This window comes from Nyctibius grandis, chromosome 4 (assembly GCF_013368605.1).
Source record: "Nyctibius grandis isolate bNycGra1 chromosome 4, bNycGra1.pri, whole genome shotgun sequence".
Classification (NCBI taxonomy): Eukaryota; Metazoa; Chordata; class Aves; order Nyctibiiformes; family Nyctibiidae; genus Nyctibius; species Nyctibius grandis.
The window spans coordinates 42,282,433-42,426,611 of record NC_090661.1 but is presented as its reverse complement, the minus strand read 5'-3'; the positions used below and the strand labels follow the sequence as shown (position 1 = coordinate 42,426,611).

General features: G+C 39.3%; 2 protein-coding genes across 3 annotated transcripts; one reads left to right on the top strand and one right to left on the bottom strand.

The window, feature by feature from the left end:
- Window positions 1-25,265: 25,265 nt before the first annotated feature.
- Window positions 25,266-115,179, bottom strand: NUBPL (NUBP iron-sulfur cluster assembly factor, mitochondrial). The gene is made up of 11 exons (XM_068398387.1): window positions 115,045-115,179; window positions 114,110-114,257; window positions 109,225-109,259; window positions 96,906-96,996; window positions 83,559-83,598; window positions 83,378-83,468; window positions 59,552-59,645; window positions 45,792-45,877; window positions 39,904-40,024; window positions 35,855-35,937; window positions 25,266-25,869 (listed from the first exon to the last, which is right to left on the bottom strand). The coding sequence occupies exons 1-11, from the start codon at window positions 115,177-115,179 to the stop codon at window positions 25,807-25,809; spliced, it is 987 nt and encodes a 328-aa protein (XP_068254488.1). The 3' UTR covers window positions 25,266-25,806.
- A 13,976-nt stretch (window positions 115,180-129,155) lies between these two features.
- DTD2 (D-aminoacyl-tRNA deacylase 2) lies at window positions 129,156-138,603 on the top strand. 2 transcript variants are annotated; one of them, XM_068399302.1, is made up of 3 exons: window positions 129,156-129,440; window positions 136,103-136,172; window positions 138,321-138,603. In XM_068399302.1, exons 1-3 carry the CDS (start codon window positions 129,333-129,335, stop codon window positions 138,572-138,574), a joined length of 432 nt encoding a protein of 143 aa, XP_068255403.1. In that variant the 5' UTR covers window positions 129,156-129,332; the 3' UTR covers window positions 138,575-138,603. The 2 variants fall into 2 exon arrangements, with proteins under 2 accessions (XP_068255403.1, XP_068255402.1); XM_068399301.1 differs by having other exon boundaries at window positions 138,249-138,603.
- The last annotated feature ends 5,576 nt before the right edge of the window (window positions 138,604-144,179 follow it).

The window sequence follows — 144,179 nt, the reverse complement described above, 5'->3', positions numbered from 1 at the left end:
TATATGCAAAATAAATATGAACGCACACAGGTTTTAGGTGGAGTATTGTTAGGCACAACAGATAAATAAATGTACCAAGTATTGTGTCCTTATATAAAAGTAGCTACACAAATGCCTTATTGTCGTATGCACGTTGAAATTATAGGCACAGAGGAATCTGAACTGAAAAAGCTTCCAAACAGTTTCGGTGGCACGGTTTGCATCCCTTCCTCGAGACAGGTTTATATCTCTTCACAGGCATTCAGTTAGTTCAGACCTGTTTGCTCCCTGGAGCAGGGATTCTTTTGTATGCCAAATTGGAGTACATGGGTATTTTCTGTAGAAATATTATACCTTCTAGGCATGGAGCCATCAAGTATTCAGGATGCAAATGAAAAGGATATCTTTATACAAACTGTATTTAAGGTAGTGGTATCAGAGACTGAGATAATTCCATTCCTTCTCTGTATTATTTTAACATAACAAAATTGGGCTAAAGCCCAATTTTCCTCCTCCTGGTGACAGCTACTGTCCTGGTTTGGCCCAAACCAGGCCCATTAGTCTTAGAGAAACCAAGGTCACTGCTAAATTCCTCACTGCTTACGAGTGAAGAGCCAAAGGGGGGTCGCAGCTGCAGGGAGGAGCAGACAGGGCAGGTGACCCAAGATTGACCAACAAGGTATTCCATCCCACACACGTCATTCTCACTTTCCTATTTATCACTAACCCACTGCCTCCTGGAGGTGGGGCCCAGGAGGGAGGGGCCCTCCTGTCTCCCACTGATTGGTACCAGCTTTGCCAATTCTCCAGTTAAAAGCCTGCAGGTGTGATGGCAGGGGAGCTATTGCATTTTGCCCTCTGCCCGTGCTGGGTGGAGCTACTGCATTTTCCCCTCTGCCCATGCTGGGGGAGCAACTTTGCCTGAGGAGGATTTCCAAGCTCTTGATCTTGGTTTTGTATATATTTGTATATATTTGATTATTTCTATTATTCTTATTATACTCTTTTTCATTACTATAGTTTATTAAAACTGTTTTAACTTTCCAACCCATAAGTCTCTCTCCCTTTTCCCTTTCCCTTTCCCTTCAGGTGCAGGGAGGGGGGGAGGGTTAACAGAGAGCATCTGCCACAGGTTTAATAGCCAGCCCAGCTTTAAACCGTTGACAGATTCATTGGTGCCCAACGTGGGGCTCGAGAGAAGCTCCAACAGGTTGCTCTGATAAGTTGAATCCTGGCTCTGGTGGGAGGAGACACAGAGAGCTCAGCTGAGAGAATATCAGATTTCTTCCTTTGAGATTTAGGAGGGGTTGGAAAGTTAAAACAGATAGTGAAGATGGTGATGTCATTTTTGAATGCTGTGTTATCTCATCTTTTTATGGAGTTTCTTTCACAATTGAGTATTGCAATGATGCCTTACCTGCCGTGGGCACTGTGTTATTGCTTGCTTCTTATGAATGTTTACATGCAGTTTAGCAGTGGGCGCTGGTCGAAATGTATTGTTTTGGTATGGGGTTTGATACTGATTTATGCTGTGATAAACTGGGCAGTTAATATTCCGATCTCTTATCTCTATGACACAATGATGGGCAGCTTTAATCGCGAATCAGTAGCAGCGACTTCATCTGCACGCTCCAGGCGTCCTTTAGCTGATTCTGTTAATGATTACACTTCCAGTTTTACTTTGGGAAATAGCACCTTCTCCTTTTCTGCCAAGCTGATTCCACCAGATTTTGCGAAATTAGGATGGTGCTGTCTAGGTGGCATGTTTTTATTTTTGGTTGTCCTGAATGTGTTTCTGATGTGGGATAAGATTAAATATCGGTGCAGGGACAGTTGTAGGTGTCATGCAGCCACCTCAGACCCTACAGTGTCTACTGCCACTACAGCCACTAAACCCACTAACACCTCGGCAGCCTGTACCACAGCTGCTACACCCCCCAAGATGGCCACTGCAGCTACTCAGACTCTCAGCACTCCCAAGACAGCCACTGCATCTACTCAGACCCCAGCATCTATCGAATCTCTACCAATTGCTCCTGTAACCAGGAAGAAATACCAAAAGAAATCAGCTAGTAAAGTGAAGGATGATGACTCAGAGCCTTCTAAGGCAGAGCCATCATATGACCCAGGTGAGGGCCCTTCTCAGGCAGAGTTAGGGCCTGACACAGATGGGGGTTTCCTCAATCGTCCTTTTAAAGCAGACCCATCACAGAAGAAAGGTCCTTCTAAAGCAGAACTATCACAAGAGGAGGACTCGGATGTAGAGATAACCTACCACTCTTTATCCCTGAAGGACCTGAGAAATATAAGGAAAGACTTCAGCCGTTATGATGGTGAGCCTATTATTACCTGGTTGCTCCGATGCTGGGATAATGGGGCAGACAGCATGCAATTGGATGGCAGAGAAGCCATACAGTTGGGATCCCTGTCCAGAGATGGTGGTATTGATAAGGTGCTCGCAAGAAAGTCAAACACTATCAGTCTCTGGAGGCGACTCTTGTCAGCTGTAAAGAGCAGGTATAAAGATGATGTTATGAGTCACCTAAGCAAATGGACCACTATAGAAAAAGGTATTAACTACCTTAGAGAACTGGCTGTGCAAGAGATCATTTATAGACACCCTGTAGACATTGTAGATCCTGTAGATCCTGATGAAGTGGAATGCAACCGATCCATGTTCCGGAAGGTTGTGAAGAATGCTCCACCGACATATACCCATACATTGTCAATATTAGTATGGGGAGAAGATGCTATGGCACGATCTAGTGTGGGCGAAATGGCTAACTGTATGCGACAGTATGAAGATAGTATTTCTTCCCCACTGCAGGCACGCATCTCGGCTGTGGAAAAACTGACTAAGGAGAACAAGGACTCATTTAAACAACTGTCAGACAAACTGTCCAGGATCGAGAATAAACTTGACTCTCTACCTACACAGGCACGCATTGCAGCCGTTAGGAGAAAACGTTCTCCTACAGGACCAGCTCAAAGGAAACGGAACACATCACGAGGTGTCCTGTGGTTTGCCCTGCGTGGTTATGGGGAGGACATGAGCAGATGGCATGGACAACCTACCAGTACCCTACAGGCACGAGTACGTGAGTTGCAAGCTAAAAGAAATACCAGAGAGAATTTTTCTAGGAGGATGGCTGCTCCAGTTACCAGTGAGCAGGACCCCAGTCAGGGTAGATGGGCCTCAAATCACTTTTTCCCAAGTGTGAATAGGAGAAATGAAGGTCCAGTCCCTGTGAGCAGCACGAATCCATTTCTTAATTAGGGGGGCCCTGCCTCCAGCCAGGTGGAGGAGAGGGACAACAGAGTTTATTGGACTGTGTGGATTCGATGGCCTGGCACATTAAAACCACAAAGGTATCAAGCCCTGGTAGACACTGGTGCACAGTGCACCCTAATGCCATCGGGTCATAAAGGGGCAGAATCTATCAGTATTTCAGGAGTAACAGGAGGATCTCAAGTGTTATCTGTATTGGAGGCCGAAGTGAGCCTAACTAAAAATGAATGGAAAAAGCACCCCATTGTGACTGGCCCAGATGCTCTGTGCATCCTTGGCATAGACTGCCTCAAGAGAGGGTATTTTAAGGACCCAAAAGGGTATAGATGGGCTTTTGGTATAGCAGCTGTAGAGACTGAGGACATTAAACAGCTGTCTACCTTGCCTGGCCTCTCAGAGGATCCTTCTGTTGTGGGATTGCTGAAGGTTGAAGAACAATAGGTGCCAATTGCTACTGCCACGGTGCACCGACGACAATATTGCACCAATCGAGACTCCCTGATCCCTGTTCATAAACTGATTAGACAATTAGAAAATCAAGGAGTGATTGGCAAGACTCGCTCACCCTTTAACAGTCCTATATGGCCAGTGCGAAAGTCTGATGGAGAATGGAGATTAACTGTGGACTATCGTGGCCTAAATGAAGTTACGCCACTGCTGAGTGCTGCTGTGCCAGACATGCTAGAACTTCAATACGAACTGGAGTCAAAGGCAGCCAAGTGGTATGCCACCATAGACATTGCTAATGCATTTTTCTCTATTCCCTTGGCACCAAAGTGCAGGCCACAGTTTGCTTTTACCTGGAGAGGTATCCAGTATACCTGGAATCGACTGCCCCAGGGGTGGAAACACAGTCCTACTATTTGCCATGGACTGATCCAGACTGCACTAGAAAAGGGTGGAGCTCCAGAACATTTGCAATACATTGATGACATCATTGTGTGGGGAGATACAGCAGCAGAAGTTTTTGACAAAGGGGAGAAAATAATCCAAATTCTTCTGAAAGCTGGTTTTGCCATAAAAAGGGGCAAGGTCAAGGGGCCTGCCTGGGAGATCCAGTTTTTAGGGATTAAATGGCAAGATGGGCGTTGCCAGATCCCGATAGAGGTGATCAACAAAATAACAGCTATGTCCCCACCAACCAACAAAAAGGAAACACAAGCCTTCTTAGGCGTTGTGGGTTTCTGGAGAATGCATATTCCAGATTACAGCCAGATTGTACGCCCTCTTTATCAAGTGACCAGAAAGAAAAATGATTTTCAGTGGGGCCCTGAACAACGACAGGCTTTTGAACAGATTAAACAAGAGATTGTGCATGCAGTAGCCCTTGGACCAGTCCGTACGGGACAAGATGTTAAAAATGTGCTCTACACCTCAGCTGGGGACAATGGTCCTACCTGGAGCCTCTGGCAGAAAGTACCAGGGGAGACTCGAGGTCGACCCCTAGGATTTTGGAGTCGAGGATACAAGGGCTCTGAGGCCAATTACACCCCAACTGAAAAAGAGATACTGGCAGCATATGAAGGAGTTAGGCTGCTTCAGAGGTAATTGGTACTGAAGCACAACTTCTCCTAGCACCTCGATTACCAGTACTAGGCTGGATGTTCAAGGGTAAGGTTCCCACTACCCATCATGCACTGATGCTACATGGAGTAAATGGATTGCATTAATTACACAGAGGGCTCGAATAGGAAACCCTAATCGCCCAGGAATCTTAGAAGTGATCATGGACTGGCCAGAAGGCAAAGACTTCGGAATGCCACCAGAAAAGGAGGTGACACGTGCTGAAGAAGCCCCACCATATAATGAACTACCAGAGGATGAGAAGCAGTATGCCCTGTTCACCGATGGATTCTGCTGTCTTGTAGGAAAGCATCGGAAGTGGAAAGCTGCTGTATGGAGTCCCATACGATGAGTCACAGAAGCCACAGAAGGACAAGGTGAATCAAGTCAATTCGCAGAGGTAAAAGCCATCCAGCTGGCTTTAGACATTGCTGAATGAGAAAAGTGGCCAAGGCTGTATCTTTATACTGATTCATGGATGGTAGCAAATGCCTTATGGGGGTGGTTAAAGCAGTGGAAGCAAAGCAACTGGCAGCGCAAAGGTAAACCTATTTGGGCTGCTGAATTGTGGCAAGATATTGCTGCTCGGCTAGAGAAACTAGTCGTGAAGGTACGTCATGTAGATGCTCACGTACCTAAAAGTCGGGCAACTGAGGAACATCGAAACAACCAACAAGCGGATCAAGCTGCTAAAGTGTTCCAAATAGATTTGGACTGGGAACATAAAGGTGAACTATTTTTAGCTCGGTGGGCTCATGACACTTCAGGTCATCAAGGGAGAGATGCAACATACAGATGGGCTCGTGACCGAGGGGTGGACTTAACCATGGACTCTATTGCACAGGTTATCCATGATTGTGAAACATGCGCCGCAATTAAGCAAGCCAAACGGTTAAAACCTTTGTGGTATGGGGGGCGGTGGTTGAAATATAAATATGAGGAGGCCTGGCAAATTGACTATATCACACTCCCTCAAACCTGCCAGGGTAAACGCTATGTGCTTACCATGGTGGAGGCAACCACCGGATGGCTGGAAACATACTCTGTGCCCCATGCCACTGCCCGGAACACTATTCTGGGCCTCGAAAAGCAAATCTTGTGGCGACATGGCACGCCAGACAGAATTGAGTCGGACAACGGGACTCATTTCAAAAACAGTCTCATAGACAACTGGGCCAAAGAGCATGGCATTGAATGGGTATATCACATCCCCTATCATGCACCAGCCTCTGGGAAAATTGAACGGTATAATGGGCTGTTAAAAACTACCCTGAAAGCAATGGGGGGTGGAACCTTTAAAAACTGGGATAAGCATCTGGCACAAGCTACCTGGTTAGTTAACACCAGGGGATCTATCAATCGAGCTGGCCCTGCTCAGTCAGACCTTCTACATACAGTAGAAGGAGATAAAGTCCCTGTGGTGCATGAAAGGAATCTATTGGGAAAAACTGTCTGGATTCTTCCTGCAACGGGCAAAGGTAAACCCATTCGTGGGATTGCTTTTGCTCAGGGACCTGGATGTACTTGGTGGGTGATGTTGCAAGATGGTGAAGTCGGATGTGTCCCTGAAGGTGATCTGATTCTGGGTGAGACTACTTAAGTCTGAACTGTATGTTGTTGCTGCATAAAGTGTCTTTCAGGTTAAGACAGTGGTGATGAGATCGGAGCTAGCTTCATGAAGTGGCGTCCAGTAACCTCCTTGAGTCTGACATCTTTAACCTGCAACCCGTGGGCACGAACCATGACAAAAGAGAGACTGCTAGCCAGAGAGACTGCTGAGAGACTGCTAGCCAGATGGAAACCCACAATCCTGAACCAAATGAACTTAATGAACTTTTTGTATAGAGATGAATCATAAACTAGTGATATGTGTATATATATTTGAAAATGAAAAGGTAGTGGTGATCTGAGTATGACGTGAATGGTATGGAATAAGGGGTGGAATGTCCTGGTTTGGCCCAAACCAGGCCAATTAGTCTTAGAGAAACCAAGGTCACTGCTAAATTCCTCACTGCTTACGAGTGAAGAGCCAAAGGGGGGTCACATCTGCAGGGAGGAGCAGACAGGGCAGGTGACCCAAGATTGACCAACAAGGTATTCCATCCCACACACGTCATTCTCACTTTCCTATTTATCACTAACCCACTGCCTCCTGGAGGTGGGGCCCAGGAGGGAGGGGCCCTCCTGTCTCCCACTGATTGGTACCAGCTTTGCCAATTCTCCAGTTAAAAGCCTGCAGGTGTGATGGCAGGGGAGCTACTGCATTTTCCCCTCTGCCTGTGCTGGGTGGAGCTACTGCATTTTCCCCTCTGCCTGTGCTGGGGGGAGCTATTGCATTTTCCCCTCTGCCCATGCTGGGGGAGCAGCTTTGCCTGAGGAGGATTTCCAAGCTCTCGATCTTGGTTTTGTATATATTTGTATATATTTGATTATTTCTATTATTCTTATTATACTCTCTTTCATTACTATAGTTTATTAAAACTGTTTTAACTTTCCAACCCATAAGTCTCTCTCCCTTTTCCCTTTCCCTTCAGGTGCAGGGAGGGGGGGAGGGTTAACAGAGAGCATCTGCCACAGGTTTAATAGCCAGCCCAGCTTTAAACCGTGACAGCTACCTAATCCAAGCTGTGATCTATACCATCTCCTTGTATTTTATTTTAGCAATATAACAGAGTGGATTTCAGAGATGACACATCTACCACGGCCCAAGTTTCCTTGCCTCTGCTGTTACCATTTATAACAACTCTATTTGTTTTGTAGATCTCGGGGTAAGACTCCAGGGGCATCTGATCAAGCCATTTCAAAACTGGACAAAGAGAACAGAGGTTGCAAGGCAGATCTCTTATTCAGTACATGCTGTGGTGCTTTACCTAGCCACACCAACTGTGCTTTAAAAGAGGGGAGGAGGATTGCTCCCTTTTCTTTTTTGAAATCTCAATATTAGCATAAGCTGGGTCACAATAATGTTGTTATAAATGTAAATTGCAGCATATCCTGAACTATAAATTGTATGCTTTTGGAAGGGAACATTACAAAAACATAGTCACAATCAATTAGTTGGATTTAGAAGCAATTATATGTGGTATATATCCTACCATTATATACTTAGAAAAAGATCTGAAGCAATTGCACACCTGTTTATTTTGCCATAGCATTTCAAATTCACACACATAATAGGAACTGCAGAAATAATTTTAACAATGGCCTGGTATACAATATACTAAAATTTGGAATAAAAATCCTTACAAAATAAATTGCAATTCATTCCAGTTTGAAAATCAAAGCCTTAATATTACCAATTCTGTTTTGAAAATGTAAAGAAAAGTGTGTATATATATGTATTTTAGAAGAATAAATAAATGTATTGAAAAAAGCTTCCTTTACCATATTTTATGGGTAGGCATTAAATATGAAATTATCAAGGAACATAAGTTTCTTGGTATCTTTCATGAAGACAAGAAAAACGGGTATTTTCTGCTAAAGAACTAAATTAAGGGAATCTACCTCAAATGACTATACTGCTTGGGCTGTGCATTCTGAAAGTCTTCAACCAAATGTTGCTGTCAGCTCCAAAGCCTCCTGCTATTTTGAACTTATACCTAAGACTGAGCTCAATGTTCTCCGTTAAATAACGGAGTCATTTAAAGAAAGCAGAAAAAGGTAAGAACCAGGGAGGTTTGGGGTTTTTTAAATAATGAAAGAGAAAAGAAAAGTGAATGAAAATAAAGTCAGACTTTTGGAGGGAAAAATTTTTTATGAAAAAGTGTTCATTTTTCTTGTATCTGCCTTTCTGCGGATGCAGTTTACATCTTTTGTGTGGTTAGTTGCAAAGAAACAGTTCAGCAAATTTCTAATAAATATAATCTGAATTTTTACTCCCGGTCCTATCAAAGATAATTAGATGAACAGCTACGTGTTGTTTCATTCTTCTACAGCCACTTAAAGCAACAACCTTGTTGATGGTGCACAAGGATTAGGCAATAGTAGTCATCCTATCGCAAAACTGTGCAGAGCTGCTGAAGAGTTGAATTTAGCGCCATGACTTTACTCTGACATAATGAAGGTGACTCTACATGACACAACAGCTCAACATATTTGTGATTGTAAGCTCTTTGCAGTACAGAATGAACCTAAGGGGTAAAAAACCTGCCCCCAAGCCACTTACTTTCTTTTAGATTAGTAAAGGCTGTTATTTCATCCCTGAACAGAATAACAATATTAAAGTTATGAGAAGAAACATCCCCTTGTTTTGGGAAGTTACCGTAGGAAGGGTGATTCTCACAGTCATTGTGAGAAAAAAATGTGATATTTCTCTTTGGAAGAAAGGACCTAGATCAAATTTCTAAACTGGAGAATTATTGCACTAATTACACACGTGAGAGCTGCCCTATACAACCACAACTCTTTACCCTTTCTGCTCTCCCTCTTCCTTGTCTCTTAGCGAAAACCACAGTTCCATGGGACATTTTTCTTTAAACAAAACCTGCAGTTAGTTTGCAAACACACACAGACTCGTGCATCTCTACTGCCTGTATTTCCATGTAGTTGCAGTACTCACCTTTGCACGCAGTTTCATCCTTTGTTGAAAACTATCACCACCTTCCACTTCCATTGGTGTGGCATCCGAGCAGATCACACCTGACGCACACATCTCACCAATCCCAAGGACGGGCAGGCAGTGCTGGGCAGGGTGTAAAAGGGATCAGTAGTGCCCGGATTTGATATACAACCCACAGAGAATTAAAGGGTGAAATTAGGGAGCAGCAGAGATGGGCTGCGCCCTCATCGTGGGCTCTAGGAGATGAGCCTTGCTCAGCCTGTCCTGGAGCCCCAGGGCTGGCTGCCTGTTCCCACAGCCCACTCTGTCTCCCAAGGAGTCACCTGGTTGGGAAAATTTCCCATACTGAGAAACGTTAGGAAAAGCACTTCCCTTTTATAGGCCTCACAGTGAATTAAGTGGGCTGATTTTCCCCTTTCCAGAAGGAGCTCACGTTTTGAGCCCCTGTAATGCAAGGAAGGGGGGTGGCCCAGGGTGTATATTACAAACACCAGCATTTACAAAATGTTTTGCAGTCCGTATGAGCATCCCTTTAGAAGGACTATCAGAATCCCTGCACCACCCTGCAATGAGCCAGTGTGTTGCTGGGGGCCCAAAGCAGAGCAGCACTACCCACGCTTGCTTTGCGTGAAGCTGGGCAAGTCAACAGCACCACACAACTGAAACAGCAGCATTGGTACCACATCAAATAGCGTCATTAGGCTGAAATCTAGATCACTTTGCGGAATGGGTGGCCCTGACAAAGAAGTGCTAGTCTGCAGGTGATTGCTAACTGCTAGAAATACACTTCAACTGCTTCTATCCCTCTGAAAGCAGCGTGATTTTCTGCTATTGTCAGCTAACTTGACATTGCTTACATCAAAACAACAGCTAAAGAAAACATAACGACAAACACTGGTAAAGAGCAGTTAATACAAGCTCCAGGATGAATTAGCTTTGACAGTATTTCTGCTCCTGTGGAATTGCTGCCTTACAAGAGTATCTTCCAACATAGCTCACAGAATCACAGAATGTTAGGGATTGGAAGGGACCTCGAAAGATCATCTAGTCCAATCCCCCTGCCAGAGAAGGATTACCTAGATCATGTCACACAGGAACGCGTCCAGGCGGGTTTTGAATGTCTCCAGAGAAGGAGACTCTACAACCTCTCTGGGCAGCCTGTTCCAGTGTTCGGTTACCCTCACCGTAAAGAAGTTTTTCCTCATATTTATGCGGAACCTCCTGTGTTCCAGCTTGCACCCATTGCCCCTTGTCCTCTCAAGGGATGTCACTGAGAAGAGCCTGGCTCCATCCTCATGACACTTGCCCTTCACATATTTATAAACATTAATGAGGTCACCCCTCAGTCTCCTCCAAGCTAAAGAGACCCAGCTCCTTAAGCCTCTCCTCATAAGGGAGATGTTCCACTCCCTTAATCATCTTCGTGGCTCTGCGCTGGACTCTCTCTAGCAGTTCCCTGTCCTTCTTGAACTGAGGGGCCCAGAACTGGACACAATATTCCAGATGTGGCCTCACCAGGGCAGAGTAGAGGGGGAGGAGAACCTCTCTTGACCTGCTAACCACACCCCTTCTAATACACCCCAGGATGCCATTGGCCTTCTTGGCCACAAGGGCACACTGCTGGCTCACGGTCATCCTGCTGTCCACTAGGACCCCCAGGTCCCTTTCCCCTATGCTGGTCTCCAACAGGTCTGTCCCCAACTTGTACTCATACATGGGGTTGTTCTTGCCCAGATGCAGGACTCTACACTTGCCCTTGTTATATTTCATTAAATTTCTCCCCACCCAACTCTCCAGCCTGTCTAGGTCCCTCTGAATGGCTGTGCAGCCTTCTGGTGTGTCAGCCACTCCTCCAAGTTTTGTGTCATCAGCAAACTTGCTGACAGTGCACTCTATTCCCTCATCCAACTCATTAATGAATATATTGAATAGAACTGGTCCCAGTACCGACCCTTGAGGGACTCCGCTAGACACAGGCCTCCAGCTGGACTCTGTCCCATTGACCACCATTCTCTGGCTTCTTTCCTTCAGCCAGTTTACAATCCACCTCACTACCCAATCATCCAGACCACACTTCTCAGTTTAGCTGCGAGAATGCTGTGGGAGACCGTGTCAAATGCTTTACTGAAATCGAGATAGACCACATCCACAGCTTTACCATCATCTATCCACCGGGTTATGTCCTCATAAAAGGCTATCAAGTTGGTTAAGCATGACTTCCCTTTGGTGAAGCCATGCTGAGTGCCAATGATCCCCCTATCCTTGATGTGCCTAGAGACAGCATCAAGAACAAGTTGTTCCATCACCTTTCCGGGGATGGAGGTGAGGCTGACCGGTCTCTTGTTACCCGGGTCCTCCTTCCTGCCCTTTTTGAAGACTGGAGTGACATTCGCTTTCCTCCAGTCCTCAGGCACCTCTCCCGTTGCCCACGACTTAGCAAAGATGATGGAGAGTGGCCTAGCAATGACTTCCGCCAGCTCCCTCAGCACCCGCGGGTGCATCCCATCAGGGCCCATGGATTTATGGACGTCCAGGTTGCTTAATTGGTCCCTGACCCAGCCCTCATCAACCAAGAGCACGAATGCTCAAAACTCCCTTAGGGGAAGCAAGGCTTGAAGTGAGCCCAGCAGATGTTTCCTGGGAGAGATGAGGTATGGGTGCAACTTGGGCAATGCCCGCCTCTCCCATGCATAAGCAGAGCTGTGTGCCTCAGACTGGAGGTCAGTGATTTTGGACCACCTGTCAAATTAAAGTCTCGGATGTCTTACAGGGCAAAATCCCTGGAGGTCAGCATTCAGCAATTTCAAGGGTTGAATCAAATTGTTTGTGTACAGTAATGGCAATAAATTGATCTTAACCAAAATACAATAATCCTCTGGAAGAGTAAGGCAATTGTTGCTGGGAAACTTCACTGCTGCCAGTCTTGTCAAGCAGTAACTGGCCTCCTACAAAGAGACAGTGATCTGGTTCTCCCCAGCACATCACAGGAATGAAATTAATTCTTATTTACAACTAGGGATTAGAAGTCATAATATTTCTAAATTGCAGACATATCACTACTCTTACAGCTTGCCTTTGACATGGAGGCAGCTTCTTACCTTCTCTCTGCTACAATGCAGACAATAAATCATCCTCTTTGCATTTTATGTTGACCACTTCTTCTCCATGAATGCCAGGCTCTATTATTTTACATTTTAGTAGCACTAAGCTAGAGAGTACAGGTTATAGAAAATATGCATTTCATAAGCCCCATCAGAAACTGTAAAACTGTATCATAAACAGCTTTCTGAGTTTTGTTTCTTAGTTGAACATATTAAACACTGCCACTCCTGAAAAGAAAACAGTTCTTTTTAAAGATTATGAATAACACACTCTCAAAAGAACCTGGAGAACAATAAAAGCATATTAGTTAGAAATGTCTTCGCATTTTGCTGTAAGCATTGCCTGACGAGCACATGTTCGAGTAAGTGAAGGATTTTTCAAAACATACAACAATTAGTTAAAAAGAAACCAAACGTGTATTTTCTTCTCCTATTTTTGCAGTTGAGCCCCAATGGAAAACAAGAGAGGTACTGCGTGCATGAAAGCACAATGGGGCAGTTTCATAATATATACAGCGGGAAATAATACCTATTTTACAAAGTGATGCAGTAAGTAATATTACTAAAATAATCAGTGATCAGTCAGTTAACAGGCAACCAGAATATAATGACGTGAAAGCATCAGGACATACTGAACCTGAATGAAGAATAATATGCAACATAGGTACGGATGGAATATGCACAGCAAACCCACTTATCTTTTTATGATTACAATAACACAAATAGTAAAAACACAGTTTATCAAAGCCACATGACTTAAAACTGCTAATTTACAATGCTGCAAAAGAGGGGTCTTCCTTGGGAAAAGGCCAGAGAAACAGCAGAGGTTCCAGCTTTCCTCCACGTTTCCTTCCTTACTAGTTTCAGGTTCAAACATAACACGGAAGGCTATTTCCACATACCAATGGACTCTCGGTTATCTCGGTGTCCCAACAGACCCTAATGAGTCCTTTGTGGCAAAGAGGAGCGTGGACAGCCCTGCCACACTCTTCCCGTGCCGAGCTCTTCCCAAAGCCATGGAGTTGCAAGGCTAAGGTGTCGTTGCTGGAGGGTCATTCTCGTTGCTGGAGGGTCATTCTCGTTGCTGGAGGGTCATTCTCGTTGCTGGATTTTATCTTGCAAATGGTAACACTAGCTAGCAGAATCACAACCCTGAACTTCAGGAGGGCCAACTTTGGCCTTTTCAAGCAATTGCTAGGGGAAATCGCATGGGACAGGGTACTAGAAGGTAAGGGGGCCCAAGATAGTTGGTTAGCGTTCAAGGACTGCTTCTTCCGAGCTCAAGATCAGAGCATCCCAGCAGGTAGGAAGTCAAGGAAGGGGACCAAGAGACCTGCATGGTTGAACAGGGAACTGCTGGGCAAACTCAAATGGAAGAAGAGGGTGTACAGATCGTGGAAGGAGGGGCTGGCCACTTGGGAGGAATATAAGTCTGTTGTCAGAGGATGTAGAGAGGCAACTAGGAAAGCTAAGGCCTCCTTGGAATTAAACCTTGCAAGAGAGGTCAAGGACAACAGAAAGGGCTTCTTCAAATACATTGCAGCTAAAACCCACACTAGAGGCAATGTAGGCCCACTGATGAATGAGGTGGGGGCCCTGGAGACAGAGGATAAAAAGAAGGCGGAGTTACTGAATGCCTTCTTTGCCTCTGTCTATACTGCTGGAGGCTGTCCTGAGGAGCCCTGGACCCCTGCAGCCTCAGAAGAAGTCAGGATAGAGGAGGAACCTGTCTTGGTAGATAAGGGCTGGGTCAGGGACCAATTAAGCAACCTGGATGTCCATAAATCCATGGGCCCTGATGGGATGCACCCGTGGGTGCTGAGGGAGCTGGCGGAAGTCATTGCTAGGCCACTCTCCATCATCTTTGCTAAGTCGTGGGCAACGGGAGAGGTGCCTGAGGACTGGAGGAAAGCGAATGTCACTCCAGTCTTCAAAAAGGGCAGGAAGGAGGACCCGGGTAACTAGAGACCGGTCAGCCTCACCTCCATCCCCGGAAAGGTGATGGAGCAACTTGTCCTTGGTGCTGTCTCTAGGCACATCAAGGATAGGGGGATCATTAGGGGCACTCAGCATGGCTTCACCAAGGGGAAGTCTTGCTCAACCAACTTGATAGCCTTTTATGAGGACATAACCCGGTGGATAGATGATGGTAAAGCTGTGGATGTGGTCTATCTCGATTTCAGTAAAGCGTTTGACACGGTCTCCCACAGCATTCTCGCAGCTAAACTGGGGAAGTGTGGTCTGGATGATCGGGTAGTGAGGTGGATTGTAAACTGGCTGAAGGAAAGAAGCCAGAGAGTAGTGGTCAGCGGGACAGAGTCCAGTTGGAGGTCTGTGTCTAGCGGAGTTCCGCAAGGGTCGGTTCTGGGACCAGTTCTATTCAATATATTCATTAATGACTTGGATGAGGGATTAGAGTGCGCTGTCAGCAAGTTCGCTGATGACACGAAACTGGGAGGAGTGGCTGAGATGCCGGAAGGCTGCGCAGCCATTCAGAGAGACCTGGACAGGCTGGAGAGTTGGGCGGGGAGAAATTTAATGAAATATAACAAGGGCAAGTGTAGAGTCCTGCATCTGGGCAAGAACAACCCCATGTACCAGTACAAGTTGGGGACAGACCTGTTGGAAAGCAGCATAGGGGAAAGGGACCTGGGGGTCCTAGTGGACAACACGATGACCATGAGCCAGCAGTGTGCCCTTGTGGCCAAGAAGGCCAATGGCATCCTGGGGTGGATTAGAAGGGGTGTGGTCAGCAGATCGAGAGAGGTTCTCCTCCCCCTCTACTCTGCCCTGGTGAGGCCGCATCTGGAGTATTGTGTCCAGTTCTGGGCCCCTCAGTTCAAGAAGGACAGGGAACTGCTAGAGAGAGTCCAGCGCAGAGCCACGAAGATGATTAAGGGAGTGGAACATCTCCCTTATGAGGAGAGGCTGAGGGAGCTGGGTCTCTTTAGCTTAGAGAAGAAGAGACTGAGGGGTGACCTCATTAATGTTTATAAATATGTAAAGGGCAAGTGTCAAGAGGATGGAGCCAGGCTCTTCTCAGTGACATCCCTTGACAGGACAAGGGGCAATGGGTGCAAGCTGGAACACAGGAGCTTCCACTTAAATTTGAGGAAAAACTTCTTTACGGTGAGGGTAACTGAACACTGGAACAGGCTGCCCAGAGAGGTTGTGGAGTCTCCTTCTCTGGAGACATTCAAAACCCGCCTGGACGCGTTCCTGTGTGATATGGTCTAGGCAATCCTGCCCCGGCAGGGGGATTGGACTAGATGATCTTTCGAGGTCCCTTCCAATCCCTAACATTCTGTGATTCTGTGATTCTGTGAACACTTTAGAATTGCAGGGCCACACACTGCCCACAAATAATGCAGCATTACTCAAGTGGAAATGAAATCAAAGCAAGAATCATAGTCCATAACAACTGCCAGGTGCAGCGATGTGCAATTTAAGAACATGGTTCCCAAGTATTACACACAGCAACTGTCTTTCTACAAACAGAGTATCAGCTACCAACAAATATTGACCAGTGCCAGCCCCGGCAGTGATATCATGCAGTCTGATAAGAAGCACTGATACATGACGGAGTAAACAGATCCCTGTTTTCCTGGGGAAAGCAGATCGCAATGTGAAGGATAAACATTTTGGTGAGTCGCTTCCCGTGTGAGGGACAGACAAACGTACAGTCTAAAGATTCAACGGTGTCAGGGTTTAGGGTGTGACTTTTCTCAATAGCAACTCACAGAATGAGGTTGGAGTTCACTTAGGAAGTGGAAACTTCTGCAGCACTGTTTGAATGCTGCTGGCTCCTCCAGTGTCAGTGCACACACATGCTGCATCGGAAGTCTGGGTTCAACAGTTACATTTTCATCACCCTTAATCATGACAATTAAGTCATGTGCTTCTCAAACGTCCTTTGCATTTTATCTGACACAGCTCATTATTGTTCCCATACCAATGAAGATAAGGTTAAATAAAGACGTTCACATACAAAAAAACCCAGAGCTTCATGTTGCATGTTTGTATTCTCAAGATATGACTGGCACCCGGTTAGAAGAGTTCTAATCTGACTACCAAAATGATGTCCAGCTGGGATCTTATGGTGACTGTAGTTCCTGAAAACTAAACAGAAAATAAAGAACAACCCCACTGTTCATCACTTTGTTTTGAAAAAAAGAAAAAACAAACCCACAATCTCACTTCAAAGCATGAAATTCCCTCTAGGAACCCCTGTACATAAATCTTTTTATCTGACCAACTGACAGTAGCGAAGTACTGGAAAAGGAAACGTGAAACACTTTGTATAGAAAAAATTGACTGGAATAGGATGAAACTTCAGGTTGCTGTATGTTAAGCTCTGGTACAGTAATTCAGTACGGTGTTCAAAATGACTCCTCGGTTGTTGGGATCACACAAGTGCCAGGAAAAGTACTTTGCAGTGATTCTATATCTTGCTGTTGTATTCAACTTCAGCTCCTGTGGTAAAGACAGCTAAAATGCTAACTTCGACCACCGACCACCCCAGGACGGCACATTATCTGATGTAAAACAGACTTGACCAAGAACTGAGACGTCCTGTTTCTCAAATAACATTGTGGCAACTGTTTACAACTATTCACTTGTAAATATATTTTTCGATAGCTTCCCTACATGCAGAAATTGTGTCATAAATAAGGACTGATGATGATCTGCAGAGATCTGATGATTCCGTCCCACCACCTTCCACAGCACCAGGATCAACACATCCCCAGGATGCCAGGCACCCCAGGTCACATATTCCCCAAATGCACATTTCTGGCAGACGTGGGACAGATACAGCCCCAGTTATATTTCTGACAGTATAAATGTTTTATTTCCTTTCATATGATAGTCACATTTACAAATTAATAAGACATCCATTGCTTTCCCCTGACCCATCCTGCCTTCACTGAAGATGTCACTCTGCTTGTGTTTTTGCTGTGCCAAACAAATTCCTATTGCTTCCTGGCATGAGGTCATCCCAGGCAAATACGGGTACGTCATCTCTCTTCCCTCCTGTCACCTGCTACTGCAGATTCATATACAGGATTCGGTACACGCGCACTGTGCTGAACAATAATACTTAACTTTCTGAGTCATATTGTTTGTGAGAATGGCAGACCTTTTCAGCCAGCGGAAAGCAATCCATTTCAACAGCAGTTTGTCCAAATGTCTTTATTACTACTACTTTCTTAAAAACCATACTTAAAAAGTGTAAAAATCCGAATATTTTACATTACTCTAGCATGTACTGTTTCAGTGTTCATGAGCTACAAGCTCTTAATAATTAAAAGGCATTTTATCATCAGTTTCATTTTTTATTAGTGAAGATATATTTCCCATCAGGCTAACAAAACCAACAACATTCAGCGAGACAACGATTACTATTTCCTACATTAACACAACAGGGAAGAAGGCATCAAACAGCCCTGTCATTTCTTTCTCTAGAGGAATAACTTTCTAGATGCATTACCAATAGCCAAGGAAAACTGCTTTAGAAAAAAGACTTTTATTTATACTGTAGAGAAATTAAGCCAAAAGAGAAGTAGCAGCGTCTGTGTCAGTAAGAAATGCATTTGTAAAACACGCATTTATAAAAATGTGCAAACAAGCAACAAATTCACAGGCTTTCTAAAAGCTTAGGATATTAAGGCATTACAAAAGAGATGCCAGTAGTGCCAGCACTCACAAATAAATGTGGGTTTATTTCAAAGCCTAGATGCTTACCAGGCATATTTTCCCAGCCTTTTAACACTGGTTTTAAAAAGTAACTCTCCCAAATAGCCATTGGGTCCCATTATCCTGCAGGAGGAAGTGGGGAGTGTGAACCCAAACCCTCCCAACTCCATCTGAAATGTAATTAATTAGAGGCCTCAAGGTATCACAGACAAAAGCCTGTTTATATGGAAATTCCTCCTCTAAAAAGAGCCATGGAGAAACTTCCTGATTCAGCAGATAAAACAACAAGTACACTCATCCTGGCCTGCCTGACCAGCCTACAGACAGATCTCACGCCACCCTCAAAGTCCTTACTGTGGAGCAGGAAAGTGTTGGGGCTCCTGAGCTTTTGTTCATTTTAACAGTGTCCCTTAATGAGATATAAAAATATTTGCAACATTTAGACAATGGAGGAACTGCCCAAAATTAGATCTACAGAAGATGGGCTTGTCTTAATAAGATAGTTTCTCACCCTGTTTACTTCTCCCAAATACGCAGCCAAACTGGGCTTTAAAATTACATTCTAGTATTTCTTAAATATTAATTTGGGGAAAAAAAATCCCCGAAAGTAAAAAGGAAAAAGTACTCCTAAGTACCATTAGAAAATCATTATTAATAAGCTAATACTTTTCAGAAAAAGTAACCAGAAGTTTGTGTTCTTAAAATAAAGCTTGTCTAGTAACAGGAAGCATACATGGGGGAGGCAAGTGTGAGGAGTCTCCTGTCTTTCTCTCGCAGAAAAGAGAAAACTTCTGGACCACAGCAAATAACACAAGTTTTAGAAAATCCCAGTGGTATGAGCGTAAACACTTGAAATAAATCCGTAAGCCCTCAAAACGACGTTAAAGGACAACAGATGTTCTTTCCTCCACTATCTCATTCAAAGACTCACTACTCCCTAGAGGAAGTCATTTATTTGCACTGATTAAAGTGGGTATTCATAAAATCATAGAATGGTTTGGGTTGGAAGGGACCTTTAAAGGTCATCTAGTCCAATCCCCCTGCAACGAGCAGGGACATCTTGAACTAGACCAGGTTGCTCAGAGCCCCATCCAACCCGACCTTGAATGTTTTCAGCGATGGGGCATCTACCACCTCTCTGGGCAACCTGTTCCAGTGTTTCACCATCCTCATTGTATAAAATTTCTTCCTTGTATCTAGTCTGAATCTACCCTCTTTTATTTTAAAACCATTACCCCTTGTCCTATTGCAACAGGCCTTCCTAAAAAGTTTGTCCCCATCTTTCTTACAGGCTCTCTTTAAGTACTGAAAGGCTGCTATAAGGCCTCCCCAGGGCCTTCCCTACTCCAGGATGAACAACCCCAACTCTCTCAGCCTTTCCTCATAGGAGAAGTGTTCCATCCCTCTGATCATTTTTGGGTCCCTCCTCTGGACCTGCTCCAACAGGTCCATGTCTTGTACTGAGGACTCCAGAGCTGGATGCAGTACTCCAGGTGGGGTCTCACGAGAGCAGAGTAGAGGGGCAGAATCACTTCCCTCGACCTGCTGGCCACGCTTCTTTTGATGCGGCCCAGGATGCAGTTGGCTTTCTGGGCTGCGAGCGCGCATTGCCGGCTCATGTTGAGCTTTTCATCTACCATCACCCCCAAGTCCTTCTCCTCAGGGCTGCTCTTAATCCCTTCATCCCCCAGCCTGTATTGATACTGGGGGTTGTCCCAACCCAGGTCCAGGACCTTGCACTTGGCCTTGTTGAACCTCATGAGGTTCACATGGGGATACTTCTCAAGCTTGTCCAGGTCCCTCTGGATTCAGACCCAGACTCGCACAAACAGAGAAACTGAGAGGAACAGGTGCATAAGGAACAAAAAGCTGTGCCTGTCCTCTTTTTGCTGGGAAAAAAAAAAAAAGGATCCCTGAATACATGAAGATAATGGAAAAATACAGACCTTTGAATAAACCTTTTCTTCAGACTTAATATCTTTATAATGTAAAACAGAGCCCACAAAAAAAAAAGATAAGTCTTAAATTTAGGCCGAAAACTAGTTTCGAAATGAATTTTTTCTTTTGCTCTGTTTTTCTGATATGTGGCTGACATACCAGTGCCTTGGCTGATATGCTGCCAAAACACAATATAATCTTCATTATAACTCCTGTCATTATAAGTCAATTCTGAAATTAAATCAGCAGTTGAGATTCATCTTATTGCCAAGCGTCCTTAAGCAGGAACCTTTCTCCCTAACCATCTCCGCTAGGAGGATTCCTGCAAAATAAAAATGACAAGACAGGACCAGAGGTGGCCATGAGAAACTAAAATGACACATGGGTATCAAAACCCAAAAGCAGAACCTCACAGCCTTTTCTCAAGTGTGTAATCAGCTACAATGACATACATTATCCTAAGAATTGATTATTTTCTTCACAGACTCATTAGGTAAAAATCATCAATAAAGCTAGGAGCAAGGATCGAAGTCCAGCCCGAGTCATTAGGCTGAAAAATAATTAGCTGTGATTAGTACTATGTTCCTTATTTCTTCCACAAGTGATACAGCTTTATCAGAAGAAGTGATGAACACTCCTTGACAGTCCTCAGCAAAGACTAAGGCAGGTGGCTGAGGACCTCTACTAAGTTCAGGAGCTATGGATTTGAATCTTCTCAGCCAAAGCCAGTGTAGAACAAGTTTCTTGCACCTTGGGCAAATACTGCAAACCTTGTGGAAAAGTAAGCATGGAGATGCCACCCCCACCCAATGGTATCTGTCACTGGACAGCAGCAGTGCCTGCGACTTGGGTACTCGTGTACGGAGCTCACATGTCAGTCTCAGGGTTGGGGATGCTCTGACAGAAGTTTTGCACAGCTGGAGTAAGTACCGAAATCCCCTTTATATTGTAGCACAGCATCTTCGGAGCCTCAACCTTTGCAAATCAGTTCTGTAGCCCGCAGACCCTTTCACAGCTCTTTAATCTTTCACCTAAGCAACAGGTGGTCTTTCCTTTCTTGTTGCTCTCCTGCTGTTATTCTCCCACACATATTCTTGCACCTGCAAGCTCAGTATTATTATGGCAGAGTCTCTGGGAACCTGGAGCTATTCCCACTGGCATAAGATTCACCCCTTCTTTACTCCCTTTTTCTTCTCCCTTGACTGCAGCCTTTGGTTTACATTTGGGGGGCCAATGATAACCTGAACAAAGTTTACCAACAAACCAGTATACAGCACCTGCTTCAAATCAAAGCCTGCTCTAATCGCCACTAACTGCACCACAAGCAGGAAAAACCTAACATGGAGTTTGAGCAGGTCCAGGTGAAAACCATACACTCACTAAGGGAAAGATATTATGGGGGAATTCACCTGCTGCATTGGATGCAAGTGAGTCCAACTAATTTGAAGCAAGTTCAAATTGTGTGTGTCTAAGTGGCATAGCAGGTCTCTAACCATTTCCCCTTGGATTATGGGGGCATCATTCTGCTCCCCATCCCTGTCTTCCAGTTCAGGGGGCTGCGTACCCTGAGAACAACTGGTCTAACTACTAAAGACTGAGGCAAAGAAGGCATTAAGCACCTCAGCCTTTTCCTCATCCTTTGTCACTATGTTTCCCCCTGCATCCAACAAAGCATGGAGATTCTCCTTGGCCCTCCTCTTGTTGCTAATGTATTTATAGAAACATTTTTTATTGTATTTTATGGCAGTAGCCAGATCAAGTTCTAGTTGGGCTTTGGCCCTTCTAATTTTCTCCCTGCATAACCACACAATATCCTTGTGGTCCTCCTGAGTGGCCTGCCCCTTCTTCCAAAGGTCATAAACTCTCCTTTTTTTCCTGAGTTCTAGCCAAAGCTCTCTGTTCAGCCAGGCCGGGCTTCTTCCCTGCTGGCTCGTCTTTTGGCACATGGGGACAGCCTGCTCCTGCACCTTTAAGAGCTCCTTCTTGAAGAGCATCCAGACTTCCTGGACCCCTTTGCCCTTCAGGACTGCCTCCCAAGGGACTCTGTCAACTAGTCTCCTAAACAGGCCAAAGTCTGCCCTCCACAAGTCCAAGGTGGCAGTTCTGCTGACCCCTCTCCTTACTTCTCCAAGAATTGAAAATTCTGTCATTTTGTGATCACTATGCCCGAGACAGCATCCAACCATCACAAGATGAGCTGCTTCTGCCATTTTTTCTCTGCATTAACATTATTTCATCACCACAATCACCAGAGTAACTAAAATGGGTTGTAGTTTAAACTCAAATTGAATTAGCTGAGAAAAACTGATTTGCAAACTACTTTCCTCGCATAACTTCAAATAACAATTAAAAATTTTGTTGTTGTCCTTCCTTCTTTCTCTTCCTCTGTGGGATTTTGCAACATGTATCTGCAGCTTTCAGCGCTACAGACTTTAATAATTCTGCGTGGGTAATTTTTCAGTAAGTCACCACTGCTCCTGAGCAAAGAGCACCTACCCATACAGCTTAGGAAAGCCAGGCCCTATTGTCAGGATTAGCATTTTTAGAAAAACATACTGGTACACTAGAAAATATCACAGAGATGAAAGTAAAATATTGGAGTTGAAAAGAGCAAACACCACTGTGTGTCAAGCCTATAATCTATATTTATAGACAGTGGCATTTAACCATAGTTTCCTGCTCAACCTCCAACAGATCCAACCACCACCACCCCCAATCCAATAACTTGTATCAGTGATTTTATGAACTACTATTTCAAATCTAGTCTGTTGACTAGAATTCATTAATATGTATTTAACAGTGTACTGTATAATAAAAAAAAACGAGTATGTGTTTCTATAATGTTAAGTAGCAATAATAAAAAAAAAAAACGAGTATGTGTTTCTATGAAGTAGCAATAACACCGTGTCAATGCCCTTCAAGTTCCTTTGCAGGAGCAGGGCAGGGAAACACATACTTTTGCACTCGTGAGAACGAGGAAAATAAAGCAAATATTTTCTCATTTTCAAGTTGGTTTGACCATTGCTATCCTTTAATGCAGAAACATCCTACCTACTCTGTACAAATATATATGTATTTTAAATAACTGACAATTTTTAATCAATAAATCAGGTTTCACCAACTACATTGTGCAATTCTTCCACAAAAATGTCAATGGAATATGAATTTTCAGATTGGTTTAGAAACCGTATTTAATCATTATAACCAGTTTCTTGGATAAAGGCATTCAAAATAGTTCTGCAGGCAAAAGCTTCACCAGAGCAAAACCACAGTACTTAATTAAAAGGGAAAAAAATGTAAAAAGGAGTTAAAAAAAAAAAAAAAGGACATTTAAAAGCAAATTTCATCCCTCGACTAACCCAAGAAATAATGAGAAAGAAAGTGAAAACAAACAATGTTATATCTGTATAGTGTTGTCCACCCAGTCTCAACATGAACTGGGTGTAAGAAACATTCAAAAACTGTTTAACAGAACAAAATAATAATACCAAGTTCAGAAAGCATCAGAGTCTTTGCTTAAAAAAAATTGTCAGAAATCCCAGGTTTTCCACCAAAATTTATTATTATAATATGCCAAAACCACCATGGGATTACTTATAGACATACGTATCAACTATTATAACAAGTAAAGCAGAAGTGAATAGATAATATGTGTAGAGATAAAACTCAATTTAAAAAAAAAACCAGTAAGTTATCAATAAAATAAGAAAGGGCAGAGCACTGAGCCAGATTTCAATTTTGTACAATATGTTAGACAACTGAAAGGAACAGAATATTTGTGTCAATTCTGCAGCCCTGGGATAATACACTACTGAAAAAGCTGAACACTGATAAGACATCTTATAGGGGAGGGTGCAGGTGAGGAGGTTCAGAGATTGACTTGAAGCAAAAAATCAACAGTTTTGGAGTATATAATTTATATGTTTACAAAATCACCTAAGCTTGAAAATGAACCCATAATTCTTGTCTAGCTTTCCCATGTAAATTCTGGGGACATATTACTTAAATATTCTTAACGTAAAAGTATACCAACTTTTTATACTGTATCACTTCAGTAAGAAGAAACAACTTGTCCCAGTTTAGCTCACACCCAGGGCTAAACAATAACCAGTTTTTCTATCACCCAAGACCCCTCCCCAGATGAGAAAGGGAATTGGTATAAGGAGGGAGACTCATGGGTTGAAATTTAAAGATTTAATAAAATAAGAAAACCAATATCAATACTAATGACACAAAATTATACTTAGCTCATAGAGTGGTGGCAAGTCCCTCCAGGGACAGTAACCATTGAGAAGAGAGAACAAGGCCAGAGAGGAGAACAGACCAAAAAGCCCCAATCATCCCCAGCAGCTTTCCCATTTATAGTGAACCTGACATTAATGTTATAGAACACACCTGTGGGCCAGCCTGGGTCAGCTGCCCTGGCTTTCACTGCTAATGGCCTTGATCACCGTACCATGGCTGGCCACAAACTGAAACAAAATGTAACAGAAAATGGATTCTATAAATTTTATCCCCACCAAACCAGGACACAACTACATCCAAAATTATGAATAATTATTTGGACTACAGGGAAAATCTTGGTCCCACAGAGGTCAACAGCAGAACTCCCTAGTATGGTTAAATTTCCAGTATGGTATGTTTAAGATACCCATACTTGATTGTGTAAATGAAAAAGCCTAAATGTCAACTCAAACATCTAATTGTAAATGGAAACTCATTCCTTGAAGGCATATTCCTCCACTTCCACACACCAACACAAAAATAAAGACTGCAGAAATACAGGGCAATAAAAAACCAAACCAGAAGGCCACGCATTTTGAAGGCCAAATTTTTCTTTACTTCAAAAATATATCTTTATATTCAAATCCCAAGTAGCTGCACTCTAATAGGAATATGCAATCATACATTTAATTTATCCTGATCATTTGCATCCCCTGGCAAACTGAGGTCAGGCACACCACCTGCTTTTCAGGGAAAACCTTGGTTACCTAGTCTTCTGTCTGGGTCCATTATAATGCAAAGCAGTAAAGAAATAAGCCTCAGGGTCATGTACTCCATTTTCCACTAAACTGTGAAGTGCCTCATGATCAAATATTATCCAATAATGAATGAATTTGCTCATGATACATCGCAAGAACTCTTCAGAGTATATGTGGAATATTTTTATTTTCTTTTAAGATGAGCACACAAAAGTATTGCAGTTACATAACTGAATTTGCTTCTTAAAATTTTGCAGAACTTAAGGTCAGCTTGGTAGTTAACCAAGTAAAAAGCTGAACCAAAATTGACAGAAATCAGTGTTGCAAATGTCATTTTTTAAGCAGTACTTATGCCTTGGCATCCCTCTCATCATTCTGCTTGGCTGGAGCGGCTGTTTTTCATTCTTGACCTTATAATAGGACACATGAAAAAAGTACTTCATCCCTTCTTGCTTCATCATGTTACAATCCAGCAGTTAAATATTGTCTATCATCTTTTGCATACTTCAATCCATTTGGACATGGCCAAACAATGATTTGAAAACCAGAAAATACCACGAACATAATTTAACCTCTGGTTAATTAACTCCTAAAAAAGTTCTTAGAACTGAAGCATGGCATCCACATAATTAGGTAGCAGGACTCTTCTGCATTGGTCACACCAAAAGATCACTTTTTTGGTAAGTTTCAGTGATAAACACTTCAAGCAGGTGGTACTGGCAGCCGTCTTACTATTTCCATAGCTATCTTTAGATAGGCTTTAGCCTGTAAAAACAGAAACATATATTTAGCACCTTTCATATTCTATAAAAAGGAATATTTTACTTCTCGTTAGGTATCTGCTTTTTCACGTACCTTCAAAGAAAAACAAAAATGTTACAATAAATGGGTTCAATTTAGCCAGTTTTGTGTTGAGGAAAAATGATGCATTAATACATAAAATAAGTACAAGCATTATTTAAAATATTGGGGAGGGGGTTGTAAAATTTAACTTTGCTATTATTCTGAGAATACAACTTGACCGAACAATTTGTCTTAAACAGCAAACAAACAATATTCTTCTGGAGGAGAAGTGTTGAGAAGGAAAGAAACTCTTTAGTCCCACAAGTACTATTAATTATAAACTTCCCTCACCCTGAAGATTGAGATGCACCATGCACAGGATTGAGACACAGAATTAGCGAAAACAGCAACATTCCAACAAAAATCTTTTTCTGAGATAATTAATTCATTACGGACTAGACTACACTATCGAATTTCCTACACAGACATTAAAAATAAAGTATTTTGAAAAAAAAGACATCTTTCCAAAAGACTGAAGTGGGTATTGGAAAGAACTAATTCCACAACACTAGAATCCACACAGCAGAATCTCCCTCTCACACCAGCCTGTGGTATCTAGTTAGATACCATCAGCTGGAGGGCAGAAGAGCACAGAACTGTAAGACTACTGGGAGCGATTCAAACTTGCATACTTCTTCTAACATCTCTAGAAACATGACACAGCTAGGACCACAATCAGTCTAACATCAAGTATTCATAAATTTAATGTCAAGAGACATGTACAAAAACACTGCCTAAGGTCCAACACAGAACAAACCACAAAATGAAACCAAATAATTCCTGTACCAAGCTCAACAACTCTCAACAACTTGTAGTCAAAATGGAATATGCCTTTTAGAAAGGTCTCCAATTTGATACAAAGGTGTTCAACTAAAAGAGTATCTTTGTGTGTGTATATATATATCTTGTACATTGCTCCAGAGGTTGATTACTTCCATTATTAAAAATGTACACCTTATCTATAATTTGAATTTGTCATGCTTCAGTTTCCAGCTGGTGCATCCTGTTCTGTGTTTGTGTAGTACAATAGAAAACTCCCCCACTATTTGGCTTGCTTCTACTGTGTTAGACTGCAACCAAGCTACTTCTTCGTCTTCTCAAATAAGTCTGCATGTGGAGCCCACATTGACAACCTCCCATTTTACTAGAAGAAATCACCAGAATATTCCCTACCGCACCGATTTCTCCTGCCTCCTGCAGCACTCTTGGATGCCTCTAACCTCCAGTTAGACCTTGTATCCCCGATGAGCCTTTAAAATGCAAACAAGCTGACAAATGCCTGAGGCCAGAGCTTGAGGGGCAGGAAGAAAAGGTCTGTCTCTCACTTGGGCCACTAGCATCAACTGTCCCAGGTCTGAATCAGGTGGCAGCCTTTTGCAGAGGCAGGCACCCCTAACATGTCTCCTCTCTTCTAGGTTGCATGTCTCCTCTCTTCTAGCTCCTGGCTCGTAGGGTTTTATTTTCTGGCACTCCCAGCCTCAGCACCTCACAGTCTCAGTGCTCACATCACCTTAAAACTAGTGTCACGTAGTCTTCTGAGTTTGTAAGGAATGCAGACACCAAGCTAGCATTGTTTTCTCCCATAGGCATGACTTTGTGGCAAGAACTATAGAACTTAAGTCACAAGCATGAAATTCAGACTTCTCCTATGGGTATAACTGCAGTGCAGCTGGGTAGCACAACTGTGCCCATGTGTAACGCCCACCACACTTAGCTATTAATTCCCTGGATGGTCCAGCTACCCCCCAGCTAGCCACCTGCCGAGATGAGATAATGGACCAACTTGAAATTAGGTGATTGACTGGAGTCAAGCTGCTTTTGCAGTTCAGTATTTGACTGATCAGTGTGGGAGCGCTCCAGGTGGGAATTTTGGACTATCTTGAAGAGTCCCGCAGGCAGCTCCCATTTTTCACAGAGTAATTCATGTGTTTTGAAGAGTCAATTAACAACCTGCATGGAAAATCTGGCCCCTTCTAGAGACTGCCCAGACTGTTCCTGCTCCAGAGTTGACCAAATTGTACATAGAATTATAAATACACTGCAGAAATTGTTCCTGCAGGTGCAGAAATAATAACATAGGACAGTGGTTTTGTACATACTTAAGATAGGAAGTGTTCTGTACGTAAATCAAGACAATCAGCAGCAGTGGATCATGCATATGCTGTAGTAGTCATATAGGACCATGGACTAGGTGTGTTGTTAAAACTGAGCTAAACAGCAGTTCAGGGAGTCTCACTTGGTCCAGCAAAAGACACCATTGGCAAGGGTCCTTGGAACACAGACTTCCATAACCATCCAGACAGCAACCAGATATCCTGCTTGGGAGACCTGACTGCTTGTCTAAGTGTTACTCTCTGTCAAGATCCCAATAAACTACATTTTTTTCCCCAAAAAACACTGTTCCTGAGTATCAGGGCAAGAATTTCGCAATGTACACTCACTCTCATTTGCCAAGAAGCTGATCTGTCCCTGCGTAACAGGAGGTTCCTGGTGCAACTCTTTGTAGCCAGCATGCTAGTATTACCTAGCCCTAGTACTATCAGCAATGGGTCTTACCTGCTAAGCATCCTTTTTTTGTTTTCCTAGACCACTACTTTATATGTTGAACAGAACAGTATCTCGTACATGCCCTTACAAAACTCTACCAGTAACCTGTCTTTGACAAAATCAGCTGTTTTGAGCCTTAGTTTCCTATCTTTGAACAAATCATTCAGCGATGAGTGAGGACCTGTCTAACAGCAGTAACATCCATCAACTTATGTGAAAGGTCTAAATGGAATCTCAGTGACTGTCAATACACCTTTCATTACATAAAAACAACCCTACATGTATTGAACGTTTTCTCCTACTCATGATCTTTTCTATGAGGCATTTGTAGACAGAGAGCACAGCTCAGTTCAGCTGTTTACTCCATCATTACTAAGCAAAAGAAGATGGGTTGCAACTGAAAACTGAAGGGTTTTTATTTCCTTTTTGTGTGGAAAGCCAGAGAGAAAAAGTAACTGATAAGTTCTTATTCATCGCTCACATCCGTTTTTATTTTAATAGGATAAAAGTGAACTTTACAGATCAGTTTTTCCCTTTATGGTTTGGAAGCTGTGAAGGAATGGTTTATAGAATGTCTTTCTGAAAGCATTTTTTTGCTTTTGTCCATATAAATGGACAACTTTATATTAACAGTAACATATCAGTTAGCTGGAAGCCAAACATCCTCCCTGCTTCGAGAGGATGAAGAAGTACACAGGAAGACAGAATGCCCTAAAAAGAGACCACACTTACTCATTATGAACACTGCCTAGACAAGGTCTGAAAGCAGCACTGGGGAGGGCAGAGGTAGAGGTGGAAGGTGACGTTCAGAGAGCTGAAAGAGTTGGATAACTGCCACGTGAGATACTGTTCACGTCTCAAACACTGCCAGAAAAGGGTGCAGCATACTTTAAATCACAAACCTCCTTAGGACTCAGAGGGCACAGTAGATGATGAAGTGACTAATGACAACATAGATCCTGGAGTAGGAAATGGGGAAGTTGTAATGAAGCTCATCAGGAAAAGGACTGAATAGTTCTACTTAGCCTAAATAATCAGAACATCCTGATTCATTACTCTGTCACGGGATAATAGACACAGGGTAGATTTAAACTACAAGTCTTTTTATTAGCTCACCTAATTAAGCACTACGGTAATCCTAGCGAAATAGGAGCCTTTCAGTTATGGTATTTCATTCTCCCTACAAATCTTACCCAGGAGGGAAGTATGCATCACTGCTAAGATTACTGCAAACTGACCGTACAGGTCATAGCTGACTCTGCCCTGTTCTCATGGATTGGATTGGCTTGACCTGCTAGTTTGCCTTTCACTGAAGTGCAGATCTCAGCCTGCAAACAGCTCACTACAGTGGCTTCCAGCGTCTAGTGCAATGGCTACACAAATAATACAGAATACAATTTACCCATCAACAAAGTCAAAACAGGCAGGAGCTGATAGCACATTCACCTTCACCCAAACCACTGCATACAAACAACTTCAGACCTGCAACTCAGAAAAAGCATACTGATCCAATTGCTTGAGGCCAAGTACACCAGAGTGCAAATCCTGGTACTGACATGGTTTCTAACTTCTATTTTTGATTACAAGACTCCAAGACTATTAAGATGGTTTATCCAGCCCAGCAATCCAAGGGAGAATCTAATGCAAGTTTGACTAGAATATCGAATGCTGTGGGTGCTCCTATACCTGTAAAGGATAAGGTATTTAAATCTGCTCAACTGATCTCTTAGGGGCTTATACTTTATTTGTTGCTAAAGGAAACCGGCAACCGTGAGCAATGAGCAACTAATCAAATAGTGACTATCACAAGGACAAATACTAGACTTAGCTACCATCTGCACAAAAATAATGACAGGTGATAGCTTTTTTTCTTATTAGCACTCTTTTGCTCAACCACAGTCCATTTTCCAGTTCAATCAAATTTTTAAATAGCTTTAATTTCCATGGAAATTGCTTGTTACTTTGACACAACTCCAACCCTCAGTGCATGCCTGGAGCTGCCCTCCAATGTCTGTATTTTACTGTGGTCAACTCAGAAGGCACTAAAAGCATGATGACAAACACAGCTTTAAATGAACTTCCACTTCAGATAAAAGCTCATGTCACCCAGAAAAACTGTTCATTGCTGCGAGAGGCCCAGAGCCTTTCCCACTCTGTCCTCCTCTGGGCAGCTCTACTGTAAGATTCTTCTTTGCATGTGTTGGCAACACCTGACACCTGACAAGTCTCAGCCCAGAAAGGGGACTTAATGAGATGATAAAAGTCAATCTATAAATTACAACATGAAATGGAGGAGATGGGTAAGTAAACTGGATGCTTCCTGAACTTAATACCTCAAAAAAAATCCTTAGTGCTCACGGGAAATTTCCTGTTAATCCTACGTATCGGCAGTTGCAAAAGCCAAGTCCTCCTCTGAGGGAGCCTCAGCTGGGAAACATTGCTAGCCCCAACATGCTATTATGCATGTACATCACTCAGGTGCCATCATGTACATCAAAAAAGACATCCCGCCCAGACAACATGGTTAAGTAGAACAGTGCAATTCAAATGCAATATAGTAACATCCTTCAAACAGACTATCCTACCACTCAGCATTTTCTTCAGCAGAGTGAAGCATAAATGAGGGTCTGATGATGCATTGTACTATCTACACCCTGAATGAAGGATTCGAACTTACGCATACCATATGTTACTGCAATCATTCAAAGGAAGCCTTGATGATAAGGTATATTATAAATCTAATCATGCAGCCTTCTTCAGGGTTCGCTTTTCTTTTAAAGACATCACACCCTGGAGAGACAACTCTTTAAATGGAATTATTAATGACAGCTAAACAACAGCAAACATTATTTGCTACCACTACTTCAATTTTTCTCCATTTTTTGTAAGCTTTAAAAGGTTGTACATTTTTACCCTGCTCACACATCACCCTTTTACACAGTTCTACGAAAAAAGTCTTTCCGAATACAAATTCCATCTATCTCTTTGGATAATTCCACAGTAAGGCCTGCAACATTTCTAATTTAATTGAAAGGGGATTTTTAACCAGACTTACTTTCTTCTGTTACGTCAGACTGCTGATGCCTTGTGCCCCTGCTTTCCACCTGACTGGGCTTTTTCTCTCCCCTTATAGATCTGTGTGCAGTTTACTAGCCTCAAAATCCTTCACCAATATATATGAGTATATGAAATCTGCAAGAGGGCTGAATACATTTCACATTGTTAAATGTGAACGAGACAGTAACAGAACCTCCCCCAAGAAGTACGTGGGGTTTGCATCATACATTGGTCTTTACCACAAGCTGGATAGAATGACATTAAGCATGTTTTCCAGCCACAGGTCCTAGTTTCATTGCTCCAGGACAAGTTTGGCTCTTCTCCTACCCAAGTCATAAATTCCTCACCACACTGCATGGAAGTTTGTGCATACCTGCAAAAAACTGTGCGATCTGGGGATCCAACACTCTAAGCTATAAATGATTCACTGGGTTTGCTCCCTTTCATCTGCCCCTGCTTTCCCAATATACTCCATTTGATTTTCAGAGAACAAGAGAGCGAATTCAAAGCACTTTTCCTTAATAGATTCCAAATGTTTTCCATAACAATATGTGGCAAGAAAACACTAAGAAACTAGCTGACCATTATGTGTTTCCTAGAATTTGCATTTTTTTCCAAAAGCAGTCATCCTCTTTATACTTTCTGCCATGAAGGCTCACTATCTCTTTAATAATGGAGAAGGGGAAGAAGGTGAAATCTAAACTTCATTCTTTCATGACTTCTCTGCTGTCTTGAATACATTATCCCTGCTGAACCTTAGAGGTGTATCATCTCTCCTCCACTATTCTCTTTTTTTTTTAATCACCTCATTCCCAAGACAAGATGAGAGACAACATCTACTGCTTGCCTCAGCCTCCAGCATATCTCCTCCCTTAAATGTCTATCCCAACAAGACTCCCTAGCTTTCAGAAGGTGAATGGACACACTGGTACAGAAAATGTATTTTGTACTTGCTTGAGCAGCTTCTTTGATCTTGAGACAGATGGGAGTCTGGTGCTTGATGGTCACAGCTTGCTTGTCTGTTTCAGCAAGGTATTAACAAATCCACTGTGCCATCAAGGCTGTGACACACCTGAAAGTTTAGAGCGGGAAGGCCACAGAAGATAACCACCAACTGTCCCATACCTCTCTGGGTTTTGGGCTCACAGACGGAAGAGCTCTTAGGAACCTCTACTTACCTTTCCCCCAGTGCTGATGGAGAGTTCACTGGGCATTTAAGCAACTCGTTTGGTGGAAGAATGACTCCACTGCAATTAATCATGTTCTGTTTCTCTTGCTGTGTTTCTAGCCCTCTTATCCACAAGTTTCAGGATGCCTCTTTCGCTCCTGGTTCCTTCTTATGATCCCTAGGAGGTTCCTCTACATGTGAGCATGATCAATTCCACCTGGTTTCAGGGATGCCTCATTTGTTTTTCCTCTTCTACCTTTCCCCCTACTGTTTTCCCTATTCCACCATTTTAGCAGTGTTCCTGATTTTCCTGTACTAGCCTTTGCTGTTAGGAGACTCTCTCATATGTTCGGGTGAGCAAAAAACCACCAAAGCCCTAGTCGGCCAATCTACCTCCACAGCTTGATGGAGGAGGAAAATGCTTCCAAGACTCAATTATCTCCAGAAGGGTCTGGTAAGTCCTCAATGTTGATTAAACTACGAAATGACTAGCTACTTGTAGAGGATCTTAGATCACTCTCAGTTGCTGTGGTTTGTCTGCTCTCTTTCTGTTAGACTAGCGCCTGTGAGCAAAGCAATACTCTATTTGTACAGCACATAACAAAGTATTGTCAATGAAGAGTGTTTAAAAAAACCCACAATTTAAACAAAACAGTAACATAGACAATGTTATACCAAGAGCAAAATAATTTTACCAGCACTGTTTATTTCTCCTTGGGGACGGTCTCAAGCTTCACCAGAAGAGAACTCTGGCCATTAAACCTTCACATCCTTTAGCTATAGTCTACCCTTTCCATAAGTAGGTAAGTCTTATGTATTCTGTGCCTTCCCTGGGGAAGAACTTTCTAAGTTCACACATGCACAATTCTACAAGTAATTTTCTTTTTTTCCAGAGGGGTTGTTTTGGCTGTTAGTAATTTCCTTGCCAGTTGTGAAAAGGAAGCTTCCCTTTTCCACCAACTATATTTAAGTTTTAAAATAACAAATTTAGACAAGTTTGCTCGCACATTTTAAAATTCTAGTGTAGAGTGAGAGCTACACTTTTATGTATCAGCAAGGCAAGTTGAACCCCATGGCATGTGTGAGCAAAAAAAGTACTAGCTAACATCTTTCAGAAACACCCTTTATTCCAGTCTTGACAGAGCTTAGAAGGTGTGACAGCATGCTGGGCTTCTGAGAAGTCAATCACCATCCTTATTCCCCACTGTTTGAATCGGTTAGGTATTATTTCAGTTCTGTGATTCTGTATTTGATTTGTAAGTGTGTCCTAACAAAAAACAGCACAGAATTTTGTATTAAAAAAACCCTGTAAATTTAAGGGACAAGAGCAGAGATAATTTCAGCAGCTCTACACACATTGTTCTCTATCTGAAAAATTGTGATTGTTCATGCATGAACAGCCATAATTTTAGTTTATTTGAGAAACATGGTGATGGGTGTCATGTATTAAAGATTAGAATCTGACCTTATACGACCTCTCTCACCATCAGCTATGCACTAAGATTTTAATTTTTCTTTTAAAATAGAAGAGAACAACAATAATTTTCTCTGTCTTTAAAATGAGAAGCAAACCAGGGATAAAAAGAAATTCTTTTTCATTCTGTAGAGATTAGTAACAGCTAAAAAAATCTAGTTCTCTGAGGAGAGTGATTATCTCACAGACAATGGCAGGGAAGAATATTGAATGTTTTCCCCAGAGTCACGCATATTTGTCTATCTTTATTCCTCTTCATATTTAACTTAATTGCCACAAATGGCGCTTATAGCCCTTCCTTTCGTTACCAAGAACATAGTCCAAGGAGGAACAGATGGCAACACAACAGACTTTCTTTTTTTTTTTAATTGTCAGAATGCTATCTTATATGTCTGAATTTTTAGATTGATAATCCTGCAGGCTACAGACTCCTGGTTATTATAGATTTCAGATACTGTGAGCTGTGAGCCTTCCATCTTGGTTTGCTCAGCTGTTTTGCTTCAACTTTGACCTAAGCCATGCATCTATTCAAACCTTCACACTGCTGATCAAACATCCCAGATAGAAATTACCATATTGATTATAATGATTCCTTTTCACAAGGATGTAGACTCAAGATCACTACATTATTCCACAGAGGATCAGCACGAGCCTTGCCCAAGCCTAGTAAAAATATTGCATTCAATTAGAAATCAACATGCCATCAACATGCCATAGTGCTGCTGCTTCCCTTTCAAAACAAAATGACGTATGACAATTTTAAGACTGTTACTGTTCCTCCAGAATCCCAATCAGTACATTAATAATACTGGATTATCTTTTTTTTTTTCTTTTAAAAGAGTGGGAAGGAAAAAAAAAAATCAGCATGTGCCTAGCAATCATATTAGAAAGGTTACCTTATTTGTACATTCTACCTTACCTCTAACATCTAAGCAGCAGTCAAGAGTGAGGCTGTATCATGCCATATACTGTGCAAACACAATGTGGCAGATAACACCCTGCCCTACAGAGCCTGGCAGACAAACTCCAGCAGAGGCACAAGAGAAAATACTAGCCAGGAAAATCTTATTCTATCAGTGTTAATGAAGTTTTATATGTGCAACTGCTTTTCTTTAGACTTGCCTATTTGACTCCCATCTCCTCAACAACTCATATTTTCCTTTGGCAATAAAACATTATGGTAAAGGCACGGAAAAATCCATTTCCTCTTGTGTGTAAACTGCTCCACTTCCTGCTGAAAACAACCCAGGTACTGACAATATGCAGGTTTTGTTCCAAACATCTTTTGATAGGACTCTTTGACAGTTTCCAGGCTCAACTACCAAAGGCTCAACTGACAGTTTTAGAGGACCTACATTAGCTGCAAAGTCTCATGAGCCTTGACACTGACCTCCCTCTTCTTGGCATGCCAGAACCTGGATCAAATCTTCGCTATTCTGAATGATTCAGACTAATTAAACAAAAGCAAACCCACAGAAACAGAACAGATGACCAGCATTCCAAAATGACGGGTCTGACTTACTCAATGATACTACCCTCTTTTATTTATTTCCCTACATTACATTCAGATACACATTTCAAACAGCAATAATGAGAAGTACTCTCCATTCACTTTTGGAGGAGGGCTTTTTGTTGTTTTAAGTGCAGTGCACCAAACTTACGGCATCACTTTGAGGTTGCGAGATCACAACAGGCTGTCCTGAATCACATGTCTCCCGAATATTAACATGCAGTGGAACGTCTCCTGTATCAAAAATGCCACGATACACATAGTGAAGACCTAGTATTTCTTAAATGTTTCATTAAAATAGCCCTAAAGCAACTTGAAATCAAATACCAGTTCGGTATATTCTTAATCTCCTTAATCTCAAAAAATTAGCATTTAAAATGAACAATGGCTGCAGTACTGTTTCTGTACATCCATAATGATTAATGCCAAACATATTCTGGATTTTTCATTCTCTGTATAGGAAGGACTATGCTTTGTAGTCATTTATTAGAGAAGGCAGTTTGGTTTTTTGCCTCGAACACACAGAAGAAAACAGGCTGAGATACAAATTACTTTCTGTACATAAAAAAAAGTTGCTTGAGTGGCAAATGCTCATCATGCAACTTACTGTTCAGCCTATCTCCTCATTGTATATTCTTTTCAGTGCTGTTTTAAGATTTTAATCACTGTTCAAAGATGACTTTGAATACTTAATTTCCAAATAATAGCATTTGTTATGGTCCTTATCAGGCCTTGGATCCAATTAAAGGGTAGACAACTATTCAGCTCATTCTTCTTTCCAATAGAAATCTTCTTTATATTCTGCTTTTATAATGAGCAGGGAACTGTCAGTGAGGAAAGGAATGCTCTAAAGGAGAATCAATTAGCAGCCTTATTCCACTCTGAAACATACTTTCTGAAATACAGTTTTTCAGCACTAAAGAAAACTTGAATTCCCATGTTTAGTTCATTGCTACATAGATAATTATGAAGTGAATTGAATACCAACTTTCTTTTAATGGAAGATACAGCTACATTTTACATCATGGATGGATGTAGACAGAACAGCCTGCCTTAGTTCAATCTTGACTGGTGTCAGAAACTGTATCAGTTTCATTCATACACTTTAGCAACATTTATTTAACCCAAACCAAGGCCAGTGTAAATTACAGAAGTTCAATGCAGTCAGAAAAAGAAACATTAAAAAAAAGTATGAAAATTGACACAGCTTAAAAGATAAAAAAACAGAACTGAAAGCAAGCAGGAATACAAGCAAAAAACCAAACAAATAGCAAACACAAAAGCTGGGTTTCCATGATTAGTGAGTGGAATCTCTGAAGAACTTCATTTTGTTATTTATGATGATTACAGTCCATTTCTTTCAAATTTAATTGTTTCTTGTTTCAGTCATGAATAAATTTCTTTAAGCATAAAAGTCAGTTCATTTATTCACAAAAAAAAAAAAAAAAGATTTAGGGGGTCCTTTGAAAGTTTTTTTTTACCTTAAATGTTCTTAATAGAATAACACTAACTTTGTGAATCTCCCAGAAGTTAGTTCCTACCATTATTTTACACAGAGACTAATCTTCACTTTTTTCCCAAGGATGTTTTGTTAATGAAAAAATACTTCTTCACTATCAGCTTAATAACAATCTCAGGGAATTACAAAAAGAACTGCCTTACTACAAAATGGCAGCCTCTCTCTTTTCTTCCTCATAGTTACAAAAGATGTGCTGGTACTACAGGAACATAACAGGACTCATATGAGCAGAAGTGCAAGTCAGAAGACAAAGCAAAATGCAATCTTAATTAAAAAAAAGTCAAAAGCTTATAAATTAAGCAGAAGCATAAAGACAGCAAAAGCATCTGCACAGCTGTTGGGTGATAACGGTTTGAGGAAGATGAAGTTTTTGCACTATTCTTCACTACAGAATGTGATGGGAACTTGCCATCGTACATTTTTCTGATGCTAACAATTACTGCTGACTGCAAAGAAAGGGTAAGTGCTGAGAAGAGTTTGAATTTATTGTAGGAAGTGAAAGCAAAAAGGATTTTAAAAATCTGAGAGCCATTGCTGCTGGTTCTATAGCAGATACAGTTTAAAGAGTTAGGAAGTGCAAAGGTCAGGATGGAGTGTACAGAAATTATTATCTTAGTACTATGTATATCAATGGTATAGCTTTCTGGTCACAGTTAAGGTCATCAAACTTCAAAAAAAAGAAAGCAAAATAGGGGAACTTCAGAGACAGGGAGAGAAACAACCAGCAGCACAAAGTCTTTCTCACAAACTATGCCACACTTTCCTTTAGGGAACAATAAAACGACGAGACAATCAAAAGTATACGAAATAATGAACTACACTTAAAGGTGTCCTGGCAACTGCTAATTGTCTTCTGTCATAAACAAAATTAAAGGAGGTATTCAGTAATATTAAAGGCAGCCGATTCTGAGCAAATAAAAGGAAAATACTTTTCTATCCTGCACATTGTTAGCTTGCAGAATTTGTCAGATGTTATCATTGAAACTAAAACCTTCTCATGTTTCAGAAGAGGACTAGGTCCCTAGCTGAACAAACATAACAGCCACAGGTGTTGCAAAATACATGCAAAATAAATTTAGAAATACTGATTTTCAATATACACCTTTTTTTATATATATATATATATATATATATATATATATATATATATATATATATAAAACCAAAAAACTTCTCAAGGCTTTTGGGTAGAATTCAAATAACATCGGGATAAAACTTCCATTTGGGATAGATTAATGTAAAATCTGTAAGCGGTAATTCTAATAATATCATATGGCATTATTATATAATGGTCATCCCTGGAAAGAGAAGCATACTAATCAGATCAAGGACTGTAATTCTAAACTTACCCCTTGGGGCATTATTCTTAATCTTAGCCTGGTCTTTCACTGACTGAAGGTAAACTTCACTCTGGTTTTTTTCATACATCTCATCCATCCCCTGCTAAACCTGTAAATCTCTCACATCACTCCTAATTAAATACAATCACAATCAGTTCTGCCCTCTTAGGGAATAACACAAACCATCTATAGGACCAATGGCATGGCACATCATTTGTGCCTGTGTATCTAAATGCATGTTTGATTCAACTGCTTGCAGAGGATTTGCATCCATCCCCATAACCCAGGGCTGTAGAAGTCCCCTTGGGCTCTGATCACAACTCATTATATATTCAGAAAACTAAAAGATAGCCCCAAAGCATGTCTTTAATTATGTGTTGCCTTGCTATCTTACATTTATGTCAGACATTGATGTTTCTGTGTTGATCTTCCTAAGTGAGCTTCCTGGTTCTTTTTAATTAATTTAATGAATTAGCTATGGAAAATCATTGAGATAATTATACTAATACATGGAAACACATCATTAGCACATACAATTATCCCATTTACCAACTTAATTACACTGTGTTATATTCTGTAATTTCTTTTTACTGACAGCAAAGGTTGAATCATGCCTTTATAAAAAGGCAATGTATATTTTAAAGATCAATGTATATTTTAGCTTACAGGCATGCCAGATTGTTTAATCATGGCTAATTTTTGCTTTCAATAAAGATAAATTTTCTTTTGAAACATTTTGCAATTCAGCGTATTCTTTTAATCTCAACACTTAAATAGAATCATTACAGTCTGCTTGCTTCCATACAAGAGTCAAGATATCTTCATATGGGCATATAAACAACTGCTTTAAGCGGCTGCACTTCAAATTACAGTATTTATTTCAACACATAACAACTCATTTCATTTAAATGAAATAAATGAGAAAACTTCTGTTGACATTACTGGACAGAGTTTAGGTCTGTTTTACAAGGCCAAACAGAATTCTTGGTTATTTGTAAAAATTGTTGTATGATCAATAACATAATGAATTTTAGGTAATATAGCACACTGATATCAAAACAATTCATGTTCTGGATTGTTTGTAAATCAAAAGAGATTTAAGATGCAATTCAAGAATTTTCACATCCAGTCCAGATCCCATTTACAAGAATGATCCTGATAAGGAACAGAGCATAGAAAAATTGTGACATTCAACTACTTCAGTTATTAGTTCTATTATATCTGAACACTGTCTGAATATAGAGTAATCTAGGATTACGCAGTTCCATAATTCAGTTAATGCTTCCCTCATACACGCTATTACATTTTTCTTCAAAAATAAAACCATTTCTATATCCTCACCTAAAATATCCAATCCAAGGGTTTTTGCTAGATCGCTTACACCGTCAGCTCCAAAAATGTGTGTCTCGTGCTTACATTTGGGACATTGGAAAACACTCATATTTTGAACCAGTCCTAAAACCTGTTAAAGTAAAAGAAAGGAATGTTCAAACCTGGGATTCAAGTATCGGTATTTCCATTATTCATCTCTGACAATAAAGAAGAGATTATCAACAAAGAATCGACAAAGAGTACTCATTTATAATGGGAAGCTGCAATAATATCAGAGTCATGAACATCATTATCAATTATCAATAGTCGTCTCAGTTGCATTTGTGCATTATTTCAAGTTTTTCACATTTATACCTCCCAAAGGTTAACAAACTTATTTGTAGCAAAAAGTACCTCTTGTACAGGCCTATCTTTCCAAGAACTCTCCCTGCCAGTATTTCATTTCTGAACTCTGAATACTGGAAGAATTTTCATGTTGTGTTTTATAGCTTTGTAATTTGCACTTTCAGAAAACACAAAATAAAAACATACTGTTACAAGAAATGACACAATCAGACACATGCTCTTAAGATATTTTTGTAAGTTATCCTGTAGGGAAATGTTTTCAAAAAGAATCAGATTTGCTGTTCTTCTGAAGAGCAGAAACACATTTTAAAGATCAAACAAAAGAAATAGATACGTGAAAGTAAGCGGCAAAAACCACAGCATAAAAATCTAATACAGACATATTTAGTACCTTTCTGTTGATGCCAGGCGTTCAACTATCATCCTTGCAAAATATTTCAAATGAAAATTTGCCAAATCATGCATGCAAAAATATTCTTTCACAATGTACAGTAATGCTAATGATAGCATTGATCTCTTTTTATTCACCTAGTAAACAAAACTGTTCATTGAGGCAGAGCAGAATTTCTCAAAAGTGATGAAAACAGCATTCAAACACTACAGGGTGAAAGCTTCTACCCGTCTGCTAATCAACAGAAGACCTGCTTTAAGAGATTCCATGTTACAATATTTCACTTTAAGATTTACATGTTATCTAGATAAGCCACACACACTATAGCCAAGTTTTAAAAATATGAATATATATTTTCAAGTACAAAAAGCTGTTATTTACTTTGTAGCATTTTGTACTTTTAAATTTCCCTGAGCACTTGAACAAGCTGGCCTAGTTATTAGAGGAGTAACACATCCACTATGCCAACGAAGCATATCTAAAAGGATATACCAGTGTTCAATGCAACCAATAAATATTAAGTTATTTAATGAAGAGTGAATGTACACCTTTTGGCACCAAAACTGAAAATAAAAAAGCATGTTATTTACAATATTGTAATAAAAATTTCCTTACATCTAAGCTAAAAATGATCAAAAGATGATCACCTGTTTTTTCTGTACCACCACAATGTGTTTCACACTATTTTCTAAGAAGTCTTCCTTTACTTATGTAAAATTTTCAGAGGGTTTAAAGCAAGGAACATTTTAAGAAACAGTAACAACAACAGCAACAACAAGGATTACCCACTTTCAATTTAACACCACAAACTTTCCCCCATTTTCTACTGTCTCCCAGGGATTACCAGAGGAGCAAGCGGAACAAGTTTCTATTTACTGGCACATTATTACAGGTAATTTTCTCATCAGACATGAAATACTACGTGTTCAAGGGCACAGGGTGCAGGGATGGTAAAAAGGGCTCTCTACAGCCACAGTCTTCTACTGATGACCTCTGAGCAGGCATTCATCCTGTTCTCCTTAAATTAAAGTCACAGAATTTTCACTCTGTTGGTCAACTGGAGAACACTGGAAGGAGTATTATTTGACAAAAGAAAAATAGTATTTTATCTAGGATACAGGGAAGCCATTTTCTGCAGCACAGGAAAAAAACGAGAACTTGACATTTATACTTTAAATGAATTAATTCATCTTCAGGTATCTTGAGGTTTGAACATTCTGTTCTCCTCAAAGTAGTCACACAACATTTACGATTCAGTGAATTCACAATCAAAGAAAAAATTATGTAGTCTACTGTTGTTCTGTGAATAGTTAAGGACTATTACAGCTGTTTTGTTAATCCTTTGATAACCTAATAAATAAGAAGTCCTTCTGCCACAGTAAGTGCAAATGCTGAGACACAGCTGTATCCCCAGCGCTATATCAGTTTTGGAGGTCTTATTCACTGTCCTTTTTTTTTTTTTTTCATTTCAACAAATCTTACTAAAAGCAAATGACATTTCAGCATTCCACAATAATTTTTATTTTTTCAATGTCATTCCTATCTGTCAGCCAATGAGTAGTGCATATTTATTAATATATAAATTATTCTTCTGGAAGATTAAGAGATTTTTTTTTAATATTAAGTAGCCGATTATAAATACCCAGTTTAATATAAAATCTGTGCAAACATATACAACTTTAGTGCTGAAGTGTATTTTTAACATGCATATTTCTGCAGATATATTTACAGAAGGAAGAGAGTTCACTGTGATCTTCAGAGCTTTTAAATCTAGAGACAAAGTAATAGGTCTTGCTAATGAAGTAAGTAATAACTCTAATTTCCCTGTTCAAATAATAGATCTGGAAAAGCTTCAAAGCAGCTGTTACTGTTACACAAACTATCCCAATAAGTACATGTGAATCCTATCTAGTCCCTAGTGAGCTTTTTTTTCTCTGTACATTTCTCGGCAAACTTGGCTCAGTAATGACATGAAAACTAGTATGATGAGACACACCGCACGCAATACAGGAGCTAACCTATGGTAGCGGAGAAGAGGATAGTTACAACGCACAGAACTGAATTTCATTTAGTCAAATCATTATTTTAAATGGTGAAGAGACATCTATCAAGAAATAACAGGAAAGGAAGAAACCTTTCATTATGAATTATCTGCACAGAAACACACTGTTTCTGAATGTTTACATATTTCTTATGCTCAATTAACCTTTTGGTTACACAACAAATCATGCCAAAATCCAAATATACTACCTTCTAAGTTAAAGAAAATGCAGTGAGAAAATGAAAGCCCTCTGTCTTTACACAAGGAGACAATTCCTGAGAAATCCACTTAAGTTGTCCACTGTACTTAAGGACAGATGGTGCTGAGGTCTGACTCCAATCCAACAGGGACCGAAGTGATCAGGGTTACAGTTTTGCAGTCTGCCATCTTCTTCGGACATAACCATCAGTCAGTTCACTTGACGTTTTAGTGCTTCAAGTTAATGTGCACAATAATATTTCTGTCTTCCTACTTTCATCTTATAAAAAGTAATTTTTGGCTCTAACTTCCGCTCCCAATACGAAGCCACAATCTCGGCTGGGTACTCTGGACGCTACAGAAATACCAGTAAGTACATAGCGAAATAAACGATTTTAGTACATCTTAGAAGGAAATACATAGCTGAGTTCACATAAGCAGTTTTTTGAAACCTGTGAAATCCACAATATAACCTTCCAATTCAAGGAAACTACCAGAAAAGTTGTAGATTTAACTAAAACCCTGTCTTTTTCTTTCAGGGATATGACTGATAAGACAAACCATACTGAACTGAACCCAATTTAAGCAGGTGAAAATATGCAATTTTTTCCTAAATACTCAAAGTTATTCACTACTTTTTTTGGTCACTTGCCCCAGAGCAAGCCTCAGGGATGCATGAGAACGATGGCCAAACACACATAATGGGCAATAATCTTAAAACTTGCTATGATAGGAGTCAGCATCACTTTGCAAACTCCTTCCTTACCAGGTGTGCTCCACCGCACAAGACATGGCACTCCTCTTCTAATGACTATGTCCTAAGACTGGAAATAAGACTTTTGCATTGTAATCCTGGTTCTAACGTTGACTCTCATTGCCAGCTTTTCATCAGTTCCTTCAGTCATTCTACTCTAATTTCAATGCAGTAAAGGACAAACAAACATGTTAACAATTGTGACTTTACTGTGGTAATACTACATATGTCATTTGAGTCTTTGGTAACTAATGACTGGGGGGATGAGGTGAAGGTGGTGTACGTATGCCTGTATGTACAAGGGAGAGACTCCAGTTCATTGAATACAAGCAAGCATACTCAAAGACTCAGAGCTCAGCAACCTATAGACTCTCTGCTTCTTTGAAAAGTAGACTCTTTGCAAGCGCTTTTTTGAAGATCAGTTTAAAGATTTTAAAAATTAGATTTTTAAAGATCAGTCAATTATATAATCAGGATATGCAATTTTAGCACAGTCCCACAGATTCCACCTCTTTGATGTAAACCTCAGGTTTGAAGTTGTCCATCAAAAAATACATAACCAAACTTTCTTTAGATCCTCAGATTTAGTTGACACTTAGAAGTGTAATACACAGGCAGGAGCTGCTTTAAGACTGAAGTAAATGACACATCTGTACTGATGTACATACAAGGTTAGAATAAAATGAAGCAGCACCCTGAAAAAGGTTAAGACCTGATGACTGGTTCAAGTGCATTCCAAATCAGCATCTGGTGTAACAGCTTCCCTGTGACTTTTCATTTGATTTAGGAAGAGCTAAAAATTCCAATGAATCAAAACAGATCATATTTAATATCTTTTCTACCACTAGTCAAATTAATAGCAGCCAAGCCTATACTAGAATGCATGATTTTCTTAAAGGCCATTCTCTTCAAAGAACATTGAACAAACCAGACTTAGAAATCTTGGTAATTTCTCATTAAATCAAAAAGAAAATTCAGTAAAGTACTAACGTGAACACAATTTTATTTGAAGAAAAGAGTTTTGCATCATTTTAGAAAACCCAAACATAAAATAATAAAAAAAAATTCCATACATTATTCTTCTGTTATACATATATTTGTTTTTCTTCTAGTAGCAAATCATAAATGCTACTGTACTTTCATTTTGGTGCAAATATGCTTCAGGAATAGTTAACAATAAGGAATTTATCAATGTATTTCTTTTGTTAAGCTATTCTGTAAATTAAAAAAAAAAAGGAAAGCAGTCACTTCAAGGTTTCTGTTGCATTTTTTAAATTAACAAACCCCTAGCTATGAAAGAAATTTCCTTTCTTAAAAAAGAGTAGAAGTAACCTTCACACAGGTAAGCAATAAAACATTTTTTAAAGTATAGTAAATGGCTGTTTTTCTTTACTATTTAAGATGAGAAAATACAAACTGAAATGCTTCCTTATCAACTGCACATTTCAAATGAAAAATGAATCTCTTCATGAACATACTCCAGAGTATAACATTCAGTTACTTAGCAACTTGTAGCACACACAGAAAATACTGAGTCAAAGATGTCACCCTGTTTAATATTTTCTCCCAATTGAATATTGTAGAAATATTTAAATTTTGCATTTCCCAAACAAGCAAGCTACCATATAAGCTATAAACCTCATGAAAAACAAAGTGATATAGACAGCCTTCTACTCGTGACAGTCACGTAGCCCTTCAAATGGCAAAGTGACAATTAGGTACACACATATCTCCCCAAAACCTTAAATTTCCCTTAAAATGTACCAATATACTATTTTTCCACATTTCAAGAAATTTTAGATTTTAAGCTCTAACACAGACAGTGCTGAAGAGGACACATAATGGTAAGACAGTATAATTGGAAAGCACACATTACTTTGTAAGATACTCTGTTTAGCAGTCTGATTGATCCATTCCAGGTGATTAAACAAACTGACTTAAAAGAAATCAAGTACTATTATGACTTCACCCTGAGAAAATTCTTTCCTTTCTGTTAAAGTAAGCTCCTGATACAGATATAAGATGGATTCTAATCCTTTTTTTTTTGAAAAAGAATTTATGGAATTCAAATGATTCCTGAATGGTTTGTTCACCTATTGCAACATATGGATTTTTTTTTTTTACATTTTGGAAAAACAATCTACTTGTATTTTATTCTAGAGGCTTACAGGTACATGGACTTTTCTAAACATTTCAGCTCCTTTGCATGCATCCAATAAAGCCACATCTTGCGGAGTGGAGATGATCACAGCTCCTGGGAAAAGAAAACGTTAAATACCATTAAAATGTGTATTATTAATTATACCGTTAAATATTTTGACAATGCTACTACACTGAAAGTAGTCACACATATATATGCCTTTTTTTTTTTTTTTTTTTTAATTTAAGGAAGCAAATGATGCTAGGTTTTTTTATTATGCAATGACCAAAATCACTGAGATATGATATGGAGTGATAGAAATAATTTAGATATTTTCATCATAACTTTTTCTATGTAGAAACCATTTATATTTTCTAAATGAGAAAATTTATCTAGCTGTCATATGACCATGGATAGAAGACAGCATGGTCCACATGCTGACAGGTTGCAGAGGTGGTACTCTGCAACTATCTACACAGTAACTGTCCCATACCATAATTACATCTGAAAGCTTTTGATTTAACAATAAGCCTTGAGCTAAAAGCAAGAGGCAGCTGCCTGTAATCAGACTGTTGCTTTCTGAACCAGCTACACTTTCCGATAAAAGCGTTGACAGGCACAGTCTTGAAATGTGTTACACGATGCCACACCAGTGCGTTTGTATGAATGATACCACAAAATAAGAGGCCAACTCATGCACACTTGCACTAGGTTTGAAAAAAGGATAGTATTGCTCACTGTTCAGACGTGGTTCCAGTTTACCTGATAATTAGCACTCCCAAGAGTTATTAAGCATATAAAACAGCTAGAGCTCTTTGTCAAAGGTTAGATTCTAAAGTAAGCCTACAGGTTACTATCCTATACTATCCTCTATTACTTCTTGATTAATACAGCCTGCAAAACCAATACAGACATTATAATATCCCACATCACTTCACAAAGAGCGTCGTTTTGCATACGCTCAGGGGTTTCAAATGTTATTTCTTCAAAACTTGCATCAAGAATCTCCTCATGCTCATCCCTGTTCTAAAAAATGCAATGTAAAAGAGGACATTACTGGCCAATTGATTAGCACTGGTTTCCCAGTGACCACCCAGTCTCCAAAGTGTCTGTTATAAAAACATCTCTGCAGAGCCACGCTAAGCCAATCTCGCACAAGGAATTTATGCCAAACTTCACACCAACAGCAATTACAACAGACAATTTAAATGCATGGGACAGAGCTTCCCACTGGCCCTGCAGCTCCCAGCCCTTGGCATACATGGCTGGGTAGATTTACAGAGGCACACGGCGCCGGCACTGCTGTCACGGGCCGGAGCACCGGGAGCCTTGGTGTCCCAAGAGCACGGCCGGCTTTGGGAGCACGGGGACAGGGAGCCCTGCCCCTCACGACAGCTGTCCACCAGCTGCCGGGGGCACCAGGCCTGCCTGGCAGCCAGCCCTTCCCAAACACCGCCTGACAGCACGTCTGAATGTTTGCAACCAGCGTTCTTAACCTCTAATTTGTGAAAGAAAAATACAATCTGGCACCTCGCTCCTGAAAAGCTGCCAGTCTTTGCCTGACATAATATTAGACACAAGTCCAAAAACTGAACAGCATATGCAATGTACTAAGCAAACGCAATTTCCCTATTGTTCACTAAAACTCTGGCATCCGAATAATTTGCTCTTTTTCCGAAGCCAACCTGTTTGCAATGGCATCGCAAAGAATAACGTGGAAGCCTTTCAGTTACATCCAAGTCACCTTAGCTCCTCATTTCACTAAGTGCAGGGTTACGCGTTACAGCTGACATCGAAACGTAGAGCTAATTCCACAAAATGAATGCACCCTTCCCTAAAAGCACAGTCCACAAAGAAGCAGTTTAGACTCAATGTCCTTGAGTTTTCTGCGTATTAGTAAAACAAAGATCTTTCAATACTTGGACAAAATGCTTCTTACTACTTTCTTTTCAAACAGAACTGGAAATTTGTGTCTTATGTGCATACACTCATGTTAGTTGTTTCACGCTTCTGTTCACACTCTTCTCTGAAGATGCTGCTTCAGCATTCCCTGGATTTTCAGGCAGAAGCTAATACGCAGTCAAAAAAACTGAAGTCTATATTTTCTGGTCCATTATTAACTTTTTTAAGAATCCAGTAATTGGCATGGCATGAAGGACAGAGACTATACACAATGAAAACATCCACTAGAACTAGAACTAACAAATTCTCATCCAAAGGGAACAAGCTAAAATGCCAAAAAATCCCAATGGAACATTGCAGAATTTAGGCTGCCGCAAACACCAACTCCCTGTACGAAAAACTGGCTTCTGAAACACATGAGTTAAAACTATGCTCATGGACAACTTGAATGGCTTCTTCCACAGAATAAAAGCCAACATGCTCAAGAAGCTGCTGTTGAGGGTGTAACAGATGTGTCTCTCCTATTTTCCTTTATACTCTGAGCTGGATTGCAGACAAAATTTATTCACAGCCAGCTTGTACTGACTTATACCAACACCCTTTAAAATAAGTATCTTTTCTCTTTCTTTGGTACAACTGCTAGTCCAGCAAACCCAACCTGAAGTTCAAGAATTCAAATTATTAGCAGCATTATTTCCTTCACCAGCAACTGAATACGGCAAATGAGACTTTCCATGGTGCTCTCCTCCCTGAATAAGTTTGCATACGTTTAATTCAGAAAGTGATTCAAATGATGAGCAAGAACACAGCCCACACTTTCTTTGCTATCTTGGCTCTACATGGTTAACATGAATATCAAACAGTAAAGAGTTATTTTGATCAATAATGAAATGTGACTGAATTCAAGCACACAGCACGTCTCTTGAAGCAATACGTGCAATGTTTACACAAGCCTCTGTCTGAATGAGGCAAACTAATGCTGACAAATAACAGAGAAGTTGCAGAAATTATAATGCCATCACATTGCACATTAAAACACACTACACATTCTGTGTTTGCAGTTGTGTGCAGAAGAATAATTTCTGTGCCTTGAGCATATTAAGGATATCTAAGTTGAGCACATTTAGGTTTAACTGACATATCTACTTATTCATGCATTCAATTTATTTTTGTAACTTCACTGTATTTCAAGTTGACAAAAAGCTGATGCACGTTGCATCAGCAAAAACTATGCTAACTATATTTTTAATCCTTAGCATGCATAATATATAGAGATAGAACTAACAGTAGCCTGTAACACTGATGTTTGCCTTTCTTTTTTAACCCCAGGTCCTTAATCCTCAGTAAAAGAAAGGTATGCCTACAGAACACATTGGTACTCACCCTTCTGGTGGACTGGTGTTCAGGAAATTACAAGCGCTGAAACAGCCTATAATTTCTATGTATAGAAAATATCACCTATATTCACTGCATCATTAAGGTTTGAATTAGATGCTCTGGGTTACAAGGCATAAGGTGTAATCTCTCCAAGCCTTAGCTATAGTCAGTTTGTACCCAAGTAAAAAACAGGCAGATCTAAAAAGCAGCTGATGAGCAGTTTAGAAGGATGAAAAGGATCCCTCTAACATATTATTTTTTTTTCCCTCCAGTGTCTTCAGAGACAGACTTGAGAACCAGGCTACGTGCATCTCATCCAGACAGATGATCAAGGACCCCTCCACACCCAAGTATTAGACTGTGTCTTATATCACCCTGACTCTTATTAGCTTAGCAAATAACACCACCCCGAAACCTGTGGAGTGAAGGGCAACCGACCAGAAAGACTGACAAATAGAGTTCTGGAGGATAAAGACACAGAAAGATAAACTGCATTTTTCTAATAATTGCATCTGCTGACTGACAGACAGTTAACACTCCTGCAAGGAACCACACTCAGGCCTCAGTGTAGCTGTGGATGGCCTGATCTGACCACACCACTCATGCACTTTCTGTAGCTTTTGCTACCTTTTCCACTGCATCAATTTAAAACTTCTAGGTGAGACTTTCAAGTTATAAATAGCCTGTCGAATCTGAATTTTCTCTACTGTGGGTCTCTGAAGAGTCCCTCTCACCTTCTGTTAAATTTCTTATTACTTCATAGGTAAAATGTGCCTGCAACTATCATCAGGGGGATCATTAGGGGCACTCAACATGGCTTCACCATGGGGAAGTCATGCTTAACCAACCTGATAGCCTTTTATGAGGACGTAACCAGGTGGATAGATGATGGTAAAGCTGTGGATGTGGTCTATCTCGATTTCAGTAAAGCGTTTGACACAGTCTCCCACAGCATCCTCGCAGCTAAACTGAGGAAGTGTGGTCTGGATGATCGGGTAGTGAGGTGGATTGTGAACAGGCTGAAGGAAAGAAGCCAGAGAGTGGTGGTCAGTGGGACAGAGTCCAGTTGGAGGCCTGTGTCTAGCGGAGTCCCGCAAGGGTCGGTACTGGAACCAGTACTATTCAATATATTCATTAATGACTTGGATGAGGGAATAGAGTGCACTGTCAGCAAGTTCGCTGATGACACAAAACTTGGAGGAGTGGCTGACACACCAGAAGGCTGCGCAGCCATTCAGAGAGACCTAGACAGGCTGGAGAGTTGGGTGAGGAGAAACTTAATGAAATATAACAAGGGCAAGTATAGAGTCCTGCATCTGGGCAAGAACAACCCCATGTATGAGTACAAGTTGGGGACAGACCTGTTGGAAAGCAGCATAGGGGAAAGGGACCTGGGGGTCCTAGTGGACAGCAGGATGACCATGAGCCAGCAATGTGCCCTTGTGGCCAAGAAAGCCAATGGCATCCTGGGGTGGATTAGAAGGGGTGTGGTTAGTAGGTCAAGAGAGGTTCTCCTCCCCCTCTACTCTGCCCTGGTGAGGCCACATCTGGAATATTGTGTCCAGTTCTGGGCCCCTCAGTTCAAGAAAGACAGGGAAGTGCTAGAGAGAGTCCAGCGCAGAGCCACGAAGATGATTAAGGGAGTGGAACATCTCCCTTATGAGGAGAGGCTGAGGGAGCTGGGTCTCTTTAGCTTGGAGAAGAGGAGACTGAGGGGTGACCTCATTAATGTTTATAAATATGTAAAGGGCAAGTGTCATGAGGATGGAGCCAGGCTTTTCTCAGTGACATCCCTTGACAGGACAAGGGGCAACGGGTGCAAGCTGGAACACAGGAGGTTCCACATAAATATGAGGAAAAACTTCTTTACAGTGAGGGTAACTGAACACTGGAACAGGCTGCCCAGAGAGGTTGTGGAGTCTCCTTCTCTGGAGACATTCAAAACCTGCCTGGATGCCTTCCTGTGTGACGTGATCTAGGTAATCCTGCTCCGGCAGGGCGATTGGACTAGATGATCTTTCGAGGTCCCTTCCAATCCCTAACGTTCTGTGATTCTGTGATGTAGAACAATATCTTGCAAGAACAAAGAAATCTGTCTTTGCTAGAATTTCAGCTGGCAATGATTACAGGTACACTAACATTAAAAAACTGTCCAACTCCTTGGATAAACCTTGTACAAAAGTTCCTTTAGCTTTTGTGTGTGACATCTCATTACAACTAGCAACTTAAAAGCATCACTAGTGGGATTTTCCTTTAAGTGGTCCTTACTTGAGACTCATAATACATACAGCTCAGAGCTGTCCCAAAGGCTGGATCCTGGCAGTGTCACACCTCCAACCTGCTTGCTACCTTCTTGGAGGAGTCTTTGAACAACTTCTCAGACAGTGTATGTTTCTAACAGCCACACATCCTCTTCTGACCACGAACCAGCGAGTAATTAAAGATTGGGACACTACCTCCTTGCCCACATGAAAAGACGACATAAATCTTAGAGCAAGCTTCTTCCTCCTAACAAGAGGAACTGTCAGTGAAACCACTGAGCAGAGGAATATCACAAGCTGGATAAAGCTGTCAGCCTAAAGTTAAACTGCCCTCATCTAACTGATCGGTAAGTATTATAACATCCATTTCACACTAGATCACATGGAGAAAGACATGGAAAGACAACTCTCGCTGTGTTAAAATGTTTGGTTTTGCTGGTGGCAAACTGAATACATATGTCACACTAATGCAATTTACGATGCAATATTTCTTTAGCAAAGTGAAAACACTGAAAAATTTGTAATAACATCTCTGAACAAGCATTATTTGCAAAGTATAGGCATAAAATAAAGAGCTACTCTCTCACATACACTCCGCCACTTCCCACTTTTCCTTAGCTATCTGAATTAGCATTTTTCTGCTCTACTCCATTCCACCTCCTGCTTTCAAGAGCATTTGCCAATCATGTCCAGATTATAATGAGCATTGTACTCAGCAAGAGCAAAGTCCAAACAGTCTCTTTTGACAAATGAATATGATTTTTTTTTAAATGAGAGGTCCTAATCCAAAGAGTAACAGAGTGATTCTACTACAGAAAAAATACAACACTGAGACTATTTCAATCACCTCCAAAAACCGTTCTGTTTTTTACTTTTTTCCCCCAGAGGTTGGGGTGGTAAGGGGCAGATTTAAACATTTATTTTTTCATAAGAAATAGCTAGAGGAGAGAATGCAGTACCATTATTCATATGGATTTCTCTCATCTTTTGCAATTGTCAGCTGAACACTACGCTCATTTATTCTTCCTATTCAGGATAATTGGCCTAAAAAAACAGAAGCAATTGCAGCTAATCTAGTACTTAACATACACTTAGCCACTGTTGCCAGACCTCGGAGAACCTCAGTTTTCAAAGCCTCTATACTTCACAGCTTTTTTCCCCAATACCTGGAAACTATTTTTCAGGAACAATAAAATTTAAAGAACTTGCAGTGAATGTACTATCACTTCAGCTTGGACAGGCAGTGTGTGTTACATCAACCTCCATGAGCCAAGAGTTAAATTTAACTTTATATTGAAAGAGTACAAGGCACTATTGTGTAAACTCATACCGTATTTTGGTCTCTAAATTAAGTTTACAGAATCCACATAATGAAGTACCAGAAGTGTCCAAAGCTAAGATAACCCTGATGATAATTTGCATTTGTCAACTACATTTTTTCTGACAACAGAAGCAAACTATTTCAGCATACAAATTATATTTGGATGAATACAAAGAACTATTTTAAAATCCCCACTGGTGTGACTAAGCTTTTTTTGTTTTTCAGTCTATCCTAAAATTATGTGCCCTTCTTTTCCTGAGGTTATTTAAAATATCAAAATACAGCATGAAAGAAAGAGTAAATCTACAGAAAAAAATCTGATATTAAAAATATTTGCCATTCAAAAATAGATCAAGTAAAATTTACTATTACCCAGATGGCTTCCATAAAATATCTTCAAAAATTTACTGTAGAAACTAATGATGTACTTCCTCCATAAAAGAAGAAAGCAAGCTCAGAATTGGAGAAAAACATTGTATATTATTGTTGAACTAAAAGAAAAGAAGATCAGATGCCTTGCAACTGTGATTTGCATCAAAAGTAAGATATTCAACAAGGGGCAAACAGACACTTACACAAAGAGCAATGACAGAATACAGACACACCTCTAATCTTAAACTGTATGCTGAGGCATTGGGGTTTTTTTGATCATTTCTCTTCAGAAAAGACAAGAGAACGGCACCATACCTACTCAGTTTGCAATTTCAGTTAATTTAAAAAGACACTTATTTCACAAATCAGAATGCTTTTTCACACTAATTCACGCATAATTTTTTAAAACATCAACAGTGTTTTCTTTTTTAAAAATCTGATTAGAAATGCTCTTTTTTGCTGTTTTTAATGCTCATTTCTGAACAGACAGTCCACTCATCACCTGGAACTTCCTGATCTTGTACACTACTGTATGTTGAGGCAGGATCCGGTTCTCCTAAGTCTCACACACTGCTATAAAACAGTTGTGTACAAGGCTACACCCTGGTCTGTGTGACACTGACATAAATATAAGTAAACAGTTTGGTTCACCAGTTTGGTACGCCACATTTCATTCAGAATTTAAAAACTCCAAGTGTCTTCAAGTTGGCGGCATCCCTCTATTCTTTCCTCTTCAATGTACATATTTGAATAGAAATAAGACTTTTAATGCTTCATCGGTGAAGACAGAAATACGCTTTTTGTTCTTATTTAAACCTATCTATCAAAATGCTGCCATCAAAAGAAATATTAATTACAATTCTCTGAAAATTCATATTTGAAGTAACAAAAACTCCTTTGGTAAATATTTCAGCCTTATCTGCAAAAGGCATTCAGGAGATAATTAAGATCTACATATTGCTGAAAGACGCAATCATTAGGAAAAATTACACCATTTATAGGATAAGGCAATAAAACAACAGTAGGCACTCTGTACTATGTTGATTTTAAATCTCAAAGGTGACAAAAGTCATTCCCTGTGTGACTAGCAATGGCAATGCTTCTGCTTTTATAGAACTTGAGAAAAACAGAAAACAGCATTCACATTGCTTTCACTTCGCTTATCTTGACTAATTGTCTTTTGTGATTTAGAGCTTATTATTATAAGATTATACTAATATATGCTTTGTGTGGAAAAAAAAAAACAAAACAAAAATATGTTACTTCCAAAAGGTGGGAAAATTAAGAGCACTGAATAAAACATGAAGCCTTTTACCTTTAGGTCTCCTGTATAAACACATTTCAGTCCAATGCTCACTACTGTAATTATTAAAAGATTGTACAGTAAGATATGAAATTATTTGGTTGCCTCAGTCTGCTTCGCACTGGACAGGTGTATATTTCTAATGGTTTTCGCTTGCCATGGCATCTCGATATCCAAAGAAGAGCGTGATATGACAAAGCTTAGCAAATGAAACACTTCCAATATTAACCTGGAGTTGGTTCTGTCAACTGAGACAGAGTGTCAGTCTCTAGAGCTGCCAAGCTGTCACACTTCACTAATGCAGACTTCAGTTTAACATCGATAAAGAAAGGGCAGGAGACAGCCTAATTTATTCAACTGCCAGCCCCCACAATGCAGCCTCTCCACAAGGAAGAAACACTTGTGCCAGCAGCACCCTGGGACTGCCTCTCAGAGATGCCCTTGCTGCTGCCCACACAACCTGCGCACTCTAAAGGGAGAGAATGACGAAATTCTTTCTCAGCATTTAGAGAGACTAATCCTCCATCTCCGATATTACTTATTAACTTGATTTATGGCTCCTTTATCTAAAAAATCAAACAAATACACACACTTAGATTTCTCAATTCAGCAACTAGGTAATGCAAAGGAATCACAAGCCTTATTCTTCATAATATCATCAGTTTACACTATATCTTAATATCAAACATCATAATATCATCTGAACACCCCTATGTTTTAAAAGCTGGAAAACATGTAAGGATACTTCAAACCTTCCCAAGCATGCATGTTCAATATATGATAAAGAACCACTTCTGGACATCTCACACAAAAGATGAAACAGAAGAACAACGTAGAAGTGAAGTAGCAGAACTAAATACAAATTAAGTAACAACAGACTATAAACAAAGCCCTTTTCTCCAGACTGACCCTGGATTTCTATCTGGAAAGCTGACTGGCATCTGAAGGAAGACGTGGTGGTAAAACAGAAATACGTATCACATTTTCAAGCCATCATATCATTTCTCATCTACTAGTTTGTTGAAGAACGACTGCAACATGAGAAAAGTTACGGATGATTAAAGAATACTACGCTAAATAAGATGCATCTGCTTGTAAGGTGACTAAAAATAATAAAATAAAAAGACAAAAGTCACAGCAGTTTCCTTTTTCATCTTATTTTAAAGAAGGAAAAGTAACTACACAAAACTATCACTCCAGATGAAGTTGTGTGAGGCTGATATTCTCTTTAATGACAACCAGAATTATAAGACATACTTTGTTGTGTTGTTTTTACCCATTAGGTATTGCTCTAATCTCTTTTTGACTTGAGAAAATTATGGTACCTACGGCACCAGGACAAAACAACAGTATTCTAAAATTAAAACCCAGTATCATTTCACACATCCTATCAGTCCCTTTCTTATTGTCAGATGTTGCAATGCTACAGTTTTTCATGCCCCAGCTGGGCAAACCCTCCCCAAACAAAACACCTTTACCAGTGCTCCTTCTCACACTCACAGAAAAATCTGTAAATGGCTGGCAACAATATGTGTGCAGGTTCTGTAAATTTATTTAGAGAAAGAATAAAAATTTTCTACACTGTCTATCCCTAGGAAGCCGCAGATAAACCATGAAGAAACCGTAATGCAAATACTGTATCTCACATACGCATGCATGAAAATCAAAGTACAATGTTCATGCAAACCAGATAATGCACTTCTAAATGTACTTAACTAAGATATATATGCTGTCTCTGAGGAAAAAGAGAGAAATTATGCCACTAATACCATGACTGTCCAAGGCATCCTCAAAGGATAAAGAAAGAACAAGAAAACTGGAGAGGGAACAGAACAGCACACCACCAAATACTTTCTGTAAAAAAATAAAAGACAACACACTTCTTAGAAACATGAATTGCAAATGAAGATGGAACCCACAAAACCAGCAGAATTCTGTAGACTGCTCCAAAGACATCATCATCAACATTTGTAACACTATCTTCTGTACCCTTGAAAGGAACAAGGTTGAAAAAAATAAAAGCACACTAAACAAGGTTATGGGCTGTCAAATACAGAAATCAAGTAAGAAGAGTAAAAGAAGAAAGCACAGTTCAAGCTGTAATACACAAAAAGTAGCCCTTCCAATGAGAATGAAAAATACCCACAATACACAGCAGAGGAAATTATCTATAAAACACTACAATTCATTGAGCCAGTAGGAACACAGGGAATTACAAATCTTATCACTCCTTGTCTGCTGCACTTGTCTTCATCAAAAGCACAATACACTTATTTTTTTTAAACTGCAAGAGTCAACCTCAAAATGCTCAACAAAACCAACTAATGGGAAAGACAAAGTCAATCGATGCTATCACTCCCAATTTTATGAAGTCACGATTGACAAAGTAATAAGGTGAACTGAGCAACTGTGGTAACAATGTGAAACCATTTCAGAATTCAAATCAAAATGCTGTCTTCAGTTAGGAATTTGTAAAAGCACATACTTGTATTAAAAAAAAAAAAAGGCAGAAAGACATAGTGAAGAGTTTAAAGAACTCTTGGGTAAGAACTGATCCCCTTTCATGGCATATCAAGAAAATCTGTACTGCTTGTTGTTGTTTTAAACCCGTTTTCCTTTTCTTTTTTTAAATCAGCATCTTGTCTACTTTGACTTGCCTCAAAACCTGATTCAACAGGTATGAGAACCACAGGTTTCTGACAGTCATATGGAAAACTAATTAAAATACTGAATAAAAATTATTTATTCTTAATTCCTCACTTTGTTACACCCACACAAGAATGAGGACATTGCTGTCCTTAGCAAGAAAATCCAGCTTTGTTTTTTTAACTTGTTTTACTTTTGTTAACATCTATTACATTCTTATAAGATGATAAGTATTATGAAAAAAACTAAATTAAGGTTTCCATTTACTGATGTGCTGTGTCAGTTAGAAAGATCTTGAGAGCTTCCACAAACAGACTTCAGCAAAACTTAGAAGAAATACAGGATTAAAGTACTTTCTTCCAACACCTCTCTGTCCCAGAGGTGCACCAACACCACAACCACTCACACTTCTGAAGACAGTGTAGATTTCTGTGTGAAAACGGCACAAAAATCTCTTGACCAAGGATCTAATGACCTTTTCTATGTTAAATTAGGACATTTAGGTGCACTGTAGTGAACAGCAATTAACTGTACCCACCATACTTTAAAAAAAAGCCATAATCCACAAAGATAAAGCTACACCTCTTTAATTTCATAATTTTGCTGCCCTTATGTACAAGACTTAATGTGAAATTCTACCTTACCAAAAACTTCTGTACCACTGTCATGCTTCACCTCATGGCTTAAACCCTGGGCGTAAAAGACCCTCCTGTTCTGCTACTCACACATGCAACCTACTAAGCACTGTATTTAAGAAAATGGGTATGAATCATAGTTTGCTTTTCATCGTATGTTCCAGGTCACAGATAAGCTAAGGCACTAGAAGCCTCCTCATCTACTTCTTATGGGAAAAACTCATTAAATCCTTCATCACAGTTCTGTTGCTTTTGTTCCCTTCCACCACTCAACACAATTACAGACAGCAGAGAGAACCTCCCATGGTTATTAACAATTTGGGGGCAACAGCGTTACAGCTGAGTTAGCATGTTCTCTAACATTTGAGTTTTATATACCAAAAGATTCAAATTTTTCTAAAGTTGACAGCATGGAAGATTATGAGATTCCACCATGCAGCCTTAACGCTAAATTTAACTATTTGTCAAAAATTTTGGCTTGTAGATATACGGGTAACCGTGGTTATCGTGTACGATTGCAGCTGAGACATGACTCTGTTAAGGAAAAGATACAAGGTGTTGCCTGATTGTTGAAGGGCTCCTTTCATTCTTGTAAACTTCACTGTGCTGTAACAGTGGTGATGGTTTTGCTGTGAAACCAGGGTGTATGTCCCAAAATCCATTAGCTCTAGTGCTTTTGTATGTGGGCATGTCTATAACACACCCCAATCTTTCTACCTATACCTGTAGCTAACTCTCTTATCCTGTCCTACCCTATGAACTTTTAGAGATATACAATTCGTTATTTGCTAAACTTATCAGGCAGCCTGGTTAAGAGTTCTACATGCAAGTGAAACAGTTCTGCAAATTTAATATTTAGTGGCTTCACATCAGTGCGTTACTGCCACCAAAGTGCAGAGAGAAAGGGGCGTCTGAGGGCACCAGGGCCTGCCTGTGCACGTGAGCCAGTCTGCACTCGGAAAAGAATGAGAGCAGTAAAAGATGCTACCATTTTGGTTTTGTATCAACATATCACCAAGAAGTGGAGCAAGCAGTCCCACTGGTTATTTAATAACTCGGAATCACAGAATTTCTAGCTGGAAAAGGTCTCTGGAGGTCCTCTATTGGCAACACTAGATAGGGCCAGCTAGGGCTTTGTCTTGTACAATCTGGACTACTGCCAAGGATGGAGATCCCACAGACTCTTTGGGTAACATGTTCCAGTGCTGCGCTACCCTCCTGGTGAAGAGCCGCAATTATAAAATTATTCCTGGAGGCCTAAGGATTGCTTTGTCTCGTTTACCACTGAATTCCTACGATTGATCACGTTGGCTGTTGACAGCTGCTTCTGTTGTCCTGTCTGACTGGTAAAAAACCGTTACAGTCTATCAGATCTCGTGAGATGCTCAGCATCCTTTCAGAAGCAGTATTTCTAACTCCTGCTGAAACCAACGAGATTAGAGGGCAGCCTGCATATCTCAAGATTGATTTGTCGAAGTTTAACTCCCCTACAAAAAGTCAAATTTATAACACGAGAGGAAAAACAATGCATTAGTGTACTACAGTGCTGCATAGTTTATCTGCATAAATGTTGCACGGTAACAGCGTTGTCAGCTTCTAATTAAAAAGCAATCATGAAGACAAACTATCTTATTGTATTAGCTTTACTACGCAGTAGGTACAGCCAAAGAAAATATTTTCTACTCCTAACCTTACCAGTTTTTGGCAACACTGCCTTCCTTCCAGGGTACTGCTATACTTGACTTCTCAATCTTTTCAAAACCTAGCTTAGAAGAAAGTAACACAATCATAATACTAACACGTTAAAAACCACTGATAGTGTTTTTCATCATACACTACTGATACAACAGTTTCTTAGTGTGTTAGAAAGACAATTAAAAGAATTTTTGACTGGCATTTTAAAGTAAGATTTTTCTAAAGCTCTGAGATTTAACAAACTTCATCTCCGAAACAGTCAAGCAATACATGTACCTGCAATTGGAATATTCTGTGAGACTGACAGCTGTACATCTCCAGTCCCAGGTGGCATGTCAATTACTAAATAGTCCAGTTGACCCCAGTCAACCTAGAAAATGACAATAAAATTGTACATTGGAGGTTTGAAGTGTTTTTATTTAAGGTACTTTGTGTTTTGTTGCAGTCCTTGTTTCCTATAATGTAAAACAAGTGAATCAAAGACACCTGAAAAGAATGATACTGAGATGCCCTTTTAGTCACACTTTCAGTACAGGATTAAGACCCTATTTTTCTAAGAGATGTAATCTTTGCTGATCACTCAAAACTATGAGCACAACTTTATTATTAACTTCATGAGTATAATCCTTATTGGATTTTTTCCCACCAAAAAAGTAGCAACAACTTAATTTAAGACTTTTACTTTGCAGCTGCTTAATCACAGGTTAGAAGCAACGTTAGGTAAAATTTAAACTAAAATTCTGGGTTTTGTGCAACGGAATTGTTTCCATTAATTTAAAACCAATTTTGCTTGCTTCTTATAACTTCTTTGAAACTACATATAAATCCATAGTAATTTTTTTCTGGTTTGTTGTTGCAAAGTCAGAGCTATCAGTACTGATTTTTTTCCTACGAAAAACAGCTGTTGTGAGAAAAAAAAAAAACAACAACAAAAAAACAACATTTTTTTAAAACTAAAATCACCACGTATAATTATACAAACTTACAACGTACATAAGACATGACAAAATAAAAAAAGTTTACTGGTTGCTAGGCATCAAATGAGAGTGACCATTAAAGATATAAGGCTTAAATACAAGAATGCTGTGATTATTTACATTCTTTACCAGGACAGATTTCCAGGAGAGCCAAGTAAGTCCCTCTAGAGCACTGTGTACTGCAATAAATGCTCTCTTCATGAGAACAGAAATGGTCCTAGGCCTACTCTACATAATATAAAGCCAAGCTACACTTCACCTAAACATTTCCCAAGTGTTTAACTAAGCTTCGGGATATCCTTTATTAAACTCTGACATGGTGCAGGTTAGTACCAGTGCACTCTTACCAGCCAGCAGTAATGATATAAGGCCTTTTGTCTCTGCAGTAGAGAAGCTTCAGAAATCATAACCACATTAAAAATAAAGACCCACAAATACCTCCCCCTCATTTTTCTCTCCATACAGACATAATGCAATTATATCGTATGTTTCTAATTCATACAACATATATAATATACAACAGTCTATGAGCTGCTTTAATACAGGGAAAATGCCAAACAAGAGTAGGATTTCACTTTCTCTTATTTTACACATTCCCTCAGTGTCATTTTAACAGCAAAAACAGCTGACATTTTGCCAGTCTCCCAGTTACTGTCCTGGAGCGTTAGACCCTGTCAGGGGAACACTCATGAATTTTCAGTCAGTTCTTGTACGGACGATGATCTTCTGGGGAAGCATAAGCGATGTGAAGTCCAGACCACTAATCCAATGTAGCACTGCAGTGAGAAATGGAATCTTTCAAGGCAGACTGATGAAGATGGAAGATTGCAGAGCACTTATCACAGAATCACAGAATGTTATGGATTGGAAGGGACCTCGAAAGATCATCTAGTCCAATCCCCTGCCGGAGCAGGATTACCTAGACCATATCACACAGGAATGCGTCCAGGCGGGTTTTGAATGTCTCCAGAGAAGGAGACTCCACAACCTCTCTGGGCAGCCTGTTCCAGTGTTCAGTTACCCTCACTGTAAAGAAGTTTTTCCTCATGTTTATGTGGAACCTCCTGTGTTCCAGCTTGCACCCATTGCCCCTTGTCCTGTCAAGGGATGTCACTGAGAAGAGCCTGGCTCCATCCTCATGACACTTGCCCTTTACATATTTATAAACATTAATGAGGTCACCCCTCAGTCTCCTCTTCTCCGAGCTAAAGAGACCCAGCTCCCTCAGCCTCTCCTCATCACAGAATCACAGAATCACAGAATGTTCCACTCCCTTAATCATCTTCATGGCTCTGCGCTGGACTCTCTCTAGCAGTTCCCTGTCTTTCTTGAACTGAGGGGCCCAGAACTGGACACAATATTCCAGATGTGGCCTCACCAGGGCAGAGTAGAGGGGGAGGAGAACCTCTCTTGACCTACCAGCCACACCCCTTCTAATGCACCCCAGGATGCCATTGGGAGAAGAGGGGTGGGGAAAGTTAGTTGCAAATTCTGATTTTAGACATCTAAATGAGAGACTGTCAGGCACACCTCCCTCTCCTCATTTTCTACACAAAGGCTGCAGGAGCACTAAATGGTGCCTAAGACAGTCTAGCGAAACAGGAAATGCTACCTTACGTTAACCACAGCAAACACTGCACTTTACTCTTACACATTTAATATTATATAATATAATATATATTATATTATATATAATATTAATATTAATATATATATATATTTCGTCAACAAAAATGACATAAACCTAGCAGATTTCTAAAAGTAATTAGCATTCATAACCATATTGAGACTATATAACTCCAAAGAAAAATTACATATATGTGCAAAAATGTATGTACTGAAACATAAGCGTGCAGTAGAGAAGCCAGTTTATCTAAAAAAACCCTGTTTTTTACTTTGTTTTTCTTACTAATCTTGCTTAGGCATAAAGCAAGATAAATGCCAGTGCTGATGAACATCTCGTTTTCCAGTGAAAATTACTTTACTCACTTGAAGGCATGAACTTTACATTTCTATGTTTCTTAATTAAAAATTAACCACTATAAAGGTGACAAATTGAAATCATATAGATGTTAAAAAGCAGTAGTTTACAACATGAGTAAAGTCAAGTTCCTTAAAGATTCGCAAATAAACACATATCCTCTATTAATAGTTAAGTGCGTAAATCTCAATACGCAAAACCAAATCTTTCATAATAATCACAACTGTTTTGAAATGCTAAGGTATAGAGGGTCTTACTTTTTAAAAGCTATTAACTCAAAATACCTTTTTTCCCCCTGTGACTTCATAAAGGCTGAACCTGGCATCTTTTGTTAAGTCCAAATTTACAAGTCCAGTAATCATATTTTCCTTCCTTAAATACTTTACAGAAAGTATGAATACACTGGTTTTTTGCTTTCTGCCTTGCAGCAAGATGCAGTCCTGAAACACATCTAGGAGTGGCATAGCACTACTATCATTCTGACACAGTTTCCAACCACTCTGTCTGCCAAAAACACTTGGTTCTTGAAAAAAACTTGGACATTGAGTAGTTTTCAGCCCTTTTCTCCACGAGCTTGACTTCAAGTCCTTTTAGGTACAGCACTGCCTCATGGAGTAGTGCAAGTCAGTCCAAACCCCACCCTTATCAGAGCTAACTGGAATAAAAAAATTAACACACTAGCTTTTTCCCATAGCTAAAAGCTGTCTGATTTTGCATGGACTTGCTGGCCCTAACTTTAAGCTAGCTCCTCTTGTGGAACAAGGTGACTTTCTGGGCCTGTCCTATAGCTTTTCTTTCACTCTTTCCAGAGGTTCTGTTCCTCCAGCCTCTTCAAGCACTAGTTTCCTTCATCAAGCTCCACCTGATCCTCCTACCTAGCAAGCATTACAGGTCTCCAAAGAAAACATCTAGACCTATTCTGCTACTATGTGGAACACTAACAGAGAAGACCTCAAAGGCCAGTACTCAAACCCTTTCCTAGGTGTTCAGTTTTGTGGGGAAGCACAAAGCAGTTGCTGCTTTTCTAAGCAGAGGTAGGTGCCTTGATAAAAACATCTCCATGTAAAACCTTTAAGGTAAAAGAACACATTTATAAATGGCTTACTGCTTCAAAAACACACAAAACAACTGTTGCTTGAGAAGTTACTTTCAAAATTTATCACGCATAGTAGAATGGGAGAAGGGGTATAGAAATCAGAGGGCACCGGAGCTTTCTGCCTCAAGCTTCCTTAGGAAGTGATCCCATAACAACAAAAAGAACTTTCAACATGCACTTTCTGGATTGTCCTGTGAGTAATGATTTTCATTAAAGTTATAAACCTCTGAAAACAGAAGTTAATAGTAGAATCTTAAGCACATGGTGAATCTCATGGTAAATCTCATTGCTAGGCAACAGGAAAAATACTCTTGTTAACACATAGTGCAGTTAGATTATAATGCTTAATTTATGGCAAAGAAACTATCTTATTTCATATATTTTCTTCAAATTCATGGGTTGAAAAAAAGAAATGAGCTGTCTTTATTAAATGAATTGTGCTCCATTATAATACTTACAAATCTGAGCACAGAAAAATGGAGAAGCTACACCATTCCAGCAGCAGTGGAGAGGATGTGTTGCTGCTCTGCAGAGTAGGTCAGAAGACAAGCTTTTGTCACATCAGTTCAGAAAAGGCAACAGTGAAGACGTCTAGGTGCACAAGTGTTGAACAGATACGAGAACTACCCTCCACACACCTGAGTTATGCCACTGCTGTGGCACTAAACTGGTGGAAGTCAGATGGCAAACTAGATTGGAAAATGGCTCCTCATTAAAACCAACCTTGGTTTTTATTTTGGATTTTGGTTGTAGTCGAACAGTTATCCTTGCAATTTTATTCTCTTCTTTTTCATTTGTAACTTAGGGTGAGGATGGAGAGCTGCACCACAATGACATAGCTATAATTGCTGAAAAGAACTGAGCTAGTGTTTTTGCCTAGGAGTGAACAGCGTCCTCTAAACATATGGACTTGCTCAGACTTAGGCTGGAGAACTCTGCACCTCATCTCATTTCTCTCTGTAGACTTCCTCTTATTCTCTTCTATTCTGCAAGAAGTAGATGATGAACACTGTGGAGTGCAGTTGCTCCTCCACTACCCTCCCACAAGCCATATGACAGTCTTTATTAAACACATTATTGAATGTAATTTGGAAGGTATAGTGATTTGTTATAGAAATGTACATGTTGTTTAATGGGAGAAGAAATTTCAGGTCTGTTACTAAATTTCAGCAAAGGAGAAAAAAAGGGAGGAGAGACATTTTTAATCAAACATAGAATTGAAACGTATAATCAGAGGAGTGGCTTTCTGAAATCTACTACTGCCATTCATTCAACATTATTAAAATGGGACGTATAATCAGGCTGTGATATAAAACACTAATTTGAATGCAAATCCTATTTATATGCAACAATTTACCAAATTAGGACCACTAGTCCTCATGTTCTCAATCAGTTCTGAGAAGTGTGTCTGTATGCAAATATGGTTGCATATACGTAAATGAGCTCAGATTAACAGCACATTACAGTAAACGAGTTCCCTTTGCAAGGAATAAGTGGACAGTGGTTACAAAAACCTGCCTTGTAGCATCTGAGATCTGTCAGCACCTTTGCATGTACAGAAGCATTAATATCTTTGCCCCTCTAATATATACAGTGTGTAAAACATTTCAAACCATAGAAATGTAATTGCACTTTCCTTAAGTATAGCATTCATCTTTTTTAAAAAAGGTTTAACTTGACATTTATTGCTAAGCAATGTAATTAAGTGCCATGTGCTTCTGTGTATTTTCCCTTGCTCAGAAACACCATGAATGCTTCTATGTAAATTACTTTAATCAATCACTCTGTTTATGTGATAATTCAGAATCAAAATACCAGATATGCATTTCAAGTAAGGGTTCCAAATAGCAAGTGAAACCCGAGGTAGAGCACAGAGATATAGACGGCATTTCTGCTGAGGAATGAAGCCTGAGCATCCTCTGTGCATGAGGCAGAAATGACAGAATATTAGCACAGAAGAGGGATTGCTACTTGCGGTTTTGAAGTAATCCTGGTGTTTGGTAAATAACAGAAGATATTATTTATTTGTCCTTAATAAGAGGAATACATGCAGAGTTTCAATCAAGCTGCACTGCAGGTGCAGACTTGGCAGCAGCCAGCCAGGCTCTGAACACCAGTATCAGAAAAGTACTAAGAGCTACACTGCAGGCAGCTTAAGGTCTGTTCCCGCCCAGTTCCTCCTCCTCCTAAGTACTTTGTTGTGTATATATAGACAAGTTAATACGGGCAAACAGCTGAACACAATAAAGGTAAGAAATTGTTATTAACTGAATATGTATATGTATATAACTGTTCAAATATATTTACAGCTGCTAGTGAAAGGTAAAACAAATATTTAAAAATATTTCCTTGAAAAATTACTTAAAGATTCTGCTTAAATATACACAGACACTGGGAACACGTAAGTAGTTTCATGATGTAAGAAAACAGGTAACTCAGGAATAGTATAATGAAACATGGCATTTTAATTAAAAATATTTTTATTTATTCTCACAAGTATTTGATAAAGAAAGGAGACATTCCCCAGACATAAAACAGAGGATGTTTAGTCCCTCCGGAAACTTTCTCTCTGGCGGTGAAACAACTACTTATACCATAGCAGGATATTCCATATGCTTAATACAGCTCGACACTTTCTGAACAAAGACGACTGCCCCTTTGACTTGTCCTCTGATGCTTAACAATCTAACACCATGAAAAGCAGATACACTGCAATGGTTCAAATTCCCCCTGAGGTATTTCTGAGCAGCCTGTTCTGCCAAGTTCAGAGAGAAACTGAGGTGAAGCGTAAGAACAGTTTGCTCCAAAGATTTCCATAAAGAGAAGGAAATTCTCCTATTCTTTCTCCATATAGACTAAGAGTAACTTGTAGAAATAAGTGCCTAGCCAGACTCCTGTTCAATTCAACCACCAAAAAAGAAACTGGCCTTCTCCTCGCTGGTGGCTTTTAATAATGTTGAGAACCGAAGGCAAATGCAGTGGCTTGAAGTTTCTGTCACCTTCACCTATAAAACCTATAAAACTAAAAAACTTCCAGAAGATGACAATAAAGAGGTATTCTCTATGAGGAATTCCAGAAGACTAAGGGAAGGCACTCAACATCGGGCTCCTGCTAAACTTCAGAAAGCCCAGTCAACACCGTGTCAGCCTGAGGGGAAGATTGCACACAGCTGTGGGGCAGCCTGGCATGTCCGCATGAGTCCAGCGACAGTCTCTGGGGACAACTGAAAAGGAATAGTTCTGTGCATTCCCAGCCCGACTGATGGAGACTGTATGAGCACTTCCACTTACAAAAGACTCTTCCACTAGGTTCGAGTTGTTACTACGAAGAGCCTTCGTGAGCTGAGATTCCCATTTCTCAGGGACTCGAAGCACTTGTTCTCTAAACGGTGACAGTTTGAGAAGCAAACTTGTAATACGTAGTCAGTCTTGAGACTGATCATTGATCTGCCACTCTCTACCCTTGACCCACAAACAGTCTGCACTACATAATTTGCAGAAACTTTTCTTCAGAAATGCACCATCTTTTTTCTCCTGTTCTATGATATGGAACTGTCTGTAGTTCAGCTGCTGAATAATAATGACTGGAAAAGAAATATAGAACTAGGCAAGTTTCTGTTCTTATGCCTTTTAGCAATAAAATTATGCACAAAAGTAAAGTAATACAAATAAATCAGAAGAAAGTGCACTAGCATCACATCATCTAATTAAACTAATCACCAGGTTGATGCAGCTACATTAAGCACATCATCTAAACTATAAATTCTCTTTGAGCTCTCCCTACTCATACACAAAGGCATCAGCACTGTTTAGCTATCAAACCCAAAGTCAACAACACATTTTTAAGGCAGTATTATCAGGACCCAAATTAAGCTCATACAATTTATATATGCTGTCTGATTCAGATTTTCCCTACGATAATAACAGAAGGAAATACTACAAGTGTTGGCAACAAATATCAAAAGGGAGACACTTATTAAGCCCACTCCCCATATGTATTTTAGCCTATATTTCTGTAATGACGTTAAAAGCTGATAGATAGTTTAAGACTGAATGCTTAAGCTATGCAACAGAAAGCAATGTACCTAATTCTCTTCACAAGTCATTCAACTTCATTAAACTTCAGTTCATATTTTGGTGCAATAACAAAATTAATAAATTCTTTATTGGGGTACCAACAGACTACTACAGACACCATTTCATGACCATCATTGAGACACTGATTTTAAATTAGTGCTTAAGCTAAAAATCATTAGATTAAAAAGGTCAGAAAATTCTGTTTCTTAAGTACAATGTATAACTCTTTTTTTGTACAGAAGACGGAACTTCTACACAGGCCAGTCTAAGGCCTTCAGAAAAAAGATTACAGAACAAAATAACATGACAGATGTTATTCAAGTCATTTAAGATGCTGCTGAAGAAAGCTTTCTAATATTACCATAAACTATGCAATATAAAAACTGTAATCAATTAGATGTAGACTGCTGAACTGAGGCCAAAAGACAGTAAATCTCAATATAGGTCTTGTTTTTTTGTCTCGTGAGACGTTATCAGATCTCAGAGTAAGCAGCCTTGAGGTGAAACATTAATTTTCAATAATGAAGTGTTATGGGTTGGGTGTTTTGTTTTGTTTTTAAATAACCTGCTTTTCCCAAATAGGGACAAAATTCCATCCTCCAACTTTCAGTACTTAAAACTCACCAGCATATCCTCCCCAGTCACTGAATACAAAATACTCTACCCTTGCTAATGAAACCAGCATTGGAGATTCTGTTTGAATTACCTCGGAGCACAACAATCAATACTCCCAACAAGAAGTCGCAACAAGGCTGCACAAAATATAGAATCTTTCAATTCCACTGGAAAATTAAAGAGGATGAGAGAGTGTGTGTGCGTGGGGGGGCGGAAGTGTGAGGAAGAGCATGTGTGAGAGCAAGCAGAGCAGATCACTGACTCACTGGGATTCTTGACCATGGACTCGTCCATAGACTGTGACATTGGTATATGTTCTCTGTTAAAAGAACTGGCGTTAGGTCAGAAAGGAGCAAGAACAATTGAACACAGGTGGTCCTGACAGAGAGTGGAACACAGAAAGTGCATTAAAGACAGACAAGATGTAAAAATAAATACAATTTAAATACTGCACACATTTTGCAGTTGCACACACACCATTCCCACAATTTAAAGATATGCTGAATGTCTTATTGGTGGAGGAGTAAGAGCATTTACTATCAATTATACAATGGATAATCTGTGAAAGCATCACACATAGATTGCCAAAATAATTGCTGTGCCCGCAGATCCATGCTTTTGCATTCACCAGTGCCCTCAGTTATGAATCTGCAACAATAAATTAAAAGTTACTTATATGCTAAACCTAATTAACATAATTTTCTGAAGGTGCTGATACCATGAATTTCAGGGACATTCAGTGATTACTGCCAAGCAAGGGACAGTTTTCATATTTTCATTTGCTTCCTCAATTTTTATTTATCTTGAATTCTTACTTCATTATTGTTATACATAAAAAACCTGTTTATATCTAGCAGAAAAAGTACTTCAAATGGGCACCCACTTTAGCTGCATAATGAAAGAGCTGTATTCCAAAGGCACCATTCTGCTGGGAGAACATATTCCTTCTTTTACAAGATGGAGCAAAACACTGTAAGAGGAGAAACATCTATCGCAGCTCCATAAATAGCACACAAAAGTGTTTTTTTTTTAATTTGTCACAGAAGGGAAAAAGAAAAAAAAACAGACAGACACTAAATTCTGGTACCTTAAGCACAATTACTTTACGTTTGTGTCAATCATTTGGTATGTGAGAAAAAAATCACTTTCTATAAAGAATACTGGTACGAAACCTGCTACTATTCTTAGGTATCTGCAATTATTTTATGGGAGCAAAAGAGATATGGAAGAATGGTGTGAGTGAAGGATCAGTCTGTCAGCTTCCAACAGTGAGAATGCAAGTTAGATTATTAAAAAAACCCAATGACTGTGCAGTCAGTTTAACATATATAACTCAGTATTAATACTAATCTTAAAAAGCTGCTTATATTGTTATATTCATAGTTTGTTTACTAAGTAAAATTAATGCATAATGCTAAACAACCTTTCAATGTTTGGGGGAGGGAGGTTCCACTTCTGTTTTGATCAAAAATATGAAAAAGAAATGCTTAAAAATGAAAACAAACTTGCCTAAAAAAGCATCTTTGGTCAGCTCCACCTACACGTTCAGAAGCAACCCTAAAAATTCTCCTAAAGATCTGGACTACTCAGGAAGTGAAATACCAAAATCCCTGTTGAGCACCAAGTTTCAACCAGAAGCCCATTAATTACACACAGATTTGTGAGAAAGGAGCAAGTCTTAAGGCCCAACCCAGCAGGCACGCTCTAAATGCACCTGCCAAGAATTCGAAGATGTGAGTTTCAGTTTCTCAGGTAAGTGGCATTTACCTGGGCCATTTTACAACCAAGAATGCAAAAGCTATAGAAGCAACGAGGACCCTATATAAGGCCGTAGCTTCACCTGGAAGGCTGAAACTTCAGATTAACTGAATTTCCTGCATAGCACTGATGATGCTCCCCCTTCACACATCTAGTCCTGGCCCCCGGAATCTTGCATCCCTGGCTGCAGGGCAGAAGGTCTTAACTGATCTATGTGATTTCAAGGCACTCTCCTGGGCAGCGGAAAATACAAGCTTAAATGCTAAACTGAGAAAGCAACTGAACTTGCAGCTCCCATGACCTGGCTGAATGGTTATGGAAACTTCCCAGGCTGTTATTATGAACAGAGAATAAGCCTCTCAAGTTAAACCAAAGCAAAGGTCTTGGCACCTAACAGAAGATACTCGATTTTGGCTCTAAATCTCAGCTCCACAGAGCTGTCTGACGCAGGCTACAATTAGGTGCTGAAATCCAGGACAGAGACAGAAAGTCAGACACATCCCATAGGCTTTTCCTAATAGCCCTCTTGCTCAACATCTTCAGTACTGTTCATTTCCAGCCAGTGAACCTACCAACTTTGACTTTCACCACTAATTTCTACTTATTCCACACCAAGCTCTGAACTTCAGCACTCTTAAGATACTGCACCTATTCTGCTAAAGCACTGCCAAAGAGTCTGAAGGTACATCCAGGAGGAGAAAGTAACCCCTCAGATAGTACCACTGGGAATGACAAGTGATGTATTCCCACCATCCCAGGTACGCAGTGGCTCCAGCCCAGGCTTTGGTTTAACTTTCCATTCCTGCAGACAGGGCACCTTCCTCTTAGGCACTGCAATGTTCAGCACAGCAACACCCATGTCCCTTTTTGCATCTAACCTACAGCAGCTAGAAAGAAAGAACAGATTCCTTTATTAGTGGAGAAGAACAGAGAAAGTAGAAGAGTGGCATTAGGTGTCTACTATTTTTTGAAGTCTCACATAAATAATGGAAGCTTCATTTAGAAAAGAAAACAAATAGTGCCTTCTCTTTTCCTAGTTCCTCTACCACCAGGATTCCTGTTTAGCAAACACTTAAGAACATGCTTAAATTACCACCTCTTTCCAAGAATGAAGCTAGATGCCATTTCAGCACAAAGTTCTGAACTTTGCTGCAGAGAAACCTTAAACCCCAAAAGAGTTTCCTTTAAAAACTCAAGGGAAAAAAAGAAAAAAAAAGGAAAAAAGAAAAATAAATTAAAAAAGGGGGGAAAAAAAAAAAAGAAATGGAAAAAAAAGATCAGTTTTAGCACCAGCGCAGCCGTTTTGAGACACCACAAGCTCTCTGCCATTTCTTCCTGTCTGGTCAACAAACCCAGCAAAAGGGTTGCATGTTTTGTGTTTGTTTTGTTTTATGCAAAGGAGGGCAGACACATGCATACCTGTGTAATTTGTGCGAGAGATGAGACTACTGGAAGCAGAACAAAGAAAATATTCTCACAGCCTGTTCCCACAGCAGCAGTAGCTGCACAGTAATAACCATGACAGCTGAGAAACAGGCCAAGAAATGTTTGCTGTAAATACATTCTCACTACGTTGTTAGGCTTTTTTTTTTTTGCCTTGTATTTTAACTGTCTTTGAGGATTAAAAAAAAAAAATTACTGCAAATGCTTCCAGTTCAGCAGTAAGTTGTTGGCTAATGTTTTTGTTTTCTTCTGACCTTCCTAACACTTCTTTCTATGATTGTCAATTCCTTTCAGAGACTATAATTCCTTTTCACATCAGCTGCTAACGCAAGCCAATAAAACTACAGGGATCCATACAGATCCTGCTTCCTTCATTAAGACAAGAAAGGCAACACAACAGGTTTTGTAGCTTTAGCCAGAAACCAAAAGAAAGTATCAAAGTCCATATTCATTCAATCATACTCATCCCAAAACATACAGGAGCACTCGAGCCAAAGGGATATATTGCACTTGGGTGATGGTAGGACTACTCTAACTCCATAGGAGTTAACCTGGGGGGCAGAAGGGTGGGAAGAAGGAGCCTTTTCTGCTTTTGGCTGCAGCACGTCCCTGCATCTATGTTTAGCCTCTAATCTCCAGGACGCACAATAATTTCACTTAAATATGTACATACTGATTGGGACTGGTTAAGGCAGCTCTCTCCGGACAGACAGGACCTTTCAAGGTGATTATTAGCATTTGAGCAAATTAGTGATGATTATACAAATTCCTGTAACAGGCTTTTCTAAATGCCAGCATCACAACTAAAGCATGGTGTAAAAATTAGTGTCAAGATTTCCATTGATTTCAGTGCACTCTGGATGAGAAGAAACTAGTTTATTCATCCTTCAGTCTTAGCAAAATAAATGTAACAAAAAAATCAGTAAAGGTTTTTTTAAAACAAATTCTTTTTTAAAACAAATTCTTTTATAACGTATGAGTAGGTCATATGCTTATCTTGCCTTTGAAACAGTTCCCTTCATTTCAGTGATAAAATGAGGCATGCCAATTGACCTTCCTTCCTTTATATGAAAGTTTCTTAAAGATTTAAGAAAAAAAATCTCACAAGTATTCAGAGTTATTGTTTACTGTCTGCTAGCTGTAGATGCAGTCCTAGTAGCATATCAAAGTGCAGTCTTAGCACTGCAAGGTTTGGCCACTATTTGTTATTGAGTGTTGTTCCCCTTTTCAAAATATCTCAATAGCAGATCTTGACCTTTCTAAATAGAACAAATACATAATACCAATGATCTTATGTGTAGTGATGAAATGTCTGGATCTTTTCATTTTCATACTTTGTATCACAAAAATAAAAATAGGAAAGCATCCCAACTCCTTAAAAATACAGTTGCTCTTACTGTTCTGAAGAGCAGTGATGTCTCAACTTCCTTTTTTCCAAACTGTAAAGTAGCAGTGTTTACCCTGAACTAACAATCTCTATGCCCACCTTAGGCTAAGATAACTCAAAAAAGAAAACCAGAAGAAATATTTTTGTAATTGCTGAAACGCTGGCAAATTTTTCACTGTAGTGACACCTGGTGAGAGTACTATATTTTAGAATTACACACTGCAAAGTATAAACACATCTTTGTAGTTTATAATATAAGCACAGCTTTGTTTAGCTCTACGAAACGTAAACTGTAAATATCCTGCTACAGACTATCTGCCTCAATTCCTCAATTACTTGCAGATTGGATAAACACATGAATATTGTGAAATACTAGTCAATTTTGAAATTAGCAAAAACTCAAATAGAAGATGTTGCCAAAACACAAAATAGAGAAAGAGGAAAACAATATTAATCTGCATTTAGCATATACACTTTAGGTATATCTACTCTGTTGACAAACAGACGCGTGTGCACAGACTCTTAAATGTGTATTAAAAGGTAAAAAGATGATAAAAGTTTGAAAAAAATACAACGGCTATTCATGTTTCTGACCATCTTTGCTACAATTTCCCATTGCAGCATCTTACTCTTTTCCTGTCTTGAAAACTTACTGCCATAATGCAAGTTAAATGCTTTCAATGATAATCTCTTGATAGAGTGCCCTTCCTAAGCCAAAGTGTTAAAAATAAAATCCATATTAAAAAAAAAAAAATCTTCTGGCTTCACTGCAGTGCTTTTTCTTCACTTGCTCTTTACATTTACAATAGGAATAATTTTCATCATTGACTCGCTATTGCTATTCTGGGGATCCTTTCAGTTCATTCAAAATATAGCTGCAAAAAAAGTCAGAGCCATCAACTTGTTATTGTCGTCTTCCTCCTGACCCAATATGTGTCATTCTCTGCTAAATCCCATTTCACCGCTCCCTCTCATCCACCAATACACTCTCTCACTACTTTCATGCTGATGAGATGCAGTTTTTTGCCCACACTAATAATTTAATCTTTCAGTAAGCCTCCAATGACATTGACCATGTAAGTGACGAAACACAGCAAAATTGGAACTTTATGCCAATTTGCTCAAGCCACAGGTCTGAAGGATAAGAAGTTTTTGCTACCCTTAAAATCCAAGGCTTGCACCTATTCTCCTAAAACAGTGCCAAAGAGTCTGAAGGTAAATCCAGGAGGGGAAAGTAACCCCTCAGATAGTACCACTGGGAATGACAAGTGATGTATTCCCACCATCCCAGGTACGCAGTGGCTCCAGCCCAGGCTTTGGTTTAACTTTCCATTCCTGCAGACAAGGCACCTTCCTCTTAGACACTGCAATGTTCAGCACAGCAATACCCATGTCAATTTTTGCATCTAACCTACAGCAGCTAGAAAGAACAGACTCCTTTATTAGTGGAGAAGAACAGAAGAGTGGCATTAGGTGTCTACTGTCGTTTGTATTTTGAAATTTTTCATCTAAGTACATACCACCAGTATTCCTGTTTAGCAAACACGTAAAAACATGCTAGTCTTCAAATCTATGTCTCCAGAGTCCATTCCTGAACACACTCCTCCTTGCCCTTCTTCAACCTTCTTCTAAAAAAATGTGGACATTATAGATTTATTCTACATGTGTAACTTCTAATTTTAAGATGTCTTTTGCTGCCATCTTTGAATTTTTTTGTCCAATTGAGACTGTAAAATACTCAATGCCAACACTGACAGCAAGATTTAAAAAAAAAAAAAAAATTTCAACCTATGATTCTCCATGCACCACAGAGGAGGGCCAGATGCCTTAGATTTGAGTTTCATGGAGGTACACATCCTAGGCAGTAAACTACTAAAGCTAAAGCAAAAAATTGCCATAAGTCTCCAGCACAACCTTCTTTATAGCATTGCTACTCCATTCTAAGATGCCCGAGAGCACAACAACGTCCACAAGACTAGAATCCCCATTTTTAAACCTCTCCTAGATCGAGGTACTTTTATCAAAACAAGAGGTATGACAGGAAAAAATTATATATTTCTCTTTTTTTAATTTCATAGTTCATACTAAGGATGCTCATTCAAGAGACAAGGCTTATTTGGGTTCAACTTTTATATCTCTGTCTACAAGGATCTGATCAGCACCTTGAAAGTCTAAAGAGACTGGCCAAATGACTGGAAATGCTACAGAGGAAAGGATGCTCTCAGTTATTATGTTGAAACTTGCTCATTTGATTGCAGGACTTAATTGTATATTCATTCGAGCAAGAGAGGTGAGCTAGCATGGCTGTCTAGCTTAGTGATCAGGGCACTGATATTAGAGAGACACCTGCATTTCAGTTTAGGTTGTAACTGAGTGCTCTAACCAGTGATCTCTGTGATAGGCAGACCCATTTTCTCCAATTTGAGCCGTAGGCTTTAATGGAGTTATATAGCGATAGTCAAATAGGCAATGGGATGCCAATTTTAGAACTAATCCCAGATTCACAGAACAACTTAGGTTTGAAGGGACCTCAGGAGGTTATCTGCCTGGTCCATCTTGCTGTTCAAAGCAGGACCAACTTAGAGCAGGTTGAGTCTTGCCCAGCTGAGTTCTGAATATCTTCCAAAAGAGAGATTCTAGAGACTCTCCAGGCAAGCTGTTCTGATGTGTGACTGCTGTAAAAAAAAAAAAACCACACACACACACATTTCTTATTACATAGTGCAACTGGCATTCATTACCCCTCGTGCTATCACTGTGCACATCCAGGAAGCATCTACCTTCATCTTCTCTCTACACATCCATTAGATAGTTGAAGACAGCAGCTCATATTTCCCTTTAACCTCCTCAAAACCAAAAAACCACCCAGTTCTCCCAGCATCTCTTCACATACTGTATGCTTCATCCCCTTTATCACCCTGATGGCTCTTTGCTGGAGACTATATATGCAAGGCAGCATGTACCATCAGAAGTTAAGCAACTGTGCATATATCCGCAAAAGACATTTAGGTTCTGATGAATATCAGTTGTGGTGAATGCCAGTGATTCATTTACATTGCTCTTAGGCATTCTTAACAGATTTTATATCATTGGCACATATACATACTTTGGGAACCCGAAACACAAAATAAATTGTGCTCAATAAAAAAAAAATGTATAATACATTTATTTTACAAATATGAGAAAGTATCAAAAGAAGTTTAGATTTATTTGGATATTACTAGTCTTTGTATTTCTGTGCGTATCTCAAGAAGTGATAACTCACTACAGTGCTGAACACTGTATAAACACAGAATGAAATTTCCATGGTCCCAAAAATGTAAAGCCAAAGACAGTATGTGGACACAAACAGAAGCCAAAGGACAACTCTTAGTAAAACATACTAATCAATCAGGCAGATGGCTCAGCATGTAGTACCTAACTACCTTACTGACTGTTCTTGTCATGTATTGTTCCAAATCAAATACATATCATTGCTTCTAATTTTTAATGATTTCCTCTAGTTTCTCCATTGTTCTGTTTGTAAGAAACCTATTTATACACACAGGCAAACAAGACAGTACAAAACTGTGAAAATTTATATGCTGAAAAATTTATGAGATTTAACACAGTGTGTTATAAACACACATGATAAATGAGATCGGACAGATGTCTACAGACACCATATACAGAACATTCTGCTGTGTAGAACATGCACAGTAAAACAGTCAACGGCAGCGTGGTGGCTATTTTATCAGGTATAAATACATTTGCTCTCAATACCTTATCTACTTTTCTTGTCTTCTCAAGTGCAGCATTAACATATACCTAAAATAAACCACATTTAAAGAAAAATTGTCCCCAAATCCACATATGCAACCTCTCCGATTTAAACGGTGGAAAGGAGAATACCAGTAAGTACATATACACTTCTCAAACAGTAGCAACTGCACATAATTTACTAATGTATGTCAAACAAAAATAGTATTGAACTAATCTCCTCTACAGAGTTGGGCCACTTCAGGCAATGATCAAAAACCCACAACAATATAACCTCCATAGTCTTTGCTCTCCAAGAATTAAATAATACTACTGTTTCCAAATTAATCTAATCCCAAATCTTTAAACATAATTTTTTACTGTTCCATTCACTCTATTGTTGCTTTTATGGCAGCTTTTTCACAGAGGCTCTTGAAATATCCCAGACCTCACAACCCACAGTCTGCTCAATATTTCAAGACAATTTATCCACCTGTCTGCATCTTCCCTACTCCCAATAACTTATGATACTCTACAGCTACTTAGGTATGGTAACTAACCATCAGAGAATTATCCTGCAAAAAAGGTTTGAGTACATACATGTATATTCACACACATGCACTCTACTATATAAATACTACCACAATTACCTCTGGCAAGTGCTAGTTTCAAAGCAGTTCTCTTAGTAGAGGACACCACCAGAAGGAAAGTAGCACACAAAATCTCCATCTCTAGCCAAACTTTCAAAATCATACACAATTGTAATAATGCATAAAACTGAGTTAAAAGTTTTTTTAAAGGACAAAACTGGATCTTCAGACTACAGCCCTACTCAGCTTTGGGTTGAGCTAATAAAATAATTTTGATCATTCTTCTGCCAGAATTTATCGTTTTCAACATTAATCTACAGGGGATAAAGCCTGTCCATGCTTGAAAGTGCAAGGCCCCATTTCCTTTTGCTCATGTGCAACTACTCTGCATTGGAAGTTTTTATATCATTTGCTTTCTGCTAACTTCCCTGTATTCTTTCCTTTCCAATTATATCCCTCCCAGTGAAACTTTAATTTTCTTTCAATACATACTTTTTATAAAACAGAGGCACTAAAGTGGTGCTAAAAGTGTCAAGAGAGAGATGGAGGAATTACAATTAGGTAATAAGAAAGAATATTTTAGGGGCTCATTAGAATTGAGTCACACCAGGAAAAGCTTCATCGTCTTTCTGGGAAAATGTGTTCATCCTCATCAGATACATCCAAGTAACCTTTAGAGCTCACAATGCACTTAACGCTGAGCCTCTACTTTATAGCCATACTATACACCAAGGATGCTGCCAATGCACAAAACGTTCTTGCTACTCTAGAGGCACATGACAAGGAAGAAATACAAGAGTCTCGCCATGTAAGATCTACAAAAACACACGTTAAAATGTCATGTCAGGGTAAGAAATTCTGTTAAGAATGTTAATCAACCAGAGATCCCTGCCTTGAAAAGACAGCAGATTTTTGGGCTAGTTCCAAGGGGACTGTTTGCACTTAGCAGAATTGCTGACATCTATAATCCATACTGTGTAGGTAACACTTGCTTCTAATAGTGATTCAACTTTATCTATTGGTATGACAAAGATACAAGGAGAACACTACATGCTGAAATATGCACTTCCATTTTACCTGTAGTCCCCTTTTTTTTTTTAATAGAAAAGCTGGCTTTTCTGCTGCATATTGAATTTTTTTTCCTTCTCTGCTGGTATTTCAACTTGGTAACACACATAAAATAAGATAGAGAGTTCAAGAGTAGAGAAACCAACACTTATTATCCTTCATATTAAAAGTTTTACTGATTACTGCGTAAACAAGAAATCCTCTTTATTTGTATTGCTGTTATGACTATAGCAGCTATTCAACTGGCAGCCACCACAGTGCCACTTCCTCTCCTCCAACCTTTTTGCAGAACAATTGCCACAATATACTCCAGGACGTACAGCAGCCAGTCATGCTGCTCCTGGATCAGTTCAGGATTGTGCCTGCACCCTTCTAATTGCTCCTTTGCCACTGAACTGTCAAGATGTCCTCAGACAGAAATGAGAATGGTGCTAGAAAACTTACCATACAGACGGTATAGGACAGTGGTGATGACCCTTTAAAACCTGTGTTGCAAATGCAGTTTAAACCAGTTGGTGTGGGTTTTTTTGGTTTTTTTTTTTTTTAGTAATCTTTATATTTCTAAGGTTTTTAGCTGTCTGCTTGATACTTACTTCCACAGAGCTTTTCAAACACATTACTGTTCAAGTACAGGCTTTAGGTAACTCTCAAAAAAATTCGTATCTTTACTGTACTTAGCCTAAAGGTTAATCAGAAGTCACTCTCACAACAAATACACTAAGATGATGCATTTTGAGGTACCTTGTTTAATCTGAACCAAGTACCATAGCACTGAGCCAATACATACACAGTAAAGGAACAAGTGCTGAATGGGACCGTAGAAAAGAATAGGCAGCTTCTGAAGTGTATGTTAAGTGAACACTGAATAGAAAAAGCCTAATGCTATAGATGACATTGGAGATCAAAACTTCCTTACCTGGGCTTTAATGATACCTTTAGAGAAAAAACTATCTTTTAAAAAACTCAAGTAAACAAAAAAATACTGCTTTCTATCTCACCTGCAGGCAAGCAAGATTCAAAGGAAGTGTTAACAGAGGTGAAAGAATTTTTACAGGAAGATAACTGTGGCAGGGAAATGGAAAGAGTTAAAACACAAAAAAGAGAAAAAGATCACCCTGCAGTGTAAATGAGCCTACAGTACATCTAATCCTGTGAATAAAGAAGTCAGTTCTCAGCCACGACAAAACTTCGGATAATTTCAAGGCATATAAATCAGAGATAGTTTAACTGAAAGGGTTATGAATATCATAGAATCATAGAATGGTTTGGGTTGAAGGGACCTTAAAGATCACCTAGTTCCAACCCCCCTGCCACAGGCAGGGACACCTTTCCTCTAGACCAGGTTGCTCAAAGCCTCATCCAGCCTGGCCTTAAACGTGGCCAGGGAGGGGGCAGCCACAACTTCTCTGGGCAACCTGTTCCAGTGTCTCACCACCATTACAGTACAGAACTTCTTCCTAATATCTAATATAAATCTACCCTCCTGCAGTTTAAAACCATTCCCCCTCGTCCTGTCACTACATGCCCTTGTAAAAAGCCCCTCTCCCGCTTTCCTGTAGGCCCCTTCAGATACTGGAAGGCTGCTAGAAGGTCTCCCCGGAGCCTTCTCTTCTCCAGGCTGAACAGCCCCAACTCTCTCAGCCTTTCTTCATAGCAGAGGTGCTCCAGCCTCTGATCATCTTCGTGGCCCTCCTCTGGACTCGTTCCAACAGCTCCATGTCCTTCTTATGTTGGGGGCCCCAGTACTCCAGGTGGCGGACGCAGTACTCCAGGTGGGGTCTCACGAGAGCGGAGTAAAGAGGCAGAATCACCTCCCGCAACCTGCTGGCCACGCTTCTTTTGATGCAGCCCAGGATACAGTTGGCCTTCTGGGCTTCAAGCACGCACTGCCGGCTCATGTTGAGCTTCTCGTCAATCATCACCCCCAAGTCCTTCTCCTCAGGGCTGCTCTCAATCCATTCTCCACCCAGCCTGTATTTGTGCTTGGGATTGGCCCGACCCACATGCAGGACCTTGCACTTGGCCTCGTTGAACTTCATGCGGTTTGCGCAGGCCCAGCTCTCAAGCCTGTCAAGGTCCCTCTGGATGGCATCCCTTCCCTCCAGCGTGTTGACTGCACCACGCAGCTTGGTATCATCGGCAAACTTGCTGAGGGCGCACTCAATCCCACTGTTCGTGTCGCTGACAAAGATGTTAAACAGGAAAGGTCCCAATACCGACCCCTGAGGAACACCACTCATCACTGGTGTCCACTTGGCCACTGAGCCACTGACCATCCAGCCAATTCTTTATCCACCGAGATACGTTCATATAGAATCAAATGTTCCATCACTGTTTGTAATTCACTTTTGCTACAGGTAAAAAATAATTTCTTTATGTATTTCTTGTTCTTTCAATAACTTATCATCATCCCTTTCCTTCTTTTCTATTGACCAACACTTTTATTAAAAGCAGGACACATTACAAAATCAATACGCTATATATTTTCATTTATATACTGATTTGATACACATACATCAACATATATGTAATATATGTAATATAGTATACTAAACTGTTAACTCTATTTTGTATTATAAGGCACATTTCCTTCAAACTCTGTTTAAGGAAAATGATGTGTTCCAGAAAAATGTCCTTGCTCATGAGATATGGATTACCAGAAAAACACCAAGTACTAATTTTGGTCTTCAATATTATTGCCTGTTATCTACCAGTCTGACACCATACAACACACAAGAACAAAGGTATCTTCCCAGACTAGACACATGGCAAAAGGAGAGCCTGAATTTAAAAGGTGGTGTTTTAGCTGAAAAGTGATGTACATCCCGGCCATATGCAAGGAGAAGTGAAAAGAGACAAAAATGAGGCTGGACTCTGGACTGTGCTGAAAAGCCATTCATCCACCAAAGAAGTAAAACCAGAGAAGGACAAATGTACTCAGAGTTTATATATTACAAAATGTGAGGTTATATGCAGTACGTATATAAGAAAGCACATAATGTATATATTTAACAAATGTATTTTCCAAAGTAAGAATTCCAGAAATTTAAATAAGTTGCAAGTGTAAGAGAAGTATTTAAATATTCATTACAGGCACAGACCAATTATGAGTTAGCAAGTTAATGAGTTAACAAGTCCCCATTAATGAATTTGGATGCTTGGCCCTTCAGTGCTTTACTGGAGTATTTGAAGCATGATAAACTCTGGAAAACAGATTTGTTCATATGGAAAAAAACAAACAAGCAACCAAAGTTATTTACAGAGTGAACATACAGTCTTGATGCTCTTAAAACAAACAAAAAAAAACCTTCCACCATCTAACAATAAACATCATTATAAAATATCACCAGTGTTTTTATGGCAAAAGTCTGTAAACCTCCGTGTTTTCTATCTGGCTGACTTAATTATTTTAAAACTTAATATTTTATCAGCTTGTCTGAATGCACACAAGCTCCTTACACTTATGTTATACTATAAATCTAGATTAGGGAGCTAATTTAGATGATTTATATGTAGCTATAGAGTAAAGCAGCTATTTCTTAAGAACATGGTTTTAGAAGGATAAATACAAGCAAAAGTATTTTACTCTTGCAAGCAACTTCATCCTGTTGAACAAAAGGTAATAAGCTAAGACCAACCAGAACAGATAAAGAGAAGAAAAGGAAAAATTTCAAAGCCTTCAACAGATCACAAAACTATTTCTAATATAAAATGGAATTACAGTATCTTTAAAAACACCATCGCATGCTGTGGTCCTCTCTTGTTTAGGTGTCCAAGGTTATAACACTATTAGTTCTACATTTAACCCCTTCTTGAGACTGACTAGTAACTATGTCAGAAGGGAAATTATAGTTTTTAAAACCAAAATAGCATGTGTTAGTCTGGAAAATTTATTAGTCATTTTCTAAAAACCACCTGTATATCAGGTAGAACCTGCTGGTTCTCCCTCTGATCTGTTAGCTTCTTCCTTCAAAGGAGGAGATGCAAACAACTTTTCCCAGCACAGATGTAAGACTAGCCTGGTCATCGTGCAGAAGCAAAATGCTCGTGGGGAAAAGAAATTTAGCTGTAAAGCCTTCCTCTTTCAGAATTCAGGTTCCACTGTCAGGGAAACCACTGACGCCCCGAGCATTAATGGACTCTCTCGTTCCTATAGCATGATCAGCCAGCACGTAACTGCCTCATTGGTTGCTAGGGAGCAACGAGCTCATTACACAGCACCATCCGCACCCTCCACAAGGGTGCTGGCATATATTGCCCATCTGGGGATACCACCACTGGAGTGCCTGCCAGTCTTCAGTCTCCCAGGGTGGAGTATGCCAATACAGCAGGTGCTAACTTTAGCTACACCTTCGAGGTTTTAGGCTCTAGACTTTGTGAGCTTGGCCAATGCAACACAACACGCAAAGAGGGCAGAACAGCCTTCCACAGCTGTTGGCATGGATACCCCTTATTTTTAAAGGCCAAATCTAGACAAAGATTTTCTTCCTGAAATTTTGGCAGGCACATGGCTTTTCTGACTAGGGCAATGATTGCCACTATTCTGAAGTCTGTGTTAGAGGAGAATTCAGTAAAATGGAAAAAGGCTGGGAAAAAAAAATAGTCTTCTTTGCAGTCATTAAGGGAGCACAAGATTTGGAGGCATTTACAGAAGACATACAGAAACCTAGTGATCTCCAAGCTGTATACATTAAATCCCTGGAATGGATGTCAGCCGTGAACAATCTGGGTCACTTCAAAGTCTAAACATGCAACCTTAAGGTATTTTTTCAGCTGTTTATCTCATTAGCACTTCAGAGATCTGTTCAAAATAAGAGGAAAAAAAAAATCTGCCAAGAAATAAAAAAGCCACCCTGCCTCCATATGCCAGGAAATTTATTAAGTAAAAATCTATCTGCATTACACAGAGATGGTATCTAATGATTTTCACGTACCTGTCATATGTCAAACGCCATCCAAGAATTCTTACTGCTCGTGAATTAACAAGCACATAAGGGAATACAGCTGTAGATATGCATAGATATCTTTAAATTCAAATCCTTAGCCAACTACAAAATGCCTTTTTTTTAATTTTTATTTTTAACAATTCTATAAAGAAACATAAAAAGGAATGAGAAGGAAAGCAAATTGGGGGATTCACTCATCAAATGCATGGAACAGCAGCTCTATTTGAAGGCGAGACATAAATGCAAAAAATGTCAACTTTCCCTCTTACCTGAAATTAAGAACAAATTCTTAAAATTTTAAGAAACCAAAATACAAAAATGCTCACCACTAATACATGAAATAATGTCATGAACACTCATTATCAGTTAAATGCATTTTAAAATAACTGATTAGTTTGAAGCACAAATATGTACCTAAGTCCTTACCTGTCTCAACAATTTCTCAACAGCTGACATTACCATGAGCCCTCTCCACACAACCGGGGCAGACTCTTCTATCAAGAAACCCATAGACATGCTGAAACAACAAAGCAAAAACTTAAGCTTTCCAGCACAATACCAAGTACATCTGTAAAGAAGCTTGATTTAAATTAAAACATATGCTCACCATGCGATTCCATAGTTCTTAAGGGGCCTCATTAGATTTTCTACAACAGAAGCAAACAAGGGGTTTTTTTTGAGGGGGGAAGTTGGTTTGGGAGTTTATTTTTAGGGTTTTTTAAAGAAATGCGCTTACACTTTTTTTTTTTTCCTTTCAAGAACAGTTTTCCCTCTGTTAAAAGCATTTGTGTTTTTCCCCCTCATCCCTTCAATACATGTATACCTTTATCTATTCTACCAAGAACCTGGCCCCACTTTTTCTTAGGTTGTTACATTTTACTGGTATTCATCTTCTGCCAGAATAATAATGCATTTCCTCATAGTATAATGTCACTTTGTGCTGCCAAAACCAAGACTTCATCTATTGGTATGAAATCCCCTTGCTGCGAGGCGTAAATCCTCTATTAGGCAGCCTTCTACTTCTGCAATACTTCCCTAAATGCCGAGTCATTTATATCAAAATCAAAGTCCTACAACTACGCTATTCACTAATCTCATGAATCAGAGGATCATTCCCATTAACAGACCAGTGTTTTGTGTGTTATTCTTCTCCTTGTATTAAGTCTGCTTTGGAACCCCAGACGAGAGGTACCAAATAAAGCCACCCCTAAACTACATGCTGTCAACAACTCTGGGTAAGAAGTCCTGGATTTCTTCAGACTGGCAGAAGTCTGCAGGACTTCTAAAATTTCTGTAGGAACAAAAGATACATATTTGAACATTGCAGAGGTAACATCCTTGTCCTGCTCCATATTCCTATGCTTTCCAGAGTCAAGAAAAAAAAAAATGAGGGGAAATATTGTAATTGTCCTGCTGGCAAAGGGGCAAGCAAGCAGAAAGTAAACAAAAAATGAGTGTATTCAAAACAAAACCCTGCAAAAGCCAAGAAATCCTCTTTATAGTCTCTGCCATCTAAATCCACACCTCATCTCAAAATGGTGCACGCACAGAGAAAAGACAATAAGGAATTTTATTGGTGTAGCTGGTTTATTTTAAGAGCATACACAGGCAGGAACCAGAAGAAAACAGAAAGAATACTTTAAGCAATAAAAAATATATAATACTACATATTTTGACAGAAACCTTTGATGCACCCAAAGTAAAATATATATAGATAGTGAAATAAAAACAATGTCAATATAATGCAGTGCATTCAAAGCTGAACTCCAAATTCAGACAAAATAACATCCAAGAGCACGCAAGTTAAACAGCTAAACTCTACAGATGAAAGCTTTCAAGCAATCAAGTAAGAGGGCATTCAAGCTAAGTAAATTTGTAGAAATATGGCTGAAAATAAATTGGGTGCAGTTTTTCCTATCCACAGTGTTTTGTTTTTTAAATCAAAAAGAACAAAATAGGAAGCTAAACAAACCACTTGCATGACTATTGCACTCAAGAATGTGTATGGAACTGCTATTGGAAAAGAGATAGGCTTGGACTGATGCACTGCATCAGTGCAATACAAGTCAACTCTACTTGCGCAGCTCTTCCCTGTGTTTAGTCAGGGCTTATTTTGGTGGCATTATACTGTCTAACCACATTTCTAGGAATCACAGTCTTACTTCTGGACAGCTGGCTGAACATGAGCCAGCAGTGTGCCCAGGTGGCCAAGAAGGCCAACAGCATCCTGGCTTCTATCAGAAACAGTGTGGCCAGCAGGACTAGGGAAGTGATCGTCCCCCTGTACTCGGCACTGGTGAGGCTGCACATCGAATACTGTGTTCAGTTTTGGGCCCCTCACTACAAGAAAGACATTGAGGTGCTGGAGCAAGTCCAAAGAAGAGCAACAAAGCTGGTGAAGGGTCTAGAGCACAAGTCTTACGAGGAGTGGCTGAGGGAACTGGGGCTGTTTAGTCTGGAGAAAAGGAGGCTGAGGGGAGACCTTATCGCTCTCTACAACTACCTAAAAGGAGGCTGTAGCGAGGTGGGTGTTGGTCTCTTCTCCCAAGCAACAAGCGATAGGAGAAAAGGAAATGGCCTCAAGTTGTGCCAGGGGAGGTTTAGATTGGATATCAGGAAAAATTTCTTCTCTGAAGTGATTATTAGGCATTGAAACAGGCTGCTCAAGGAAGTGGTGGAGTCACCATCCCTGGAGGTGTTTAAGAAAAGACTGGATGTGGCACTTAGTGCCATGGTCTAGTTGACACAGTGGCGTTAGGTCAAAGGTTGGACTTGATGATCCCAGAGGTCTCTTCCAACCTAGTTGATTCTGTGATTCTGCGATTCTCCCCCCTGCAGTAAGATAGTTTTGTTATGAAGAGGCTGATGACATTGAACTTCAGCCTAGAACCGTCTCTAGGCACTGCTTTGGTGTCCTTGGTAAACAACATATGTACCGCCACAAGCTATAATACTGTTAGTCTTGAGAAAAAGGACTACATATTTACCTATGAGAGGTCTTTTAAAAAAAAAAAAAAAGAAACAGGAAAAAAGTATCTGCAACAGCATATACCATTGCAGATTCAAGGTCTGCTTCATTTTTACCATGAAATAGGAATGATTTTAAGAAAAAACAAAAGAAAACAGCAAGCAGAGACCAATTCTTGACCACTCAGCACATGAGGACCAGGAACTGAAGGGTAAGAAAAATGGAAAAGATGCATTTATTCTGAGAAAGCTCACCAAAATACTATGCCACTTCTCAGTTCAATTGCTCTACAGTGTCAGTCAAATATGCAGAGACTAACATCTCAACATCCACTACCTGCACAGATGTTTTTTTCTGTAGACAGCCCAGGTAGACATACTAATCTCACAGAACAGACACACCTTCAGACATCTCCCTCTCCTTCACCTCGGTGGATAAAATAGGAGAGTTGCTGTGAGTACACAAACACTGACCTACAGAGTAGCCAAAGAGGCTCTCTGCTGTTAAAACGCATGCACTGTTTATTTCTCAACAGTAGAGTTACCTTTTATGAAAACTGGATCTTATTTTCTTTGGTTAACAACAAGGACTATAAACTGCTCCAAGCAGCAAGATTTAATGAAATTTATACAACACACAAGAACAATTCACAACCTGCTGTATATTCTGGCTACAATGTTCTGCATATTCTCAAAGTCATACAAAATATTGCAGAGCACCCCACTGTTTGCCTACTGCTAAAAAGCATTCTTAAGACTACCTCAAATCTAAAGTGCTTCAGTGAGCTCTGGTAATCACCCTTGTCTCATCAAAAGCAACAGGCATTCCTTCCTCCTCCTTCGCCCTGGGTCTCATGAAGATTTACTAAAACGTAACATGTAAAGAAGATTTAGCTTAATGAGATCTCAGTAACATCTCTAATTCCCATTGCTTTCACAGTAGAGTTCACACTCCCTTCTCTGTTATCAGATGCCTACCGTACAGCTCCAAAAATCCAACACACAACAAAACAGGTTTCTTAAAATCGCAACACGCAGCAATACTATGCTCCCTACGCTAAGAGATCAATAAAATATTCTTGTTTACAACTTTTCAGTAAGCTCGATGGCCCTAAATAAAAGGGTGCTGTGTTTTCTTTGAACATCAACAGAGCATCAATGAAATGTCAATAAAATGCCTTTTCTGGTAGGATACAAGTATGGCACTGGAAAAGGCAGATACATGCAAATTCGTGACAGCATTGCAGCAGATTCCTGATTAGAAGAGTTCTAGAACTGGTATGAAGGCTGGATTGTTACTCACATGAGGAAGACTGACGCTGAAGTCATTAGGAAGGGTCTTCTGCATTTTGTAACTTTTTTTTTTTTAACTTTTTTTCACCAGAAAAACCAAACCTTGCAGACTATGCTGACAAGGTAACTGAGTTACTCCATTCTTCTTTTCTCAAAGCCTGACATAGCCATTCCATGGTGGCCATAGGGTAGCGCAGCACAGAAAGTACATACAGAGCTATATACATTAGGTTTTGGCTGGGACAGAGTTACATTTCTTCATAGTAGCTTCCATGGTGCTACATTCTGGATTTGTGATGAAAACAGTGATGATAATACAGAGATATTTTAGTTATTGCTGAGAAGTGCTTGCACAGCATCAAGGCTTTTTCTGCTTCTCACGCTGCCCCGCCAGTGATTGGGCTCGGGGTGTACAAGGAGTTGGGAGGGAACACAGCCAGGACAGCTGACCCCAACTGACCAAAGGGATATTCCATACCATATGATGTCAGGTTTGGCAATAAAAGCTGGGGGAAGAAGAAGGAAGGAGGGGATGTTTGGAGTTATGGTGTTTGTCTTCCCAAGGAACCATTACATGTGATGGAGCTCTGCTTTCCTGGAGATGGCTGAACACCTGCCTGCTGATGGGAAGTAGGGAGTGAATTCCTTATTTTGCTTTGCTTGCATGCGCAGCTTTTGATTTACCTATTAAACTGTCTGTATCTCAACCCACGAGTTTTTGCACTTTTACCCTTCCAATTCTCTCCCCTGTCCCACCCTGGGGGGAGTGAACAAGTGGCTGCATGATGCTCAGATGCCCTCTGGGGTTAAACCACAGGAGACATTTCAATTCTTGGCTTCGTTTTCAGAAGAGGTCTGCTGACTGATACATTAGAGCAAGCAAAGGCTTACATTCAGTCTTATCTCATCAGGTAAGTAAAGATCATTATTCCAGAAGACTGTGATGTTATACTACACCTCCTTAGGAGGCATCATGCTGTTTAAGAAAAGCAAAGGTAGCTTGTAACTATTAAATATGAGCGTAATGGATCCTGCAACACCCTAGCAAATCTATTTTGAGCTCACTGAGCGAGCACTAGTGCAAAGGCGCTGCTCAGAGTTTTCAAGTGTCTGAAATAAGGGGTGAGTTGGTTTTTTTTTTACCATTTCAAAGGCAAAAAAACATATCGAAACATGAGATGAAAACACCAGAAGCTCTGATTTTCCTCCCTGTTAAAAATTTCCTATTGTACTCAGCTGTTTTTGGAACTTGCCACTATAATGGAAAATCAGAGACTTCCTCGAATAACTAAATATTTTACTTAACGTTTGTCTTCAAAAAATCTTAATAATGGAAGCCACCTGTCTGTCCTAACTGGACTTTGGTCATTGAGCAAGAAGGTGGTGCTTTTAAGTTGTTCTAAGATGGTACATCAATAGCTAAATCTATGAAAAATTAGAATGTACAATTTTCCAGTTAGAAACAACCTACTGACCTTTGCATACAGATTTCCAAATGTTTCTAAAGACACTACCAACGCAGAAGTGTTTGCCAGCACAGACACCACTGCAAGCTCTGGCCTATGCTCTGAATGCATCTATTTCCCGATTCTTAATTGTTACACAAGCTCCATTTCCCTAACACCCATACACCCAAAATGAACATTTTTACCTAACAACAGTAGGTGGGGAATTATTATCTCATGTTACAGGTGAGGGGAATCGAGGACCTGGACTGTGAAACTTGCTCTATGTTATTCAAGAATCCTGCGGACGTGGAGACCTGTGCTGTGTTCCCCCCAAGGTCTGATGCTCTAACATAGCCATGGCTCCACTTACAGCACCTCCAATGTTGGAAAGCATGTAATGCACAACTGATAAACATCTAGGAGATCTAAACAGTTTAGGTGCATTGCTGGAGTTACGTGTTTTCCTTTGAAACTCCCAAATATATCTAAAAGAATTAAAAATTTAAAAAAGCAAACTGAGGCACAAACTGCGTACAACAGAAAAAGCTGCAGAAAGTTACACTACATATTGTCTATGATACCTAAGTCTCCAAATAACATTTTAGCATTTCACATTTAAGCATTAAAACAGCAGCAGCTTTAAAACGGTATTTCTGAATAGCTCATAAGTTTAAGTATTCCTTCATCTTTCATAGTTTGTTATTTAAATGAAACCCATCCTGTAACCCCTCTGCATACGTTTATGAAAATTTGAGCAAGTTGATCCTTCTTCATAGTTTATACAAAAGCTAAAGGTTCTGCTGCTGTTTGCACAGCTCATCATTAGATGAGGTTTTCATGACAAATTGCTATTTTCCACCTCCTCACATCTCAGTGATGCCTCACTGCCTGAAACACAGAAGACGTATGGCACGACAAAACACACATCCACCATGCTAGTCAGAGAGAGACACTGCAGAATAGTCTGTGAATTCCAGTACATTAAACAAGATTATCTGAGACAAACTCAATTAATGTGCCATACATACGGAGAAGCTGAAACAGATTTTCAGCATGGTCACTCGTAAAATCTCAAAAATTTTTGCATCATCTGTTTTTTAATTGTGTACAATTTCATGCTGCAGTGACTACAGAATACTCTATTACAATCTAAGTTAGGACTCCAACTTACACAGCACTTTCTCTTCATCACAGTAAACAGTAATTCTTATATGGATGTCGCCACATAGAAGTATAAGAAACTTATTTGTTATTTATTTTGAAAGTCACCTCCCAAGATAAACATTCTGTAACGGGAGGATCCAGTTTCCAGTCATGGACACAAAGGCTTCAGACTGTACAGGGTTGAACATAAAGATTTCCAACAACAGGAGGGGAAAAGAAGGAAGGAGGCAAAGGACAGGGAGAGTAACAAAAAGGTTGGGCTTTACTTCTGTAAATATAGATGTCTCCTGCCCCTCTGGATGTCTTGGAGAGCTCAGATTTGTACAGGGCTAGTAGATTTGACAGAGGGCATAGGGGAAAGCCATACCTTCTGAAGAGGCAGCTATATGCCACACTCCAGCATGTTTAAAGCAGTACTAGTTTCCTAAGCAAAGGCAAGTGAATTCCACCCACAGTGCAGTAAAGGGAAAAGAAATGCAGTGGAGGGAGAGGGGGACAAATAGCGGACAGGGGCCCCAGGACATCCCTCAAAAAACACAGAGACACCAACCTATGTCAGAGAGGAAAGGATGCTGTCACCATAGAAGGTTAGTCAGAGTCACAAATTTTAAATGGTTGTTTCAACTGTAATCATTGTTTTAACTGCCTATGCCAGAAGCGCAGAATATTCAATGGCAAGTGACAGACTAATTGAGACTTCAAGCTTGATTTCATGCTGCATTGTAAGTTTATTTGCAGGACTGCCCCAGAAGTACTGCAATTTGTATTTTAAGCTTGAAGAGCTCCACACAAAGAAGGCTTCATTTCCCATTACATCCCGCACTAACAGTGTTACCTAACCACGAAAGTATCACAGATACCTAAACCAAAGCAAACTAGCAATGAGACTCAAAGAGTATTATTCAATGCTCACAGTTCAACTTTAAGAAAAAAATACATAAAGAAATGTGGCTTTTTCCAAAAGATTTGTTTCTCATATTTAGTCAGTCTACCAATCCCATTACCTGTGTAGGTTTTCCACTTTTTTTCCTCCTGATAGACTGCAGAGGGAACAAAGCTCTGTAAAAGCTTTTTCATTAACGGAACTGTTTGGCAGATATGACATCATCAGCTCTACCTAAAAGCAAAAGAACTAATTGCTTGCTGGAAGACTATACTTCAAAAGCAAGTCTGGCACAAGTAAACAGCACAGTGATTTAGTCCAATCTTTGTGACATTTTAAAGCATTGCTGACTTGTTAGGTTTGGAATGAAAACACAGGACTAGTTTTCAGTGTCTTGCCATTACCTTCCATCACAAACCTCTTCCTCACAATCACTAAAATAACCCACATTTTGAAAAGCACTCAGATCCCCATGGAGCCAAAGAAGTTTATTTATAGTGGATCAAAAGCTTTATTAGACTAATTTGGGTGCATTCTTACAGTTCATTGTGCCCATGAGGAACGAAATAGACTAACACAACGCTCAGTTCAAGGCTTCTGTCCTAACACACAAAACCTCTGGGAAGGCTCGTGTTATCTGAAGCACTGACTTGCTTCTGTGAGAGGGGGACTGCCCCAGTCAGCCCCGTAACAGTGTGACAGACATGAGTAAATCAGAACAGGGAGGAGAAGGAACCCGAGGGGTAGACATTGCCTACACAGTACCTTCAGTTCAAGATCTAACTTCAGAAAACATTCCACTTAACCAGGGACTTTCATTGCTTTCAAAGCAAAGCTATGGAACTCAATACATTTGAGTCCATTCAGTCTTTTTATGTTAAATAGTAACATAAATAGTTACGTTACGTAAATAGTAATGTTAAATAGTTACATTAATAGTAATCAAGACCCCAGAAAAGAAATGTAGGTGAAAAGACATAGAAGAAAAAACTGTTCAAAGGATTACGTGTAATTTTAAAAAAAAAGAAAGCAGCTCCTGGACACTGATGACGTAAATGAAAACTACAGTAAACTTATTGATTCTCCACTTCAAAAAAAATGTCTTTCTGCGTATATTAAATATTCCCTTTTGCATTTCACATGAATCCCCTCATACATCCTTCTGTGATTTTATTCTAACTTTACCACTTGTAAAGTGAAGTTCTATGTACTTTACAAGATTATGACCATCAACTAAAGCAAAGGAAAGAGATGCTAGCTTTGAAACTCTTACTGTCACTTTTAGCCTTCGGTCACTATAGGGAAAGGATTAAAATACTTTTTTTTCTATTTTTGATGCGTTCAGCTTCATTTCTTTATTCTGAACATCCACGTCATTGTACTGCAGAGAAGGGGAAGGAAAGAGGGAAAATATAGGAAGAAATCCACAGAGAAAAAAAACATGAAAGTGAAATTGCAAGGTAAAAATATTGAGAAAATTCAGAATTAGTTACAGTTCTTTAATTTTAATTCTAGCAGAGAAGAGGGATGGAAACATTTATTCCTCTGAAATAAGCAAAAAAGTAAATGTGTTCAGTGTACAAACAAAAAAACAAATAATTTCTTTTGTTTATGTACAATGAAACGTGTATCTATCATGTCACTATAATAAAACCATTTTGCAATTTAATTCCAATTTGTATAAAAGTTGAACCAGACAAACCATTTGTATCTCTAAGAGTAAACTTTATAATTCAATGAATATTTGCTAGCCATAATTCAAATCAAACATTCATAATTACTGCACTAAAGGATTAACATGAAGAATACACTTCTGCTCTCAAGTACTTGAAATGTGTTTTTTCTAATTACAGTGTTTCAGTAATTTACATTGCAACAGCATTTAGTAAAATTTGGTTTGCCATTTATCCAAAAAAGACTGCTCTCGTGAAAAGCTTTAATTACTACATTTCTCATCGTATACATTTTTACCTTACTTTTTTTGTAATTGTAAACATGAATTTATCTATAATGAAGAATAAAATTTTAATGAATTAGCTGTCCAGAGCTTTACTTTTTAAACAGCAGCTAACAACTGCATGCCTATAAATAATTCCTTGCAGAGCTGGCTATCCTCCACCTCCTTTCCTGATAGATTCAGCTATCAGACTGAAAAGTAGCAGACATGTAAATGTGTCCCAGTAAAAAAATTCAAGTGTCCATTTCTGACTTCAGAATTTTATCAGTAATTTGATTTCTATAGCTCCTGCAATATTATTAGACTCAATGGGGCCAGAAACAACTGCTAGCTTTCTCTCAGAAATGACTTTTTATTCCAAATTTTGAAAACAGATGTCCACTACTCATCTTTTATATATAGTATTTTATTAAGAAATAAAAAAGACACTGAGGATATGATAAAATGGCAACAAAGCTTTGAAATATTAAAAGCGCACTGAACTGTCAAAGAAAAAAAAGCCCACCAAAACCTTCATAATAATTTAAATTAAGTGAAGAAATGTTACATTTATCTGGCAAAACACCAGTTATCTTTTTGGCAATATAACAGCTTTTACTCTCTGCCCACTAGTTTAAATGGTAGACTTTAAAAAAAAAAAAAAAAAAAAAAGAGGAAAAAATGAAATTCTGAAGTTCACCAAGCCAGAAAACAGTTTTTAAGTAAATTATTTGGGGAAAGAATAAAAGTAATGCTTTTATTACTTGTGTTATAAGCGTTGGCCTCTGTATATATTGTAGCTGATGTTAATATTTACTCCACAGTTAGATAATCCTCCATTAGCTAATTAAATTCAGTTGCGAACTTATTAACCAGTATTTCCCTGACTATTTAGTTGAAGTATTTTGAATGACACCCTATTAAACGTTAGCAGACTTTGCAATGTACTATAGTTTGCAAAATTAAATTAATGGAGTATCTTCCATTTATATAAACTCTCCCCTAAGAGCTCCTAATTCATTTTGAAAACTTAAATTATAGCATAACTATAATAATTTCTATTCAGAAGTAATAATTGCTGCACGCATTTATTCTGTATGATACCAGGCATCCCTAATCCCTTTACAACTGCTACGTGTGAGAAAAGAAATAGAAATCAAAGAGTGCAAGAGTACTCAGAACCTCCCAGGATTACTCTACAGATTCAGTAACGAAGGATGAAGTTACTCATCATTTTCAAATCCAGGCCTCATGTTGAAAAGAGCAATAGACTTTAAACACAACTTTTTATTGGTATGCTATTAAAAAAAACATATTTTAAATTGACTTACTGATTGTTATGTATACATTGTTAATGCCATCTTTAACACAGAACTGCCTGGGTTTGCTCAATTACTATGCAAAAAAATTGTATGTTCAGCGTTTATGTTTTATTCTTGAAAACATAGTAAGAAATTGGAAAATAACACTGAACCTCATTATACCAAAATACAAGGGTCATTCATATTTTTATATCTATATATGTATATATATACCAAATATACACACCTACAATGCATCACTTCCTTGCAAGTTTATCCTATCTGTCACTCATTAAAGAAATCCTTGAAGTTCACAATTAAAAGCTTCCTATGCCCTCCAAATTCCTATTTTCACAACCAAATCATCTTTATGTCAGCTACTTTGCCAGCACTTTCATTGTTGTTACTCTACAGCTTCATCATCTCAAGAGTTAAGTGTACAGAGAAGTGAACAGAATTCCTGAAACACAAATACTATCCTGTTATCATTCATACTGAATTACTATTTCTCAGTAGACTTGTGTAAGGTGCCAATGTCATTTTGAAATACGCAAATTCATTTTCAGTTAAAAAAAAAAAAGGTATGTTCTTAAATCCTGATAATATTTGCTTGTACATTACACATAGAAGCAGAAAGAATACATTATAGAGACCAAAATGTTAGTGCTTACAAGTCAACAGTAGCAATTTCAATTCAGGGAAATCCTCCAGTTTCTTTCTATTCAATTAAATTCTGTATTTTTAACAATACTCAAAACTTAAGACAAAAGCTTAGAGTGAATTCTCAGCTGTATAACCAAAATATCTACAGCCACTGAAATTTATATACAACCAAAACTGAGCTGCCCTAATATCTGAATGAATATACTCTTAAGTTCTTGTATTCCTAGCAAGTTAATTTGTATGACCGTATGAAATAGACTGGGCAACTTGCTTCTTATTTGTGGCTCATGACATGGACTGAAATTTGGTATGGACTGATAAAATACATAGCAAAATGTATAAGAAGCTCAAAGTTATCTAATCAATTTTTCAGGCACTGAGAAAAAAAAGAAAATGGAGAATCAAATTTTTACCTGATCTCCTTTGGAAAGGAAAAAGTCAACGTCACATAAAAAGGAAAAGAGGAGAAAGATGAAGAACACCAGAATATAGTCTCTTTTGTGTTCGTATTGCATAATGCATTTCAAATGCAAAATTAATAGCAAAAAAATATGTTACAGGAAAACACAGCCTGTATGACATATACCCTCAACAGGGTCCAAAGTACAAGAGGATGCAAGAATACTTCAATTTGTATCAGGAAGCCAAACTCTACTGATGATACATGAGAGGGTTCCGTTATTTTTTTAATTGCACAACAGAATTACCCTTTGACTTCAAAAAAATAAAAAGGAAACCCAACAAATAAAAGCAAGTACTTTCCTTCTCTCTCAGAAATTAATCTAAATAAAGTCCATATTTGTAAGCCAGGTACTTCAATGTAGAAAATACTCAATTTGACAGTTGCCTGTATAAGCACATGCAGTGCATCTGTATATGGAAATACATTATTTTTCTTTATCGAGAGTACAGGGTATAAGCATAAGGAGACAGAATTTTAATTATATAACAAATCCTAAGTTTGCTCATATTCATTTTTCAGAAGCTAATGTTGCAAGCTGAATAACCACCCTTTAAAGATATTGGCACTGTTTCATTCTGCATGCTTTATACCAAGTGAGAATGTGTAGAACCACCACCACTACAACACCCATATATACACACAAATTAAGATCAGTTACAAATGGACATTCTACAACAACAGCAGAATAAATAAACAAAGATCATGGCATGAAGGGAAGTAGAAGGAATATTTAACTTTCCTTATACCTAGCAATTACTGCCCACAGACATTAATGGGTATTTACAGTTGAATACTTCACTGAAGCCCTTTTATGTTCTACTTGAACTGGTACACGCCCTTGATCCCTCCCTGTCAACAAGTATTGCCAGTTTGTACTTTCTTCAGTAGGATCCTAGTTCTTTTTAATGTGTAGGCCACATGGGACTGTTTTGTCTGTGGTTATGTTTTTAATTTTTGTAACTACATGCACTTTATCGCAGGACAGGCAAAACAAAGCATTAAACAAATCCTATAGCCTCAGTGTCCCTACCATCCCCAAAAAAGCACACTCCCTCACACTCAAGCATCACATGAACAGGCTATCAGGACAAAGTCATTCTTCAGTTACACCCTTGGTTGGCCCAGGTAGAAGTTAAGTTTCTGAAAGGTAAACAGACTTGATGCAACCTTTCTACTTTAGGTCCTCCTTATTTCTCTCCAGATTGTCCCACCTGAATTTACTTTCCCTCAGAGCAGAATCCTTCCTAGCAGAAGGGAAATTAGGAGTTTTGTCTACTGTCTTTACCTTCTGGTAATGAAGTTACCACCACTGCATTCCTAAACACACAACTTCAAATAAAAATGAATCAAGCGGCCTGGCGTGTTCGGCTGAAGAAACAGAGATCAAACACAATCATTTCAATGACATTTCATACAAGCTACTGTAATAATCCTTGTCTTATTTCCTAGATCAGTCTTTTTTTCCCCTAGAGTTTTTTGGTTTTTAATTTGGAGGTCTTCTATAGCGGGATCCTGTATAGCAAGTTTAAACCTACTGACAATAACCTTCCTTCTTAGCCTCCCTTTCCAGTGTCTCTAGTAATAATCTATGAAACTCCCAAAGCCTGTGGACCAGCATAAAAAACAAAAGATGACCCTGAATATGCTCCTAGTTGTACAAGCTAGCTTTGAAATCAACCTCATTACTAAAAATAAAAAAAAATAATTAAAAAAAAAATACGCTAAGTCTTCATCTTCTGTTTACATTCCTTCTATGCCACACCAAGGAAGCACCAATGAGTGGTCCATACTCATCCCTGTATGAAGAAGACAACAAGAAAAATCACTTCCACTTACTTGGTGTTAATTCTGGGTTTCCTTTTAAGTTCATCATCTTTGGAATTGAAGGTCCATATATGTCTGCATCAAGTAAACCAACTTCTTTTGTCTGTGTAAGGAACAAAAAAAAAAAGTATTTGCCAAAACATATGTCTGTCTGTATTAATTACTAGTTGACAAAAATTTCAAAACTGCATATAGAAAGAAAAATATGATCTTAATTTTAGACCTAAGTTATCACTGTTTTCTTTCGCTCTGAATTGTAATTGAAGCATGAAATACAACCTCTCTACAAGCTGAGCCAGATGTCAACAAAATCTAGATTCTCAATACACAGAATCCTCACTTGCACGTTTTCTTACTTAAAATGTAGACCACAGACTATATATTGACAAACATTATAAGCAATGTTCTCTCTATTCCATGTACATTTACACAGAAATAATATTTTAAAAGGTACCAAATTTTATTGTAAAAAAAAACCAAGCAACGTTTGCAAATACATTTGCATTAGTGCAATTTGAATTACACTAGTGACTACAAGGAATGTGAAAAACATAAAAAACCATATTTTCATCTTTTAAGTGGCCAGAACAAACTTCTGCAGACATCTTGAAAATACTGAAATGCAAGCCTCTGAAGCCAAATAAGCAGGCATAACGTTTTAATCAAATGCATTTACACAAAAGAATGCTAAAAATATGGGTTTATTCAACTACATATGGTACATTAGGCAATAAACTTTAAATAAAAATTATTTCAACTATGTAGTCTAGACTTACAAGATTCATTTCTATGTGCTTTTTTATAGATATACATACATATTTTGTGGAAATTAAAATATTTTTCCTACAGATGGCAAGACACACTACCAATTACCAAGTTCTGCAAATTAAGTAGTAAAGAGCAAGTCCTTTAAAGTGCTGAACATTCAGTTTTTCTAACATAAAAAGCTAACTGCATTCAACATTTTGCAAAATTGCAAGCAAGTATGTTTAAGGGCTTGTTTGAAAGGTTAAGGCAGCAATCAGAGATTTTCCAACAATGCCAAATCAGACTTGCGCTGTTACGTGTTTCAAAATGTGTGCTTTATTTTTTGCATGAAGCTTTTATAATTTGGTTTCATATATTTAGCCATTTTGTTATCACAGTTTTGATGGGAAAGATGGAGAGAAAGATAAAGGCTCAGTGAGAACTATCAAGTTTCTGGTTAGAAGAAGAGTATAACGAGGCTTTTAATGCAAGTATACAGCATTTCTACCCTTGAATAGGATTTCTAAATATAAAGTATATTCTGTGGCATCACAATCAATTTGTTTGGTTTTTTAAAACAGAAATGCACCTGGATTAAAAAATGAGGTTTTCAGGCCACTACTATTAAATAAATCTGAATTTCAATTAAGATAAAGAAACCAACTCATAGAAGCCTAGACACCTGAGAAGCAAGACTGATCCTTTTTACTACAACATATGTAATAATTTCAGTTTGGAGGTTTGTTTTTTCCTGTGGGGGTTGCTTTCTTTTTTATTCTTCTCTTTTTTTAAGCTGTTGATATTGAAACTTGAAGACACCCTTAACAGCTGAACAATTTAAAGTGTCGAATTTACCTAATGTAAGCCAACTGCATCTTAAATTTTACAACTGAGAAGTAAAAAAATGCATTACCATACATGATCTACTATGTACTTTGAAAAATAAATTTTTACTTCAAAAATCAACCAAATTTGGGTTCAGTTATTCAATATAATTTTTATTAAATAGAGCAAAGCAGATGTTATTACATGGATTATTTCATTTAGATTTTTTTAATCTTTATAACATATTGTGAAAGCTATTACAAAACAGTTCAGGAGTTACTCTGACAAATTATTTTACTTCTTGCCTACGGTATGAAAGCTGCAATTTCAAAAAGATTGAAAAGACCCATTTTTATGTTAGATTTCAAAGACATCAACAACAGTATTAGAGCTTCTTTGTTCTTGTACAAAACGCGTATTTTAACATATTAGAAAGATTCATGACTCAGTCCCTTTATCTGTGTCAGCAGCTAATTGAACCCATCAAAACATCATCTAAAGGCTGTGCCACATAATTCCTTCTCAAATGAAAGTAAATATTTGCAGAAAAACCTACACGGTGTTTTAAATCTAACTGACATCCTTTCCCTCAACTTTTTGAGGATTTTCCCCCCAAAAAGGATCGTGACTATCCACTGACTAACTACAATGATCTTACAACTCACTACAGTTTTGTTTTCAGCCTAAAGGGACAGAAGATTTAGGGTGATGTAAATTAATTAGATGGACTTCATGACCTCCTGGGCATAGTCAGATCTTCAGCACCACAGGCCTCTCATTCCTAGGAGTCAGCAGGAATTTATCCACAAGTGTACCAAATTTCCTGAAATGAAGAATAAATACATGCACACTGGAGAAAAATATCCCTCAATTACCTAGGAGCACTGCAAATTCAGCTACTACTCCAAATTACAAAGCTGATCTTTGTTTCAAGCTAATACAATAAACCCGACAGTTTCTCAAAAAAATTTACACACTTCCTCAAAAGTAAGAAAGATGCCTGTTTCTGAGATGCTCTGCTTTTGTTTGTGGATACGGTTCAATAAAACGTTTCTTCAAACAGAAAAATAATTAAGATTCTCCAGTTTCTACAACTCATGTTAATGAAAGCAAGAGTGTTCCTGTAAGAATGGTGCTTTCTGCAGCATTATAGAAGAAAGGTCTGTTGGAAAATCTTTAAATCACTGGCAGAACGTCACTAAAGATAGCCTAACGTAGGTTTTTTTCTTCACCAAGCAATTCAACATGTTACGTAAAAAGGGTTCATACTGCCTAAAAGTAGCAGCTTATACAGAAAGCATTGGCGCAATGAGCCAATGTTTGGAGTTTGGAGTTTTGTTTCTCTCAACTATCCCTGCATTTGCAGTATGTAAGCATCCCTAGAATACTAATAATAACCCTTTACTTAAGGTTTAATTATCTTGGAAAAGCATTATGGCAGCTACCAAGGGATCTTTTAAGTCAAGCACAGCACAGTCCAGATAATCTCTTCCAGCATTTACAATGTTTTAAATCCCCAAGAGACAAAATAATTTGCACACACCTGGATGCTACCACATGAAACTGTTAATCAGAAGTACCAACATCAGATACTTCTCATGCTGAGTGAAATTTAATCCAGATGCATGAGTTAATTAAAAAAAATTAGATTTTAATAAATTGCATTTTCACCCATATAACCCACACCTCATATAAATCAGCACATCTTTCAAAGTACTGCTGTATTAAAACAAATCCTAAAAACATGCATAACATCAGACAAGGCAAAAAAGAACACCTGGCATAAGGAACAGAAGATCACAAGCAGGACTAAGAAGGCAATTTAAAAAAAAAGAGGAAAAAAAAAAAAGCTCTACGATTCCTCTAATGTCCTCTGATGTTATTTTCATATGCACATACATCTCATACCGATGCTCAACCGTTTTTTTTCTTAAGTAATACTAGGGTTATGCAGACAGAAGTGCAGCACTGAAAGCACATCCAAGCATGTCAAAGTGCCCCTGCTTCTATGTGTTTTTCAGAGCATGGCACACACTACTGCTACAGCCACTCTCCGCACTCTGCAGGGAAAGGATTCAGGTAATACAACTCCACAATCTTCTTATGGCTGCATTTTCTCCTCATAAAAATATTTCTATCCTGTGCTATTAAACAAAGAGCATTCCCTCTCTCCAGCTGGCATAGCAATAACCAAGTTCAAAACAGCTCTTCTCAAGTTAACATTTGTCCTTTTCCTTCCGCTTGCCCAGCTGGGGAAGAAAGTTTGAATCAATCTTCAAGCTTACTACACTTGGAAAACACTTTCTAGAAACCTGTATTTTTTTGTTGCCTTCCTGCAAGTTCTGAACAGTGTAAACTCTCAAGATATAACTGACAATGTAACCATTCCCATATGATTTAACCACGTACTTCCACATCACTGGACGTATGGCAAGCTACTCCGAAAAAATATACTAAACTAATACAAGCAGAATTACCAACCTCCTCATACAGAGTAACAAAATTAGAAATAAATATATTGTCGGCACATGAAAGCACAAAAGTACTCTCTTGGTCTATTCAGCAAAAAGTATACTTAAACATTCACAGATGTTCACATTTACCTTCTTATCGACGCTTTTAAGGTTCCCTCCCCTCTAGCTAAATGCTCTCTAGCTTAGGCTAACTACTGCTAGGATTTGGTCTTTTTGCAGTACTGGTGCCAGCTGTCATGGTTTCGTCTGATCACTGGTGAGCTCAGGAACACAAAAACAAATATTACAGGATAAAAGACTGTGCTAAAGAACTGTAACTCCTCTTCATCTTCTGCTTTTACACCACTGACTACATCATCCTTTTCACTTCACTACCATTAATCTTCTCAACAAGATATTAATTCGCCCAATTAGACCTCTCCAAAGATTTCTGACAAATATTCAGCATAAGGTACATCTATATAATCACCGCATCTTTTACCCCAGTACAAATACACTAATGTTTTCCTTCCAATTTAGAAATTTCTCTCACCTACACTAAAATGAAAACAAGTTTTCACAGTCCCCAGGTATAGATTCTGTATTTACAATAAAACCAAATGCTACATCAGTAGATAAAGAAGATATTCTTGCACATACCTCTGGAAGATAAGAATCCTACAGCTTCATTTTGTGCAGTGTACAAATTAACAGGCACAGATAACCTCACTAAAAAGATCCTTTAACTTCTCTGGCAAGATTCTCAAGGTAATTAAAAGTTCAGTTTAGGCTTTGGACTTGGCCACTACCTTGTAATTTACAGAGATTTGCAAGATAGCTGTATTCTGAATTAGTGATTTCAAGCTCTGAACTTAGTTGTAATAAATCCTTTTAGGGAAAAAAAATAAAATAAAGTTCTTGAAGGCCATATTAGACATGGTCACTCTATATACTGGCAGAGAGAGGTCTTGTAAAAATCCAGTAAATTTTGCCTCCTTTGCTTTTCCTTATGCAGATTTAAAATTATTCAATTGCTATTATGTTTGTTCTCTGGGACAGGTGAGTTTTACTATACATGGTCGTTGTACAGATGACATAGGTCCATGCTAATAACAAAATTATCTGTATCTTTCCTCCTGTTAACTATTTTAGCAGACACTTAAGAGTTGTTTAGTCTCTCCGATACAATTTCTCTATGTAGGTTCCCTTTTTTGTCTTTCAGTTATTAACCATGAAATTTATTACATTTTCCAGTAACAGATTTTTCAACCAAATGCAACCAGTTCCATTCATATACCACAGAGAACCTCTCCACACATACTTCTGTGTTCAGTGGAGAATCTGGTGATATTCATTGATTTCTTCCAAGTTGCTAAATGCTTTATTGAGGAACAAGCTTGATAAAAGACTTCATGCCAACAAAGAAGAAAAAAAAAAGAAAAAAAAAATCAGCTCACAAAAAGCTGCTATAAATAGCCGTTAATCAACATAGCCTATGTTACTGCTAAACATCCAGAGACTCTCTGACAGCATTAATTTCATTTTTGCTCATATTTTCTGAGACTTTTTTCCATACTTGGTAGCACAAATGTATCCCCACTGGACATTAGCAGATGATATTTTACTTCGAAGTAAACTCTGCAGACCACCAGAATTCCCTGGTGTTCATCCTGGGAGGGATGGAGGCACAGGTTAATGAGCTGTCGTTGTTGTTCTATACACTGAAGGACTCCCCACATTAGAAAAGCTCCCAATATTCAGCAGCTGCAACCCATTCCAAAGACAGAAATTCCAGCTTTCCTAAGTGAAGGTGCCTGTTATTTCTAAAGCTGGTGCTCTTAATCCACCACCAGGACTCTCAACTTACCCTTTTAATGTTATTATAGACTTAGAGCTAATCCCAAACCGCAAGCAGCAACACATAGGACAAAAGGGAACTTAGAATCAGGATAGGCTCTGGATTCCTCGTTTGACATATTGACACACTGAATAGCATCTTTTAATCCACATAATGCTCTCTTTCAACTGCACACTAATTAAGTGCCTAGCTGTAAATTGGATTAAAGCCAAAAGAGGACCACTGCAGTTTTGTCACTCTCTATCCTAGAAATGCAGACTTGTTTTAAACATTAATTCTTCTACTGGTTTAAAAGCCGTTTTGCTTCATATGAAGATCTTCTAATTTTCTGTCAGCTACAGAACTTCTCTGGCACTTATTTCCACAACAGTCTGCAGTAGCTCCTAGTCAGACTTCTAAATAATCAGATACCAGTAATTCAACCTTGTTTGGCCTTCTTGTACATTATGTATCCTATTGAAAAAAACTTCAATAAAGCACCATTTTAAAAATAAATTATCAAAATGCAAAACAGAATCCCAAGCATTACTACATCTTCACAAGATGCCTCAACGCTTTCACAGCATGCCAAATTATTATAAACGTGCTCCACCTTTCACATCAGTCTCTCTGACATCTGCACCAGGCTTTCAGTGACTTGAATACCCAGATGCAGGTAATTAACTCTACATGCAATACTTAAAAAAAAAAAAAAGTAAAAATTTTTATTTTCCCCAAATTAAGCATATGGTCATTTGATTAAAAGAAAACTTTTTAAGTGGCCTATGTTTAAAAATGTTTTTACTTTTACTTATTTTTTACTTGAAAAACAGTAAGATTTTTAAAGCTTTATTCTCTCATTTTCTCAGCTGATCTAGAAGCTGAGCTGTCATTGCAACATAACCCAAATCAATTCTAACTGGCACCTCCAGCTTTATTGACACTTTTAGCATTTAGAAACAAGCATGAACACCTTATCTATAGCACTTAAAAGTCTTCTGATTCTCTAAGCAACAAAGGTAAAGACGCCTAGAAATCAAACCCTAATAATTAGGAAAGCTGCATAGGAGGAGGACAAAACAGGTCAAAACTTGCCTTCATGCTGTAATTGTTCAGTGAAGGAGCCCATTATTGTCTAAATTCTTCTAGATTTGTTTGTTCCCCCCACATGGAATTTTTTCCTTACCAGAAAGAAATGTATATACATTGTGAAGTCATCTATTAACGCAGCAGTCAACTACTATCCTGTAGACAAATAGTTTAACTACAGGAGCCAAATATTTGGAAAAAGCTGGAATGTAAAGAAAATAGGCTGGGTAGATTTTTAATAGTTTTAAAATTTGTTAGTTGTCTGATTAAATACACATTTTGAAATAATTAAAACTAATTTTATTATCACAATAGTGAATTCACATGAAGACTCCGCTCATAACTACATAATTCCTACGCTATAACTTGCTATATATTTGTAAGAAACCTCTTACATATATATATATAAAAGGCAGGAAAAAAAACAAAAAACTGCATTGTGACATTTTGACTGTGATATTGTTTGAAGAAGTCTTTTTCATTTAGCTAATCATCAGCTTTCCACAGCTTTATTTACATTACACAACAACGTGTTTTGCCTTCTCCTGCAGGAGGTTAAATGCAATACCACAGAGGAGAAGTGCCCTGATCACCCTCCATGCTCCCCTTGCCCACTGGCCGCCTCCCTCTGTACAGCAACATCAGTGGTGGTGTATCTAAAATACTACGTTGCTCAGTAACCAGTGGGTTACCAGCAACCATCACCCTTGATGTAGTTCAAATTTTGGTCCTGCTCTGCTTGACCCAAGAATGCCCTGACACAGAGTTAGGCTAGAATAGTTAAAACTGATGCCGTTAATCACGTGCCCCCACTACTGCAGGCAGAAGCCACTTACTTATGCTTACGTGCCAATTTGTTCCATATGGTTTTCCTTCTTGCTCCTCCATCCTTCACAACACAAAAACCATTTCATCCTATAGTGAAAAATGTAAGTCTTCCTGGAAGGAAAAGGAGAGTCAAAGGAAATCTGAGTGGGGAGCTTGCCTCATAGTGACAGCACAAGCGTGCAGCCTCCCAACTGGATTTGTGCCATCCTTAGTCATGCACAGCTGGTGTTTGCTCACTAAAATACTCTGTTCATAAACAAGCAATCTCTATCCTATTATTGCTGCCATCTATTAATTCAACTTGTTTCTACTATAATAAATCGTTTCTGGCCAGGCAGCTTTCATAAATAGCCGTTCAAGTCTCAATATGAATCGTCCTGGCACGAAACCCAAAAATTCTTCCCAAGTGCTCCTAGGGGAGCGCGACTGACTGCTGGCACATCAAAAGAACAAAAAGAATCAGCTGTCAAACTAAGCAAGCAATTAAAAATGGGACACAAGGGTAAAACTGTAAGTTATTTCTTAACACAAAAAGAACACTGCATAGATTTATAGGTCTTGGTACAGGCACAAGAGCTTATACAAGTCTTAACTAATCCATCTACAACAGGTAACCCAGGGTACCAAGAGCCTAATATTCCAGAAAGGGATAAGAGGCTGCCCTGCTTGGTTCCCTGGCTTTACATCAAAAAAAAACAAAACAAAACTCCCAAAAAAACTACTTTGTCTTGGATGTGGTATCTAGGCATCTAAATGAAATCCTGTCTTGAATTATTTACCCTGTAACCATGAGGTAAAAATATGCCAAACAGACTTGAGCACCAGCATGCAAGGCTTGAACTCCTGAATTCTAATCCCAGCTCTGCCAACAACACTGTGCGCCAATGACAATGTCCAAGGCTCTGTTGATGCCTTAATACTTCAGACCATCACTACAATAACTGAAAAAGCTTCCCTACTAAAAAAAAAATCCTCTATCTACAGAAACAGTGAGGTTTTGTTTTTTAACAATAAAAAGTAGACTTTCAGAAGATGGAAGAAAGATTTCTTTTATCAAGAGGACAAAAAAATTCCTGTATGCTTTAACTGTTAATCTTCTTCCAGCTTATGACAGTATCAAACAACAAGATGTCACAGCTGTTGCTGAAAGCAGTAAGAATCTACTCTAATCCAACCTCCTCTGAAAGCATCTTTCATAGGTCTCCCTCACCAGAAAAGTTGTTCTCAATAGTCTGTGACCTTGAAAGATCAGAAGACAACATTATTTTTCAAGTCATTTAGCACCAGTATACTACTTGCTTTGAAAGTCTAGTTCTAAACATTGAACTTGTAATACAAACAGACGGTATCTAATGAAGGAAGCACAGACCTTTATTGTCATGGTGACCTATCTTTCTCCATGAGTCTTTTCCTTCCTCCTTTAAACAGTACATCAAGTTCAAGCATCAGTTTCTATAAATCTGTATTTTGCTTTTAAGAGACACAAGGACTGTCACGAAGTTGCAGGAGGCTGCTGAAGCTCTGATCTACTAACAGAATCATTACTGCTTTCTCAGAAAGAGATGAACTCATGATTGCAATGAAGAGAAGGGAAACCATGGGAAGGTGATGCACAATTGGTAGTTATTAAAAGGAAAATTAGAGGTCCATTGCTGCATATCTGAGGTCAAAAAAATTCACTATAAACTTCATCAGAAGGCATCAATGGACTCTGTAAAAAAACCTCCTGTCAAAGTTTAAAGCTGGGCTGGCTATTAAACTGATGGCAGACACTCTCTATTAACCCTCCTCCCCACCCCCAGAAGGGGAAGGGAAAGGGAAAAGGGAGAGAGATTTACGGGTTGGAAAGTTAAAACAGTTTTAATAAACTATAATAATGAAAAAGAATATAATAATAACATAAATAATTAATTATATACAAATATATACAAAACCAAGATCGAGCTCCCCCGATGTCGGTCACGTCCCCACCGGCACTGCAGGGCAGGCTCCGGGAAGGCCCAGGCTGGGCCCAGCGACGGACGGGAACTGGATTTAGGGATGCACGGATCGGGATCGGGGGCAGCAGGAAAACAGAGTCCTCTTGGGATGCCGGCCATAGCAGAAAGGGGCGAGACCCTCGTGATCCCCCCGCTTTACACTGAGAATGACGTGTATGGGATGGAATAGCTCGCTAGGCAATTTTGGGTCGCCTGCCCTGTCCGCTCCCCCCTGCAGCTGCGACCCCCCTTCGGCTCTTCACTCGTAAGCAGTGAGGAATTTAGCAGTGACCTTGGTTTCTCTAAGACTAAGTACAGCAAGAGCCTTTCTGCATAACATCCCTCAGTGATACTCCCTCATACCGGTGCCTCAGTGATAACTACAAACTTCGAGCGTTATCAGTCCTAGAAGCAGACACTGTCTGCAAAACATGCAGTTAGTTTCAGAAAGTGCAGTTAGAAGAAGATTAGCTGAAAGTAAAAATCACTGAAAGGAAAACTGGTTCTGTTTTAGCCCAAACCAGGACACCTCCTTATTTATTTCACCATAACAAAACTGAACATTGCAATGATCCTTACAATTCAGAGCACTGGACAATCCCAGCCTGGATCAATGTCCCAGAGATATTAATTTCATAACCTTGACTCACAAGACTAGTAAACTGAAATCAATGGGAGTACACAAATGAACACACCAGCAAATTCAAGCCCAAAGGTTAAACAGAAACACAATCTATGCCATCATTATCTTAAAAAAAAATATTAATGGATGAACAAACAAGACAGAGTTGGGTTTATTCAATCTAACTTAATTGCATATTTTCTAACCTGTAACTACATCAATGCACAATTTCACCATAGCAGCAGCCTGTTAAATTGTGACCATCAGTTCATGCAAGTCACAGCTATTTCATCAATTTCAGCTGCTCTTCACTGATTAACATCCACCAGATGCTGGCTTCCAAATGTTACACCACCACATAATAGTAACATTGAAAGTGACTAGCGTATTCTACGTTTACTTAACTTTCTTAGCTCAATTTCATTTAAAATTATTCTCAGTCCCTGATTTTCCAAATAACTCTGGCAACAACCTCTTCAATCATTCTAGACTATGGTCTCTCTTATTTGTGTTCTTTACAAGTGTTTTAATGGGCTACTGAAGTGGTGTATCACATTATTATGTTTAAAGCCAGATGTTTAACTCCTAATGAAAGGGTGTAATTCCACAACTCGGGTATGTCAGAATTACTAAGAGACACTTTATTTAAATATAAACAATGCACAAAACTGTATGTCTGAAAAGTATCAGGCACAATCCTAAAAACACTTAAGCTGGTACAGAAAGTTATATGCAATTAGTTGACGTGGTTTCCATGGAGCTACTCAATGACCATGCCACAACACAGATCACATTGCAGGATCACGTTCGTTTTGTAAAAGTATTACAGCAAATGCCATGTTTTAAAGTTAATTAGAAGGAACCATTCAAGCAGTTTTGCTTTTCAAGATGACAGATTTTCTCTGAAACCAAATTACTCCAGCAGCCTATTTAAAACACAGAATTAAAAACTGTGAAACACCAAGATCAGATGCCATTACAAACAGTACATATTTCATATAACAGCTTTAAACACCCCCTTCTATCAAGTATGACCGGGTTTATGGATTTTTTTTTAATCTACAAAATTCCTACAGGAAGCGTGCAGATTGCATGTAAACCTCACTCCTTCTACCTGTTGTTTTCTTTTACTCATCTTTTACAACAAGAAAAAGATGCTACATTTACCAGATTAAGTACTTGAGGATACTTTGTTTTTAATTAATGCTTTATGAGTACAAAACCTGCATTATACACCCTTACACAGGAAGTGAAGCTTGCTTCTGAGTTTATCTCTGTGGCAATAAATGTGCAAGACGGAACTACTCCCAGTTTATAGCAGCAGGTGGACATAAGGAAGACCTGTTGTTTTTACACTTGAATGGTTCCCACTGTCTGTTTATAGTCCAAGTAATAGTCTGAGCAATACCAAACTGTGCAATGATATTTTGTCACTCAAAAAATATATTTCCAAGCTTTAGGGAAGATACATAGCTCTTTTTTTTCCTCAGCTGTTTATATATAAAGTATTTGTACATATTAATTTCTCCAGAAAAATAAATCCTTAGAGCTATAAAACATGTTTTGGACACCATCCAGCACTTATTCATATTTTTTCCAAGTCAGTGCTCTGAAGTGATAGAATTTAATTATTTATTACATGTCTCCAACCTGCACAAACATCCTCTATTATGTCTACACATCCTTGCAGAATTGCAGTTGAACTCAGAGACACACAAGGGAAAGGACACAGCCAAACCCAGATGAAAGATGAGAGCTACTAAGTCATTCATGGTACTGATAAAATATAAACAAATGAATATGAACTCAGAAGTCCATGAAAAACAAATAAAGAAATCAACTGTCAGAGTAAATACTTTGATTTAATGTATGTGAATGCCCCCCAGCAGTAATAATCTTATGACTCACACACTCATTTCACATTAAGGCTGATAATTAGATGTTCACCTACCGAATCATTTGCTGCTAGGGCGAGGGCTACATTCACTGCAAGAAAGAGGAAGGAAAAAAAAAAGATTAAGTGCAAGAAAATGTAATTCCTAAATATTAAGAACATTATCATTTCTAACAAGAGAAAATATAATATAAATACATCACACTTAATAATTGCATTCATCATCTTGGTTCTTAGCTTCTTGCACCTCTACAATATTATTAGTTTAAGCGGCAGCAGCACCCACATTTCAGTCGATGTTTGCTAACAGGCTAACAAACTCAAGCTAATCTGCAAAAACTTGCAAACTGAGTTTATAGAGGACACTGCAAAATAAGAATACAACCTAAGTATTTTGCCAAGGCATAACATTAAGAAAAAAAATCTGAGGTACCCACTTGACTTTCAAAAAGTGGACACTGTACTATAAAACTAAAATAACCATAGGTAACCTTCACCACAGTCTCAAGTGAACTTTCTAAAAACTAGAGTTCAGGTAAGTATTGACCTAAACTACTAAAGTACAGTGACCTGAAAGATGACAATACCCCCTTTTCTTGATTTGTTGCGATATAGTAAAGGTGGGTATTTTCTGGAAGAAGGTGCAATGCATGCTTTTCACTTGGTTTCTATGTCAGAAAACGAAGTTTCATCTACCCTGAAAGCATCTGTAACTACTAAAGAAACTGAAAAACAGGATGAAGCAATTAAAAAGACTGCGAGTTTGTTTACAGCTTTTACATTTCCATCAATACTTAACTCCCAAAACTAAAAAGCACATGCAAGAAGTGGTATCTTTTAACAGCTCACCAGCTTCAATCATAATAGGAAACCTCCTTGAAGCTTCAGTATAACCAACTAGTAATTGTTATAATCCAAAAACCACCCCCCAAAACACACACAACTCTTTATTGGGTAACATCTTTTGCTTTCTTTACACATTGCTGTACTTCAGTCCACAGAGCCTTTTAAAAAAAGATATGCTGCAGTCAACCTTGTTCTACTGGAAGACTATAACGGTACTGAAAACAAGCTGGGGAACCAGATTCTCAGCTTAAAGAATTTAGGATTTAGAAAGGTAAGTTTCTTTAAACAAAATGGTGAGGAGGTTAACATGGAAAATTGTACAGCTCTCCCTAAGAAGCACACAGTCTCTGTTCACTCCTAAGCTGATAAAGCATATAGATTTTATTCTCCAGTTTGCTATTTAAACAGATGCTTGATTAACTGTTCCCTGAATCAATCAGAGGAAAATTCATCCCCTGAAACTTGGAGACCAATCTACAAATCACAGATAAGGAGAAAAACCAAGCAAACCAATGATAAATAAAAAAGGAAAAAAAAGCAACTGCAGCTCATGTCTGAATAGGCACGAAGGAAGCTGCAAGTTACTCTACACGCTGTCTTAAAACCACTTTATATATCTATCTTCTTCCTATATGATTATCATGGGTGAAAATTGAAGTAAGATCCACAATGTGTCTTCAATAAAGGATAATCGGCTATTGAAGGGAAAAAAGAGACACGGTGGGAATAATACAGTGGGAAAACATGAGTTTTTTAGCTGGATATCTAGCTGGACACTTCATGTTCTCTGTGGAATCCCAGCTCATTCTTGCATTCCCTTGTCTTTGTATTACCATCAGTTCTAAGGGGACATAGAGATGCAGCATAGGACCTAACTTGACCCTAAACATTCATGTTGGCCCTAACTAGTAAGTTCCTATAACCAGGAGTGCAGGAAAGCAGGGCAGATACATTGCAGAACTTTTTTTTTTTTCAATTATTTTTCAAAACTTCACAGCAGGCTCCAAGAAAAGTCACCACAGTATCTCTGCCCGTGCAGAACCAGCCAACCAGTATCAAGAATGACGCACAGGGAGATCTGAGTTAGTCTTCTTGAAATAAGTACAAGTCCGGGAAGGTTTATTAGTTTGGACTTTGTAACTTGCAAATCCAAACTGGCCCTAGGAATAGCACAGTTGAATTCTCAGAATGTTGAGCTAACAATACAAATAAAACTTCTTGGCCCAAAATCAGACATGTACAGAGCCAGCTGAGTGTGTCTGCATCTGCAATATGGTTAATCCACATCATCAATAAAATACCTATAGATAACGAATATGAACTCTCTTTGAAAGATAATTTTCAATACTTAGATCTCAATGTAAGTAGCATTTAGAAATAGAATAACTGGTTTATGACTATTTATCAGAGTATTTTAACATGTAGAGAAGGCTCAGAATCAAAAACCATGATGTTGATCCTGGAAAAGAACCATGAACAAATACTATTACCGTCTTTGCCAAAGCCCAGACCCATGTCTGGGTTGGTCAGTACATCCTACATGCAGGATAAAAGCATGCAAGAGAAAAAAGAATTAAAACACAGTTAATATGACTGAGATGCATTTGACCATGTGTTGACTTTATCAGCTCTCCTGAACAATAATGAAAAATCTCAGCCCATTAGTCTTTGCTAAAAATGTCTGAAGGCCAACGTAGTTGGTAGTATCAGTAGTTTTATTTTCTTCAAACTGCAGGATTAACAAAATGTGAGCAAGAACACTAGCCACTAATTTTATTCCACTCCCACAGCTGAAAACAGTAAGAGTTTCAAGAAATTCGAAACTTCGCTTCTTTCAAGACCACACTTTCAACTCTTCTCATGACAGAATCAATTTTCTACAGTATACTCATCTTCAGGGTGATGCAAAAGAGGGGACAGATGAGACCAACAACAACAAAAAAAACCACCACACTTTGGCCAGATGGAATAAATACAGCAGAAGGCTGGTAAAAGACAGAAACTTGACAGGAAAGAGATAGGAAACAAACCAACCAACACTTACACTAGGCAAAGAAAAAAAATACCACTACAAAAAAAAAACAAGCAAAGTATTTAAACATGCATTGAAAAATATTTTTCCTGTAACACAATTTCTTCTTTTAATCATTGATTTCAGAAGACCAAAATATGCTAGAAGCAACAGACAATACAACATGAAAGCTATATGCAACAAACAGAAAGAGTTATTCAACAGAAATACAAAGACAGGTTAAGGAATGGCCCTGACAAACGTGACCAGAATGTATATCCACTTGTCCTGAAATGGAGATCTGGAGCAATTGAAACATGAACACACTGGGGGAAAGAATACGAAGAGCCTTGACAGTCCTTCAGAGAGATACACACAATAAGACTGATGATATTTTCTGTGGTGCTTTAGGAATTAGAGGTGCATACCCTCCTTCCTTTTCAACTCGTGCTCTTAAAATGAGTCAGCGGAGTTGTCACCAAACATGTTCCCCACAAACCTCCGTTACGAATAACATAATTTTAAGTACATAATTCAGCAATGATGCCATGTAATACTTTTGTTCATACGAGTTGTCTCATCTTTAATTTTTCATCTGAACAATGACATTTATTCTCATTCTAATAAACAAGAATCTAGATTCCTTCTTCTTCTCAATATTATAAATGAACACATTCATTAACAAAAGGCTGTCCAATTCAGCAACATCTGAATTGTTCATTTACATTTCAACTCTTATTTAATCCTTGTTGAACCCTGCTTTTTTACTTTGAAATGCATGAGTATGAACTCCCAGCTCTTTTAATGTAGGTATTTATACATGTGTCATACTTTACGTGCGGATTACATACAGACATGTACAAATCACATACAGATGCCAGTTATTGAAACTTAAATTAGCACATTTGTTTGCAGACATGAGGACGATAACCTGAATTTACTGTTCAAACTATGCTCAGTTTTACAAACAGATATTTGGTATTTTCAGTGACCTTAAAACAACCAGCCTATGGATTATAACCATCAACCAAAAGCTACATCATTAAGAAATGTAAGTGTTGATTGTTTTGCATGTCTTTGTACAGGAGTATGTATCCTACATATAGGATAGTATATATGCATATCCTATGTACAGAAAAAAACACTTTCAATTTTTTTAATCAGTTATTCTTACTACTATTATCATGTTTGTCTGTTCTAGTATTTATTAGACAGTCAGTCCGTTTTAAGCATGGCTGAAACACAAATCACAAAATGTGAAATTAAAAGCTATATCAATGTGTTATTCATGGCAAATGGAGATGAACAGTAGACAACACCCAGCTAAAGGATGACTCTTTTCCTAATCTAGATGCTAAGACAGAGATGTTTAAACAAATTTCTAACACTTGACAGAGATCTTTTCAAATAGGTTTACCGTCACTGTCATCTGTGTTTAAGTTCAAGCAAATTTCTGCAGTACTAGTAACCCATGTACTATCTTGTTCTACCACCTAGAACTGCACAGTTAGAGGAAAAATTAATTCAAAACCTAATGGTGGGGCCGACAGAAGAGTTTAAGGTGCTTCACAAGGCTCTGATCAATTTGTATGGTTTATAACTACTTTTTCATCTTTTGTTTATGAAATGCCTATACAAGTAGTTGAGAAAATTGGACAGAGAGCTGATTTTGAAACCTTCTAAATATTAGTATCCTCTACAGAGCACCTGACTGTCGACACAGCACAGAGGAGCACTATACAGGCACACCTAGGCTGCTAGGGAAGGAGGAACGGTATCACCACCCTGGCACATGATCCCCTCCACCTCAGCTTACACCGCCTCTTAAGAAAGCAGACTGTACCTGGACAGCACTGCACTATTACAAACATATTATTTCAAAGCTCTCTGCTCAATTTGCACCTCACTGAAAGCCAAGACCTCTGCACCCATGTAGAGTCTTAACAGCTGCAAAGGGACTCAACAGAGGTGAAGGGAAGCGTTAGTGAGACTCAGTTACAAGGCAATGACACAACAAGTGCCCAAATATTCCTTACAAAGTATTATAAAATGTGCAATGTAAACAATTTTAAAAAAAAGTCTTACCTGCTGTTGTTGATTTTCCAACTCCCCCTTTTCCAGATGCCAAGACCACCACCTGCTTAACTCCTTCTATGGGCTTCTGTTTCGGCAGCCCACGCGACAGGATCCGGGCGCGCTTGTCCCTTAGAGCCTCGTCCCTGGAGCTTGAAGACTAACAAAAACAGAAAGCAAGCGAATGCGTATGCACCAGCCTGCAGTTTTCACAGAGAAAGCCGACAGGGAAGAACCCACCTGGGCACTGAAAAAGCATCACTCCTGGCCCAAAAAAACGCTCTGCCCAAGGGAGCCTGCTCCACAGGCAGTGAGGCTGGCGGCAACAGGGCATACTTAAAAATTAACCCCGGGGGCTCTTTGTTTAGATAAACAGCTAAATACGATCGATCTTAACACTTTAAAAAATAATGAGCGCTTGTGTTAAAATACACCAAACTACCACTTAAAAAGTTGGAAGCTTTAAAAAACAGGCTAGACCTAGTGGTCTTTTACGTTACAGTTGCTTCAAGACCACCAATACAACCAACAGCAAAGGAAGAGCAGCCCTTGGTGGCGAGGCGCCGGCGAGGCATATGCAGCTCCCCCGGGCTCTGTCCCTGCCCCGCGCCGTGCCGCAAGCAGCTGTGAGAGCGCCGGCTGCCCGCAGCCAGCCCCACTTCGCCGTTACCTCACAGCAAGAGGTACACGGCGGCTTTTCCGCGCCCTGCGGGCCCCCCGCAGCAGGACGGATGGACCACGGGCAGGAGCCTGCACCTTCGCGGGCTGCGTCCCGCCTGCTACCCGGTGGCCCGATTTCACCACCACAGGCGGTGAGCGACCGCTCGCTACTTCCACAGGTTTGACTCTCCCGCCTCCCACCGCCCCGCATCTCCCCGCCACGCACACAGACAGGCCGGCCCGCTCCCCTCCCGCCCCGCAGCAGGGCAGAACCGCGCTTCACTCACCGCGGAGTCCGCAAACGGAGAGGCGCAAGCGGCGGGCCCGCCGCCCGGGCCGCGCCGCGGTGCCGCTGGCGCCCTGCCGCTGCCGACGGAGAGGCGGGCAGCGCGCAGCGCCCAACGCCAGGCGGGAGCCCCCATGGCCGCCGCCGCCTCCCCCGCCCCGGGCGCGCTGAGATGGCGCCGTCTCGTCGCGCCTGGGCCCGCCCCCTGCGCCGGGCCTCTCGCCGCGCGGCCGGTGCCCAAGGCTCTGCACGGCGGGGCAGGGGCTGGGCGGACGCAGCAGGCCCCGGGGCGAGCGGAGAGCTTGCTGGAGATGGAGGATTTTGGGCTGAGAGAACTGCTGCGGCTCCGGACCTTGGTGAAACAGACCGAGGCCTTCCCGGATAAAACGCTGAGGGGTGGCACTGCGGAGCAGCACAAAAAAGCAGCCCCCTCGTCGCTGTCTGTAAGAAAACTGGGCCCAAGCGGGAAATACCGGGTGACCATATGCATTACAAATTGGTTTGGGGTTATTCCTTATAATGTTGTTCTTGTCCCTGCTGAATCTCGTTCAGGTTTTCTCTGCGGCGCTCCCTCAGCTTGTCAGTGCCTTTTGAATTCTCAGCTTGGCCCACAAAATGGTTGGCCAAGAGCTTGGTCTCCCCTTGGTTCCTGTCCTCTGCAAATATAATAAATATATTCCATATCATCGTTTGGGTCATTAATTAAAAGAATGAAAAGACCTGTAGCCAGGACAGATGACACCTGGTATTTTTTGTTTAATAATATGAATACTGAAGCACCAATAATTGTTCTGGTTATAGTTCTGGTTTTCCAACCAGTTTACAGCTACTCCATAGAGGTTTCATCAAAACCACATTTCTGTTCCTTATGTAATGTAAGATTTGTTTAAAGCTCTAAGATACACATCATCTACTGCATCTCTCCCACCTATGAGGCTTGTAACCATGTTGTAGAAGGAGATTAGATCGGTTTGACATGATTTGCTCTTGACAATTTCATGAATAGTCCTTATTCATCTAAGGGGTATTACAGAAGTAATTCAGATCTTGGCAGTTTCAGGCCATTAGTTTTCAAAGATAAAATACAGTGTAGATAGAGTCTTTTGTTGGTATCTGTTGTAATATGTAATGGGACAGAGGATTTTATATTGGTTTAAAGCATGATTATAATAAACATTTCCCCACTTTCACATTGAGCAGAATTTTCACCACTATTTTAAATCTAATTTTTTTACTTGTATTATTAAAAGCACTAATCAAGCATTTTTCTAAAAAACACCATTTTCAAAGGCTTATGTGTGCTCAGCTACCACACAAAAATTACAATGATAAAAAATATTTTTTTTGCTATCCTTTAAGTGATTCTCACTCAACCTCTCATTTTTGTTGTACTCACATAAGCATATTTTGCATAGCTAGCACAGACACCTGAAAAGGTGGAATAGTTTCCCAATAATGTACTCTACTGCCAAACGAAAATGCAAACAAATACTGAAAACTAATGAGCCACTTCATATTGAAACCATAATATAGATCTACCTCAGGGACTTTTTTTTGCTGCCTCACAAAACCATGTTACCTTTTGTCTTGCAAGAAATTTGCATAATTGCTTTTCCTACCTTGAGCAGTTGGAGGCAGTGTTAAAGTACAAAAGACTATGCATCTCACAGAAATGAAACTGGTACTGCAGGATCACTGGCAGGCATACAGTTTAGATATCTATCATCACTTCAAAGTCTATGCAAAGAAAAGAAAATGGCAAAAAAAGTTCCATCATATACTCTTTGATTCTGAAAATAGCCGTAACGCGGACTGGAACAACCCTCACAAATATTTTTATGGGTTTGGTTTTTTGTAAAGCTCATCTAGCACGAAATAAATTTGATTTTTAGAAAAGTAAGCTGAAGGAGCTTTCCAAACTGTCACCTAAGAAAGAACAATTCTCAATAGTTTTAGTTTTAATAACTTCTTTTAGCACTGGTTTGGTAATAGTAGGGGAGCTAATATGGCAGTAGGTTGTGTTGAATGTGAATGTTGAAAAGTAGAATTTGGCCATTAGAAAGGGATTAAATTTGCTCAGCAATAAAGCAGACATTTTCAAAATACCTTGATTGTTAATAGTGGAATGCATTGATTCCAGTTTGATTGAGTAGTATTCCACCATCTCTACTAATTGTGAAGAGAGTTTTATGGATTATACACTTCTCATAATTGCTTTTTGCTTCCCATTTAAATTTTAACATTTGAAAATATTGGTCTAAATTGTTTGCCTGACATATCATTGCAGTCCACATACAGTGCTAAAATATGAGTCTAGGAAAATGCAACCAAAAATTAACAAAGATTTTACTGCCAGACTTGAGTCTTTATGGAAACTGCGTGCAATCTCCGCATCTTTCAGAAAACTCCACTCTGGACTTTTCAATAGTTCAACAAAATGAAAAACACAGTATTTAATTTTACTGCAAATTGATAATGTTTTCTTTAAGTAAGAAAATGTTTCAAAGACTTTAAATTGCTATTCAGCCTGAACACTAACATGATAAAAGTATAAGTGATTTTTGTCTGAAATTAGATTCTCTTGTGTTTAAATGTATTCTTTCTCCACCCAAAATCAATTAAGGGTATCCAGGTATAGCTAGGAGAGATTTGTTGGCAAATGACTCCAAATTTTAAAAATGAATTAACATTTGAAAAATGACTTGGTAGATAATTAGGTTGATTTGTGTGCAGTAGGAAGTAAGCAGCTAAAAAAAGAGTGTATTATCAAGACTCTAAGCTTTCAAGGCTGATGGAGCCCTGTGTTTCCATTCTAATTTCTGTGTGTCTGCATAATACCATATTGATAATCCAGTAAGTTAAGGACACGCTACAAACTCTTACTCATATGAGCCATCCATTTTGGTCACAATTTAAACTAGAAATTATATTAAAGAAAGGCTAAAGAAATGTTCTTCAAAACTAAGAGGTCATTTTAGCTTCATGGCTGTGCCTGTAACCTTTGGCTGCAGAGGTATACAGTAGCATACCCAGGCAAGTGCGTGTGGCGTGGGCATCACTGATTCTGTTTCTTTCCCTGGCTGGTCAGCCAGCCCAGGCACTTTTAGGATAAAGAAGGTTAAAATGTTGCTTTTTGGTTTTTTTGTCCACATAGTGATAATTACTTGGTTCATGAAGAAAGACAGTCTTAAGATAGTTAAGTTTGAGGCCAGTTATCAAAGCTCACGTGATGGACAATGAGGCTGATGTCTTTTTGAGAAATATTGATGAATACATTAAATTATGAGATAATCTGCTATATATTGTTACACAGTAAAATAAGACACAATGCCCTAATAAAGAGTTATTCAAGTTGTGGCACTTCCGGAGAAGCCAGGAAAGCTTTCACTATGGTTGCCTTTTAAAAGTTAGAGACTCTGCTTCTATTTGAGCCTCAGACTACTGGAGAGCAAGGAGGACACCTGGGGTCATCACGTTCCCTTTTTTCCAAGCTATCTTAAACTGGAGCAGTTGTTCCCAAGCTTTTTTAAAGTTAAGCCTAGTTTGAAAAAAGTGGTAATCCTCTGTGACTTCTTGTGCTGTTACCCAACGACTACTGGTGCAGGGAGCCTTGCTGCTCTGCCCTCGTTTCTGAGCCTCCGGCTCCTTAGTGTTATCTCTTGGCTCAGCCCATGCGCTATGTCTCAGGATGGCTGCCACCTCCTCCCTTTGGCAGCTCTGAGACCAAGCTAGAGCTGCTCTCGTGGCTCTTGCCAGACTATCATTCTCCTGTGGGGCTGACAAACTAGATCAGGCTGCAAAATAAGCCAAACCAAAATGCCTAACGGTGTGAGTTCTTTGCTTTGTCTTTGCTATGTTCCTCACGCAAGTTAAAGCAACTTCCAGGCTGCTTTACTTAATGCTGAGACATGCAATCTGGTCCTGCACAGACCAGTGTCGGCTTGGCAGAGCTCGTGCACGTGCGCTCGGTGTTGTACCTAGGGGTAACAGGCTCCAGCCATATCAGTAAGGCACACCTCAAAAACATGTAAGTAGGGAATTTCAGGCATCAGAGGAGAAAACAGCTGCAGGTCTATATGAGGAGAGTCCCTATGTCTTACACTGTTGCCTCTCTGTCATTCACTAGAATTTCTCTTCTTATGTCTTTTTCCTGCTAGGCTTAGATACCAAGGCTGATGTCACTGACGTCAAGGCAGTTATGCCCACTCGCTGCAAAGTAAATTTGCCCCAAAGGATTGTAACAGATTCTGATTTCAAATATCCATACAAAACAAGTGAGGTTTACCTGTGTTTTCATATGGAACATTACATTAAGAAGCAAACTTTGTTCATTATATATGGTAATACTTGAAACTGCAGCATCTTAACAAGCACAATGAAAACACAAAAGAAACTAATAATTTATTCCTTTTTCTTTACCATGTATATAAATATTTTCAATAAATATAAGACCACAAAAGTAGCTTCATCCTATGTAAATGCTTTGCCAAACCTTAAACTGAGAAAGAAATTAGGCTGTCTCCTTTAGTTCTGTTTTGCTAAATGAGGAAGAAGGTCTGGCAGAATTGAGCCCAATTTAGTTTGTATATTGCTTTTGTGTGGACATTTTAATAATCAGTGCAGGCCTTCACAGTCAAGAAGAGATGAAAACCATATTTAAATTAACACTAAATTCTTCTGAAGTCAATCATCAAGTTCTTCAGGTTAATATTGCTTACAGTAACAGTCACATCACAGTGAAGATGCAGCTGATATTACAGCAATTTTTTCAGCCTTAAACAAGTGGTGCAGAAAATGAAGAGATTTATTTCGTTGAATATGCCCTTCAGTAACAAAGCCACATATTTTTTCTTAGGTACCTGATATATAGATATTCCTTGCATGAATGGAATTAACTCCAGTTAACAGTATTTCCATACTTGAAGAAAAGAGAAGAACAAAGGTTTTGATTTTTTTTTTAAAGTATGCCTAATCTTTGCCATATATTTTACAAACACTGAAGGAAAACTGGCATTTTCTCTCTTCTTTCCTTTTTCTTTTTTTTTTCAGTAATGGAGATAAATTGCAATGATAAGAGTCCCAGGGGCAGAAAGAGCCCTATTGTATTAGACATTGTACAAATACAGAATAAAAAAGATGGTCAGTGCCCTAAAAGCTTCAGTAAACCATTTGACACCACTGGTCTGAGTCATGGCATTCAGTCACAGTTTCAGTTTCTGAAATAATTTTTATTCTGCTCTTCATTTATTTTTCTCAGTAATGAGTTTATGAGTTACAGGAGGCATTTTTGTTAACATCAGAACCTTGAGCCTAAATGAGTTCTGTATAGCAAATTAATCTTATTAGACCAATGAGGCTGACTCAGACATAACATCAACTTTTAGTGGTTTTGGTGTTTAGTAATTGTTTTTTAAAACTGGTTCATATTCCAAACCAGTTCAGTTTTGCTCTGTGGTCATTCAATACTTACCTCATAATTCCCAGTACACTAGCAGTGCAAGATATTTCAGAAGGACACCGACGCACTTTGGGTGTATGAGGACCACTTACACAATTATGCCAGCAGCAACCTGCTCCAGAGCGTTCCAGTGTGCAAGGACCAATCTCAGCTGAAAATAAAAGTGATCCAAGAACACTTCTTGTGTCTGCACCCCCTGTTTGAAGCACTGTCATGTAAAACTGTGAGGCACTCCACCACTGTGGAGCCAGAGCAGCTGGTTCTTGGAATGCAATCCTCTGGTTAATCCTCAACTGTGAAGGAAAGTAACTCTTCTTCAGGGTTTTACATTGAGCCAGAGGCAGATCCAGGAATGTAATCTGGAGTTCCTGAATTCTGATCTCCTATGCTGAAGTGTTACTATTACTGATTTACCCCCCAAAAAGAGAGACACAGTGCCTCAGATTTTTAATTGTGCTAACGTTCTCCAGTGTGAAATGGCAGGCTGCTTTAGGCAGAACAGAGCCAACTGGTGTTCCTAGCAGAGCAAAGATAGGAATGTTGATAACTTGCCTATTTTCTCCTTCATAGGAAGTTTAGACCAAGAAAAGAACAGCCTAAAGCAGAGCACCTTTGAAGTTTAACTTTTACAAGAAGCTCAGCAAGTTCCTCTCAATTCAGAGAATTTATCTTTGCTTTCTTTTCCATCCCAGCTCCCTGGGCATGAAGATAAGTGTGTTCATGGCTCCCTACAACAAAGTAACTAGGTTTCTCATTGTAATTGGTCCAGAGGAAGGGAGTTTTCTACTGTATTCTTCATGAAAGCTCTTGGCCTACGGATCTTGAAACTAAGGTCTAAAAACCAGCTCTATCACAGAAATAAATCTAATTTGCATTCTTCCAATTACTGCCACTGAAGGACTGCACTGTACCTTTTAAAATACCAATTTAATCAAACTTTGACATGAGGAAATATAATGGTATTACAGGAAATAGAGGGACTATTGATAGAAAATACAAAATTGTTTTGACACTAAGTGATTGTTGAATTCAGCACTTGGCTTATTAGCTCACACTTAGGCCTTAATGAAAGTCATTAGAGAAAGGAGGTTTGCAAAGCACGGTGGTGTCATGCAACCTGCCTCTTGAGAAAGGGCTCTGGTCCATCTTAACTGCTGAACCAGGACCAGAATTTTTTTGGTATTGAGTGAGCCCTGGCCAAAAGTATGTCAGGAACCATTAAAAGTGTAGATGAGTTGCAGTGTCCAAGAATATTCCCTGCAATTGATTAACTTCCTAGTATTGATGTAGCCTAGAGGTTCACCTGAAGGTGAGCTGAGTCATTCTCTAAGCTCCAGAGTGCATTACTTAGATGTGTGTTTTCTATAACAGGAGCTAAAACCCCTCACATTTGTGCTGGAATTTATTTGTGCTCACCAAAATGCAAGTTTTTTTAATCTGGATGTTGCCCTCACTCAGACTGTCACTATGAAGACACAATTATTTTTTGTCCTATGGGCAACAGAGTATCCAGGGAAAGGTTAAATAACTGTAATTAATATTAAAATATCCAAGTTACAGAGTAATTGTTTTACCCAGTTGTTCAGAAAAATGTAAGCCTCCAGCAGTTCCAAGAATTATCTGTGAAATAAAAAGCTCTTTAAGAAAAAGTTATACGAAATACAATTTTTCTGTTCTGTTAGAACATCAAATATTGAAGATAAAGTGTTTTACTTCCACTCTGTAGCAGCTATTTAGCATCTATTGTAAAAGAAAGAAACTGTGACCCTTTTGCAGCTTAAAAAAAAAAAACCCAAAGACTATGTGAATAATCTCCTTTTACAGCATTGCAGTGCTTCTGAGGTATCACACTATAAGTAAAAATACCACCCAAATGAGTTCAGAAACATGCATTAAAAAAATCTACTGCTTAAGAAAGGTGTGAAAATGAAATATTAAAAAACAATTCTTGACACTAGAAGTTCTTTGAAACATATGAAGCCACACTGGAAGTCATCGCAGGAAGCCACATTATTTCTTGACACGTGATCTATTATCTTATTTGACTCCATGAATATTCATAAGAATTTACAATCTTCTTTTATTTAGCTCACTGCATTAAACATCTGCTTTTTTTCCCCACCAGACCTGAGGGGAAACAAGATCACCTTCTATTTATGTTGGCTAAAATCATGAAAGGATTATATATACACTACTATAATAACTGAAACAAACCATCAAAAACTAAAGGCTGATGGTAAATTAAAGTCTTACAGTTGCCGTTTGTTCAAAGGGGAACAAGTTCCCAAAATATAATTTTAAGAAAAGCCCATAGATCAACATTACTGCATCTGTATATGATGCTGTGCTATGGCAAAGCAAGATACTCACTTGTGTTGTAATGCAATGTTCTTACATCGAAGGGAATAGAATGCCAAAATCTGTGAACTGTGCTTGGGTCATTGAGCTCTGGCAATCTTGTTGAACTATGCTGCGAAAGAGGTTGCTGTGTTTTGGGAACAGCAGCTACAACAACTCATAAATGATAGACCAAGCATATAATCAGTGCTCCTCAAACTTACCCAATTTTATCATGATGCATGGCAAATAGCACTTGGGATGACTTCAGATGTTTGCTATGCAGAGAATTTCCTAATGACCTAGTATTTGTGTGCATTCTTTCCAGACTAGCTAAGGATCAGTATGCCTGAGGGGAAAAAAATGACAGGAGCTGTGGCTCAAGGAGAAAGCTTTTGGCCTGAAGCTGCGGCAAGAGCTTTATTTTGAAAGTCATCCATATAAATGCAAAAAAATGACATGCAGGCTGATTATGCCTGCACACTCAACACTAGCTGGAGGCGAGGAGTCCTCCAGGTACATAGGGAATAATAAATGACCTTTCATACTGTTTGTGAAAGGAACAGAACAAGCCACATCTCAATCCATGTACGTTTTTAATAATGAGGCTTTATGCCAATACTCTGATAATTCTACATATGGCATCTATTGAAAACATGGAAACTCAAGTTCCAGCTCCTAGAAAATATTCATGCATTTTTGTCTATAGCAACATCCTCACGTTACCATCAAAATTTCTCACTGAAAATGAAAAAAATGGGATTAACTAACAAAATCACACCTCTGTAGTACTAATTGCTATCGCAAAAGTGTTGATGAAGTGAAGAGAGCAGCGATGCAGCAATACCTGGGGAAGAGAACATGGCATGGGTAGAGGACAGTATCCAGCATAACAGGGACCAATAATACAGAGGCTGTGGAGCACAGAACAAACACTTAGTGGAGTCACCTTGAGTCTGCACCAAACCAACCCTGAACATAGTGCATAAAGAATGTAGGACCTGTGCTCCACAGTGCCTGGTCTAAATACCTCCTCCATTAGGAGGAACCCAGTTTGCAACACCCATCTGGATCAGTCAGGAATTGGTGAGCTCAGTGGCTTGAAGCAAAGCAGAACAGCCACCTACCACACTACCAGACCAGTGCCAGGCTCTGTGCAGATGTGTGGTCAGCAGCTCCATATGGAGCACAAGAAGCTGAAGCTGAGTTTCACTGATCAAAGCTGGCCTCAGTGGGTACACTGAGCTTGCTGAGGGATGGGAAACACCCTGTACAGCTGCAGACTCTCATTCAGCAGTCTTACTCCTCCCTGTTTGCTCCAAGCCCTGTGTCCATAAGGTTAGCCTTTTGTAGCTAGGTGGGTGCTTTTTCCCTCACCCCTGCTTCAGTTACTGTCCTACATCCAAGATGTTTCCATGCACTCCTGCTGCGCAGACCCCAGATCCCAAACTCAGGAGACCAGGGAAGCAATTACAAAGACATTTGAATACACCTGCAGGGATCAGACCTGGCAGTACTATTCCTAACAAGAGCAGAAAACTGCTGACCTGAGGGACTCCTCCCAGAGTCAGTTTGGTGGCTCTGTACAATCTCCCTCTGAATTCCAGAATTGAATGTTGTGTTGAAACTCAAGGTTGGCTCTGCACAAGAAAGGTTCAGGACTGTGGCTTATTAGATTAGCTCAGTTCTGTGGAAAAAAAATTGTATTGCTTCTAACCAGTATAAGGTATTACAATTAGACCCTATGGTACTTACTGTAGGTAGGCTACTCCCACTGCTCTGTTGGTTTCATTGGAGCAGGATACAGAAGTCCTTTTAACATTAATGTCTGTCAATCATGCAGACAAAGAGGTACAGGAGACACCCAAGTAGGGAAAAAAATAGAGTAGTTAAAGTGCCATAGGCAAATGAACATCCCTGGTAGAGAAAAACTGATTAATAGGATTCTTATTTCCTTTACGCAATCATGGTAAGCAAGCAGATTGCTCGTCTTTCTCTGGCTACCTTGTTTTCCAATAAAGCCAAATTTCTGCTTCTCACTTAGAAAAGCTGTAATTGTACCTGACACAGCCTTCACACTGAATCTGTTATTTTGTTCAGAAATTTAATTAACTTTTGATTACTCTAATTTAACACATTTCAGTATCTGTTTTGTAATTGTATGAAGGACTAAACAAAACATTAATCTATTTTTAACAGTTTATTTAATTTTTGCTGTGTACTTTAAACATGCATAAAATCAACTGCTCAAATCACAGGATTATTCTTCCACAACAGGAATAGCAGCCTTCACTAGAAGCAATTCTGACATTTGCAGGGACAGTAAATTGGCTCTGCAGGAAGAGCTAAAGAGGTATACCAGCTCTGAAGCTACAAAACCTGGGGCTGAAGAAGTTATGACCTTCCTCAGAGCTATGGTGCAACTCAGAAAGATAAAATCACAGTGCTATCTCTTCCTCTCAATCATCTTCCCCTAGAAGCCTGTACTGCTTCTTTTGGAGGCTAAACAGATCTGACAGTCTGTTTGGAAGGCAAAGCTTTCCACACATCATCTCTGGAAGAGCTACTTCTGGTAGATTTACAGAGGCATTGTGAAATACTTGTGGTCTTCAAGTGACAGGGCTGCTATTCCCTCTTGTTTCTGCTGCTTGACTTGTACTAGGGAAAGTCTTCATGCCCTCTCTCTCCGCTTTCCTCATTTAAATACCTCTGGAGGAAGGGGAAAAGAGGTTCAAGGCAGACATGCTCCTGACCTTAATGTCTGGAGAGTGCTTCAAATAAGAGAGAAGTCAGTACTAAATACAGTCATCATAATGTGTCTGCTACTTAGACAATAAAAGGATTTTAACACCACCACCTAACCTTCCCTACACCCACACCACTGTTCAGCAATATCTTCTCTCTTCCAGCTAATCGGCACTTCAGCTAGCAATTCCGAGGCTGTAGAAAGAAGAAGAAAGCGTAACTGGGTTCTTGAACTACAAGTGAGAAACAGGCTACAAAAAAAAAAAAAAAAAAAAAAATCACCAAGTATAAAGAGCCAGATAGCTCATCACAGATAGCAGAAGTAGGCTAAGTAGCTCAAGAATAGAAGCAAAATAAGTAAACTGTGAGCAAAAGAGAAGAAAAAGGGATCATCATCCAACAGAAATCAAAGGACTTGACTCAGTTCAGGATATAAGATTGTAAACATCACTTCAAAAACAAAACACACTATCATTCTGAGCTGTCTTGTGGCAGTTTTAACACCTTATGCAGTGTCTTTTTTTTTTTCCTTTGGGGAATTGCTTTGTTTTTTCAGCATGGGCAAATTAAAACATGTACTTCATTTAAACACTAATCCCAGCTTACAAAGTATTTTGTGGAATTTTCTTTATCTCATGATGGAAATTTGCAATTCACTGCTGCAAATTCCACTTTCCAGGCCATCTCTGATGATGAAAGAGTCTTCTAACAGCAGCCTCTACTAGCTAGCACAGCAGAGTCCATCAGTTCAGTCTCACCCTTCACAGCAGTAGTGGCATCCACCTGTGATTCTTTACTAAGTGCTTTTAAGTGATTTAACTAAGTACTCTTTCCTTCCTTAGATGTGCCCTGCTACTTGTCTTCTTTGCTTTTTTTTTTAATCTCTGTATGTGTGGGAAGAGAGAGTCTCACACTGGACAATGGAGAAAATAAACGTTTAAATCTAATTCTTCTCTTGACACTCTGCAGCCTTTCAGCTATGTCTGTACCACAAGAGGTCGTTCTACCAAGATATAACCCTTACCAGCAACCTATTTTGTATCTTTGCTAGCAATCTAAGTGCCACTGCAGCTTTGTATAGTTTCTCTTCAAAACAGACGACACTACCTAGGGGCACTCTGTTGATGTGACAGCTGCTTGAAAGACCTTTGATCATTGTTTCAGACGCCACAGACAAAGGAATAACATACAAGATGCATCTTGTCCCTTCAAAGTTACAGTCAACTACTGCCCCTGCCAAATGGTATGCAACATGAATACTAACAAAAAAAAAAAAAGCATCCATAGGGAAGAATTCAAGACCACCTAAGATCATTTTGGTACTGAAAGACCTCTAGCATTTCATCCTCATAAAACAGGAGAGAGCCAAGTACCCGCGGAGGCAGAGCTCCTAGCACCCACCCTCCTCTTCACAAAAGGATTCATTCCATTAAACGTACATGAAATATGCATGACCATTCACACAAAGGGTAAGGAAAAACACATGTCCACTGAAATTTGTGAGAAAAGGTTCATACTGCCATCTGCCCCTCTGAAAGAGAACAGAAGTGAAAATAACCAGAAATGTCTTCTGGATACCATTCCCAAAATGCCTACTCTCTGCTCCAGTGACAACAAGCAGAGAGGATACAAGAAATCTTCTGGGACAGCTGTCAAATCCAAAACATGCATGAAAATGTCTTTATATAATAAACTGAATAAAATATCAATACATGGACATATCGTTTAGATGTCAGGAGGATCTTTTCTATATAAAACCACCATCAATTCAAGACTCGCATCTAAAATTTAACCAACAAATTTACTATCATTCTTTGGTATACAAAGAGAGGCCTTAACATAACTACAGGCCAGTAAGATTCCAGAAATTCAAGATGCATTACAACAAACGAATTTGGCTTCCAGGGAAAGATGACATAATTCCACAAGAATCCATAAATAATAATGATGTCATAATAATTTTTCTATATGCTGTTTCACAGGCATTTGTGTTGAAACTTGCAGATGAATGAATGTTCTCCATCAAATCCTGGTGTAAATATGGTACTGCAACAAGAACAATCATATCCTTTTATATTAATATCCCTTTACGATCTGCTTACATAATTTGCTCCGGACCATAGTATAATCCATTTTCCTTAACAATCAATTTATATCACAAATATATATGGAAAAAAACCTCATTTTAAATGGATTTCTACCTCAATTAAAACTCTTCTTAATGAGTCTGGGGATACAGCTTTGGAGTAGATGAACAGAATGTATTTAAAATACATTAGCTGAGTTTAAATAAAAACAGCTCATACTTACAATACCTACAGCTAGCTAAAAATAAGCTAGTTTATGCGCTAACCACCTAGTACGATTTATTCTTCCATAAAGGGTTTGCTTTGGCAGAGAACCTCACTTAACATCATGCAAGAGAGAACGTTATTTTAAAAAACAGACAGAAGCCAAATATATCCCTATGTGTACACTGGGCTATTCATGAATGCGTATTGCCCTTTGCTGTGCAACAAGTAATCTTACTACTATGATTGAGGCCAGGTAATAAATTTGGCTTCTTACCCACACTTCTACTATATTACATTCTTTTTTTAAAAAAAAACATGGTTGTAAAAATAAAATCTTCGGTTCTAAAATGAATTCAGAGAGACACACTGAATTCTGCATCACTATCCTGACTTTGCTGAAGCCATATTATTCAAAAAACTTGTGTCAGAATTCACAGATGGGAGGAAGACACAACTCTTAATTTCAGAGCTGTTCGATGAGTATCAGGGTATGTAGCCAAAAACGTGAAAGATAATAAAGAAGCAGTTTAATACTTAACTTTTCCCATTAGCAATGGGATCTCATTTCAGAACTATGCCTTGTTTTTCTTCAGATCATGGTTTTGATCCCTACTGATTCAGATCCCTTTTTAACTGCATTGTTTCTGTTCCCTCCTGCTCCAAAGCAGTATCCTTGAAGAGAAATGATCCAACTGATAGGTTCAGCCTCAGTTACCTGAAAACACAAGCATTACTTTTAAAGAAACAAGTGACAAACAATATTCAGATTAATATTTTTTCACACAAGAAACTACAACAGCATACTATTCTTACCACAAGCCTATGTAACTTTCCCATCAGAAGACAAGCAGATTTTTCATTTCTTATAGAGAAGAAACAAAACCTGCTCCCTGATAGCTGTAGGGTATCGGTAAGTTTGTGTAGTAGAAATACCTTGTTTATTTTATTCCATAAACCTGTATCCTCGCTGCCTGTCCCCTCCTTAGAGGTCACTGACAGCTCACCAGCCCCGTTTTGCCTTCTGCAAAAGGTATATAGCATTTGCTGATTGACCTGCGGTTACATTTTTAGCAAGGATTTTACTCGCTTGCGTGTCACATCTAGCTTGCTTTTAAATATTTGCAAGCACTCAAAATCCCTCTGCCCCGTCCCCCCCACCCGCCTGCAGGCCCCATCGTGAGGCTCTCCCGTGGCGCCAGGCGCAGGCCTGGCCGCCGGGCCCGGTTCTCCCCCGCCGGCTGCCGGCGCCCCGCCTCCCACCCCTGCCCGCCCCTCCCTTCCAGCCGCCTGCCATCGCAGGCTGGCATCCGCGGGCCCCTGGGGACGTAGTGCCTGGCCCCACCGGGCACTGATGCGAGCAGCCCGCGGTGGCGGAAAGGCGGTACACGGCGTCCCGGCGGCAGCGACTGGCCCACGCCCGCCCGCCCCCCCCCATCACGCCGTGCGGGGCCCGCCATGGCGGCGGCGCGGCCGGCGCTGGCTCGGGCCCTGCTGCAGCAGTGCCTGTCCGCCCGGCTGCAGGTGAAGCCGCCCGAGCGCGGCTCCGAGGCCGAGTGGGTGGAGGTAACGTCTGCCGCGGGCCGCCTCCCTCGGTATCGCCCCTTCGGCCCTCGGCGTGGCGGGAGGCGGTGGCTTGGGGCCGCTGCGGGTCGGGCGGCGGGAAAACGCTCCGTCTCCTGCGCGCAAGCGCCGGCGGGGAGAGAGGAGGGTGCGCTGGGTGGGGCTGTGGTCCGTCCGCCTGCACGGAGGGTGCTGCCGGTGATGGCCGCGGGGGCGAGACTGCCGTCCTTCCGCTACGCGTGGTCAGATCAGTGGTGCCCGCAGTAGTGCCCGTGGAGCTTCAGGAGACCTCGGGCTGACTTGCTGTCTGCACCTGCCCTCAGAGCCTGCAGCCTGTCTGCTCAGGTTCGCTCTGCAGAGCTGCCCGCGCTGGAAGCCGCCCCCGGTGGTGGGCTGGCCCCTGGCAGCAGCCCAGCGCCCATCCAGCCACCTCGGTACCCCGGCCAGGACGGGGAAAGAGGAACAAAAGGAGTAAGAGAACTAATGGGTCAGAGTAAAGTCAGGGAAAACACTTACTGTCACAGGCAAAACAGATTTGCCTTGGGGAATTTAAGTTAATTTGTTGCTAGTTAACATAAATATTGAATTAGTGATTTGGGTATTGCAAAAAAACCCCACAAATATTTAGACATTTGAGGAAAACACACCTCCTCCTTTCTCCAGACTAAGCTTCACTTCAGACACTTCTCCTACCCCATTCCTAGTTTCCACTCCAGAGCCCTCTCCTTCCCCTCTGCTATCCCCACAGGTTACACTCAGTCCCCTCCAGCAAGGCAACAAGCAACACAGGAGGCTGGGGTCAGTGTGTCCTGGTTTTTCTCTGCTGCTCATTCTTTCCCAGTGCTCCAGCATGGGGCCTCCACAGGCTGCAGTCCCTTTGGGAGCATGACTGCTGCTCCACCACAAAACACCTTCTTCCCCTCTAACCTTACTGTTCCCCCTTTAGCACTCTCTGCCCTTTCTTAAATATACTTTCACAGAGGTGCTACAAACTTGGCTGATGGGCTCAGCTGTGTACTTTGTGTGATAGTGTACACTTGGAGAAGAAAGACCAGGTAGAACAATGGGAGGATGGCAGCAGTAGTTCTGACTTTTTTTTTTTCCCAGACCACTAACCAAAAATGAAATTTAAGATGTAGACCACTGCACAGATTGAGGGAAAAAATGTAATTTCCCCCATTTCCTCCTTAAAATGTTCTTAAAATGTTTCTCTCCTTGTTTGGAAGAGGCAGGTGGATCTCTTTGAGGAGACTGAGGGGTGACCTCATTAATGTTTATAAATATGTAGAGGGCAAGTGTCATGAGGATGGAGCCAGGCTCTTCTCAGTGACATCCCTTGACAGGACAAGGGGCAACGGGTGCAAGCTGGAACACAGGAGGTTCCACATAAACATGAGGAAAAACTTCTTTACAGTGAGGGTAACTGAACACTGGAACAGGCTGCCCAGAGAAGTTGTGGAGTCTCCTTCTCTGGAGACATTCAAAACCTGCCTGGACACATTCCTGTGTGACATGATCTAGGTAATCCTGCTCCGGCAGGGGGATTGGACTAGATGATCTTTCGAGGTCCCTTCCATTCCCTAACATTCTGTGATTCTGTGATCCATAAGACCTAGTTTCTGCGGCGTGGGAAACCAGAACGCTTTACTCAGAGGAAACACGTGTCATCTCACGGATACTGTGTTTGGCTGAAGTGCATCCGTGTGTGTTGCATTATTAGCATTGCAGTGTAAGGTTAATTGTAGTGAAAGTTGCTCAGCACAGCATAAATTAACTATAGGGGAAATATACTATTTCTGGCTTGCTAATCTCAGAAGTAATTGTAGATCTAGTAAATAAAAGCAGAAATGTCATTTTGCTGTCTGTCTTTTAAACTATCTGAAAAGAAGCATATGTTATGGTTTAGAGGTATCATGACTAACTCTATTACAAGGAAGTTATGCTGTTTATATGCCTTATTTGAAGTTTTAAATGGCTTAACCAAAATCGCTGGGAAAGTAATAGATAGCATTACAGGAATCTGCAAGAGATTTGGGTGGTCTCAGCAGCATATATTTTTCAGACATGAACCTTAGTAATATTTATCATGGTTATTTAGGAATCTTTCCTGAGTACCTGGGGCTTTTTAAGAGAAATCTGTTTTAACAAGAACTAGTCGCCCTGAAGCAAAAAACTGTGGGAAGTTTATACTTTCTTTAGTATGACTACTTTAGAGGTCTTTGGAAGGAATCTTTGCTGCTGACATTTTCTGGTAGGGTCATGTTACTCCCTATATATGCATGTCAATGCAAAAATAAAAAATATAGACCTCATAAACTATTATTTACATAAACCAGTGTGTTCCTGATGATCTATAACAACTTAAAACTAGGTCCTCACCTTGAGAAATTTCTAGTATACTATAAATAGCACATTATGGAGGTGGCTTTGAATAGCTTCTGAGCTTTAAGGGACCCTTGTAGGTACTTTAGGAACTTCAGAGCGGATGTTCTTTATCTGGAAAAAGGTTAGGAGGTACATCTATACATGAATCACTGCCTTCATTGTGTTTTCATGATTGAGTTTTTCTGGCCTGTTGAGGGTTACTGGGGATGGGATGTCTTGTTTACGGAGAAATGGTGGTTAGATAGCATCCATAATGGGTTCATGTATAGAGGAAAATACTTAGGAGGAAAAAAATTAATTCTCCTTTTAAAGGCAGGGGAGAAATACAGTGAGATTTGGTGTATTTCACAGTTATGGGAGAAAAGAAACATTAAATGAATATTCAGCTAAAATGTATAAGTGCCTACACATTATGCAATGAAAACTGTCTTTCCCTTATCTTCTTTCCCTTGATTTGTTTTCTGGTTAAGATAGCAAAAAGAGGTGCAAAGAACCAGGCGCAGACTTGTGCTGCGACCTGTGGTAGATGATGTAATCTCTCTTTGCTGCAGCTGAATGTATGAAATATGAAGAAATCTTCTCACAGGGTAGCAAATCTGAACTTGAAATGGAAATGTCAAAGAATAGTTTCTATAAATTAGTTTCACAAACAGGCTTCCTCAGCATTACAAAGTGTCTCCATTTTCATTATCACTTGCATTACGTATTCCTGAGGGGGGGGAGGAAAGGTGGAGTTGAGATAACATTTTGCAGAATATATTTGTGTTTTGCTAGTGAAATCCTGCAAAATTCAGATGAATCTATTTAGTCAGAGGATGAGGGAAGGTTTAGTATTTGCTTTCCTGCAAAAGAGCTAGAAAAGAGTAGTTTGGCAGGCAGCATTGCTAAGGCTGGCTGTGTGGCCTTAGGGGCTGGGTACTTCAGCCCTTCATGATGCACGTTGCCTGGTCTGATGATTACTTAGGACAGTTGTATAATAAATGCTAGTGTTGCAAAGTAACATGCTTTGCTGGTTTATTTGTGTAGGCATTTTACTGGATAACAGCAAAATCCACACAGAGGACAGCTTCCCTGCCCAACTGCCTGCTTGTCACTTTGTGAGTTCCTTGCAGTGGCTGTTTGCACATCAGCATGTTGAATTTGTAACCTTCTTATTTGTGTTATTGGCCTGGTTTCATTGGGATTTGATTTCAGTTTATGGCCAGCCATGGTGATCAAGTCCCTTAGCAGTTAAATCCAGGGCAGCTGACCCTGGCTGGCCCACAGGTGTATTCTATATCATTGACATCAAGCTCACTATAAATGAGAGGGCTTGCTGGGAAGAGGTAGGGTTCTTCTTGGTCTCCTTGCCTGGTCTGCCTTCTTCCTCATTGTGATTCCTAGAGCAACTTCCCAGTTCTCTGTGGATAAGTATACTTTTGGCTATTTTGTGTTGTCATTTATATTGATTTCTTCATTTCATTAAACCTGGTTAACTTCAACATACAAGTCACAGAATCAATCAGGTTGGAAGAGACCTCTGGGAATATCAAGTCCAACCGTTGCCCTGACACCACCATGTCAACTAGACCATGGCACTAAGTGCCATGTCCTGTCTTGTCTTAAACACGTCCAGAGATGGTGACTGTACCACCTCCCTGGGCAGCCTGTTCCAATGTCTAATGACCCTTTCTGAGAAGAAGTCTTCTTCCTTTTCCCAATTCCCTTCCTCATTTGGGGAAGGGACATTGGGTGAGAGAAAAACTGCTATTGTTTAGACCCTGGGTGTGGGCTAATGAAGACAGTTATTTTCCTTGGCTTTTCCTGTGTTGAATATAGCTCTGAAGAGCAGTTTAACTAGACTTTGACAGGGTACAGAGGACCTTCAGCAATGCAATGTTTTTGCTTTGGTTCAAAAGGTTTACATGTTCCTGTTCCTTACACTGGCAATAAGCACAAGTCTTGGGACACCTGAAACCCTGATACAAGATCAGAGGACTGACATGCATTATTATTAGGTTAGCTCTTGAAATTGCATTCAATTTTACATCTTCTATTCAATTAAGAAAACTAAAGAACAAAAAAGTAAGACATAACAAGAGGTTCAAACATGGTTGCATGTGTTGTAAATAGTGTTCAACCACAGTTTTCAGTCATAGTTGAAACCATAAGTTTCAACTTACAAATAGTTGAATAGTTTTCAACTATAACATGGTTGAAAAGTGTTCTAGAAGATCATAAACATGCAGTATAAATAGAAGCATCCTCTAGCAGCTTTAGCGTGTCTCTGAATTAACTTTTTTTCGTTTAACCTCCTATCCCTCTTAATTTCCCTCAATATGTATGTCTCATTTTGTGATAAAAAGTATATTCAAAAATAGGCATCAAATCCTGAGAGAGGCTGGAAAAACAAGGAATGTTTTTATTTAATCTTTAGCTGTCTGGCCTTAGGACTTGCAGATGTCACTTTATTTACCTTTTTGTCTCTTCAATTGAGCTGCTTGCAGAATGTTGTTACATCCGTATGTGAGACTGTGTGAAAAACAGTCACAAGTCTCAGAATTAGAATGGTTTTCTGTGATGTGTGCCGGATCATGGAGTCGCTTATTTCTAATGCAGTGGTCAGATCTATACAGTATAAATGTGCTTGGCCTATTCTATCACAAATATTTTTATTAGTAGGTATGTGTGCATTGTTATTTTCTATTAATATCCTGACGCTGGTCTGTTTCTGGAATGAATATTTAGCTAAACATGTAAGGATATCTAACTTTTGGCAGCCTGCATTTCTCTCTCTTATTCGAACAGATGGTTTGAAATGTCATTTGAGGTTCAGGCCATCAAATTCTTACAGTGTTTATGAAATATGGCAGCCATTTGGGAACCTGCATGATATTCTGCAGTGGTCAAAGTGAGTTTTGAAAGGAGCCATTTAAAGCTTTTGAAAGTTCTCAGCATGTGACGTTTTGGCTACAAAGAGCATTCTCTTTTTCCAGAAGTTTGTCACTAGAAAAATATTTGAGAAGGCATAGCTCTTCCCAGTCATTGCCTTGAGCATTTTGTTTAATCTCTGCAATAACAAAGGGATAAAATCTCATGCATATAGCTAAGTTTTCTTCTCCAAAAACCTTTATCTTTTAAAGGAAAGGGGAAAGGAAAAGAAAAGAGGAAAAATTTTAAAAAGGCGTTTTTAAGCAACTATTCACATTTTTTATCCTTTTGCTTTGGTAACATCCATATTAATTACTCCTTCCTGCCCCAATCTAGTTAGCATCTCTTAGGTGGTATTTCATAACCTGACATTTATTTTCTTCTAACAAAAATATAAAGATACATATTCTTGACAAAGCAGTGGTGAGGTTTTTTTAGATACTGTATGCTTGTGGACATTGTATGCCTGCCTTTTTTTTTTTTCCTGAAGATTTGAAACCATCCAGGTATACTTGTGCATGAGACATAATTGCTGTTAGTTGCAGACCCATCAATTTGTCGTAAAGCACAGGCTGTTGCACACGCATTCCTTGTGAACTAACCAAGAGAGCAGAAAAGCAACGCAAGAGTTGCCCTGTGCTTTCTCCTCAGTATACAGACTAATTCTTACCTCAAACAGGTAGTTCTTACAAGTAGTCTCTGAATGCTAAAGAACTGGCATATCCTTTACTCTATACAAATCAGGGAAAAGGTCCCATTTCACCAAAAAGATTTCACCCAAAGTGCTAAATAATATTTTGAACAACTTTATAACATTCTGAACAACTTCGTAGTTGTTGGTCATCATATTTAAATTGGTCATCATATTTAAATCTTAATTAACATCCTCTGTGTTTTTTTCAGAATTATCCTGTACTAGATTACTTTTACATCAAAATATAATTCAGTTCACTGTCAAGTCCTGTGATGTCTGTCATAATTGGAAATAAACTCATAATTCACACTGAAAATTACTTTATCTCCATATTTGATAGGAAAAAGCTTAAATTATTTCCTATGCTGGGTTTAAGTACACTAATTCATCTTGTCACCTTGTCTGTGTTAATACTGTACATTGTATAATTAAATTTGGCTTCACATGGAGCTAATAAATTGGCATAATTGTATGTAGAAGCATTGTGCAGATAATCAGTATATATCTCATAAGCTTCCACAGTGTGGTGTGTAAACTTGGTGTCTGAGGCTGTACTAAATAACTAAAACTACTCTCGGAAGCTTTTTTGTTGTGTAGTTTTGTCATTTTTTTTGGTGATAAGTGTGCATGGTGGACAACGAGAAACATTGACATAGTTTTCTGTAATCTTTCGTAGATCCAGAGAGGGCTTGTTATCTACATATGCTTCTTCAAAGGTGCTGATGAGGATCTTGTTCCAAAAATTGGTATGATATAATCCTTATAAATTCTTGTATTGTTTGAAAAAAGGAGAAAAGCAGTGGAGGCAGAGAAGGCAGCAACCAATTTGGACAAGAAGTCGTCGAAAAGCCATCAGATAGCATCATTCCAAATCGATCACCTGGCTGAAAGAACAGCTTGGTTGGTCTTGTTTCTTTTGACAGTTGTCCATAGCTCTCACCCTGTCCGTCTGCTCCTGATCAACCTGTTAGAAAATCAATTCCCATGATTGTAACATTCTAGCAAACAGCGAAAGCACTGCACCTGCTGTTTGACATGTTACATGTATCAGGCAACAGGTTCAGTCCAGGACAGAGCTGAATTTAGAGAAAACTGTTTTCAAATAATTCATGGCCTGATTTGACAAGTGTTTTAACACTGGCCTCACTGTATGTGCAAGATATTCAAAATTATAGCCAGTAGATGGAGTTGGGTGGATAACTAAACAGTGTCCTTCCCATCTCATTTCAGTGATACTATATACACTGTTAGCATTTCAAGTGCAGTTTTCTGGTTCAGAAGTGATAACAGCAATATCTGCAGTTCTTTCCCTCTTCTCCACGTGCACTTTGACATTTACATCAAAGCAGAGAAGATGCTGTGGATAAGGTCAAATAGTAGTGATTTCTGTCTTCACCCACTGTTGTTTTGGCTTGAGGTTCTGATTTTTTTTTTTTGATTCTGAGTTTTTTGTTTTGTTTTTGATTTCTTTATTACTTTTATTTAATTTCTTATCCCTCCTTTCCTCCATCAGTAGCACTGGAACACCTGGGAAATTCTGTGATGCCACCTATTCCAGATAAAAATGCCCCTTTTCTGTGGCTGGCTGATACTAGTGGTTTCGCAAAAGGTCATGTAACAGTCTATTTCAGGCTACTTGCTGGGACCAGCAGAAAGACCTGGCAGTGCACAAGCACAGGTGCTATTGAAAATGCTGAGAGCAACTCCTGGAGGGTTCTCTTTTGGTCTTGGAGGGCACAGTCTTTCTGTGATGCTAAACTAAGTAGAAATCTTTGGGTGTATTTAAAGCTATGATATGAAAACTGATTTTGGGCTTGTGAGAGTTTCGTGAGAGTATTACTTGAGAATAACGACCTTTTCAGCTGTGGGGCAGCTAAAACAGGCCAGAAAAAGGAAGTTCTGTTTCCTATTAGGAGATTCATCTACAACCATCCTCAAGTGTCTTAGAGCATATTTTTTCCTAAATATATTTTGAAACTGTTTAAATGAGTTGTTTTGGTTCCTGAATCACAACTCATCTCTTTTTGCTTCAAACAACATTAAATTTCTATGGGTTTGGAGGCATGACTAGTATCCTCACAGCTTTTACAGAGTTGGAGGAATTTTTGGGAGAATGATCTGATTTGTTATAGAAACATTGGAAAATGTAATGCTAGTAAATGCATTGATTTTATTTGCAAGTTTATATGTTGTGGCTTATGGGCCAAATTGCATCTCTGACCTTCCTGCCCATTTCCTCTCTCAAAAGACAAGCTGGCACCTGCACGTTTCAAAGTGGAGCGCTGAAGGGCACTTGCTCCGCTTGAGACCAAACTGCTGAGCTGTGACTTCAGCATAGATCAGTGCTGGGTCCTGCTGTGAACCTACTGCAACTAGAATGAAAAGACAGTCAGGGCAGAAACTTCTCCAAAGGGCACTGAAGATGGTTTTGTCTCCCACAATGTGTAGTTTTGTGCAAATGTTGCCTCTTTGAGTATCAGACAATTAAGTTAGGGTCACTAGTTGGATCCTGGGTTCCATTGGGGTTGTCCAACTAGAATCAACTTTAGGATTTCAGACAGCCAACCACTTCCCCCCAAAAAAGCTCTATAAACATATTATACTAATATAAATATTCTTCACATTCTTCACAGTACTCAGACATCTTAGTTGGTTAATAGTGTTTTCTGACTATCCATGTTTCATTTCATTAATAAGCAGTTTCTTTTACTTGAATAGTTTGTCACACATTGCAGTATTTCTTGAATCTTGTTTATGATGTTATATTAGGTCCTATTTAATTTACTTTAGTTACACTAACTCTTGTTTATTTTTATTTGCAGTCAATATGCTGTTGAATGTTAAATTAAGTGAAAATGAAAGCGGCGAATACGTTTCTGTTCTTGATTTACCAGGCGATGTGCTAATCATACCACAAGCTACCCTAGGTGGTAAACTGAAGGGAAGAAAGATGCAATACCATGCAAACATTGAAAAAGAAAAAGGGCTGGAACTTTATTCTCAGTTTGTGAGTTTGTGTGAAAAAGAACTGGCTGCCAATGCCAAATGCGTGGAAGCAGGTGTTCTCATCCAGCACGGCACATACGGAAACAGGCAGGTGTTAAAACTGGATACAAATGGACCTTACACTCATCTGATTGAATTTTGAAACAAATAAATTATATTCTAGATACAGTACTGGCTTGCAACTGTCATCCTTTTTTTTTCATTTGTAAGCATTAATGTACTTAAATGGTTTGAGAGGTACAGTATAAGAAAGACTTCCACTCATCCATACTGGTGTTGCCTCTCATTAAATAGAAGGATGTCTGAGACTGCTTTGTGATAGTGAGTATGTGGTTTATGTCCATATTCGTCTGAAGTGTTCTCAGAATAGTTGTTAAGATTCATCCAATGAAGATGTATAATTTGGAAGGCTTTATTAACAAAAATGGGGTAATGCATATGTTTCTTACTACAAAATAATGACAAAAGTATTACATGTATTAGCTATTGTAAAGTACGCTTGGGGAAGTGAAGTTTATAGGTTAAAAAAGAATGCTGTAGATGTATTTATTTGTTTCCAGGTTTCCAGAGTCAGACAATTTTTGCCCTTCTGCTTTCTATCTGTAAAATAGTAACGCTTCCTAGCTAACAAACATATTGAAAGCACAAAGCCACTGAATTTTTAGCCTCTTAGAGAGTCGGTACTAAATAAGAAAGCCCATCCCCCTCATCCAGATTGTGTAGGAGTGGGACACTTAAGGTAGTACTAGGACTGAACATGGGCTATACAGGGAAGAAAAAGTGAGATGCATCTAGAAACACAAGTCAGGGCAGTACCACTGAATTGCTTTCTTGAAGCTTGCACTCTGAATCTCCTCTGACATGTTTTGATAGGCTGCTTGCTATAGCTTGGTCTGTGTCCTTGTTACCTCGGTCTTGTTGTCTACTCAATTCTTTCATAACCAAGCCTCCGGAAAAGGGACTGAAATATTCAAATAAACACAAAATAAAAAATGGTACAATGTGTGCTGCCACCTCATTGTTCCCTCTGCCCCTACTGCTTCCTTCCAACTTTTTGTCTATTGAATCCACGAGGCAGAGATGAGCTTATATTTCTTTTATATACAGTGTTGGCACATTTGGGGCCCCATTCCCAGCTGACCCCCTATGCAATACTGCAATAAACATAATTAACAGATGGTGTTAAGAAGATATAATGAGAAATTCTGTCTTGTAAGGCAGTAAGAACAGAGCAGCTACATTAAAATGTGGCAAATTCAAAACTGATTCAAGTGCAATCCTGTGAGTCAAGTTTCTCTTTTACTGCAGCATCGTGGTTTTTGAAGTCAGTAATTTAGAAGAGTTCGAAGTAAAATTAGGCAATTATATGGTTTACAGTAATTATCCAGAATTCCCATTTAAATAATAAATTCTTCTGGAAAAGATTTAAAACCTCATGGTTAGCGAACGTGCCAGTTTGTGCAATCTTAAATTGTGGGTCACTAGTTACAAATATTCTGTCCTTATTTTTAAAAAAACATAACAACATGTAATCTGTAGGCTCAAACTATGCTATGAGAATCACATTTTTTGAACAGATACAAAGCTAATAATTTTGATAAGAGACTAATGAGATTTTTCACATTAACATAATGTATGGTTGATAATTATGAAATACCTAAGGATGTTGAATTCCTGGGAATTGGCACTCTCACAGTTGAAAACAACTATTCACACAAATGGCGTGGAAATATTAGCTAGGTCCCAAATAACATATTTATTCATTAATACTTAACAGTTATGATTGATAGACACAATATGAGTCATGTTCTAAGTTCTTACTGGCGACATTTAAATAAGATTGTCCTGATGTGAATAAGTAATACAAATTCATTATGATCTGTGTGCTTGAAAAAACTTTTTTTATTCCTTTTTCTGTTGGAGGCCAAATCTTAAAAAGTGCTGAGCAATACCACTTTTCACTGACCTTACAGGAATTGCGTGTATTCAGTATATTTTGAGAATTGATCCTTTGAGGTATAATACAAAGTCTGCATTTTAAATTTTTTTTTTCCTGGCTCCAGAGAGATCTTTGGCACTGACAATTCATTCTCTAAATTTCAATAACTCTGCAAGTTCCAAGAGGGATGAGCTTGAAAACGTTTAGTGAAAAACAGACTTCAGACCAAACTCTATCTCATACTGATCTCTCATATAAGCACATATAAACTTATGTATATTTCTGTGGTTCTTGGGACAAGACAGAACTCTGGAGTTTCTGTAAAAAGGTGGCATCTTTGTGTATCATCTGCTCATTTCTGATTTATTTGTATCCATTTTGGGATACTAATTTCTGCCATCTTCTGTGCCAATGATTGGCATCTTGTTGAATGCTGTACTCTTTGTACTGCTTTATTTATGTCTACTATTGATTTACAATCCATTTACTGAAAGAAGCCATTTCTGAATAACATGTGGACCATGCTGATGAAAAAATTGGTTAAAATTATTTTTTCAAAGCCAAGTGCTCATTTCTTTCTGCCATGAACATATGCTTTAAACAGAGCACCTGACACTGCTTTAAATAGTTTCTATTCTATGACTAGACAAAAGCTCAAATAATTATCCTGTTCTATACTTAGAGAATATCTATTGGAAGATGCTTAATATTCCCTACTTCCTTGAAATAAACTATAAAATCAGGAGTCATCATTATGCTGTTCTGGTGCGGCCTCCAATTCAACTGTCACGCAGTACTTGTTATATTGGGGTTTTGCGACCTTGTCTGCAGTGTACACACCCAGCGTGTCTAAGCCAAGTGTGCGTGGACTATGAACTGTGCTCATAAAACTAATGAGTTCAGGTGCAATAGCTTGTTTTATAGTCAGCAGTATTCCTGCTTCCTTCCCGTGCCCTTTGTGGAAATATTTACCTCTGCTGCTACATACAGTATGCAACATACAAGTATTAATCCAGAATTGCAAGGTGATAAGCATCATGTAGCCCAGTAACGCTAGTAACAATGCTGCAACTGTGTTGCTATCGCTAGTAACAGTCCACAGGCTTTGTCCTGAGTTTACAAGACCTCAGGAGGAAGGCTTATTGCATGTGCTTTGTCTGAACTTTCCTTGATCTTCTTTGAGCTTTGGTTTTATTGATTTAGATGTAATAACAATTTTTCTAATGACAGGAGACTATGGCTAATTTGTTTTACCTTTGCTTTGTATGGTGTAACCACAGTTTTTATATAGATATTAATAATAAGTAGTTATTCTGTGTAGAATGATATATTTATGACTCTAACATAATGTTACAGTGTAGAGAAATGAAAGCCTGTTAGAACAGCAACAACCTTGAGAAGTGAAGATGCCAGCTGCAGCGTAGAGGAGTAGAGGCATGGGACAGTAAGAGATGGGGCACAGGCTGGCACTTGAGATCCCAAGGCTATAAACAACTTGCCAGTGGTCAGTTAAAGACATGCAGACCTGGAGCTGGACAAAACTAGGTTTAGAGGTAAAAAAGAGAAGAAAGAACAAATATCTAAGATGAATAAAATACAAAATATATACAAACTTTATGAGAAAACATGTAAAAATAGCCCCAGGTGAGAGTTATTTTCAAAAGAGGAGAAAAGGAGAGAAAGAAGATACCATAAATATACTCCTACGGGCACAGGACTCTCGATGCTGATGATCCACCGTTTTCCCTCCACCAGAGGAAAGCCATCAGTCTTAGGAGCCAAAGGGAGGTGAAAGGGTAAGCATGACACCAGGAGAAGGGGTAGGTAGTGCATGCATAACAAATTTTTTTCTTCAATAATTAGATCTGGACTAATAATAATTCTTTGATTAGACTGCTAAGGTTGCAGTTATACTAATAATAAATTTTGTGTGACTTTACACATAGGGTGGGTCTCTTTTTGCCCATAACAAGATTTTGCACATAACAGCTCCTGCAGGCTGTTGCTTCCCCATGTTGAAATGGCACCCACTTGATGGGCTGCTGGATATTAGCCAGCCTTTGTGGTGTTTTTTAGGGGGTCCTTTAATGCAGCTGTGATGCCTGATCTCGTTTACCGCAAAAGCTGCATGAAAGTTTCTCTTTCCATTGTGACTCAATGCAACCACTTCTCTTTAGCCCCTCTTTGAGAACAAGCTCAGTTCCATCAGCCTGAGGCATCTACTTGGATTTAAAAGTATGATCTGGTGAACCTCAGTCTCACCTCTGGTATAAAAACAGCTTCTTTGGAGAAGGAGGTATGAATCTTTTAAGCTTCCATTATTTTCTGCTTTTAGTCTCTAACATTCTCCTCTTTGCTATATGGTCTCCTTCAAACACATTATGTCTCTCTTCTGAAGCTGGAGTGGCAGTATGCCAGAGGGTCTCCAGAAATCCACAGGCATTACCTGAGAGCTGCCACCAAATTCCTATGTGACTGGCTTAATTTCTTAACATCTTTGGGTCTCAATTCTCATCTAATAAATGGGTATTGAGTTTTTTTCAGTGTGTTACTACTTAAGACTGTACACTGAGCAAAACAATGATTATCACTGTTTAGTGTATTGCACAGCACAGCGAGGCTGGACTCTCTGAGTATTAGAAATCAGGGTCACAATTGCTGGACGAGAACAGAAATCAGAGCTGCCTCCTTAATCCCTTTCTTGGGAAACAGCACCCAAAATTTCAGACTCTCTGTTAACACTTCAGTGAATTTGATATCTCCTATTCCTTCTTATTTTCTTGAAGTTCCTTGAGAGCAACTCAAAATTTGGGAATCCCTACAAGATTCTGCTACCAGAAGTGCTGTGCAACTACACTTGAAAAGTAAATGGTAACAGCAGTTAGAATAGCCTGAATAGTATGAATGTCTTGCAAATTTTCTATTTAAACCAATGCTGTCTGCTAGTTCAATTACTGCCAGTGTGTGGCTTCGGGCAAGGCAATTTTCTGCTCCACTTTTTCCCATCTGTGAGACAAAGAAAGAGTGAAAACGGGAAGGAGAGAGGTTTAAACCACTGCTTTTTTTCTGCTTTTACTAAAGGCAAAAAAAATCACCTCTGTTCCTCTTTTTGTGTCAGAAGGCAGTATGCTCTCACCTCTTCACCTTTGTTGGAGCTACAGGAGTTTGCCTGTCTCTGCCTCCTACCTTAGCTTCTGCCTCACAAATATGCCTTGAGTTAATGTCCACAGAGCACTTTGAGTACCTCAGTGAATGGCGTGGTATCACTACGATAACACCCCATACTATTTCTAAAATAGAAATGACCAAGATAGCATGAAAAAGTAAATAAATGGTGTTCCTGTTGCACTGTTCTAGTTCATATATCTTTATGTATCTTGTTACTGTGAATTTAGGATTGCTTTCTATTCACTTTCATTGTATTTCCCTGTGTAGGTGTCGCAATATATGCCCTATTACGTCAGTATGTATTAAAAATGTGCAAGTAAGGAGCTTAAGGCTATTTAGATGTGCTCTGTTAGAAAAGAGATTGCAATGTAGGGTTTTGGATTAACAGTGAAAGCAAAAGGTTCTTGGGAGGCCTTAATATTCAGTTGGCAATCCATTTCTAGATCTCATTAATGTGCAGCTAATTCTTGTCAGAATACTTTATCCAGGATTCTTCAGGTATTTAATTTAAAAATTTACAGAAGTATACTATTCATATTTACCAGTGAAGATTGATCATTTATTGACGTTACACTGTTTGAGATGTACGTGTCATGGTTTTGATAGGACTCGTTTCCCTTTCTTATTTCCCGCTTCCATT

What these genes read in the sequence shown, in the direction of transcription:
- NUBPL (XM_068398387.1), bottom strand. Translation starts at nt 115,179, where the DNA reads ATGGGGGCTCCCGCCTGGCGTTGGGCGCTGCGCGCTGCCCGCCTCTCC. An exon ending in CTCCGTTTGCGGACTCCGCG is followed by an intron (nt 114,258 to 115,044) that starts GTGAGTGAAGCG and finishes TGTTTTTGTTAG; the next exon opens with TCTTCAAGCTCCAGGGACGA. An exon ending in TGGAAAATCAACAACAGCAG is followed by an intron (nt 109,260 to 114,109) that starts GTAAGACTTTTT and finishes TCTTTCTTGCAG; the next exon opens with TGAATGTAGCCCTCGCCCTA.
- DTD2 (XM_068399301.1), top strand. Translation starts at nt 129,333, where the DNA reads ATGGCGGCGGCGCGGCCGGCGCTGGCTCGGGCCCTGCTGCAGCAGTGC. An exon ending in CCGAGGCCGAGTGGGTGGAG is followed by an intron (nt 129,441 to 136,102) that starts GTAACGTCTGCC and finishes AATCTTTCGTAG; the next exon opens with ATCCAGAGAGGGCTTGTTAT. An exon ending in GGATCTTGTTCCAAAAATTG is followed by an intron (nt 136,173 to 138,248) that starts GTATGATATAAT and finishes TTTTATTTGCAG; the next exon opens with TCAATATGCTGTTGAATGTT.